Here is a 144,179-nt window from a genome sequence, read left to right as displayed (position 1 = left end):
TAGTTTTTACTCCCAACCTATCTATTTAAGAGCACAGACCTGCATGATAAAAGTCGTATGAAATGATGTAACGTAGTCCTTAAAAGGACTGCAATCACAACTATTCCCTACTCCCAAGCTATCTGTAGATTTGTGCGAAAATTTGCTTGAAATTAACAAGGTATAGCGCACACAGCAACAGCGGTGCCGTCTAACACGCAGCTGCAGCAGTGAGAAAATGGTGGCGACGGGGAAAATGGCTGGGTCTTATAGGGCAAGGACATGTGACATACACTGCCAATGACACATGCCCTTGCTTGTGTGAAAAAAAGCACTTCGCTCCGTGTGTGCGCTGCTGATAGGCTGACAGATTGCACCTCTCCACTGTAAATGCGGGAAAGAGAAAAAAAAAAGGAGATCTTCATTATTCCTGCAGAGATCCATCCCCTGCCCCTCTCCCCGCCCCGCTGTACACTCAAACTGCGTATTAACATTAATTTTCATCATTACTGAGAAAAAATCCAGTTATGATTTTGGTGCACGAACAGTTATCGAATATAACCTCGAACAGCCGAATTTTTTCAAATCGCTCGTGTTCGCCGAACGGCTCGAACACCGCCCAAAACAGCTCGAATTTGAGATTGGCGAACAGTTCGAGTCGAACAACGCTCATGTCTATTCCTTATCCTCTGCTTGCTGAGCATGCTTCCTGGTTGCATGTTTAGAGCGACTGTGCCTGCACTTCCTGAGTCTTAAAGATGCAGTGTGCACTTTCCTATTGTGTTCCCAGCCTTTTGCTAAGAGGCATTGGGTACTTAAGGCACCTCCACCCATTGGGAGGTGCCAGAGCAACACTTTCTTTAAGTGTGCTTGTGCAAGTGCTGAGTTGCCAGGTCCTGTCCTGTTTCTGCCACACTGGGGGCTGAGTACCCTGTTTGAACCCTGAACCTGTTTGTTCCTCTATCTGAATTAGGACCTATTCCTGTACCTGGCTTTATCTGTCTGATCTTTCCCTTTACCTCCAGTAAAAACACAAAATGTGAGCTTGTTTTAAGTTGGTATACATGCAGCACATAAATGCATGTTTCACAATGGTCATGAATCAAAAAAATCTACAAGAAGCAAAATGAACAAAACCCCTGCTATAAATAAATAAAAAGCAAGTGAATTTAAATAAAATAGGGTGCTTAGTGACACTGTTTTTGATCAAAAACATTATATGCACTTGCTTTTTACTTATTTACAGCAGGGTTTTTGTTCATTTTGCTTTTTGTAGGTTTTTCTCTTTACCTCCTGTGTCTGTTCCAGTATGTTTCTCATAACCTGCAGGGTCTTAACCAGAACCTATCTCCAATCTGTTGTCTTTGTGCTACATTTTGTGAATTGTGTGTCCACTCGCTACTTCATAGTAAGTTCCCTGTGTGAATCTGGCTTTGTCTGTCCCGTGACCCTGTCCTTGTATTTACACACGTGTGTGTGTCAATGGGCATTAAATAGGTCTAGGGAGATGATATCATAGATCTACGCTGGGCAACCTGCAAAATCCAATGTGGATCACCACAGAGGGCAGTAGGCCAAGGTGAAGGGAGTGAGGCCCATGATACTGGGACAGGAGTCTAATATAGATTTTCTGTGACACACAAGCATTTGTTCCAGGATTTTGTATAATAGAAAATTTAGAACAGAGGGGTAATAAATTTTCCTACTTGCTTGCAGTGTGTGGAAAATAAAAATGCTGGTATAAAGGTACCTTTACTGAAACATATCACAGATCAATCTATTTACAGTCACACTGATTATGTGAGTACAGAACCTCGCTATATCACTGGACTCTTAGCATAATTATGTGAAATAGCGCAGAAACGTGAAAATCGACTCCATGTCAATCCTTGTAGCATCGGCGTCTCTGCCCCTTGCTAGGCAGAGACGCCGTTCCTCTAACCTCCCCGCTCCTGGCACGGCGTCCTCTTGCGCTTCTCTCCCCACTTCTTCCGGCACGCGCTCCTTCCCCGGCTGTGTGTTTAGGGCGCGCGCGCGCTCCCCCTCTCTTAAAGGGACCGCGCGCGCCGTCCTAAGGAGTCCCCGGCTAATTGCCGGAGGACCTCCCATATATAAGGCACTGTGTCTGATCTGTGCTTCAGCCCTCAGGTCCCGCTGCTAGCCTGACTCCTCATCCTGCCTGCCAGCCTATTATCTGCCCATTACCTGCCAGCCTGCTCACCTGGAGCGCTCACCTGTTATCTGCCGGTTACCTGCCTTCGCTATCTGTCCGCTCACCTGGGAGCGCCCACCAGTTACCTGCCAGTTACCTGCCTCATCTGTCTGGCCGCTCACCTGGGAGCACCCGCCTGTTACCTGCCTCGTCTGTCTGTCCGCTCACCTGGGAGCACCCACCTGTTACCTGCCAATTACCTGCCTCGTCTGTCTGCCCGCTCACCTGGGAGCGCCCACCTGTTACCTGCCAGTTGCCTGCCTCGTCTGTCTGCCAGCTCACCTGGGAGTACCCACCAGTTACCTGCCAGTTACCCGCCTCGTCTGTCTGCCCGCTCACCTGGGAGCACCTGCCTGTTTCCTGCCAGCCTGCCTGGAGACCCTGCCGTCACTTGCTGTGACCACCTTCCTGGTAAACCTAAAGACTGCTGCTTGCTCTGCTTTCTCAAACTGTGACCACATGTCTGCTACCAGAGACTTCCGCCTGCTTGCCGTGTCCATCCGCCATACCGGTCAGTCCCAGCCATCTGACCCGTGGGAGCCACCTGCTCTCACAAGGTCGTCCCCAGAGAGGCACCTGGTCCCTCAGCCCGGATCCTCCCTGGTCACGGTGTCGTTAGCTGCCGTACGACCAGGGTCGGTTCGGGTGGATACTTAGTCACGCCCCTCTGGGTCCCTCCTTGCACCTCGGCACAGAGGTTCCACCACCCGGACCTGTAACAATCCTTAGCAGATCAATCTGCTCATCTCTACTATATACCTATCTTGATGAAAAAGGGGTTGCAAGGAACCAACAGAATCAATATGCAGAAAACATGGGGCTGTAGATATAGAGAGAGATAATGTTATTTATATGTGCATTGTGCATATGTCTCAATAGTTTATAGCCAAGATACTATTTGGTAAATAACATATCAGCAAACGACAATAAAACTGATAGAAAGGCATTGCCGAAACGTGCGTCGGGGTGGGTGCATCATGTTGAGGTCTTATATAAAACCTAAAATTAGACACATCAACCAAAAGATATATGATTAATAATTAAGTTTATTAGATAATCAAGATAAAAACATAGGATCTAGCAATGCGGGAAAGGGAATAAAAACTGAATCAGAGAGCACAAAGGGGTATATATAGATAAACTGTATCCATGTAGTCTAATATCCCTATTCAGTAACAGTATATATGAGTGATAGGATAGTAGGTAATAATGTGATATAAAGATTAAATATAGATATATATAAATAAATAATTAAAGTGCACAATGTTATACCAATTCAATCAGAATATCAAAAAGACATAAAGATAAAGCTATCAAACACTCAGTAGTATAATAGGAACAGCCCGAGTCATAAAACATTGATGATAAATAAAAAAATACATGAATACATAACATGGCAATTCATATGAACATGTGTACTGACCCCAAACGTGTCTCACATCCGACGCGCGTTTCGCTGTTGCTTTTTCAAGGATAAGGGAAGGCCGAATGGGTGAGAGTATATATGCATAGAGTGAGTAGCTCATTAGTATACACCGGTGGTACGTGAGGAGGAGCTGCGCATAGCATGCATGGTGGAGTCGGCGCGACCTCCTCCCAGGCAGACGCGTCTCCATGGAGCGCGGCTGCCCAGGAAGAGGCGGCGTCGGCGTGCGTGTCAGCGTGGAACACAAGGGAGGAGGAACCGGAAGTGACGATAACCTTCATGACGTTAATGGATAAGGGAGGTCCCAATCAAATGTAAACAGAAGAAATAGTGGAAAACTGAGTATAATGAATAGAAATAAAGGAATAAGACCACAGAAGTGGAATAGGGTAGCTAGAGAAGGAACCTCTCAAAATAACAAAAACAGAGAGGAATGTGTATTGATGAAATAAAATAAATAAGGGGAAAATAACGATATGTATATATATATATATATATATATATATATATATATATATATATATATATATATATATATATATATAAATACCAATAAATAAATAAAGCCACACATTAATATATAGTGAAGTACAAACAAAAAATAAGAAAGTGCATGGTACAGGATTCCTCCATATCAGAGCTGGAAATTGATATTAGGCTGGTAATTTCACTGGATACTCATGCACAAACCCCAGACCACCAGAGGGAGCATTCGGATGAAACAGGGAAACTAGAAGGATAAAAAAGTGCATTAAAAACAGATAAAAACAAAATTAAAAACAAGTAGAATAAGACAACAAAAAATGAATAAAGCGCACAAGGACTGTTCAAAGAAAGGGAGCAAAGCTATAGAATACATTAAGACCACGGGGGGATATGGAATCTAAGATGGTGATCCATTTCACCTAATTTTGTGCCAACAGTTTTTTCCAATTGCCACCCCGAATCCCAGGATAAACGCCATCAATCCCACTTACCTTTAATGTCGAAGGATCACAATTGTGAAATTTTTTAAAATGATGAGGAATAGTTTTCCTCATCATGCCCCGTCTCATGCTGCATATAACACATCTGCATCTCTGGCTGCTATGGGCATAAAAGGGGACAAACTTATGGTGTGGCCCCCATGCTCCCCTGACCTCAACCCCATTGAGAACCTCAGGAGCATCATCAAAAGGAGTGTCTATGATGGCGGGAGGCAGTTCGCTTCTAAGCAACAGCTCTGGGAGGGTATTCTGTCCTCACGCAAAACAATTGAAGCAGAAACCATCCAAAACCTGACAAATTCAATGGACGAGAGAGTTCAGAAGCTCCTTTCGAACAAGCGGTCCTATGTGCAAATGTCACATCACCTAGAATAAAGTTTTGAGTTGAAAACTGTTTGATTTCAGTTTGTAATAACCTGCTAATGCTTATAATTTCAAAAATGACCATTTTTTTGTTCTTTATTAAAATGAAAAGGTTGAAAACTCTGCTGTGCATAATAATTTGGAACATGCATTTTGAGTGCAGTTTGAGTTTTTTATTTTTTTAAAAATATACTGTTATCATAGGCAGTTTGTACAAAAACCTTTCAATTGTACTCTAATAGTTATTGAGTGTGCAAAGCAGTCATCAAAGCAAAAGGTGGCCACTTTGAAGAACCTAGAATATAAGACATATTTTCAGTTGTTTCACACTTTTTTGTTAAGTATATAATTCCACATGTGTCAATTCATAGTTTTGATGCCTTCAGTGTGAATGTACAATTTTCATAGTCATGAAAATACAGAAAAATCTTTAAATGAGAAGGTGTGTCCAAACTTTTGGTCTGTACTGTATGTCAAATGACTATGAACCAGCATGTCTCGTAAATTTTGTGATCTTCGATAGGTGATCGTGGGATTTTTGGAAATGTAAGGTGCCAGTGATTGATCGAGTTCTAGAATCCGCCAATATTTCTTCAATGCAGCCAAATCTCAGAATCTCTAGCATTGAAGGTAGAAATAAACCTCACTACATCAGATGTTTCTGGTGTCTGTTTCTTATATAGTAGATACTTCCTTCTTTAGAATTTGGCCCTTCGATAACTACGTTGAATTATTTTGTCACTGTAGCCTCTCTCACGAAACCGATTTTTCAATAAATCAGCTTGGATTTCGAATTTTGCATCAATTGAGCAAATTTGGCGTATTCTAAGAAATTGCCCAGTTGGAATATTCTTCACAAGATTCCTGGGGTGTGAGGAAGCAGCACATAGTAGGGAATTAACCGAAGTTGGCTTCTATGCACATCTGTATGAATAAAACCATCTTGATCGATGGCTAGCAAAACATCCAAAAACTCCATTTGGTGTTGTCCTCACTCGAAGGTAAGTTTAATTTTGAGGTCGTTTTCATTGAGGGCAGTCATAAATAATGTAAGGTCCTCATTGGATCCCTGCCATAGAAAAAAAATATCGTCAATGAAACGACCCCAATATAAGACCTTGTCAATATTGGGGATGGGGTCGGTCATGAATATTTCCTCTCCCACAGCCCCAGGAACAGATTGGCATATGAGGGGGCACAAGCTGCCCCCATAGCTGTTCCCTGGAGCTGTAGGAAGAAGGCGTCTATGAAAATAAAAAAGTTGTGCTTCAAAACGAAGTCTAACAATGTGGTGATGAAATCACCAAAATATTTGTCCATATTTGACATCTCCAAAAAAGCTGTTACTGCCCTAATCCCGTCACTATGGCAGATTGATGTATAGAGGGACTCAACGTCACGCATGACTAAAATCACACTCTTATCCACCTGGATCCCATCCATCCTCTTCAGAAAGTCTGAAGTGTCCTTCAAATATGAAGGTAGGGTTTCCACAATGGGGCGTAAAGTGTGATCGATCAATTTGCAAATGGATTCGCAAAAATTATCAACTCCAGACACTATGGGCCTACTTGGATGATTGGTGAGGTCCTTGTGAGTCTTTGGAAGAATGTAGAACGTTGAAATTTGTGGATCCTTTTTGAAAAGATAAGACATTTTCTGTTTAGTCAAGACCCTCCTCTGAATTGCAACACTGAGAATGGTCTCAAGGGAACTCTGAAATTTGGATAAATGGTTGAATGTGAGTTTCTTATAAGTCGTTTGGTCATTTAAATGACGTCTCACTTCTTTCTCATATTTTGACAAAGGGAGCAGCACAATGTTGCCCCCCTTGTCAGAATGTTTGATAATTATGTTTGGAAGAAGTTGTAATTCTTTAATCGCCTTCCTCTGCTCTCGACTGCAATTATCAAATGGAATCGACGTCGGTATCTGTTTAAATTCGCCACTCACCAATTGGACGAATAGTTCGATGTTGGAATACAGCGAGAGGGGAGGAAAGCGCTGAGACTTCGGAATAAGAGATTATGGAAATTTACCCGTTGATTTGGCAGTTTGTTCCTCCAAAAGACTCTCAAGGGTTCTCAAGGCCTCCCATTCCTCTGTGGTAGAAAAATTTTGTTATCATCATACTTTTTGTGGAATATTTTTTTAAAAATCAATTTGCGGGCAAAAAGGTGGAGGTCCTTAAGCCCAGTAAATAAATCAAAACCACTAGTTGGTGAAAATGTCAGACCCTTCATTAAAACATTAGTTTGAGAAGTAGTAAGAGTGTGATCAGTTAGGTTGATTACCTTCAATGTGGACTTGGAAGTGCCAGCCTCCATCAGAGTGGTTTGTTTAGGGTGATTTCACTAGTTGTCCTGCTTCTTCTGACCCAATCTTGTATTGTAATTAGATTTAGATGAGGAGGAATCGATAGATTCATTATCAGTTGACATATGGGATGACACTGATCCTCTCCGTTCACCATGAGACAATTTTGTAAATTTCCATTTATAAACCCTATTATTATCTTTGTCAGATTGATCACGTAGATATTTATTGGTTTTGGGTGTTCTGGTTTGCTTTTCCCATAAGGAGAAGCAATCCTCCATTTCTTCGCCAAATTTTTCAAAATCCGTTACTGGGATTAAGGATTTAAGCTTTGCTTCTTTAACAGTAATCTCTGAATCAATATCATTTAAGGTAGTCCCATTTTTATTAATGATTAAGCCCAGAAATTCACACGAGCATCTTTCACATGATTCTTCCCATCGATTGACAAAATCTAAATCTTCTTTCCCATAAGAGGGGAAGACCTGTATTTGCAAGCCCCGTGGGATGAGCTTCTCTTCAACATATTTTTCCCACGTAAATTTATTCCACCATGTTTTGATGCGACGATGATAAAGTAATTTCAAAGTGCGCTTACATTCATTGATGTCGGTCTGAGTAGTATTATCTGGTTGAGTCCCTTTCCCTTTAAATACTGATATGGCTTGTGAATGCCACACAGCCTCTTTGGCTTTAAAATCCATGATTTGAAAACAAGAAACCTCTGTAAATATACAGGATATATAACCACCAAAATTAGCTGATCAGGCAAAAATACCGACTGTTTATGTGTCAATAACAAATATAAAACCTAAAATTAGACACATCAACCAAAAGATATATGATTAATAATTAAGTTTATTAGATAATCAAGATAAAAACATAGAACATAGCAATGCGGGAAAGGGAATAAAAACTGAATCAGAGAGCACAAAGGGGTATATATAGATAAACTGTATCCTTGTAGACTAATATACCGAATAGGTAACAGTATATATGAGTGATAGGATAGTAGGTAGTAATGTGATATAAAGATTAAATATAGATATATATAAATAAATAATTAAAGTGCACAATGTTATACCAATTCAATCAGAATATCAAAAAGACATAAAGATAAAGCTATCAAACACTCAGTAGTATAATAGGAACAGCCAGAGTCATAATGCATGGATGATAGATAAATAAATAAATACATGAATACATAACATGGCAATTCATATGAACATGTGCACTGACCCCAAACGTGTCTCACATCCGACGAGCGTTTCGCTGTTGCTTTTTCAAGGATATGGGAAGGCCGAATGGGTGAGAGTATATATGCATAGAGCGAGTAGCTCACTAGTATACGTCGGTGGTATGTGAGGAGGAGCTGCGCATACCATGCATGGTGGAGTCGGCGCAACCTCCTCCAAGGCAGACGCGTCTCCATGGAGCGTGGCTGCCCAGGAAGAGGCGGCGTCGGAGTGCGTGTCAGCGTGGAACGCAAGGGAGGAGGAACTGGAAGTGACGATCACCTCCATGACGTTAATGGATAAGAGAGGTCCCAATCAAATGTAAACAGACGAAATAGTGTAAAAGTGAGTATAATGAATAGAAATAAAGGAATAAGACCACAGAAGTGGAATAGGGTAGCTAGAGAAGGAACCTCTCAAAATAACAAAAACAGAGAGGAATGTGTATTGATGAAATAAAATAAATAAGGGGAAAATAACGATATGTATATATATATAAATACCAATACATAAATAAAGCCACACATTAATATAAAGTGAAATACAAACAAAATATAAGAAAGTGCATGGTACAGGATTCCTCCACATCAGAGCTGGAAATTGACATTAGGCTGGTAATTTCACTGGATAATCACGCACAAACCCCAGACCACCAGAGGGAGCATTCGGATGAAACAGGGAAACTAGAAAGATAAGAAAAAGATAAGAAAAGGATAAGAAGACCTATTGAGGTCTTGCTGCTATTCTGATAAGTGTTAACCAATATCATTTGTTGAATATTGCTGTTTGTGTGGTGGTGTATAGATGCACTTGCACGACTGGCTATAATTGTAATGTATATTTGTATTACATGCAATCTGATACATCTACTACATACCTCATCCTGTTTCACACTGGATATGTATTTTTGTTATTACTTATGCAGCATGCCTCTTGTCTTATTTTGCAATAAATAAGGAATGTGGTGGTCCAGAGTCTGCGCTGCCCAAGGTTGTATCTTATCATTGTGGTTTGGTCCATATGAAGAGGTTTGAAAACTTTGAGACGCGTTGACATAATAAACCACATTCATGCTTCACCTTCGTGTGTGATCGTACCTTTGAAGCTTATGCAGTGAAGACTCTGAACCACTGTATTCCTCATTTATTGCAACAAATCTCCTTGGTGGTCCTGCTGCAGCCTTTACATGCTTCTGTAGGCGTTGTGACTGTCACAACCCCATCAGGTGAGTGTACCTAGAACATTTAACACCACTTGGTTATCAGATAAGACCCTATTTGCGCTTTTTGTCTCTCCAGTTTTATCATTTGATTTAATGTCTTATTTTGACATTTGCCATTTTTATTACCCTTATGTGATCTGCTCCCTTTTTCCTTTTTCATTTTGCCTGTGTCCCCCACAGTTTTTATACTTGTATACTAATAAAATAATTAACTTTATAATTATTTTTTGCCTGACTGAATATCTTTATTTTTTCTTGTGGTTTCTTGCTATCTGTCTGACTGCCTGCCTGTCTATCTATCTAGAAAAAAGAAAAATATAAGCAGCACCAGCAATGGGTCAAGCCTCCCATTTATAAACCAAAAGTTTAATATAAATGTATATTTGAAAACTTGAAAAACTTGTGCTATTTAATAACCTATAATGGTAATGTTTTGGTTCTGGTTGAGAACTTTTCTCAAGCAGTATATAAGTGTATGTACACACATAGTCAAAATTGTTGGTACCCCTCGTTTAATGAAAGAAAAACCCACAATGGTCCCAGAAATAACTTGAATCTGACAAAAGTAATAATAAATTAAAAATCTATGAAAATGACCAAATGAAAGTCAGACATTGCTTTTCAACCCTGCTTCCACAGAATTTAAAAAATAATTAAGCTCATGAAATAGGCCTGGACAGAAATGATGGTACCCCTGAAAATAATGTGACAGAAGGGACATGTTAAATCAAGTTGTGTCCACTAATTAGCATCACAGGTGTCTACAATCTTGTAATCAGTCAGTGGGCCTGTATATAGGGCTAGTGATACTCACTGTGCTGTTTGGTGACATGGTGTGTACCACACTCAACATGGACCAGAGGAAGCAAAGTGTTGTCTCAGGAGATTAGAAAGAAAATTATAGACAAGCATGTTAAAGGTGAAGGTTACAAGACCATCTCCAAGCAGCTTGATGTTCCTGTGACTACAGTTGCACATATTATTCAAAAATTTAAGATCCATGGGACTGCAGCCAACCTCCCTGGATATGGCCGCAGGAGGAAAATTGATGAGAAATCAAAGAGACGGATAATATGAATGGTAACAAAAGAGCCCAGGATAACTTCTAAAGAGATTAAAGGTGAACTTCAAGCTCAAGGAACATCAGTGTCAGATCGCACCATCTGTCGTTGTTTGATCCAAAGTGGACTTCATGGGAGACGACCAAGGAGAACACCATTGTTGAAAAAAAATCCTAAAAAAGCCAGAGTGGAATTTGCCAAGCTACATGTTGACAAACTACAAAGCTTCTGGGAGAATGTCCTATGGACAGATGAGACAAAAATGGAAGTTTTTGGCAAGGCACATCAGCTCTATGTTCATAGACGGAAAAATGAAGCATACCAAGATAAGAACACTGTCCCTACTGTGAAACATGGAGGAGGCTCTGTTATGTTCTGGGGCTGCTTTGCTGCAGGGTACAATGAAATCTCAAGACTATCAAGGGGTTCAAGAGAGAAATGTGCTGCCCAGTGTCAGAAACCTTGGTTACAGTCGCAGGTCATGGGTCTTGCAACAGGATAATGACCCAAACCACACAGCTAAAAACACCCAAGAATGGCTAAGAGAAAAACATTGGACTATTCTGAAGTGGCCTGCTATGAGCCTTGACCTAAATCCTATTGAGCATCTTTGGAAAGAATGAAACATGCTGTCTAGAAAAGGCAACCTTCAATCACGAGACAACTGGAGCAGTTTGCTCATGAGGAGTGGGCCAAAATACCTGTCGAGAGGTGCAGAAGTCTCATTGACAGTTACAGGAATCGTTTGATTGCAGTGATTGCCTCTAAAGGTTGTTCAACAAAATATTAAGTTAAGGGTACCATTATTTCTGTCCAGTTCTATTTCATGAGTTTAATTTTTTTTTAAAATCTGTGGAAGCAGGGTTGAAAAGCAATGTCTGACTTTCATTTGTTCATTTTCAAAGATTTTTAATTTTTTACTACTTTTGTCAGATTTAAGTTATTTCTGTGACCCTTGTGGGTTTTTCTTTCATTAAATGAGGGGAGCCAACAATTTTGACCACGTGTGTACATACCTTTTAAAAGGTGCTTCGATTACAATAGGTGATTAATAAAATATGAACTGGCACATCATTTGAACTTGCATGCTTTGATGAATTTTTGAATGGTCTTGACAATGAAATAAAATTCATGCTAGTACACTCTGAGAGAGACTGACACCCAATTCTTGTTTTGGTTAAATAAGAAGATAGGGAACTATCTACTGAGGTCTACATTAAACCCACGGACAAGAATAGTATCCTTAAATATGAAAGCCATCATCCATGAAGAATGATTGAGTCTTTTACCCTTTAGCCAATATCTACGAGTCAAGAGGATAGTCAGTAATGATGAGGTACTTAAACCTTCTGTTGAGCACATGGCTATTAAATTTCCACAAAGAAATTATACTAAAAAACTGTTGTAGAAATGGAAGAGTAAAGCAATGGGAATTAAGCATGATAGTCTTCTTGTTAATTGATCATATAGAAAGATAAATAGAACCTAAATGTCGGCATTATGGGCTATTAAATAGCACAAGTTTTTCACCTTTTCAAACTGGTGAGCTGCCTCCTATTTTTCATCTATCCTATCTATCTATCTATCTATCTATCTATCTATCTATCTATCTATCTATCTATCTATCTATTTCTCTGTCTACCTATTTATATCTGCCTGTCAAACTATCTTATTTTCTATGCATCTACTTACAGTAGCTCTCTCTAGCTTAGGTTTTTAAAATACCACAAAAAACATATTATGACTGCCTGGCAGTTAATTGTTTGTACATTGAAAAAGTCTATATATGACATAACATGTTTAAAGCTCAACTTTACCTTTAAATGCAAATATATCGGACAGATTCTAAAGGAAAGTTTTTAACATCAATTACTTTCGTTGTTCTTGCAGAATTAAAATGTAAATAACATACACAACAGGAGATTAGTACAAAAAGCACTCAGATGATGGTTTAGTAGAAGTTGTAGAAATGAAATATTGATTTGTCACTCTGCATATATTTCTGAATATTCTTGTGTGGTAAATTCCATTTGATATGTATTAATGGGAATCAAAAGATATATGACAACCACCCTTGGTTTCCATCCTATTGTACATATTCATCTTATTCTTTTGAAGCCTGAGTATTAAATAACTGCCCTGTATTTTAAGTGTCTTTATAAAACAAGCTTCTGTTTCTTGGTGTGTATGATTGAGCTAATGACATAACTTAGTGAAACGCTAGATGGTCTGCATTCCATTTACAAAAATTACAAGGGCAGACTTTTAATAAATGATTACTTATATTCTATTTAGGCATGAGTGGACCCATGGATGTTCGGGTATGTTGGATTCGGCTGAACTGGAGTTAAAAGTTCAGCTTGGTATCTAAACTTGACCCCAAACTTGAACACAATAGAAGTTAATTGCGAATTTGGTGCTTTAAAATGGCTGTAAAAGGGTCAAAGTAAGGGCCAAGGGGCTGCAAAAGTAAGTAAAATGAAGGTAAGAGCTGGACAAGTACCCGAAAACAAATTTGGATAGGAAAATGACTTAAAATAGCATAGAATTCCCCCAAAAAGGATCCCAGTAATGGAGACAGGTCAAAGCCTGGACAGAGCTTCCGCATAGGCCCCCACGCCCTCGCCCCTCTCCTGAGCAACCCTGTATTTAGCCTTGGATGTGGTGGGTCATGATGCAGGGCGGCCTTGGTATCTTCTGGAGGCTATTCACCTCACCCTCCCCGTGCAAGGGTTGTTTTCTATATGCCTGCCACTTTGGGACCTGCCTGCACAGCAAGCCGCTCTCCCTTTCGATCACCTCACAGCCCTCCTTTTTAATAGATGTTTGTATGTTTATTGTTTAATAAAATGATATTTCTATTTTTCATGATAAATTGTTTGGATCTCTCTATGACTCAATGGTGCTTTATAGGATGTATATTTGTATGAGTCTTGATCAATAATGAAGAGTGTTGCCCAGAATTTCTTTTGTTTGTATGGATGCTTAAGAGTAGAAAAATGTGTTTGTTCACACAGTACTAACACAGACATGGGTGCATAAGAGTAGAAAAATTAGTTTTTATGCACATTACCGTCTCAGACATGGGTGCATAAGAGCAGAAAATGTGTTTTTATGCACAGTACTATCACAGATATGGGTGCATAAGAGTAGAACATTTTTTGCGCTCAGTACTATCAGAGACATGGGTGCATAAGAGTAGGAAAATGTATTTTGATGCACATAACTCCCACAGACATGATTGCAGATTAGAAAAAACTTTTGGGTACGCAAAGTACTTTCATAGACACGGGTGCAGAGTACACATAGAGAGTCTTTTTAGAAAACTGCACACACACAAAACCTAATATAGTGCCTCACTACAGCTGCATCCTGTCCCTACAATATACAGAGTAGAAATAAAAAAATATGATCTTGAACCAGGAGGTGGTTGTGTAGGTGGAAGAGGCAGGGGAGAAGGAATCCAGCACTGTTTTTTTTTTTGTTTTGTTTTTTTAGGGTGGGAGTTAGGGAACTGACTTAAAAGAAAATAGAAATAACTAAACAAAATAACAATCACAAATTTAGCACCAGGAGGCATAGGTCTAAGTGGAGGAGAACGTTGACATGGCGATGTAGGTGGAAGAGGCAGAGGAGGAGGTAGCCAGCACAGTTTTTTTTGTTCAGTCGTATGAAATGAAAGGCAAATAGAGTTGAACACTGGCTGGGTTTGGTTGGTATTGTTGTCTAGTCAGCCAAAGGTACGGACAAGTCCTGTTAAATTCATGACTGGTTTCTTTTAATGAATGCTAGCTTCCTCACGTTGGCTGTGGCTGTGGACAGGCAGCTGTGCCTGTCTGTGATCACAGACCCTGCTGTGCTAAACACGTTATAACAGTACACTTGCCGCAGGGCAGACCATCACCTTCAGGACATAAAAGTTAAGCTCAGGCCATGAGTACAATTTGGAGACCCAGAAGTTAAATGGGCAGAATAATCAGTTAGTATGTGGAGACGTGTGGACTAGTGATGAAAGAGCACTAAAATGCTCGGGTACTCGTTGCTTGGGGCGAGTAAATCGCAATGCTCGGGTGCTCGACCTGAGTAACGAGCCCAATGTAAGCCTATGGAAAACCCGAGCATTTTTCTGGTTACCCCTTCCCCCCAGAGGTTTAGAGGGGGGCCTAATAATTGGTCAAATCGATGGAAACAGTGCTCAAATTACATGGGAACAGTAGCTGGGGAAGACCCCTGGAAGCATCTCTGTATCCCAGGTCACTGTTGTGAACAATGTTGTCAGAGTATTACGCCACTTTTACAGACTGACAATAGCAAATACAAAACAAAGCTAAAATGGATTTTCCTGGAAGAAACATTCTTTCCCGGGCCATGACTTGTATATAAGGCCAAATAAATAACAAAAAACAAAAATGCTCCTCCACAGAAAAAATACATTCACCAGTAAATATAATTTTAACATTTTACTACCTTACCTGGCTATGTGGTTTGTGAGACATGATCAAACACCTCCAGAATGAACACACATTTCCAGATTTTACCATCTAGCAACTGTCACTATTTTAAAAGCAGCTAACAGCATTATCAATAGGGAATATAATTTTTTTTTTCTCAGCACAGAGTATAATACAATATTCCCTGACTAGATGCCTGTAAGACGCTATCTATACTGATGTGGCTCATCATTACACATATGGCAGATAAGAAAGGTAATATAGTACAATAAAACATAGAATTTCACTAGCTCCAAAGAATTTTTTTGGAATTTTTTTTCTTTGCACCACCAAACTGTGAAGGAACGCAAGCAACCCTGCCTGCTTTCATCAATTTTTAATTACAGATCACCGTTAATAATTATGAATCGGTCAGCGAGTACATGGAAAAAATCAATCAAGTTATGCACTGTGTAAGATATGTAAGTGACCAGAATATGAACACTCATTTCCAGCTGATGATACCTAGCACCTGTCCCTATTCTAAAAGCAGCTAGCAGCAATAGGGAATAGACTTTTTTTTTTTTCAGCACGGAGAATGATATCCCAACTGCTATAAGTCACTCATACACAAATATTTTACAATAGAAAATACATTTTAATCAGCACCAAAGAGGTTTTTTTGGATGTGGTAGTAACAAACTGTGAAGGGACGCAAGCAACCCTGCCTGCTTTCATGATTTTGTGAGTAAAGATCACCGTTAAAAGCTATAAATCATTCACTGAGTGCATGGTGAATATCAATCAAGTAATGTACTGTGGAAGAGATGTATGCGACAACAATGAACAACTCTCATCTCTAGCTGATGATACCTTGCACCTGTCACTATTGTAAATGCAGCTAACAGTGGTATCAATAGGGCATAGAATAGATTTTTAATTCTTTTTGCAGCAGCAGCAGCAGCACGTAGTATAAGACAATAATACCTGTCTGGATCAGTGTAATATGCTATCCGTACTGCGATAGCTCACCCGTAAACAAATTTCAGATAACAGAGGTAATATTGTAGAATATAGAATCGATTTGAATTGGCTGTCCCATTATTAACCCCTTTACCTCCGAGGATGGTTTGCACGTTAATGACCAGGTCAATTTTTACAATTCTGACCACTGTCACTTTATGAGGTAATAACTCTGGAATGCTTCAACAGATCCCCCTGATTCTGAGATTTTTTTTCAAGACATATTGTACTTCATGATAGTGGTAAAATTTCTTCAATATCACTTGCGTTTATTTGTGAAAAAAATAAAATTGGCAAAAATTTTGCAATTTTCAAACTTTGAATTTTCATGGTCTTAAATCAGAAACTATGTCACACAAAATAGTTAATAAATAACATTTCCTACATGTCTACGTTACATCAGCACATTTTTGGAACAAAATTTTTTTTTTTGTTAGGAAGTTATAAGGGTTAAAAGTTGACCAGTGTTTTCTCATTTTTCCAACAAAATTTGCAAAACCATTTTTTTAGGGAACAAATCTCATTTGAAGTGACTTTGAAGGGCCTTAATGACAGAAAATACTCAAAATTGACACCATTCTAAAAACTGCACCCCTCAAGATGCTCAAAACCACATTCAAGAAGTTTATTAACCCTTTAAATGCTTCACAGCTAGTATTGAGCATTCCGATACAGAAATATCGGGTCGACCAATATTCGCGGTATCGGAGTTCGGATACTTTTAGAATATCGAATACCGGAATCGGAATTTCCCATAATGCCTGAGCTCTGCAGTGTCTCTGAAGGATGACAAGCTGGATGGCAGCGCTCAGCTTACTGTACTTGTCATTTAGTGTTAAAGGATTTATTAAAAAAATAATAGTGTTTTCATGCACCGTCTCTTTAAAAAAGCCAGCCGGCAATTCAGCAGCGGCATACACCGGTACCCGACAATTTAGAACAGAAAGAATAGATCATCACACATAGATTAGATAGAATTAGGTCAGTCACATATATAAGAAGTACAGTGACAGTGTTGCTTACTGTACTTGTCATTTAGTCTTAAAGGATTTATTAAAAAAAATAATAGTGTTTTCATGCACCGTCTCTTTAAAATAAGCCGGCCGGCAATTCAGCATCGGTACCCGACAATTTAGAATAGAAAGAATTGAGCATGGCACATAGATTAGATACATAGAAACATGTCAGTCACATATATAAGAAGTACAGTGATTAGTGTTGATTACTGTACTTGTCATTTAGTGTTAAAATAAAGGATTTATTAAAAAAAAAATTGGCGTGGGGTTCCCCGTAATTTTAGTCTCTAGCGGAGGTTAAGCAGATGACTGGGGTAGATGTTTGAAGCCTGGGAAGGGGGTAATACCCACGGAGCTTCCCAGGCTACTAATATCAGCCCCCAGCTGAATACCTAGCCTTTACTAGCTATTAAAATGGGGGACCCCCAAAAAAATGACGTGGGGTTCCCCCTATTTTAATAGCTAGCAAAGGCTAGGCAGACAGCTGGGGGCTGATATTAATAGCCCAGGAAGGGTGCCATGAATATTGGCCCCCTCCCAGGCTAGAAGCTGTCAGCTGCCCCAGAAATGGCGCATCCATAGGATGCGGCAATTCTGGCACTTAGCCTCGCTCTTCCCACTGCCCTGTAGCGGTGGCAGTGGGGTAATAGGGCTGGGGTTGATGTCAGCTTATAATGCCAGCTGACATCAAGCCCAGGTTAGTAATGGAGAGGCGTCTATAAGACACCCCCATTACTAACCCCATAGTCAAAGTTAAAAAAAAACACAAACACCCAGAATAAGGTTCTTTAATTGAAATAAACACACAATTCTTTAATGTTCTAAATTAAACTTTACTTACTGTCACGCCCATTCCAGCTGAAGCCAACGATCTCCTGCAATAAAAGTAAAATAATAAAGCAACCTCATCCTTACCTTTCCATGGTTCCCACGACGGCTCCAGCTCTGCTACATTCACATGACAGGCTGGATCGCAGCCGAATGCTGCAATCCAGCTTGCCATGCCGCAGACACTGAGAAGCACAGGCAAGCTTGCGCTCCTCAGTGTCTCCCTGTGATGGCATAAAGATGAGCCGAGGTCATGTCCAATGAACTCTGCTCATCTCATGCACGTCACTGACAGCGTGGGAAAATTCTCCTACGCTTGCAGTCAGCGTGAGAGAATTCTCCTGCTGAAGCGCTGAGCGCAGGAGAATTTTCCAACGCTGTCAGTGACGTGCATGAGGTGAGCTCATGTCCAATGAACTCAGCTCACCTCATGCACGTCACTGACAGCTTGGCATTATCAGCTGGCCCTAAGCCCGAAATTCATGTGGTCATGCCAATATTAGACATGACCGCCATGAATTTCTAGTAAAGTATTTAAAAAAACACAACACCCAGAATAAAGTCTTTTAATTGAAATAAACACACAATTTTTAATGTTCTAAATTAAACCATACTTACCATCACGCCCATTCCAGCTGAAGCCAATGTCTTCTGCAATAAAAGTAAATTAATAACGCAACCTCATCCTTACCTTTCCATGGTTCCCAGGATGGCTCCAGCTCTGCCACATTGACATGACAGGCTGGATCGCAGCTGAAAGCTGCCATCCAGCTTGCCACGCCACAGACACTGAGAAGTGCAGGCATGCTTCCGCTCCTCAGTGTATCGCTGTGATGGCATCCAGATTAGCCGAGGTCATGTCCAATGAACTCGGCTCACCTCATGCACGTCACTGACAGAGTGGGAAAATTCTCCTGCGCTCAGCGCTTCAGCAGTAGAATTCTCCCACGCTGGGCGGGCATTGAGATGACAGGCTGAGCGCTGCCATTCAGCATGCCATCCTTCATAGACACTGCAGACCGCAGGCAGTGTTCATTGGACATGAGCTCACCTCATGCACGTCACTGACAGCGTGGGAAAATTCTCCTGCGCTCAGCGCTTCAGCAGGAGAATTCTCTCACGCTGACTGCAAGCGCAGGAGAATTTTCCCACGCTGTCAGTGACGTGCATGAGGTGAGCGGAGTTCATTGGACATGACCTCGGCTCATCTTTATGCCGTCACAGTGAGACACTGAGGAGCACAAGCATGCCTGCGCTTCTCACTGTCTGCGGCATGGCAAGCTGGATGGCAGCTTTCGGCTGCGATCCAGCCTGTCATGTGAATGCAGCAGAGCTGAAGCTGTCATGGGAACCATGGAAAGGTAAGGATGATGTTGCTTTATTATTCTACTTTTTATTTTAAGACATTGGCTTCAGCTGGAATGGGCGTGATGGTAAGTATGGTTTAATATAGAACAATTAAGAATTGTGTCTTTATTTCAATTAAAGGACTTTATTCTGGGTGTTTTTTAGTGTTGAGCCACCCCCATAGTGTTCGAGTTCAGTTCGTTGAACACCCGTATGTTCGCCAAACTGTTTGTCGAACTGTTCGTCGAACACCTTCGAACAGTGTTAAAACCAATGGCAGGCAAACTAAAACACATAGAAACACATAGAAAACACCTTCAAAGGTGTCCAAAAGCTGACAAACTGCTCAGAAGACACAACTAACACATGGAAAAGTGACAAGCACATATAGTCATGCGAAAAGAAAAGAGGTGGAGGAGTAAAAGGAGGGGGAGACACAGATATAGGCATGTCATGCCCTTCTAATATCAAGAAAGGCTGGAGTAGAAATCTAAAATCAGCCTACCAACACCCAGACGTCGTGACAAGAAAATTAAAAAATTAAATATCTTTAGGTAGAATGGCAGTTCCATTCAGAACACTTTCCTTACAAGGAAGCAGGTCAGTAAACGACAACATCGACGCGGAACCAAGTTCAGTATATACTGTACATCCTTTGACAAGGCAATCAGGTGGATCAAGAAGTTGGGAATGGTCACCCTAATGCCAAAACAGACATTGATGCGGCGTTCCGGTTACTTACTACCTGTGCCTCCGAATAGTGTCCACCTATTGGGCTGCTTCTGGGAAGGAGCATACTATATAGATCGCTGTTTGCCCATGGGGTGGTCCAGATCCTGCTCACTATTTGAGGCGTTTAGTTGCTTCCTCGAATGGGTTGTAATGGACGTTTCTAAGGGGGCACATATTATCCATTACCTCGACAACTTCTTATGCCTGGGCCCAAAAGATTCGCCACAGTGTGAATACACGCGGTAGTCCACCTGTGAGAAGGAGAGAGCTGGAGGGAGAGCGGACACCACAGAGCCGAGGGGTTAGATGGAGAACGGAAGAAGGAAAGAGGGCGAGGGAGGTAAGGGAGTACAGTGGAAGTCCGACCTGAGCTCCCCCACGTTCCTGTTGGGCGGGGAACAGCCCTGGGAAGAAAAGCCGCTTGCGCATCCCTTTGAGGTTACGGCCGCGAGCGGGCAGAGGGACTACGCTGGAGTGCGAAGCCGACACGGCCAGTCAGTTCCTACCCGTGAAACCTCCGTGTCGCTGGGTTTGTGCCAGAGCCGCAGTGGACCCTGATGGCCAGCCCCCCCTCCTCCAATACTGGTGCCTGTCCGCTGGTGGGTCGAGATCCCCCGCGGTGGGGGGAGTAACATCTGCAGAAGAAAGACCATCTTCCAGCCAAACTAAGATGTCTACTTCTTTTCGTGGACAATGTGATACGATCCCTTTCTGACGGACACGCCCATCGCTACAAATTCCAGATGAGGCACAAAAACAGCAGGTGCTTCAACAGATATCAAGTGCTCCTCCAAGTGGGCTCTCCTCCACCTCAACTTCAACATCACAAATACTCCAGTCCTCAGAGGTGTCACCCCAATCGCACTTGCTTCTTCACAGCTCCCAAGTCTCCAGCTGCCCATCTGAGTATGGGGTAACACAGATGGTTGAGTCTGCACAGCTGTTTACTCATACTATAGCCTGGGAAACGGAGGTCTGCTCCAGAGCTTCTGTTAATCCAGACGAGGAAATGATCTGCACTGATGCCCAGAATCTTTATGAGTCGGATCCAGGACCAGAGGAAGAAGGTTCTGAGCATAATGTAGACCCTCGTTCCCAAACTGTAACTCCTGTTGGTGGAGACAATGATGAAGACGATGATGAGACTCAAATACATGATTGGAGTGACAATTTGACTTTTTGGTCAGGGCAGGAAGAGGTTGGCTCTGAGGACGATGGGCGTGAGAACACACAGGGTGATGATGACGAGGTTGGAGATCCCACTTACTGTCAACCCACAGTCAGCCAGTCGATGAGGTCAGCAGAGGAGGTGGAGGTGGATGTGACTAGCCCAGGGGATGGGGATGACTCGGTACCCGGGCCTTTGCCTGGCCTTTGGGATCTCGCGGTGGTCGGCTCCCGGGCCCGTACCCTGGGGTCACTCTTTAAAAGAGTGGATAATTGTTAATTTTATAAGAGTTCGTGACGCCACCTGTGGTATCTGGTGAGAAGCACCAGCGCTACAGTAGTCCACTGTGGCCGGAGATAAGGCAGCTCGATGGTATAGCTCCCCACAGGTGGAGCTAGGCCTCAGAAAAGCGTATGCAGGGGGAATGCAGGACAGGCGAGACCCAGCTGGGTCAGAGCAAGAACGGGAACGGACACTGTAGTCACTTCAGTACCTTTAACTGGTGGAAATTCAGGCACATCCCGGAGCACTGTAGGGTGAAGGGTGCATATCAGGATCCTCCCCAATGAGCGGGTGTAGGGCCTCCTGTTTCTTGCCTCTGCGTAGTAAGCTTCTGACCTGCCTGGAGCTAGGCCTAACTTTGTCTCTGTCCTGCGCTGGCTGACCTTGTGGTAGGGCCTTGTCTTGGAGTTCACGCTCCCAGTATGTGGGGCCTAAGCGTCTCCTGGCTCTGTTACGTATCAGCACCTTAGCGATCCTGGGACTTGTATTTCTCCAGGGATTCCGGTTATGCCTTACTGGGTCATAGAGATCCCGGTAAGCTCGGATCCGGTGTCCGGTAAACGCTTCGGGGTGAGCTGGTTAAGCTCCTCTGCCCCCTATTTACTAACTCTCCACTCGCCTTCGGCCTACTCGGGCCCTCACTAGGCTATACACACTAACGGCAGCTTGCCGCGCTTCACCGATCTTATGGCGCCGGCACACCTTAAGCTCTAACTGGGCTCCCTGAATCTAGCTAACAGGAGCCTCGTGCTCCAATGCTGAACTATTAACTGAGTTCTCTAGACTAGACTGAATTCCACTGCAGATTGACCTCACTTAGGCTTCTCTACTGCAGGAACTCTTCAGGGGAACTGAAATGCCTAGCTCCACCTTCCCTATTTATATCCCTAACGGGCTCCCTCTGCTGGTCTGAGGTGGAAGGTGGAGATGTGTGAATGTTTACGGGGGCCTCTTGTGGAGGATTCTATCAAAGCACTCTTCGAGGATCTGTGATACCAAGCGCAGCTGGGCGTCACAGATGCTATTGACGACGAGGTAAGGTTGCACCTGCCTGGACAGAGACGGAGTACTGGAAGCACATCAACAACTGCATCCTCAACCACAACTCTGCCTCTGACCACAAGTCGCATGGGCTCTAAGCCTTGCATAGCCTGGGCATTTTTTCAGATCGATAAGGATGACCCAACTCGTGTTATCTGTAATATTTGTCACCAAAAGCTAAGTAGAGGCCAAAAAATCCATAGTTTGAGTACTTCATTCATGAACCGTCACATGGATATGAAGCATAAGTTGCAGTGGGAAGCTCACTGTGCTTCAATGCGGCCTAGCGGGCCGGGTCAACCACCGTCTGCCCCATCTTGTGCATCTGCGGCCTCTTCATCCTCTGTGACTGGGGGGACAACAGTCACACATGTTTTTGGATGCAGACCTGGCACCTCTTTACCCGCAACAGCCAGTGTGATTGGCAGGTCATCATTTCATTTGGAAGTGGAAACACCAGCTGGTGTTGAGCCCTCTCCGACATCGAGAGCATCACCTTTGGATCAAGGCAGCCTAACTTTTCTGCCTGCATCTTCCTCACAGACCGGCAATTTTGCCGGGGACACCCTACTCAACCCCATCTAAGCACAACAGCCAGCCCTCGGTCCATCAGATGTGGACAAGTAAAAGACCATTTCCTCCTATCCATGACAAAGCTAAGAGGTTGAATTTCACCATCTGCAAGCTCTTGGCTACAGAAATGCTGCCTTTCCGCCTGGTGGACACAGAGGATTTTCGAGACCTTATGTCCGTCGCTGTGCCCCAGTACCAGATGCCCAGTCGGCACTACTTCTCAAAGAAAGGTGTGCCTGCGCTCCAAAAGCAAGTCGCACACAACATCACCGCTTCTTTGAGAAACTCTGTGTGTGATAGGGTGCATTTCACCACAGACACTTGGGCGAGTAGGCATGGACAGGGGCGTTACATGTCGCTGACTGGGCACTGGGTAACTAAGGTGACAGCAGGACAAGGGGCTGCTGTCCAAGTCTTGTCGTCCCCACGAGTTGTACGTCAATCCTCTTTATCTAGAAGTTCCTCCACTGCTTCTGCCTCCTCAACCTCCTCTGGGTCCTCCACCTGCACCCAAAGCCTGTCTGGTAATGCCACCTGCTTTCTAACTGCGCAGAAGGAATCCTGCACACCTCCATACTCTGCTGGCAGCAGGGCTCAATGGCATCAGGCAGTGTTTACTTTGAAATGTCTGGAAAATGTGAGTCACACAGCTGAGAAGTTGTGGTCAGCTCTGGAGACCCAGTTTCATGAATCGTTGTCTCCACTGGACCTGCAACCAGGGAAGGCCGTGTGCGACAATGCTGCAAACCTGGGTGCGGCCCTTCGCCGGGGCAATGTCACACACGTGCCATGTATGGCTCACGTGTTGAACCTGGTTGTCCAGCAATTTTTAGCCCACTATCCTGGACTAGATGGCCTTCTGCAGAGGGCACGGTCGCTGTGTGCTCACTTCCACCGTTCGCATCCCGCAGCTCAGCGACTTACATCTCTACAGAAGTCGTTGGGCCTGCCAGTTCACCGGCTGAAATGCGACGTGCTGACATGGTGGAATTCAACTCTGCACATGTTGCAGCGACTGTGGCAGCACCGACAAGCCCTGGTGCAATACGTTCTGATGTATAGCCTGGGCCAACGAGATCCAGAGGTGGGGCAAATCATGCTGCAGGAGTGGTCTCAGATCAGGGACCTATGAAGTTGATGCGCCCCCTGGGCCGTGGGGTACCCGGAGCTGGGCCGGTAGACACTGGGGGTTGTATCCACTGTGACGGCGACCCGGTCCGTGACCCAGGGCGGTCAATCCAAGGGTAATTTGTATATATGGGTTTTATAATGTCCGACTTCGCCACCTGTGGAGTGCGGACAAAGGGGCCGCCGCTGCGGAACAGTCCTCTGAAGCTGGTGGTTTTGCAGCAATGGTATTATTACTCCCCACTGGAAGAGTGTAGCTTCAGGGCAGTGTGGGTGGATGATGGTGGTTGTAGTGCAGGGAGTCAGTAATGAACACAGAGTCCGTGTGATGCAGTCCCAAGATCTTTACTCACAGTTGTTGCAGTCCAGATTACAGGTACCAGAGCAATCTCCCCTGTCGTGCTGTGCGTACTCAGTGAGGGGCTCAGTCCACCCCCAGATAGCTCCGGAGTACTTAGCAGGACCCCCTTCTGTGTGCCCTTTCTATGGCCTTCTCCCTGCACCTCACACCCAGTGACACTTCTATCCGGTATCCTCGGGCCTTGGTGGGCGACATGTGTTCCGTCCCCTGGGTCCTATGTGGCTACCTTCTTAGTGAGACTGATGTGGACTTTGGCCTGCGGTACATGAAATTCTGCAGCCTCCGGTTTCTTTTTGAACCTGGCTGTTTCTCTGCTAGTTGAGGGACCGGTTCCCCTTATCTGGACTGACCCCTCTACCTCCTGGTAGCAGCGGGCGTACGGGTGGCCTTCTGCACGGCCCGTACCCCTAGGGTCCCTTCGGTTCCTGGAGCCTTCCTACTCCCACTCCTCTCTTCTCTCCTTCAGTCTTGGGCCTCCCAGGCTAGGCCCGCCTCCGTAGCAGAGCTCATGCAGAGCCTCTGCTCCTGTCACTTCTCCTCTGACTAGCTTGCTTTTTCTAAGATGGCTTCCTATTTATACTCTCCCTGTCATGTGCTCCCCTAAGCTGCTTTCTCCACCCATACCCACTACATTGGACCCTCCCACCAGCTAGGGACCTGGGACTGTGCTCTCCCTTAGGAGCAATCTCGCCCTACCCCCACTGCGGGTATGTGTTGGATGCAGGTGTTAGGGTCCCGAGCCATATGCCTTCCTTATCTGAGGGTGAGATACCACACCTCTGGGTGAGATGCAGTACCTCTGTGGCGACTGAACCCTCAGGTGTGCTACACACTCTTCTGCACAGTTTTGAAATGGCGACGAAGATGTTTAGTGCTGACGACGATGCCATTATCAGCATGACTATTCTGGTGATTTACATGCTGGAGCACACGTTAAGCAGAACTCAGAGTCAGGTGGTGGGACAAGAGGAGGTGGAGGAAGTAGAGAAGGAGTCATATGCGGAAGGGATAACATCTCCAAGGTCCAGACGGTTGGCAGCACCAAGGCGGCAGGCATGGGAGGGTGGGGGAGAGGGATTAACCAGGGCGCATGGTAGCAGCCAAACTGTTGAGGAAGGTACAGGAGCCGAGGAAGATGTGGAGGATGAACTGGTGATGGGCATGTAAGACTCATCAGATGAGGGACACCTTGATCACATTTCTGCTGTGCGAGGTTGGGGGGAGAGGGCAGAGGAAGGAAGCATGATTCTTACCTCACTACCAACACAACAAGGACTTGGTCCTCCTGGATGCACAAGACACATGAGTGCCTTCTTGCTGCACTACCTGCAACATGACCCTCGGATTGTCAGTATTTAAAGTAATCCCAACTGCTGGGTTGCCACACTCTTAGATCTCCGGTACAAAAGTAAATTTGACAAAATAATTCCTGCCATAGAAAGGGATTCACACATGCAGGAGTATCAGCAGAGGCTGTTGCAGAATCTTACATGTGCTTTTCCCCAAAACACCAGTGGTGCATTTAGTGAATCTCACAGTTCTAACTTGCAAACCGTGGGACTGTTGAGTCTTCATCACTCAAACCGTAACAGTAACACAGTATCTGCTGGTAACAGCAATATTGTGTAATTGTTTCACCACTTTTTTTAGACCATCCTTTGCAAGGCCACAGGAAACAAGAAGTATGACACATAGTCAACGTCTAGAGAGGATGGTACAGGAGTATCTCCAAGGGAACATCGAAGCTATGACTGTGTCACTGGACCCTTGCTCATTTTGGCTTCCAATCTGGAAAAATGGCCGGAGCTCACCACTCACGCCTTGGAGATCTTGTCATGCCCTGGAGTCAGAGTTCTCTCTGAACGTGTGTTCAGCGATGCTGGTGGTGTGCTGACAGATAAGCGCACGCGTCTGTCCACTGAGAATGTAGACAGACTCACGTTCATAAAGATGAACAAATCATGGATCCGCAAGGACTTTTCTACCCCTGTGTCATCCTGGGGAGACTAAAAGCTTGAGGATTTGGTAAAATCTAGTGTTGAGCGAACATGCTCGACACTGCTCGGTACTCGCCCGAGCATCACGCTACTCGGGATGTTTGGCGAGCAACGAGCATTTCCGGGTTACTCGGGCGGGAGCTCGGGTCTCCGCCCTGCATGTTTGGCGCTCTTAACAGAGCCAATGAACATGCAGGGATTGCCAGCCAGTCACTGTAATGCTGCAGCCATGTTGGTTGTGGGCATTACTGTGATTGGCTGGGCGCACAGCGTCACCTCGAGTATTTAAAACTGGGCGCCGCCATCTTTGACAAAGTCGCTCCGGATTAGACAGTGTAGGGACAGCGCTGCTGATTTAGGGAGAGATATAAACTGCGAAATAGTTAGTGTAGGGTCTGTATAGGCTGCCAGAACAAACAAACAGTCCTTTTCAGGACTAATATCCATCCCAGATACCAGGCAGGCAGGCTGTATAGGAGACACAGTGGTTATACCAGCAAACGCTGCATTACAGTCCTGTGTGCTCCTGTTGCTGAAATTGCTGGACTTAGCACAAGGTGTCGGGGGCCAGGAAAAATCCTTTTTTTTTCATCTAAATCCTCCTTTTTTTTTCCTCCTTCACACTGTACAAATACCAGTCTTATTAACCTTTTGGTGTGTCCCCCCCCCCCCCAAGACACAAATATTACTGTTGAAAATAGTCTGGTGTAGGCTAGAGAAACAGAAGTGTTGTTTTGCACTTCCACGGTTCAAACCTCTGTATTATCCATTTTGTGTCAAATCGCTGTACTATCCAGTTTTGGGCCTTTGGTATCTAAAAAAAAAAGCAGTTTGAGTGTGTCGCTCACTGTTCAGCCGCAAATATCTCTATTTAAAAAAGTGTGGTATACCCCAGTAAACAATAACTGTGGTTTTGCCATCCCACGGTAAAAAATCTCTATTATTCAGCTTTTGGTAGTTTTTTCCATAAAGAAAAACAGTAGTGTCTCCTGACTGTTGTGACACAAAAATATATCTGTTGAAAATATTCTTGTATAGGCCCGACATCCCAGTGTGGTTTTGCAGTTCCACGGGTCAAATCGCTGTACTATCCAGTTTTGGGCCTTTGGTATCTAAAAAAAAAGCAGTTTGAGTGTGTCGCTCACTGTTCAGCCACAAATATCTCTATTTAAAAAAGTGTGGTATACCCCAGTAAACAATAACTGTGGTTTTTCTCTTCCACGGTTCTAATCTACTCTTTGTTACCCTTTTTCCATTGATAGTGCAAGTGTAAGCTATTTTACTTCATTTACAATGGGCAAGGTGCGTGACAAGGGACGTGGAAGTGGACGTTCTGGTGATGGTTCGTGCAGAGGACGGGGCCGTGGCTAAGGTGAAAATGTGCCACAACCAACAGCCACATCTTCTCGCTCCCACTTCTTGACCGAATTACTAGGGAAGCACAGAACAACACCAGTATTGAGAACTGATCAGTGTGAACATTTTATTAATTGGATAGCAGATAATACTTCCAGTTACCTGGGCACGACCACCTCCGGTCTGTCTTCCAAGCGGTCAACTCTTAGTAGCCGTGAGTCTCGACCACATACTCCTCCTCACCCTGATGCTCCTTCCTCCCACCATGCCGAGTGTCGTCAGACAGCAAGTGATCCCACACTTGGACACTCTGAAGAGCTGTTCACTGGTCCATTTCCATATTTGGGCCCCTCGCCTGATACGCTTGAAGTGGTGGAAGAGGAGATCCCATGTTGCGATGCCCAAATATTTGAACAGCCACGGCCACAGGAAGTCGACGTTGGCAATCTGTCACAAGCGGTGGACGATGACGAGACACAATTGCCAGGAAGTGAGGAGGAGGATCGTGGTGCGCAAGTGGAAGAGGAGGAGGTGGTGGATGTTCTAGTAACTGACCCAACGTGGAAGGAGGACATGCAGAGTGAGGCCAGCAGCACACAGAGGGAGGGAGGCAGAGTACCCCAAGAGGCAGGAAGAAGCAGTGTGGTGGCCGCAGACAGAAGGCAGGCAACCGTTCCCCGTAACACCAACACGAGGGACGTTGCCACTACAAGCGGTAGGTCTTCCAGAGTCTGGAATTTTTTTAAAGACTCTGCTGATAACCCTAAAAAGGCCATATGTTCCACCTGCCATGCCAGCATCAGCAAGGGTGACAAAACTACCAGCCTGACCACCACCAGCATGATCAGGCACATGGCAGCAAAGCACCCGACTTTGTGGGGCGAAACCCAGGGACCACGACCAGTGTCAGCGGGTGTCACCACTGCTTCTTCCACTGTTGTGCATGTGACGCGCCCCCTGGGCCATATTCTTTAGGGGGAATATCCGGAGCCGGATCAGATGGGGGTTGTAGTCTTCCGAGTGGCTGTGACCCGGTCCGTGCCCAGGGTGTCAAACTCAGTTGTATGTGGCAGTCCTACAGATGTTAATAAGTTCTTAATGTCGACTACGCCACCCGTTGTATTGCGGTCACTATGGCCGCCGCTGCAGCAGGGTCCGCTGAGGCTGATGGTGTAGGTGCAGCTTTTGATGGTATAACCCCCAATGGGTGGGGTATAGCCTCAGGGGGTCAGGTGCAGAGGATGGGGGTTGTGGTGGTGCAGCATAGATGTTAAAGGAAGACAGAGTCGGGTTATGCAGTTAAGGGTATTTACTCACTGCTGATGTTCCGGTCACTCCAGCTTCAAGTGACCTCCCGAGCCGTGCTGCATCCACCAGGTCCTGGATCCAGCCAACCCCCAAGCGAGTCCGGAGCGTGACCCTGAGCTCTCCTTCTGTCCTTTCTCTGGCCGTCCCCACTAGTGATCCACCCAGGTCCAGCTCCCTCGGGCCTTCTGTTGGGAGACCCTTGGCCTTGGGTTCCCTGACCCTCCACGTGGTATGCTTTCGGGGTGGATGTGGTGGGTGGCCGTGGCAGACGCTGCCCACGGCCTCCGGTCTCTGGCTGGGGTGTGTTTTTGCCCCCACCAGCTTGGGTTCCGGTACCCTGATGCCGACTCTTCACCCGTGGATTGGATTTGGGGTCTCAGAGTCCTCTCTTCTGTTTCCCCCTCTGGGTCTCTCTTGCTTTCTCCTCTCTCTCTCTCTGGGGCTGCTGTGCTCCTCTGTTTCTTACTTCTCTGCAAAGGCTGACAGACTGACTGACCTGCCTGCAAAGACTGACTGACCCTGTTCTCTGATGGTGCCCACCTTATATACACCCTCTATGTGTGAGCTCAGGTGACCAGCACCCAATGAGCTCCTATCTTTACCCAGGCTGCTCCCCCTATCTGCCCCTACACTACTTGGGATGTACCACCCCCCTCCCACTCCAGCCAGGAACAGACTCGGTCGTACCTGCACATTTCTAAGTGGGAGTACCGTCGGTCTGCTCCTCGGAAATGGGATGTGTGTAGTGCATGCAGCCTACCGAGCTCAGTTCCACACTCCATCCTTACCCGGGAGTGGAATATCACACCTCTGGGTTGAGGTGCAATACCCCTGCAGCAGCCGAATCCTCAGGGTGCTACACATGCAATAGAACCCCCTGTTGTGTGTGCAAAGCAATCCCCTGTCCATACTGCATGTAAAGATGCCCGCTCCTCTCAGTCTTCACTTGTTATGGCAGTTTCTCAAGAAACAGCATCAACGTCCACGTCCACGTCCCACCGCAGCGTTCAATTGTCTATATCCCAGACCTTTGAACGAAAGCGGAAATTCGCAGCTAACGCCCCACAGGCCACAGTCCTAAATTCGCACATTTCACGACTGCTTGCATTGGAAATGCTGCCTTTTAGGCTGGTGGAGACGGAATCCTTCCGCAATCTTATGACAGTGGCCGTCCCACGGTACTCGGTCCCCAGCCGACACTATTTTGCTCGGTGTGCCATCCCCGCACTACACAAGCACGTGTCCCAAAGCATCTGCCGTGCCCTCAACAGTGCAGTTACTGGGAGAGTCCACCTGACAACGGACACGTGGACAAGTGCTTGTGGCCAGGGACGGTACATCTCTCTGACGGCACACTGGGTAAACATAGTGGAAGCCGGGACCCAGTCGGACCTTGGGACAGAACACATCCTCCCCACTAGAGATGAGCGTTGTTCTACTCGAACTGTTCGCCAATCTCAAATTCGAGCTGTTTTGGGCGGTGTTCGAGCCGATCGGCGAACACGAACAATTTGAGAAAAATTCGGCTGTTCGAGGTTATGTTCGATAACTGTTCGTGCACCAAAATCATAACTGGATTTTTTCTCAGTAATGATGAAAATTAATGTTAATACGCAGTTTGAGTGTACAGCGGGGCGGGGGGAGGGGCAGGGGATGGATCTCTGCAGGAACAATGAAGATCTCCATTTTTTTTTCTCTTTCCCGCATTTGCAGTGGGGAGGTGCAATCTGTCAGCCTATCAGCAGCGCACACACGGAGCGAAGTGCTTTTTTTCACACAAGCAAGGGCATGTGTGATTGGCAGTGTATGTCACATGTCCTTGCCCTATAAGACCAAGCCATTTTCCCCGTCGCCACCATTTTCTCACTACTGCAGCTGCGTGTTAGACGGCACCGCTGTTGCTGTGTGCGCTATACCTTGTTAATTTCAAGCCAATTTTCGCACAAATATACAGATAGCTTGGGAGTAGGGAATAGTTGTGATTGCAGTCCTTTTAAGGACTAGGTTACAGCATTTCCTACGACTTTTATCAAGCAGGTCTGTGCTCTTAAATAGATAGATTGTGGGAGTAAAGACTAATTGTAATTGGAGTCCTTTTCAGGACTAGGTTACATCAGTTCCTATCAGTTTTTGCCAGGCAGGTCTGTGCCAGTGCTGTGCAAGTTTTTTTCACAGCATTTGGCTGAATCTAGCAAAGCTAATCCTTTTTGGCCTATTGCAGAGTGTGTTAGTCAGTGGAGTAGCCTATCTGTGTTGCAAGATATACCACCTGTGTATAGAATACCAATTTTTTTACTGCACCTAGTGAAGTAAAATCTTTTGGGCATAGCATCATTCTATTAGTCCATCTATACTGACCTCCATCAGGTTGCAAACTGAATATAATTTTTTTCTGCATCTAGCTCTGAAAAAATATTTGGGCTTCTAGCGGTGTGTGGGACTTGGTCTATTAGTCCATCTATACTGACCTCCATCAGGTTGCAAATTAAAAATAATTTTTTTCTGCATCTAGCTCTGAAAAAATATTTGGGCTTCTAGCAGTGTGTGGGACTTGGTCTATTAGTCCATCTATACTGACCTCCATCAGGTTGCAAATTAAAAATAATTTTTTTCTGCATCTAGCTCTGAAAAAATATTTGGGCTTCTAGCAGTGTGTGGGACTTGGTCTATTAGTCCATCTATACTGACCTCCATCAGGTTGCAAATTGAATAAAAAAAATTTCTGCATCTAGCTCTGAAAAAATATTTGGGCTTCTAGCGGTGTGTGGGACTTGGTCTATTAGTCCATCTATACTGACCTCCATCAGGTTGCAAATTAAAAATAATTTTTTTCTGCATCTAGCTCTGAAAAAATATTTGGGCTTCTAGCAGTGTGTGGGACTTGGTCTATTAGTCCATCTATACTGACCTCCATCAGGTTGCAAATTGAATAAAAAAATTTTCTGCATCTAGCTCTGAAAAAATATTTGGGCTTCTAGCGGTGTGTGGGACTTGGTCTATTAGTCCATCTATACTGACCTCCATCAGGTTGCAAATTAAAAATAATTTTTTTCTGCATCTAACCCAGCCAATAGTTTTGGCCTAATACCACAGTTTGGCCACTCAGCTCTGCTCGGTTACCATCCATTGTTTTTTTGTGCAAACAACTCCAGAGTTGTGAATTAGTTAACCACCAAAATGAGTGGAAAAAGGCCTGCTGCTGGTGGAAAGGGGAATAGGCGTGTTGGGAAGGGGAAAAAAGGTTGTGTCCGTGGGGTAGGTGCAGAAGAAAGACCATCTTCCAGCCAAACTAAAATGTCTACTTCTTTTAGCGGACAATGTGATAAGATCCCTTTCTTACGGCCACGCCAATCGCTACAAATTCCAGATGAGGCACAAAAACAGCAGGTGCTTCAACGGATATCAAGTGCTCCTTTAAGTGGGCTCTCCTCCACATCAACTTCAACATCACAAATACTCCAGTCCTCAAAGGTGTCACCCAAATTGCACTTGCTTCCTCACAGCTCCCAAATCTCCAGCTGCCCGTCTGAGTATGAGGTAGAACAGATGGTTGAGTCTGCAGAGCTGTTTACTCATACTATAGCCTGGGAATCAGAGGTCGACTCCAGCGCTTCTGTGAATCCAGACGAGGAAATGATCTGCACTGATGCCCAGAATCTTTATGAGTCGGATCCAGGACCAGACGCAGAAGGTTCTGACCATAATGTAGACCCTCATTCCCAAACTGTAACTCCTGTTGGTGGAGACAATGAGGAAGATGATGATAAGACTCAAATACCTGATTGGAGTGACAACTTTAGTTTTTTGTCAGGGCAGGAACAGGTTGGCTCTGAGGACGACGGGTGTGATAACGCACAGGGTGATGATGATGAGGTCGGAGATCCCACTTACTGTCAACCCACAGTCAGCCAAGAGATGAGGTCAGCAGAGGAGGTGGAGGAAGATGCTAGTGACGACGAGGTCAGGTTGCGCCTTCCTGGACAGAGACGTAGTACTGGAAGCACGTCAACAACTGCATCCTCAAACACAACTCTGCCTCTCACCACAAGTCGTGGTGGCTCTTCAGGTCGCATGGGTGCTAAGCCTTGCATAGCCTGGGCATTTTTTCAGATCGATAAAGATGACCCAACTCGTGTTATCTGTAACATTTGTCAGCAAAAGCTAAGTAGAGGCCAAAAAATACATAGTTTGAGTACTTCATGCATGAACCGGCACATGGACATGAAGCATAAGTTGCAGTGGGAAGCTCAGTGTGCTACAATGCGGCCTAGCCGGCCGGGCCAACCACCGTCTGCCATATCTTGTGCATCCGCGGCCTCTTCATCCTCTGTGACTGGGGGGACAGCAGTCACACCTGTTTTGGGGCGCAGACCTGCCACCTCTTTACCCGCAACAGCCAGCGTGATTGGCAGGTCATCATTTTCTTTGGAGGTGGTAACACCAGCTGGTCTTGAGCGCTGTCCGACATCGATAGCACCACCTTTGGATCAAGGCAACCTAACATGTCCGCCTGCATCTTCCTCACAGACCGGCAGTTTGCCGGGGACACCCTTATCAACCCCGTCTAAGCACAATAGCCAGCCCTCGGTCCCTCAGATGTGGACAAGTAAAAGACCATTTCCTCCTAGCCATGAGAAAGCTAAGAGGTTGAATTTCACCATCTGCAAGCTCTTGGCTACAGAAATGCTGCCTTTCCGCCTGGTGGACACAGAGGATTTTCGAGACCTTATGTCCGTCGCAGTGCCCCAGTACCAGATGCCCAGTCGGCACTACTTCTCAAAGAAAGGTGTGCCTGCGCTCCACCAGCATGTCGCACACAACATCACCGTTTCTTTGAGAAACTCTGTGTGTGACAGGGTGCATTTCACCACAGACACTTGGACGAGTAGGCATGGACAGGGGCGTTACATGTCGCTGACTGGGCACTGGGTAACTATGGTGACAGCAGGACAAGGGGCTGCTGTCCAAGTCTTGCCGTCCCCACGAGTTGTGCGTCAATCCTCTTTATGTCAAAGTTCCTCCACTGCTTCTGCCTCCTCAACCTCCTCTCGGTCTTCCACCTGCACCCAAAGCCTGTCTGGTCATGCCACAAGCTTTCTAACTGCGCAGAAGGGATCCTGCACACCTCCTTACTATGCTGGCAGTAGGGCTCAACGTCATCAGGCGGTTTTTACATTGAAATGTCTGGGAAATGTGAGTCACACAGCTGAGGAGTTGTGGTCAGCTCTGGAGAACCAATTTCATGAATGGTTGTCTCCACTGGACCTGAAACCAGGGAAGGCCGTGTGCGACAATGCTGCAAACCTGGGTGCGGCCCTTCGCCGGGGCAATGTCACACACGTGCCTTGTATGGCTCACGTGTTGAACCTGGTTGTCCAGCAATTTTTAGCCCACTATCCCAGACTAGATGGCCTTCTGCAGAGGGCACGGTCGATGTGTGCTCACTTCCGCCGTTCGCATGCCGCAGCTCAGCGACTTACATCTCTACAGAAGTCGTTGGGCCTGCCACTTCACCGGCTAAAATGCGATGTGCCTACCCGGTGGAATTCAACTCTGCACATGTTGCAGCGACTGTGGCAGCACCGACAAGCCCTGGTGCAATACGTTCTGACGTATAGCCTGGGCCAACGAGATTCAGAGGTGGGGCAAATCACGCTGGAGGAGTGGTCTCAGATCAGGGACCTATGCACCCTTCTGCACAGTTTTGAAATGGCGACGAAGATGTTTAGTGCTGACGATGCCATTATCAGCATGACTATTCCGGTGATTTACATGCTGGAGCACATGTTAAACAGAATTCGGAGTCAGGTGGTGGCACAAGAGGAGGTGGAGGAAGTAGAGGAGGAGGAGTTGTATGCGGAAGGGCTAACATCTGCAAGGTCCAGAAGGTCGGCAGCACCAAGGCGGCAGGCATGTGAGGGTGGGGGAGATGGTTTTACCAGGGCGCATGGTAGCAGCCAAACTAGTGAGGAAGGTGCAGGAGCCCAGGAAGAAGTGGAGGACGAACTGATGGAAGACTCATCAGATGAGGGAGACCTTGATCACATTTCTGTTGTGCGAGGTTGGGGGGAGAGGACAGAGGAAGGAAGCATGATTGTTACCTCGCCACCAACACAACAGGGACTTGGTGCTCCTGGATGCGCAACACACATGAGTGCCTTCTTGCTGCACTACCTGCAACATGACCCTCGAATTGTGAGAATTAGAAATAATCCTGACTACTGGGTTGCCACACTGTTAGATCCCCGGTACAAAAGTAAATTTGCAGAAATTATTCCTGCCATAGAAAGGGATGCACGCATGCAGGAGTATCAGCAGAGACTGTTGCAGAATCTTACATGTGCTTTTCCACAAAATACCAGTGGTGCACGTAGTGAATCTCACAGTTCCAACTTGCCAACCGTGGGACCGTCAAGTGTTCAGCACTCAAACCGTAACAGAACCACAGTATCTGCTGGTAACATCAATTTTGCGGAATCATTTCACCACTTTTTTAGCCCATCCTTTGCAAGGCCACAGGAGACAAGAAGTCTGACACATAGTCAACGCCTAGAGACGATGGTACAGGAGTATCTCCAAGTAAACATTGAAGCCACGACTGTGTCACTGGACCCTTGCTCTTTTTGGGCTTCCAATCTGGATAAATGGCCGGAGTTAGCCACTTATGCCTTGGAGATCTTGTCATGCCCAGCAGCCAGCGTTCTGTCTGAACGTGTGTTCAGCGCTGCTGGTGGTGTGCTGACAGATAAACGCACGCGGCTCTCCACTGATAATGTAGACAGACTCACGTTCATAAAGATGAACAAATCATGGATCCGAAACGACTTTTCTACCCCTGTGTCATCCTGGGGAGAGTAAAAGCTTGATGATTGGTTAAAATCACCCTACCAACCGTTTTAAGCTTTCAAATTACTAATCATGTTTATCTGTATCTTGACTGGAAAATAATTTGGGCTTTGTAGCAGTGTGCAGCACTGATCCTATTAAGCCATCTATAATAAGCTTCACCAGATTTAAAATTAAAAATAATTTTTAGCTGCATCTAGCCCGGAAAATAATTTTGGGGCTCCGAGATGCGCAAGACAAATAAGTGCCTTCTTGCTGCACTACCTGCAGCATGACCCTCATATTGTCAGAATTCGAAGTAATCATGACTACTGGGTTGCCACACTCTTAGATCCCCCAAACTTTTCGATCAACCTTTTCATTTTAATAAAGACCAAAAAAATGGTCATTTTTGAAATTATAAGCATTAGCAGGTTGTTAGAAACTGAAATCAAACAGTTTTCAACTCAAAACTTTATTCTAGGTGATGTTACATTTTCACATAGGACCCCTTGTTCGAAAGGAGCTTCTGAACTCTCTCGTCCATTGAATTTGTCAGGTTTTGGATGGTTTCTGCTTCAATTGTTTTGCATGAGGACAGAATACCCTCCCAGAGCTGTTGCTTAGATGTGAACTGCCTCCCGCCATCATAGACACTCCTTTTAATGATGCTCCAAAGGTTCTGAATGGGGTAGAGGTCAGGGGAGCATGGGGGTCACACCATAAGTTTGTCCCCTTTTATGCCCATATCAGCCAGAGATGCAGATGTTTTATGTGCAGCATGAGATGGTGCATTATCATGCAGAAAAATGATCTTGCTGTGAAATACACGGTTCTTCTTCTTGAACCATGGCAGGAAGTGCTGTTTGAGAAAATCCACATACATTATGGAGTTCATCTTTAGCGCCTTCAGGGATCCTAAAGGGGCCGACAATCTCTCTCCCCATGATTCCAGCCAAAAACATTACTCCACCTCCTCCTTGTTGGCGCTGTAGCCGTGTTTGCGTGGGGTGTCCATCAACCAGCCATCCTCCACTCCATTCATCTGGACCATCGAGCGCTGCACGGCACTCATCCGTGAACAAAACAGTTTTGAAATCAGTCTTCATGTAATGTTTGGCCCACTGGAGCCGTTTCTGCTTGTGTGAAGTGGATAGAGGAGGTCGACAGGATGGCGTATGCACAGCTGCAAACCTCTGAAGGACCCTGCATCTTGTTGTTCGGGGGACGTTGGAGGCACAAGCAGCTTCAAAAACTTGTCTGCTGCTATGACAAGGCTTTTTTGCCGCTGCTCTTTCAACCTGACGTAATTGCCTGTAGGAAAGAGTCCTCAATTTGCCCTTATCAGCACGCACACGTGTGTACTGTGAATCAGCTACATACTTCTTGATTGCCAAGACACTTCATCCTGATCATCGCACAATGTTGATTGTAGTCATGCCTTGACCTAAACACTCCACAATTTGTTGCTTCTCAGCAGCCGACACATCCTTTTTCTTTCCCATTTTGGCAGAAAATGTAGGCTGCTTAATAATGTGAGACAGCCTTCTTAAGTAGTCTTGCCTTTCATTGGACACACCTGCCAAACTAATTAGCACAGGTGTCTGCAATTGCTTACAGTGATATAAAGAGCCCTGACACACATCACCATCAATGAGTTTAACTGACAAACAAACAAATTCTTCCCTTATCACTCCTAAACACTTTTTGCATAATAATTTGGAACGCGGTGTACATGTGCTTTTCCACAAAACACCAGTGGTTCACGTAGTGAATCTTACAGTTCTAACTTGCCAACCGTGGTCTGTATGGAATTGTTCAATAAAGGGCCCAAAATTAAGATAACATAGATGGGAGAGGTCTCTATGAATAGGAATTCCTAAGTATTTGATACCCTGTGAGGGCCAGGCAAAGGGAAAGTTGGACTGGATGGAATCCTATATGGATTTAGGGAGGGAGACATCGAGGGCCTCAGACTTCGCTGCATTGATTTTAACATTTTACCATGTAACAAAGTGATCTATTTCAGCCATAACAGCAGGGATGGATATATGTGATTGAGTGATATATACTAGGACATCATCAGCAAATAGAGAGCACTTGTACTCGGTGCCTCCCACCTCAATCTACCTAATATTGGGGTTATGGCGAATTGATGAGAGCAGGTGCTCCGTCACTAGGATGTATAAGAGAGGGGACAGAGGACATCCCTGCCTTGTCCCATTGGTGATTGTGAAAGGTGATGAAAATGTTCTGACGCACCCCCTGGGCCTTGGGACACCCGGAGCCGGACCCTTTTTGGTGGATGCTGGTGGTTGTAGTCTTCGTGGCGGCGATCCGGTTCCGTGGCTCAGGGCGGTCAAACCAGTGGCGGAACTATTTATGTGGTTTTGATGTTTAAATGTCCGACTACGCCACCCGTGGATTGCGGTCAGAGTGAACCGCCGCTACAGGGCAGACCGCTAAGGCTGGTGTTGTGGGTGCAGCAGAGCGTAGCATAACTTCCCACGGGAGGAGTATAGCCTCAGGGCAGTGTATGCGGAGGATGGGGGTGATGGTGCAGGGCAGCAGCAGTAACGACACGGAGTCAGTGATGCAGTTCAGGGCCTTTACTCACAGTTCTTATTATCCAGACCACGTCTGCAGGTAACGGCTGCCCACGTCGTACTGTTCTCACCAGGTGAGGGGCTCAGACAACTCCCAGATACCTTTGGAGCGCTTCACAGGACCCCCTTTGTGTGTCCTTTGTCTGGCCTTTCTTACCAACACTTCTGTCCGGCTGCCTCGGGCCTCCTCTTGGTAAACTTGGCGCCAGTTTCCCTGACCCTATGTGGTGCCTTCCTAGCGGGTGGAGCAAGGGGCTGCGCCACATAAAATGTCAGAGCCTCCGGTTTCTAGCTGAGGGTCGTTTCCTGCCTCCACTAGTTCGGGGACCGGTCTCCCCCTTTGGCCTGACCCCTCCACGCAGGTGGATTCGGGCGTGCGGTGGCGACTCGCCCGTCCGCACTCCTGGGATCCCTTCATTCCTCGTTCCTGGAGCCTTCTCCGCTCCTCTTCCTTCCTTCTCCCTCTTGCAGGCCTGGGCCTCTGTTACTAGGCCCGCCTCCGGAGCAGAGCTCATGCAGAGCCCCTGCTCCCTGCCACTTCTGCTCAGACTTCTCTGCACTGAACTAAGATGGTGCCCACCTTTTATACTCCCTTCTCAGTGCACCCAGGAACTGCTTCCTCCCTGCTCCTGCACTACAGGGTTCCCCTTCCTCAGTGTTCCCTCCCCCCACTCCAGCCAGGGACAGGGACTGTCGTGCCCATCTCAGGGGCATATTGGTCACCCTGCCCCACGGCAATGTGGTGTAATGCATGCAGGTGTCGGGTCCTGATCCACACTCCATCCTTACCTGAGAGTGAGATATCACACCTCTGGGTGAGGTGCAATACGTCTGTAGCAACCGAGCCCTCAGGGTGCTACAGTTCCATTTATCTTCAGCCTAGGTGACGTATTGCGATACAGGGCCGTGATTTTGGCTATAAAAGGGTCCCCTAGACCCCTACCCCAAGCTCTTTAAGAGAATCATATATGGCGCGCCAGGAGACTCTATGGAATGCTTTCTCAGCATCCAACGAGAGTATCTAATTACAAATTTTTAACTGCATCTAGCCCAGGAAATACTTTGTGCCTAGTAGCAGTGTATGCTAGTCAGCGGATTATCCCGGCTGTTAAGCAAGCTACACCACCTGTAGTTTAGACACTTAATTTTTTCAAAGGAAATGCTTCGGGACCATGGGATACTTAGTGAAGAGCATCAGGAGGCACCCCAAGGCATAGGGGCTGGGACTGGCAGTAGGATGCCTTGCGGTGGACAGCCGAGCTCGATCCTTATAAAAGCTTTTTAACTGCAGCAGCTTTAGTGGACGCTACTGGAGCTGGAATTACCGCGGCTGCTGGCATGAGACTTGCCCTCCAATAGATCCTTGTAAATGGATTTAAAGTGTATTCATTCAAATTAGAGAGACAATTTAAATTAAAAAGCTTAGAGCTGCCTCCACCACAGGGGGGCTCGCTCGACCCACCAGCGGACAGGCACCAGTATTGGGAGAGGGGGGCTGGCCGTCAGGGTTCACCGCGGCTCTGGCACAAACCCGGCGACACGGAGGTGGCACGGGCAGGAGCGGACTGGCCGTGTCGGCTTCTCACTTTTTGGATTTTAGAAGGGCATGACATGCCTATATCTGTGTCTCCCCCTCCTTTTACTCCTCCACCTCTTTTATTTTCGCATGACTATATGTACTTGTCACTTTTCCATGTGTTAGTTATGTCTTCTGAGCAGTTTGTCAGCTTTTGGACACCTTTGAAGGTGTTTTCTATGTGTTTCTATGTGTTTTTGTTTGCCTGCCATTGGTTTTAACGGTGTTCGAAGGTGTTCGACGAACAGTTCGACGAACAGTTCGGCGAACACACGGGTGTTCGACGAACCGAACCGAACTCGAACACTACGGGGGTGGCTCAACACTAGTCTTTACCCTGGAAAGGATGTTCCTTAACATATTTCACAGGAAAAAAGTTTCACTTTCGTTTTTGAACGTTTTATTGTGAGCCTCTAAAAGTGGCTTAATACCTCTGACCACGTTGTTGACAGCAGTGACCTGGGGGTCAGAAATGCTTCCTGGGGCGATCCCCATGCTGTCCCCATGTCATTTGAGCACTGTCACTATCATTTTGGGCACTTGTTAGGCTTTTAAAAGACTGCCGGGGGTGCCACCACAATAATGCTCGAGTCTCCCATAGACTAACATTGGGCTCGTTGCTCGGGTCGAGCACCCGTGTATCACGGCGAGCTCGGCCCGAGCTTCGAGCACCCGAGCATTTTAGTGCTCGCTCAACACTAGTAAAATCACCTCACCAAACGTTTTAAGCAACTCTGGGGCAATTGATGCCACTTAAGTGGTGTCTGTGCCACAATTTTTGGAAAAAATGGAGACTCTTTTTGGAGTCCCCTTGCTGTGTTTTACGTGACGTTGGCATTGTCAATTCCAGGTGGGTTGGGTCGCTCCCCCCCCCCTTTTTAACTGAAAGAAACTACATACACTATGGATTGGGGTAACGCAGATGGTTGAGTCTGAAGAGCTGTTTACTCAGAGGTCTGCTCCAAAGCTTCAGTGTCTGCTAGTCAGCGTAGAATTTTTAACTGCATCTAGCCTAGGCAATACTCTGGGCATAGTAGCCCAGCTGCGAAGCAAGCTGCACCGCCTGTGTATCTAATAAGAATTTTTAAATGCATCTAGCCTAGGCAGACTGTGGGGACCCCCAACCAAACCCAGATGCTCTGCCTCCCAACCGCCCCCCTTTCCTTGACAATACAATAATGTAACTCTTACAACTAGATGGATGAGGATCGGTCACAGCTTTATTAACTCTTTATACTCATTCCATTAGAAAGGCATTTTATTTCTAAAAAAATTCAGCTTGTTGCTGCATGCTCTGGGTCTCCACACCGGCAAGTTGGCCAACAAGTGTAACTCTCCATCATGTCCTTTCTATTTCCAGGCCACGGAGGATCCTGCGTACTCGTATGCAGGACTCTGACCCCCATCCATCACACTTAACTCTTGTTCCACTCCGTCCTGGAGTCCTGACAGGAATATGTCCAGTCCAATATCCATTAAGTGAACACCATCGGGCCGTATGAAGCCTGCTTTATCTCCTTCCAGTTGTCGGTGTTGTATCACTACACCGCCTCTGTCTCTTCTAAATTTTGCCATCCAAATATTTATTACCCGCCTTGTCCTTTCGATGGCCGTGATGTCTCACGCACCTTGCCATACCGCTATCGGCACAATCTCTGACCATACTATAGCTAGTTTTGTGAAAAATTCTCAGAAGCGCTCAGTGTCTAGTTTCATTATTGCCATTAGTTATGCGCTCTTGTGATGACCTAGGTCGTTTCACTCGGCCAGTATAACTAAGATGACCGGACCTCTTGGCTCTCTCCCTACCTTGATTACCTACATTAGTACCTGTGGCCATAGCAGGCCTCTAATACCTCTCTAGTTGAAATGTGTGTTATGAAACTCTAATTTCCTCCCACCTGGGCGGACTTTCGCCCTTTTTTCTGCCCAATATATATACGAGTGGCCTATCACCCACACTGTTGGCTTAGCGTCACCTGTAAAAGAAACAAACCACGTTAGGATAACAGGTCCGGTCTTATGTATCTCGCCAAACACGTGGATTGCCATCTCCCTATCCTCTGAACTTCCGTTTCTGACAGTCCTGCTCTTGCTGCGCCTATGCGGAATGAGTGTATCCCGTAATCTTTGGGGTGGTTCCCTGCCGATGTTATGCATTTATTAGATATAGCTTGGAACTGGTATCTTGATAATGGCATTCCATCAATGTGTGATAGGAAGAAATTACTTTGTGATCTGATGGTTATATATGTTTTTACTATTGTTACTCAACTCAGTGTACCGTTTGTGGGTTGCAGAAGTACCCAAGTGCCCCTGCCCGCTGGAACCGTTTTTGATTGGCGTAAGCGTAGACGTATTGCATTATTTGCTATGACTACATCCTGGTGTAATAAGCCTCCACTGGTGGTAATTTTGGATTGAGGGACTAATTCGCTTATGCATAGCGCCCCGAAGAAGGCGATCGCAAATGCAGTAGAAAGTAGTGTTGCTTCAAATTGTGAGTGTCATGTTAATGGTGTTAGGGATATGATGTGAGAAATCAGTTTTAGTGACACGGGACGGGACGTCTACACTCCTGACTTGGCTGACCCCTTTTCCACCCTTTTATGGATTGTCTGATGATGAATCTCTTTGTCACATCTCCCTAATTCAGTAGATGGAAGTGAAATGCTACTCCGGTCAGACACCGCTGCGCTGATGCCTCTGATATGCCCCTCATCATTAGCTGGTGGAGAAATTCTATGGTGACTTGTGATCTGGCTTGTTCAAATTGGTCAACCCGTCTGCCTGCTACTAGTCGTGTCCACTCTTCCCATGCCTTACCATATGCTTGACACGTCGACGGGGCAACTGACGCTCTGATTAATGGCATCAACTATTCGCCACTAGATTCCATAGGGAGGGTGGGCAACTGTTGCCCGATGGGTGGGCGTTGAGGTGGAGCTCTGTGAAAATCTGCCAATTGAATTGTGATAAAGAGTTAGCAGCAGCTTTAGACCCCTCAGCATCATGGCTAGCGCGGACCCATACATTGTGTTTTAGGCACAGGAATGCTAGCCTGGGTAGTAGGCCTAGCACTGGGAGAGACGATGCCATCTTATTAATGCAGTGCGCTAGGCTGGTGTTTTTTGTTATGAAGCGTATATTTTAGTTAGCCAGGAGCGCGCAACATATTTCTATTGCTACCACTATTGGGAAGAAAAATTATTTTCCGGGCTAGATGCAGCTACAAATTATTATTAATTTCAAAGCTGGTGGGGCTTGGTATAGATGGCCTAATACAATGAGTACCACACACTGCTACTATGCCCAAAATTATTTTCCAGGCAAGATGCAGCAAAAAATAATTAGTAATTTGAAAGCTGGTGGAGCTTAGTAAATATGGCCTAATACAATGAGTACCACACACTGCTACAAGCCCAAATATTTTTTCAGAGCTAGATGCAGATAAAAATTATTTTGAATTTGCAACCTGGTGGAGGTTAGTGTAGATGGACTAATAGAACAAGTCCCACACACTGCTACAAGCCTAAATATTTTTTCAGAGCTAGATGCAGATAAAAATTATTTTGAATTTGCAACCTGGTAGAGGTTAGTATAGATGGACTAATAGAACAAGTCCCACACACTGCTACAAGCCAAAATATTTTTTCAGAGCTAGATGCAGATAAAAATTATTTTGAATTTGTAACCTGGTGGAGGTTAGTATAGATGGACTAATAGAACAAGTCCCACACACTGCTACAAGCCCAAGCCCAAATATTTTTTCAGAGCTAGATGCAGATGAAAATTATTTTGAATTTGCAACCTGGTTGAGGTTAGTATAGATGGACTAATAGAACAATTCCCTCACACAGCTACAAGCCTAAATATTTTTTCAGAGCTAGATGCAGATAAAAATTATTTTGAATTTGCAACCTGGTGGAGGTTAGTATAGATGGACTAATAGAATGATGCTATGCCGAAAAGGTTTTACTTCACTAGGTGCAGTAAAAAAAATTGGTATTCTATACCCAGGTGGTGTAGCTTGCAACACAGATAGGCTACTCCACTGACTAACACACACTGCAAGAGGCTAAAAAGGATTTGCTTTGCTAGATTTAGCCAAATGCTGTGAAAAAAACTTGCACAGCACTAAAGCAGACCTGCCTGGCAAAAAGTGATAGGAACTGATGTAACCTAGCCCTCAAAAGGACTGCAATTACAATTAGTCTTTAGTCCCAACCTATCTATTTAAGAGCACAGACCTGCCTGATAAAAGTGATAGGAACTGATGTAACCTAGCCCTGAAAAGGACTGCAATTACAATTAGTCTTTACTCCCAACCTATCTATTTAAGAGCACAGACCAGCCTGATAAAAGTCGTAGGAAATGATGTAACTAAGTCCTTAAAAGGACTGCAATCACAACTATTCCCTACTCCCAAGCTATCTGTAGATTTGTGCGAAAATTGGCTTGAAATTAACAAAGTATAGCGCACACAGCAACAGCGGTGCCATCTATCACGCAGCTGCAACAGTGAGAAAATGGTGGCGACGGGGAAAATGGCTGGGTATTATAGGGCAAGGACATGTGACATACACTGCCAATGACACATGCCCTTGCTTGTGTGAAAAAAAGTACTTCGCTCCGTGTGTGCACTGCTGATAGGCTGACAGATTGCACCTCCCCACTGTAAATGTGGGAAAGAGAAAAAAAAAATGGAGATCTTCATTATTCCTGCAGAGATCCATCCCCTGCCCCTCCCCCCGCCCCGCTGTACACTCAAACTGTGTATTACCATTAATTTTCATCATTACTGAGAAAAAATCCAGTTATGATTTTGGTGCACGAACAGTTATCGAACATAACCTTGAACAGCCGAATTTTTTTCGTGTTCACCGAACGGCTCGAACACAGCCCAAAACAGCTCGAATTTGAGATTGGCGCACAGTTCGAGTCGAACACCGCTCATCTCTAGTGTTTGTGGTGTTTTTTAACTTTGACTATGGGGTTAGTAATTGGGGTGTCTTATAGACGCCTCTCCATTACTAACCTGGGCTTGATGTCAGCTGGCATTATAAGCTGACATCAACCGCAGCCCTGTTACCCTACTGCCACCGCTACGGGGCAGTGGGAAGAGCGAGGCTACGTGCCAGAATTGGCGGATTTCTGGGGCGGCTGATGGCTGGTGTTTCTAGCGTGGCAGGTGGCCAATATTCATGGCACCCTTCCTGGGCTATTAATGTCAGCCCCCAGCTGTCTGCCTAGCCTTTGCTAGCTATTAAAATAGGGGGGACCCCACATCATTTTTTTGGTGGTCCCCATTTTAATAGCTAGTAAAGGCTAGGTATTCAGCTGGGGGCTGATATTAGTAGCCTGGGAAGCTCCGTGGGTATTACCCCCTTCCCACGCTTCAAACGTCTGCCCCAGCCGTCTGCTAAACCTCCGCTAGAGACTAAAATTACGGGAAACACACGCCAATTTTATTTTTTAATAAATCCTTTATTTTAACAATAAATGACAAGTATTGTAATCAACACTAGAGATGAGCGTTGTTCGACTCGAACTGTTCGCCAATCTCAAATTCGAGCTGTTTTGGGCGGTGTTCGAGCCGTTCGGCGAACACGAACGATTTGAGAAAAATTCGGCTGTTCGAGGTTATGTTCGATAACTGTTCGTGCACCAAAATCATAACTGGATTTTTTCTCAGTAATGATGAAAATTAATGGTAATACGCAGTTTGAGTGTACAGCGGGGCGGGGGGAGGGGCAGGGGATGGATCTCTGCAGGAATAATGAAGATCTCCATTTTTTTTTCTCTTTCCCGCATTTACAGTGGGGAGGTGCAAGCTGTCAGCCTATCAGCAGCGCACACACGGAGCGAAGTGCTTTTTTTCACACAAGCAAGGGCATGTGTGATTGGCAGTGTATGTCACATGTCCTTGCCCTATAAGACCCAGCCATTTTCCCCGTCGCCACCATTTTCTCACTGCTGCAGCTGCGTGTTAGACGGCACCGCTGTTGCTGTGTGCGCTATACCTTGTTAATTTCAAGCCAATTTTCGCACAAATCTACAGATAGCTTGGGAGTAGGGAATAGTTGTGATTGCAGTCCTTTTAAGGACTAGGTTACAGCATTTCCTATGACTTTTATCAGGCTGGTCAGTGCTCTTAAATAGATAGGTTGTGGGAGTAAAGAGTAATTGTAATTGCAGTCCTTTTCAGGACTAAGTTACATCAGTTCCTATCAGTTTTTGCCAGGCAGGTCTGTGCCAGTGCTGTGCAAGTTTTTTTCACAGCATTTGGCTGAATCTAGCAAAGCAAATCCTTTTTGGCCTATTGCTGGTGGTTGTAGTCTCCGTGGTGGCGACCCGGTTCCGTGGATCAGGGCGGTCAAACAAGTGGCGGAACTATTTATGTGGTTTTGATGTTTAAATGTCCGACTACGCCACCCGTGGATTGCGGTCAGAGTGAACCCCCGCTGCAGGGCAGACCGCTGAGGCTGGTGTTGTGGGTGCAGCAGAGCATAGCATAACTCCCCACGGGAGGAGTATAGCCTCAGGGCAGTGTATGCGGAGGATGGGGGTGATGGTGCAGGGCAGCAGCAGTAACGACACGGAGTGTTAAAAAATTAAGTGTCCAAACTACAGGTGGTGTAGCTTGCTTAACAGCCGGGATAATCCGCTGACTAGCAGACACTGCTACTAGGCACAAAGTATTTCCTGGGCTAGATGCAGTTAAAAATTTGTAATTAGATACTCTCGTTGGATGCTGAGAAAGCATTCCATAGAGTCTCCTGGCACGCCATATATGATTCTCTTAAAAAGCTTGGGGTAGGGGTCTAGGGGACCCTTTTATAGTCAAAATCACGGCCCTGTATCACAATACGTCACCTAGGCTGAAGATAAATGGAACTGTAGCACCCTGAGGGCTCGATTGCTACAGAGGTATTGCACCTCACCCAGAGGTGTGATATCTCACTCTCAGGTAAGGATGGAGTGTGGATCAGGACCCGACACCTGCATGCATTACACGACATTGCCGTGGGGCAGGGCCACCAATATGCCTCTGAGATGGGCACGACAGTCCCTGTCCCTGGCTGGAGTTGGGGGAGCGAACACTGAGGAAGGGGAACCCTGTAGTGCAGGAGCAGGGAGGAAGCAGTTCCTGGGTGCATTGAGAAGGGAGTATAAAAGGTGGGCACCATCTTAGTTCAGTGCAGAGAAGTCTGAGCAGAAATGGCAGGGAGCAGGGGCTCTGCATGAGCTCTGCTCCGGAGGCGGGCCTAGTAACAGAGGCCCAGGCCTGGAAGAGGGAGAAGGAAGGAAGAGGAGCGGAGAAGGCTCCAGGAATGAGGAATGAAGGGATCCCAGGGGTGCGGACGGGCGAGTCGCCACCGCACGCCCGAATCCACCTGCGTGGAGGGGTCAGGCCAAAGGGGGAGACCGGTCCCCGAAACTAGTGGAGGCAGGAAACTACCCTCAGCTAGAAACCGGAGGCTGTGACATTTTATGTGGCGCAGCCCCTCGCTACACCCGCTAGGAAGGCACCACATAGGGTCAGGGAAACTAGCGCCAAGTTTACCAAGAGGAGGCCCGAGGCAGCCGGACAGAAGGGTTGGTAAGAAAGGCCAGACAAAGGACACACAAAGGGGGTCCTGTGAAGCGCTCCAAAGTTATCTGGGAGTTGTCTGAGCCCCTCACCTGGTGAGCACAGTACGAAGTGGGCAGCCGTTACCTGCAGACGTGGTCTGGATAATAAGAACTGTGAGTAAAGGCCCTGGACTGCATCACTGACTCTATGTCGTGACTGCTGCTGCCCTGCACCATCACCCCCATCCTCCGCATACACTGCCCTGAGGCTACACTCCTCCCGTGGGGAGTTATGCTAATCTCTGCTGCACCCACAACACCAGCCTCAGTGGTCTGCACTGCAGCGGCGGTTCACTCTGACCGCAATTCACGGGTGGCGTAGTCGGACATTTAAACATCAAAACCACATAAATAGTTCCGCCACTGGTTTGACCACCCTGAGCCACGGAACCGGGTCGCCGCCACGAAGACTACAACCACCAGCATCCACCAAAAAGGGTCCGGCTCCGGGTGTCCCAAGGCCCAGGGGGTACATCAGAACATTTTCATCACCTTTCACAATCACCAATGGGACAAGACAGGGATGACCTCTGTCCCCTCTCTTATACATCCTAGTGACGGAGCACCTGCTCTCATCAATTTGCCATAACCCCAATATTAGGTGGATTGAGGTGGGAGGCACAGAGTACAAGTGCTCTCTATTTGCTGATGATGTCCTAGTATATATCACTCAATCACATATATCCATCCATGCTGTTATGGCTGAAATAGATCACTTTGTTACATGGTCAAATTTTAAAATCAATGCAGCGAAGTCTGAGGCCCTCAATGTCTCCCTCCCCAAATCCATATAGGATTCCATCCAGTCCAACTTTCCCTTTGCCTGGCCCTCACAGGGTATCAAATACTTAGGAATTCCTATTCATAGAGACCTCTCCCATCTATGTTATCTTAATTTTGGGCCCTTTATTGAACAACTCCATATAGACCACGGTTGGCACGTTAGAACTGTAAGATTCACTACGTGAACCACTGGTGTTTTGTGGAAAAGCACATGTACACTGTGTTCCAAATTATTATGCAAAAAGTGTTTAGGAGTGATAAGGGAAGAATTTGTTTGTTTGTCAGTTAAACTCATTGATGGTGATGTGTGTCAGGGCTCTTTATATCACTGTAAGCAATTGCAGACACCTGTGCTAATTAGTTTGGCAGGTGTGTCCAATGAAAGGCAAGACTACTTAAGAAGGCTGTCTCACATTATTAAGCAGCCTACATTTTCTACCAAAATGGGAAAGAAAAAGGATGTGTCGGCTGCTGAGAAGCAACAAATTGTGGAGTGTTTAGGTCAAGGCATGACTACAATCAACATTGTGCGATGATCAGGATGAAGTGTCTTGGCAATCAAGAAGTATGTATCTGATTCACAGTACACACGTATGCGTGCTGATAAGGGCAAATTGAGGACTCTTTCCTACAGGCAATTACGTCAGGTTAAAAGAGCAGCGGCAAAAAAGCCTTGTCATAGCAGCAGACAAGTTTTTGAAGCTGCTGGTGCCTCCAGCGTCCCCCGAACAACAAGATGCAGGGTCCTTCAGAGGTTTGCAGCTGTGCATACGCCATCCTGTCGACCTCCTCTATCCACTTCACACAAGCAGAAACGGCTCCAGTGGGCCAAACATTACATGAAGACTGATTTCAAAACTGTTTTGTTCACGGATGAGTACCGTGCAGCGCTCGATGGTCCAGATGGATGGAGTGGAGGATGGCTGGTTGATGGACACCCCACGCAAACACGGCTACAGCGCCAACAAGGAGGAGGTGGAGTAATGTTTTGGGCTGGAATCATGGGGAGAGAGATTGTCGGCCCCTTTAGGATCCCTGAAGGCGCTAAAGATGAACTCCATAATATATGTGGATTTTCTCAAACAGCACTTCCTGCCATGGTTCAAGAAGAAGAACCGTGTATTTCACAGCAAGATCATTTTTTTGCATGATAATGCACCATCTCATGCTGCACATAAAACATCTGCATCTCTGGCTGATATGGGCATAAAAGGGGACAATCTTATGGTGTGACCCCCATGCTCCCCTGACCTCTACCCCATTCAGAACCTCTGGAGCATCATCAAAAGGAGTGTCTATGATGGCGGGAGGCAGTTCACATCTAGGCAACAGCTCTGGGAGGGTATTCTGTCCTCATGCAAAACAATTGAATCAGAAACCATCCAAAACCTGACAAATTCAATGGACGAGAGAGTTCAGAAGCTCCTTTCGAACAAAGGGTCCTATGTGAAAATGTAACATCACCTAGAATAAAGTTTTGAGTTGAAAACTGTTTGATTTCAGTTTCTAATAACCTGCTAATGCTTATAATTTCAAAAATGACCATTTTTTTGGTCTTTATTAAAATGAAAAGGTTGATCGAAAAGTTTGGGGGATCTAAGAGTGTGGCAACCCAGCAGTCATGAATACTTCGAATTCTGACAATATGAGGGTCATGTTGCAGGTAGTGCAGCAAGAAGGCACTTATGTGTCTTGCGCATCTCGGAGCCCCAAAATTATTTTCCGGGCTAGATGCAGCTAAAAATTATTATTAATTTTAAATCTGGTGGAGCTTAGTATAAATGGCCTAATAGGATCAGTGCTGCACACTGCTACAAAGCCCAAATTATTTTCCAGTCAAGATACAGATAAACATGATTAGTAATTTTAAATCTGGTGGAGCTTATTATAGATGGCCTAATAGAATCAGTGCTGCACACTGCTACAAAGCCCAAATTATTTTCCAGCCAAGATACAGATAAACATGATTAGTAATTTGAAAGCTTAAAACGGTTGGTAGGGTGATTTTTACCAATCATCAAGCTTTTACTCTCCCCAGGATGACACAGGGGTAGAAAAGTCGTTTCGGATCCATGATTTGTTCATCTTTATGAACGTGAGTCTGTCTACATTATCAGTGGAGAGCCGCGTGCGCTTATCTGTCAGCACACCACCAGCAGCGCTGAACACACGTTCAGACAGAACGCTGGCTGCGGGGCATGGCAAGATCTCCAAGGCGTAAGTGGCTAGCTCCGGCCATTTATCCAGATTGGAAGCCCAAAAAGAGCAAGGGTCCAGTGACACAGTCATGGCTTCAATGTTTACTTGGAGATACTCCTGTACCATCGTCTCTAGGCGTTGACTATGTGTCAGACTTCTTGTCTCCTGTGGCCTTGCAAAGGATGGGCTAAAAAAGTGGTGAAATGATTCCGCAAAATTGATGTTACCAGCAGATACTGTGGTTCTGTTACGGTTTGAGTGCTGAACACTTGACGGTCCCACGGTTGGCAAGTAGGAACTGTGAGATTCACTACGTGCACCACTGGTGTTTTGTGGAAAAACACATATAAGATTCTGCAACAGTCTCTGCTGATACTCCTGCATGCGTGCATCCCTTTCTATGGCAGGAATAATTTCTGCAAATTTACTTTTGTACCGGGGATCTAACAGTGTGGCAACCCAGTAGTCAGGATTATTTCTAATTTTCAAAATTCGAGGGTCATGTTGCAGGTAGTGCAGCAAGAAGGCACTCATGTGTGTTGCGCATCCAGGAGCACCAATTCCCTGTTGTGTTGGTGGCGAGGTAACAATCATGCTTCCTTCCTCTGTCCTCTCCCCCCAACCTCGCACAACAGAAATGTGATCAAGGTCTCCCTCATCTGATGAGTCTTCCATCAGTTCGTCCTCCACTTCTTCCTGGGCTCCTGCACCTTCCTCACTAGTTTGGCTGCTACCATGCGCCCTGGTAAAGCCATCTTCCCCACCCTCACATGCCTGCCGCCTTGGTGCTGCCGACCGTCTGGACCTTGCAGATGTTAGCCCTTCCGCATACAACTCTTCCTCCTCTACTTCCTACACCTCCTCTTGTGCCACCACCTGACTCCGAATTCTGTTTAACATGTGCTCCAGCATGTAAATCACCGGAATAGTCATGCTGATAATGGCATCGTCATCACTAAACATCTTCGTCGCCATTTCAAAACTGTGCAGAAGGGTGCATAGGTCCCTGATCTGAGACCACTCCTCCAGCGTGATTTGCCCCACCTCTGGATCTCGTTGGCCCAGGCTATACGTCAGAACGTATTGCACCAGGGCTTGTCGGTGCTGCCACAGTCGCTGCAACATGTGCAGAGTTGAATTCCACCGGGTAGGCACATCGCATTTTAGCCGGTGAAGTGGCAGGCCCAATGACTTCTGTAGAGATGTAAGTTGCTGAGCTGCGGGATGCGAACGACGGAAGTGAGCACACAGCGACCGTGCCCTCTGCAGAAGGCCATCTAGTTTGGGATAGTGGGCTAAAAATTGCTGGACAACCAGGTTCAACACGTGAGCCATACAAGGCACGTGTGTGACATTGCCCCGGCGAAGGGCCGCACCCAGGTTTGCAGCATTTTCGCACACGGCCTTCCCTGGTTTCAGGTCCAGTGGAGACAACCATTCATGAAATTGGTTCTCCAGAGCTGAGCACAACTCCTCAGCTGTGTGACTCACATTTCCCAGACATTTCAAAGTAAAACCCGCCTGATGACGTTAAGCCCTACTGCCAGCATAGTAAAGAGGTGTGCAGGATCCCTTCTGCGCAGTTAGAAAGCTTGTGGCATGACCAGACAGGCTTTGGGTGCAGGTGGAAGACCGAGAGGAGGTTGAGGAGGCAGAAGCAGTGGAGGAACTTTGAGATAAAGAGGACTGACGCACAACTCGTGGGGACGGCAAGACTTGGACATCAGCCCCTTGTCCTGCTGTCACCATACTTACCCAGTGCCCATTCAGCGACATGTAACGCCCCTGTCCATGCCTACTCGTCCAAGTGTCTGTGGTGAAATGCACCCTGTCACACACAGAGTTTCTCAAAGAAGCGGTGATGTTGTGTGCGACATGCTGGTGGAGCGCAGGCACACCTTTCTTTGAGAAGTAGTGCCGACTGGGCATCTAGTACTGGGGCACTGCGACGGACATAAGGTCTCGAAAATCCTCTGTGTCCACCAGGCGGAAAGGCAGCATTTCTGTAGCCAAGAGCTTGCAGATGGTGAAATTCAACCTCTTAGCTTTCTCATGGCTAGGAGGAAATGGTCTTTTACTTGTCCACATCTGAGGGACCGAGGGCTGGCTATTGTGCTTAGACGGGGTTGATAAGGGTGTCCCCGGCAAACTTCCGGTCTGTGAGGAAGATGCAGGCGGACATGTTAGGTTGCCTTGATCCAAAGGTGGTGCTATCGATGTCGGACAGCGCTCAACACCAGCTGGTGTTACCACCTCCAAAGAAAATGATGACCTGCCAATCACGCTGGCTGTTGCGGGTAAAGAGGTGGCAGGTCTGCACCCCAAAACAGGTGTGACTGCTGTCCCCCCAGTCACAGAGGATGAAGAGGCCGCGGATGCACAAGATATGGCAGACGGTGGTTGGCCCGGCCGGCTAGGCCGCATTGTAGCACACTGAGCTTCCCACTGCAACTTATGCTTCATGTCCATGTGCCGGTTCATGCATGAAGTACTCAAACTATGTATTTTTTGGCCTCTACTTAGCTTTTGCTGACAAATGTTACAGATAACACGAGTTGGGTCATCTTTATCGATCTGAAAAAATGCCCAGGCTATGCAAGGCTTAGCACCCATGCGACCTGAAGAGCCACCACGACTTGTGGTGAGAGGCAGAGTTGTGTTTGAGGATGCAGTTGTTGACGTGCTTCCAGTACTACGTCTCTGTCCAGGAAGGCGCAACCTGATCTCGTCGTCACTAGTATCTTCCTCCACCTCCTCTGCTGACCTCATCTCTTGGCTGACTGTGGGTTGACAATAAGTGGGATCTCCAACCTCATCATCATCACCCTGTGCGTTATCACACCCGTCGTCCTCAGAGCCAACCTGTTCCTGCCCTGACAAAAAGCTAAAGTTGTCGCTCCAATCAGGTATTTGAGTCTCATCATCGTCTTCCTCATTGTCTCCACCAACAGGAGTTACAGTTTGGAAACGAGGGTCTAAATTATGGTCAGAACCTTCTGCGTCTGGTCCTGGATCTGACTCATAAAGATTCTGGGCATCAGTGCAGATCATTTCCTCGTCTGGATTCACAGAAGCGCTGGAGTCGACCTCTGATTCCCAGGCTATAGTATGAGTAAACAGCTCTGCAGACTCAACCATCTGTTCTACCTCATACTCAGACGGGCAGCTGGAGATTTGGGAGCTGTGAGGAAGCAAGTGCGATTGGGGTGACACCTTTGAGGACTGGAGTATTTGTGATGTTGAAGTTGATGTGGAGGAGAGCCCACTTAAAGGAGCACTTGATATCCGTTGAAGCACCTGCTGTTTTTATGCCTCATCTGGAATTTGTAGCGATTGGCGTGGCCGTAAGAAAGGGATCTTATCACATTGTCCGCTAAAAGAAGTAGACATTTTAGTTTGGCTGGAAGATGGTCTTTCTTCTGCAGATGTTACTGTTGCTTTAACACCTACTCCACGGACACAACCTTTTTTCCCCTTCCCAACACGCCTATTCCCCTTTCCACCAGCAGCAGGCCTTTTTTCCACTCATTTTGGTGGTTAACTAATTCACAACTCTGGAGTTGTTTGCACAAAAAAACAATGGATGGGAACCGAGCAGAGCTGAGTGGCCAAACTGTGGTATTAGGCCAAAACTATTGGCTGGGTTAGATGCAGAAAAAAATTATATTCAATTTGCAACCTGATGGAGGTCAGTAAAGATGGACTAATAGAACAAGTCCCACACACAGCTAGAAGCCCAAATATTTTTTCAGAGGTAGATGCAGAAAAAAATTGTATTCAGTTTGCAACCTGATGGAGGTCAGTATAGATGGACTAATAGAACAAGTCCTACACACAGCTAGAAGCCCAAATATTTTTTCAGAGGTAGATGCAGAAAAAAAATATATTCAGTTTGCAACCTGATGGAGGTCAGTATAGATGGAGTAATAGAGAAAGTCCCACACACTGCTAGAAGGCCAAATATTTTTTCACAGCTAGATGCAGATATAAATTATTTTTAATTTGCAACCTGATGGAGGTCAGTATAGATGGACTAATAGAGAAAGTCCCACACACTGCTAGAAGGCCAAATATTTTTTCAGAGCTAGATGCAGAAAAAAATTATATTCAGTTTGCAACCTGATGGAGGTCAGTTTAGATGGACTAATAGAACAAGTCCCACACACAGCTAGAAGGCCAAATATTTTTTCAGAGGTAGATGCAGATAAAAATTATTTTTAATTTGCAGCCTGATGGAGGTCAGTATAGATGGACTAATATAGAAAGTCCCACACACTGCTAGAAGGCCAAATATTTTTTCAGAGCTAGATGCAGACAAAAAATTATTTTGAATTTGCAACCTGATGGAGGTCAGTACAGATGGACTAATAGAGAAAGTCCCACACACTGCTAGAAGGCCAAATATTTTTTCAGAGCTAGATGCAGACAAAAAATTATTTTAATTTGCAACCTGATGGAGGTCAGTATAGATGGACTAATAGAGAAAGTCCCACACACTGCTAGAAGGCCAAATATTTTTTCAGAGCTAGATGCAGACAAAAAATTATTTTGAATTTGCAACCTGATGGAGGTCAGTATAGATGGACTAATAGAGAAAGTCCCACACACTGCTAGAAGGCCAAATATTTTTTCAGAGCTAGATGCAGATAAAAATTATTTTTAATTTGCAACCTGATGGAGGTCAGTATAGATGGACTAAAAGAGAAAGTCCCACACACTGCTAGAAGGCCAAATATTTTTTCAGAGCTAGATGCAGAAAAAAATTATATTCAGTTTGCAACCTGATGGAGGTCAGTATAGATGGACTAATAGAACAAGTCCCACACACAGCTAGTAGCCCAAATATTTTTTCAGAGGGGAGATGCAGAAAAAAATTATATTCAGTTTGAAACCTGATGGAGGTCTGTATAGATGGATTAATAGAACAAGTCCCACACACAGCTAGAAGCCCAATATTTTTACAGAGGTAGATGCAGAAAAAAATTATATTCAGTTTGCAACCTGATGGAGGTCTGTATAGATGGATTAATAGAACAAGTCCCACACACAGCTAGAAGCCCAATATTTTTTCAGAGGTAGATGCAGAAAAAAAATATATTCAGTTTGCAACCTGATGGAGGTCAGTATAGATGGACTAATAGAGAAAGTCCCACACACTGCTAGAAGGCCAAACATTTTTTCAGAGCTAGATGCAGACAAAAAATTATTTTTAATTTGCAACCTGATGGAGGTCAGTATAGATGGACTAATAGAGAAAGTCCCACACACTGCTAGAAGGCCAAATATTTTTTCAGAGCTAGATGCAGATATAAATTATTTTTAATTTGCAACCTGATGGAGGTCAGTATAGATGGACTAATAGAGAAAGTCCCACACACTGCTAGAAGGCCAAATATTTTTTCAGAGCTAGATGCAGATATAAATTATTTTTAATTTGCAACCTGATGGAGGTCAGTATAGATGGACTAATAGAGAAAGTCCCACAGACTGCTAGAAGGCCAAATATTTTTTCAGAGCTAGATGCAGAAAAAAATTATATTCAGTTTGCAACCTGATGGAGGTCAGTATAGATGGACTAATAGAACAAGTCCCACACACAGCTAGAAGTCCAAATATTTTTTCAGAGGTAGATGCAGAAAAAAATTATATTCACTTTGCAACCTGATGGAGGTCTGTATAGATGGATTAATAGAACAAGTCCCACACACAGCTAGAAGCCCAATATTTTTTCAGAGGTAGATGCAGAAAAAAATATATTCAGTTTGCAACCTGATGGAGGTCAGTATAGATGGTCTAACAGAGAAAGTCCCACACACTGCTAGAAGGCCAAATATTTTTTCAGAGCTAGATGGAGATAAAAATTATTTTTAATTTGCAACCTGATGGAGGTCAGTATAGATGGACTAATAGAGAAAGTCCCACACACTGCTAGAAGGCCAAATATTTTTTCAGAGCTAGATGCAGAAAAAAATTATATTCAGTTTGCAACCTGATGGAGGTCAGTATAGATGGACTAATAGAGAAAGTCCCACACACTGCTAGAAGGCCAAATATTTTTTCAGAGCTAGATGCAGACAAAAAAATATTTTAATTTGCAACCTGATGGAGGTCAGTATAGATGGACTAATAGAGAAAGTCCCACACACTGCTAGAAGGCCAAATATTTTTTCAGAGCTAGATGCAGACAAAAAATTATTTTTAATTTGCAACCTGATGGAGGTCAGTATAGATGGACTAATAGAGAAAGTCCCACACACTGCTAGAAGGCCAAATATTTTTTCAGAGCTAGATGCAGATAAAAATTATTTTTAATTTGCAACCTGATGGAGGTCAGTATAGATGGACTAATAGAACAAGTCCCACACACAGCTAGTAGCCCAAATATTTTTTCAGAGGGGAGATGCAGAAAAAAATTATATTCAGTTTGAAACCTGATGGAGGTCTGTATAGATGGATTAATAGAACAAGTCCCACACACAGCTAGAAGCCCAATATTTTTACAGAGGTAGATGCAGAAAAAAATTATATTCAGTTTGCAACCTGATGGAGGTCTGTATAGATGGATTAATAGAACAAGTCCCACACACAGCTAGAAGCCCAATATTTTTTCAGAGGTAGATGCAGAAAAAAAATATATTCAGTTTGCAACCTGATGGAGGTCAGTATAGATGGACTAATAGAGAAAGTCCCACACACTGCTAGAAGGCCAAACATTTTTTCAGAGCTAGATGCAGACAAAAAATTATTTTTAATTTGCAACCTGATGGAGGTCAGTATAGATGGACTAATAGAGAAAGTCCCACACACTGCTAGAAGGCCAAATATTTTTTCAGAGCTAGATGCAGATATAAATTATTTTTAATTTGCAACCTGATGGAGGTCAGTATAGATGGACTAATAGAGAAAGTCCCACAGACTGCTAGAAGGCCAAATATTTTTTCAGAGCTAGATGCAGAAAAAAATTATATTCAGTTTGCAACCTGATGGAGGTCAGTATAGATGGACTAATAGAACAAGTCCCACACACAGCTAGAAGTCCAAATATTTTTTCAGAGGTAGATGCAGAAAAAAATTATATTCACTTTGCAACCTGATGGAGGTCTGTATAGATGGATTAATAGAACAAGTCCCACACACAGCTAGAAGCCCAATATTTTTTCAGAGGTAGATGCAGAAAAAAATATATTCAGTTTGCAACCTGATGGAGTTCAGTATAGATGGACTAACAGAGAAAGTCCCACACACTGCTAGAAGGCCAAATATTTTTTCAGAGCTAGATGCAGATAAAAATTATTTTTAATTTGCAACCTGATGGAGGTCAGAATAGATGGACTAATAGAGAAAGTCCCACACACTGCTAGAAGGCCAAATATTTTTTCAGAGCCAGATGCAGAAAAAAATTATATTCAGTTTGCAACCTGATGGAGGTCAGTATAGATGGACTAATAGAACAAGTCCCACACACAGCTAGAAGCCCAAATATTTTTTCAGAGGTAGATGCAGATAAAAATTATTTTTAATTTGCAACCTGATGGAGGTCAGTATAGATGAACTATTAGAGAAAGTCCCACACACTGCTAGAAGGCCAAATATTTTTTCAGAGCTAGATGCAGACAAAAAATTATTTTGAATTTGCAGCGTGATGGAGGTCAGTATAGATGGACTAATAGAACAAGTCCCACACACTGCTAGAAGGCCAAATATTTTTTCAGAGCTAGATGCAGAAAAAAATTATATTCAGTTTGCAACCTGATGGAGGTCAGTATAGATGGACTAATAGAACAAGTCCCACACACTGCTAGAAGCCCAAATATTTTTCAGAGCTAGATGCAGAAAAAAATTATATTCAATTTGCAACCTGATGGAGGTCAGTATAGATGGACTAATAGAATGATGCTATGCCCAAAAGATTTTACTTCACTAGGTGCAGTAAAAAAATAGGTATTCTATACACAGGTGGTATATCTTGCAACACAGATAGGCTGCTCCACTGACTAACACACTCTGCAATAGGCCAAAAAGGATTAGCTTTGCTAGATTCAGCCAAATGCTGTGAAAAAAACTTGTACAGCACTGCCACAGACCTGCCTGGCAAAAACTGATAGGAACTGATGTAACCTAGTCCTGAAAAGGACTGCAATTAAAGTTAGTCTTTACTCCCACAATCTATCTATTTAAGAGCACAGTCCTGCCTGATAAAAGTCGTAGGAAATGCTGTAACCTAGTCCTTAAAAGGACTGCAATCACAACTATTCCCTACTCCCAAGCCATCTGTAGATTTGTGCGAAAATTGGCTTGAAATTAACAAGGTATAGCGCACACAGCAACAGCGGTGCCGTCTAACACGCAGCTGCAGCAGTGAGAAAATGGTGGCGACGGGGAAAATGGCTTGGTCTTATAGGGCAAGGACATGTGACATACACTGCCAATGACACATGCCCTTGTTTGTGTGAAAAAAAGCACTTCGCTCCGTGTGTGCACTGCTGATAGGCTGACAGATTGCACCTCCCCACTGTAAATGCGGGAAAGAGAAAAAAAAATGGAGATCTTCATTATTCCTGCAGAGATCCATCCCCTGCCCCTCCCCCCACCCCGCTGTACACTCATTAACATTAATTTTCATCATTAATGAGAAAAAATCCAGTTATGATTTTGGTGCACGAACAGTTATCGAACATAACCTCGAACAGCCGAATTTTTCTCAAATCGTTCGTGTTCGCCAAACGGCTCGAACACCGCCCAAAGCAGCTCGAATTTGAGATTGGCGAACAGTTCGAGTCGAACAACGTTCATCTCTATTCGGGACCACGGGATACTCAGTGAAGAGCATCAGGAGGCACCCCAAGGCATAGGGGCTGGGACTGGCAGTAGGATGTCTTGCGGTGGACAGCCGAGCTCGATCCTTATAAAAGCTTTTTAACTGCAGCAGCTTTAGTGGACACTACTGGAGCTGGAATTACGCGGCTGCTGGCATGAGACTTGCCCTCCAATAGATCCTTGTAAATGGATTTAAAGTGTATTCATTCAAATTAGAGAGACAATTTAAATTAAAAAGCTTAGAGCTGCCTCCACCACAGGGGGGCTCGCTCGACCCACCAGCGGACAGGCACCAGTATTGGGAGAGTGGGGCTGGCCATCCGGGTTCACCGTGGCTCTGGCACAAACCCGGCGACACGGAGGTGGCACGGGCAGGAGCGGACTGGCCGTGTCGGCTTCTCACTTTTTGGATTCTAGAAGGGCATGACATGCTTATATCTGTGTCTCCCCCTCCTTTTACTCCTCCACCTCTTTTCTTTTCACATGACTATATGTACTTGTCACTTTTCCATGTGTTAGTTATGTCTTCTGAGCAGTTTGTCAGCTTTTGGACACCTTTGAAGGTGTTTTCTATGTGTTTCTATGTGTTTTTGTTTGCCTGCCATTGGTTTTAAAGGTGTTCGAAGGTGTTCGACGAACAGTTCGACGAACAGTTCGGTGAACACACGGGTGTTCGACGAACCGAACCGAACTCGAACACTACGGGGGTGGCTCAACACTAATCAACACTATCACTGTACTTCTTATATTTGTGACTGACATGTTTCTATCTATCTAATCTATGTGTGATGCTCTATTCTTTCTGCCATAAATTGTCGGGTACCGATGCTGAATTGCCGGCCCGCTTTTTTAAATAGACGGTGCATGAAAACACTATTATTTTTTTTAATAAATCCTTTAACACTAAATGACAAGTACAGTAAGCAACACTGTCACTGTCCTTCTTATATATGTGACTGACATGTTTCTATCTATCTAATCTATGTGTGATGCTCTATTCTTTCTGTTCTAAATTGTCGGGTACCGGTGTATGCCGCTGCTGAATTGTCGGTTTTCATCTAATACATTCTACATTATTCTTAGTTGTTTTCATTCATGTAGAATTAACCTACAAGGAAAGAAAGAGTTTATTTTCATTCCGATATTTGTATCCCATTGACTTGCATTGGTTTCCAGTATCAGAATCGGCGATATCTGATATTTTTTGGGCATCAGTCCGATCCAATCCGATCCAATATTTCCCGATATCGAAAGGTAGCACTCAACACTATTCACAGCAATTTTTGGAATGTGGAAAAAAAAAATGAAAATGTAACTTTTTTCACAAAAATTTTACTTTATACCGTAATTTTTTTATTTTTGCAACGGTAACAGGAAAAATAGACCACAAAATTTGTTGTGCATTTTCTTCTGAGCACGCGATACCCCATATGTGGGGGAAAACCACTGTTCGGGCGCACGGCAGGGTTTGGAAGGGAAGGAGCGCCTTTGACTATTTGAATATAAAATTTGCTTGAATAATTAGCAGATGTCATGTTGCGTTTGAAGAGCCCCTGATGTGCCTAAACAGGGAACTTATCTAGATGCGTGGTGAGCACCTTGAACCCCCTAGGTGCTTCACAGAAGTTTATAACATTGAGCCGTAAAAATAAAATTTTCACATTTTTCCCACAAAAATATTTTTCAGACCCTAATTTTGCATTTTTATAAGGCTAATAGGAGAAATTGCATCATACCATTTGTTGTGCAATTTCCCCTGAGTAAGCTGATACCTCATATGTGGGAGAAAACCACTGTTTGGGTGCACGGCAGGGTTCAGAAGGCAAGGAGAGGAGCACCATTTGACTTTTTGAATGTAAAATTTGCTTGAATAATTAGTGGATGCCATGTTGCATTTGGAGAGCCCCTGATGTGCCTAAACAGTTGAAACCCCCCACGAGTGACACCATTTTGGAAACTAGACCCCTCAGGAAACTTATCTCGATGTGTGGTGAGCACCCTGAACCCCCAAGTCCTTTACAGAAGTTTATAACATGGAGCAATGAAAATAAAAAAATCAAACTTTTTCCACCTACTTTTCCTTAGCCCAAATTTTTTTATTTTCACAACAGTAAGATGAGAAAATGGACCCCAAAAATTTTTGCGCAATTTCTCCTGAGTACGCCGATACCCAATATATGGGGAAAATACACTGTTTGGGTGCACGGCAAGGTTCAGAAGGGAAAGAGCACTGTGTGACTTTTTGAATGCAAAATTGGCTAGAATTGAGAGCGAACGCCATGTTGCGTTTGGAGAGCCCCTGATGTGCCTAAATAGTGGAAACCCCATACAAGTGACCCCATTTTGGAAACTAGACCCCTCACGGATTTTATCAAGGGGTATAGTGAACATTTTGATCCCAGAGGTACGACACAGAATTTGATAACATTTGGTCATCATATTGAATAAGTTGTCATTAGTCTTGAGTGCAAGTGCTTGCTACTTGAGTTTGCATAGGGTACTCGGGTATGCACCAAGTATCGTTGGTGCTCGAGTGACATGCTCGAGTCCCCGGCCCTCATGTTTCATGGTTGTTAGACACCCAAAAAAAAACATGGGGGGATTGCTCGTGCATGGCAGGCAATCCTTGCAACTTTTTTTGGCCATGAAGCATTTGGGGCGGAGACTCGAGCATGGCACTCGAGCACCCGCGATTCGCGATGCATACCCGAGCCCCCGATGCAAACTCAAGTAGCGAGCACATGCGGTCAACAGTGGTCGCCATAACGACATCATTTTTTTCTTTACTTATGAAAAAATCCCAACCCTAGCACAACTCTAACCCTAACACTATCACAACCCTAACCCTAGCACAACCCTAACCCTAGCATAACCCTAACTCTAGCACAACCCTAACCCTTGCACAACCCTAACCTTAGCACAACCCAATCCATAGCACAACCCTAACCCTAGCACAACCCTAACCCTAGCAAAACCATAATGCTAACCCTAGCACAACCCTAACCATAATCCTAGCACAACCCTAACTCTAACCCTAGCACAACCCTAACCCTAGCAAAAACCTAACCCTAGAGTTTATTTTTTACACCTTTCCTCATGCGGTATAAGTGATTAGATGACTTTGTTCTTCGGGTAGGTGCGATTACAGAGATGCCAGATTCATATCAGGTTTTTATGATTGACAGCTGTCACACACTAACCATAGCATAACCCATCCATAGCACAACCATAACCCTAGCACAACCCTAACCCTAGCACAACCCTAACCCTAGAACAACCATAACCCTAACCCTAGCACAACCCTAACCCTAGCACAGCCCTAAACCTAACCCTAGCACAATTCTAACCCTAATCCCAGCACAACCCTAATCCTAGCACAACCCTAACCCTAACCCTCGCACAACCCTAACCCTAACCCTCGCACAACCCTAACCCTAACCCTAGCACAACCCTAACCCAAGAGTTTATTTTTTACGCCGTTTCTCGTGCAGTATAAATAATTAGTCGACTTTATTTTTTATAGTCGGTGCGATTACAGAGATGCCAGATTCATATCGGGTTTTTATGACTGACAGCTGTCACACACTAAAAGACGCTTCTTTTTGCAAATACTAGTTTTTGCATCGCCATATTTTGAGAGATATAATTTTTCCATATTTCAGCCGACAGAGTCATGTGATGGCTTGTCTTTTGCTAGACAGGTTGACGTTTTTATTGGTATCATTTTCGGGCAAATGACATTTTTTGATCGCTTTCTATTCTGATTTTTCGGAGGCAGAATAAACAAAAACTAACAATTCAGGAATTGGTTTTTTTTTATGCCATTCCGCTTGTGGTAAAATTGATAAGGCAGCTTATTCTTCGGGTCAGTACATTTACAGCGGTATCACATTTATATCTTTTTTTATGTTTTGGCGCTTTTACACAATAAAAACTATTTTATAGAAAAAATAATTTTTTTGTATCGCTTTATTCTGAGAGCTATAACTTTTTTATTTTTCAAGCTGATGAAGCTGTATGGTGGCTTGTTTTGTGCGGGACAAGATTTTGTTTTCAGTGGTACCATTTTTATTTACATTCTTCTTTTTGATCTCGTTTTATTCCATTTTTTGCTTGGCTGTATGATGATAAAGCATCGTTTTTTCTTCGTTTTTTTTTTTTTTTTTTTACCATGTTCATTAAAGGGGTTAATTAGTGGGACAGTTTTATAGGTCAGGTCGTTCTGTAACCAGCAATGCTAAATATGTGTTCTTTTATTGGTTAATTTTTTTTTCATAATAATATTTATTTATGAGTATAGTATATTTTTATTTTTTGGGGATTATATTTTTCATTTTTTTTTAAATATATTTACAATTTTTTTTTCACTTTCTTACACTTTTCTTACTTTTACACATTGTCCCACTATGGGACTTTCACTTTTTACATTCTGACTCACTGTATAGCACAGGAATGCAGCACCATCCCTGTGCTATACAGCCTGTCAGTGCTGCACAGGGAGAAGTTACTTTGGTAATGCACTGCGCATGACCAAAGTAAATTCTTGCCTCCTGGTGACCTGGATGTTGTCATGACGACATCAAGTCACCATGACAACATCCGGGGTCGGGCAGGAGACAGTGCGGGATGCCGGAAAGGAGGTAAGTATCGGCACTTACCTCCCCTTGCTCCCGGAATGCTGCAATCGACTTTGATCGCAGCATTTTGGAGGTTAATGTGCCAGCAGCAGTGCTTGACCGCTCCTAGCGTATAGCACCGGGTGTCAGCTGTGACAATCAGCTGACACCCGGCTGCGATCTCCCCGCACTGCTTGTGTGCTGGCGCGATCTCATTATGCGCTATAGTACGCAGCTGGTCCATAAGGCCCAGGGTGCAGCTATGTACTGTTACTGACATTGTCGTTAAGGGGTTAAGGAGTGGGTGTCCTATACTGTTATTGCGTATACGTTATAATACCCCCGGCAGCACTAAAAACCATCTCTGATAAAACGTTAGAGGCCAGGACCTCCAAGGCATAGAGAGACAGTTCATGCCACATGTCCAGCTTGGATACCCAATAGTTGTAAGGCACAGAGGAATCACAGAGGATGCTGATATGGTCGGCAAGGTACTCCTTCATTATCTTCCAAAAATGTTCCCTCCTTGTCAGAGCAACCTGTGCATCAGGGCCTGGCTGCTGGGAGGGTCTGAGTAAACTGTCCCAGACTTTTGACAGCAGCATCTGGTTTGTTTCTTCCTCTCATGTAGTCCTTGGTTTTCCAAGAAACTGTGACCTTTGCCACCAGCTTTGTCAGATGGGAATTCTTTAAAAAATTCTTCAACAAGGGCCATCTGGTCCTGCAACGTACAACATAGGAGTGGGTCTCCTATACTGTTATTGTGCATTCAATAAGTGCAAGGGCTGCCAAATATTAGGACGCACTCCAATACCACTTTGAAAATATGTAGTGAAGGGCCTCAGTATTTTTTTTTCCCCTTATTAAGGAGTGTGTTTCCTATACTGTTATTGCATATGCAGCAAGTTCAAGGGCAGCCAAAAATAATTTTTTAGGCCCGGCTACAACTCGTACAGACCAAACAGTAGAGTAAGATTAGTTTTTTAGGCACAGCCACAATCCGTACAGACACAGTGTTACAGTAAAATTTGTTTTTATTCACAGCCACAACTTGTACACACACAGCCACAATCCGTACAGACATAGCGGTAGAATAACATTTTTTTTAGGCTTGGCCACAACTTGTACAGATACAAAGCAATAGTAAAACTAGTTTTTTTGGCACAGCCAAAACTCATATACACACAGCAGTAGAGTAAAAGTATTTTTCAGGCCCAGCCACAACTTGTACAGACACAGAGGTGGAGTAAAATTATTTTTATAGGCACAGCCACAACTCTTACAGACACAGCAGTAGAGTAAAATTTGTTTTATAGGCACAACCACAACTCGTACACACACAATAGTAGAGTACAATTATTTTTTGGCCTGGCCACAACTATTATAGACACAGCAGTAGAGTAAAATCTGATTTTTAAGCACAGCCACAAATCGTACAGACACAGCGGTAGAGTAAAATGTGATTTAATTCATGGCCACAACTTGTACAGACACAGTAGTAGAGTAAAATTAGTTTTTAGATCCAGCCACAACTCGGGCAGACACAATGGAATAGTAAAATTATTTTTAGGCTTAGTCACAACTTATACACGCTCAACCGTATAGTAAAATTAGTTTTTAGGCACAGCCAATACATGTACAGACACAGCAGTAGAGTAAAATTAGTTGTTTAGCCACAGCCAAAAATCGTATAAACACAGCAGTAGAGTAAAATTAGTTTTTTAGGCACGGCCACTTGTACTGACACAATAGTAGCGTAAAATCAGATTATTAGGCACAGCCACACTTGTGCGGACACAGCGGTAAAGTAACAGTATTTTTTAGGCCTGGCTACAACTTGTACAGACCCAGAATGTAACATTATTTTTTCAGGCATGGCTACAACTAGAGATGAGCGTTGTTCGACTCGAACTGTTTGCCAATCTCAAATTCGAGCTGTTTTGGGCGGTGTTCGAGCCGTTCGGCGAACACGAACGATTTGAGAAAAATTCGGCTGTTCGAGGTTATGTTCGATAACTGTTCGTGCACCAAAATCATAACTGGATTTTTTCTCAGTAATGATGAAAATTAATGTTAATACGCAGTTTGAGTGTACAGCGGGGTGGGGGGAGGGGCAGGGGATGGATCTCTGCAGGAATAATGAAGATCTCCATTTTTTTTTCTCTTTCCCGCATTTACAGTGGGGAGGTGCAATCTGTCAGCCTATCAGCAGTGCACACACGGAGCGAAGTGCTTTTTTTCACACAAGCAAGGGCATGTGTCATTGGCAGTGTATGTCACATGTCCTTGCCCTATAAGACCAAGCCATTTTCCCCGTCGCCACCATTTTCTCACTGCTGCAGCTGCGTGTTAGACGGCACCGCTGTTGCTGTGTGCGCTATACCTTGTTAATTTCAAGCCAATTTTCGCACAAATCTACAGATAGCTTGGGAGTAGGGAATAGTTGTGATTGCAGTCCTTTTAAGGACTAGGTTACAGCATTTCCTACGACTTTTATCAGGCAGGACTGTGCTCTTAAATAGATAGATTGTGGGAGTAAAGACTAATTGTAATTGCAGTCCTTTTCAGGACTAGGTTACATCAGTTCCTATCAGTTTTTGCCAGGCAGGTCTGTGCCAGTACTGTGCAAGTTTTTTTCACAGCATTTGGCTGAATCTAGCAAAGCTAATCCTTTTTGGCCTATTGCAGAGTGTGTTAGTCAGTGGAGTAGACTATCTGTGTTGCAAGATATACCACCTGTGTATAGAATACCAATTTTTTTACTGCACCTAGTGAAGTAAAATCTTTTGGGCATAGCATCATTCTATTAGTCCATCTATACTGACCTCCATCAGGTTGCAAATTGAATATAATTTTTTTCTGCATCTAGCTCTGAAAAAATATTTGGGCTTCTAGCAGTGTGTGGGACTTGTTCTATTAGTCCATCTATACTGACCTCCATCAGGTTGCAAACTGAATATAATTTTTTTCTGCATCTAGCTCTGAAAAAATATTTAGCCTTCTAGCAGTGTGTGGGACTTGTTCTATTAGTCCATCTATACTGACCTCCATCACGCTGCAAATTCAAAATAATTTTTTGTCTGCATCTAGCTCTGAAAATATATTTGGCCTTCTAGCAGTGTGTGGGACTTTCTCTATTAGTCCATCTATACTGACCTCCATCAGGTTGCAAATTAAAAATTATTTTTATCTGCATCTACCTCTGAAAAATATTTGGCCTTCTAGCTGTGTGTGGGATTTGTTCTATTAGTCCATCTATACTGACCTCCATCAGGTTGCAAACTGAATATAATTTTTTTCTGCATCTAGGTCTGAAAAAATAATTGGCCTTCTAGCAGTGTGTGGGACTTTCTCTATTAGTCCATCTATACTGACCTCCATCAGGTTGCAAATTAAAAATAATTTTTATCTGCATCTAGCTCTGAAAAAATATTTGGCCTTCTAGCAGTGTGTGGGACTTTCTCTATTAGTCCATCTATACTGACCTCCATCAGGTTGCAAATTAAAAATAATTTTTTGTCTGCATCTAGCTCTGAAAAAATATTTGGCCTTCTAGCAGTGTGTGGGACTTTCTCTATTAGTCCATCTATACTGACCTCCATCAGGTTGCAAATTCAAAATAATTTTTTGTCTGCATCTAGCTCTGAAAAAATATTTGGCCTTCTAGCAGTGTGTGGGACTTTCTCTATTAGTCCATCTATACTGACCTCCATCAGGCTGCAAATTAAAAATAATTTTTATCTGCATCTACCTCTGAAAAAATATTTGGCCTTCTAGCTGTGTGTGGGACTTGTTCTATTAGTCCATCTATACTGACCTCCATCAGGTTGCAAACTGAATATAATTTTTTTCTGCATCTAGCTCTGAAAAAATATTTGGCCTTCTAGCAGTGTGTGGGACTTTCTCTATTAGTCCATCTATACTGACCTCTATCAGGTTGCAAATTAAAAATAATTTATATCTGCATCTAGCTCTGAAAAAATATTTGGCCTTCTAGCAGTGTGTGGAACTTTCTCTATTAGTCCATCTATTCTGACCTCCATCAGGTTGCAAATTAAAAATAATTTTTTGTCTGCATCTAGCTCTGAAAAAATATTTGGCCTTCTAGCAGTGTGTGGGACTTTCTCTATTAGTCCATCTATACTGACCTCCATCAGGTTGCAAACTGAATATATTTTTTTTCTGCATCTACCTCTGAAAAAAATTTGGGCTTCTAGCTGTGTGTGGGACTTGTTCTATTAATCCATCTATACAGACCTCCATCAGGTTGCAAACTGAATATAATTTTTGTCTGCATCTACCTCTGAAAAAATATTTGGGCTTCTAGCTGTGTGTGGGACTTGTTCTATTAATCCATCTATACTGACCTCCATCAGGTTGCAAACTGAATATAATTTTTTTCTGCATCTAGCTCTGAAAAAATATTTGGGCTTCTAGCAGTGTGTGGGACTTGTTCTATTAGTCCATCTATACTGACCTCCATCAGGTTGCAAACTGAATATAATTTTTTTCTGCATCTAGCTCTGAAAAAATATTTGGCCTTCTTGCAGTGTGTGGGACTTGTTCTATTAGTCCATCTATACTGACCTCCATCACGCTGCAAATTCAAAATAATTTTTTGTCTGCATCTAGCTCTGAAAAAATATTTGGCCTTCTAGCAGTGTGTGGGACTTTCTCTATTAGTCCATCTATACTGACCTCCATCAGGTTGCAAATTAAAAATAATTTTTATCTGCATCTACCTCTGAAAAAATATTTGGGCTTCTAGCTGTGTGTGGGACTTGTTCTATTAGTCCATCTATACTGACCTCCATCAGGTTGCAAACTGAATATAATTTTTTTCTGCATCTAGGTCTGAAAAAATATTTGGCCTCTAGCAGTGTGTGGGACTTTCTCTATTAGTCCATCTATACTGACCTCCATCAGGTTGCAAATTAAAAATAATTTTTATCTGCATCTAGCTCTGAAAAAATATTTGGCCTTCTAGCTGTGTGTGGGACTTGTTCTATTAGTCCATCTATACTGACCTCCATCAGGTTGCAAACTGAATATAATTTTTTTCTGCATCTAGGTCTGAAAAAATATTTGGCCTTCTAGCAGTGTGTGGGACTTTCTCTATTAGTCCATCTATACTGACCTCCATCAGGTTGCAAATTAAAAATATTTTTTTTTCTGCATCTACCTCTGAAAAAATGTTGGGCTTCTAGCTGTGTGTGGGACTTGTTCTATTAATCCATCTATACAGACCTCCATCAGGTTGCAAACTGAATATAATTTTTTTCTGCATCTACCTCTGAAAAAATATTTGGGCTTCTAGCTGTGTGTGGGACTTGTTCTATTAGTCCATCTATACTGACCTCCATCAGGTTGCAAACTGAATATAATTTTTTTCTGCATCTAGCTCTGAAAAAATATTTGGCCTTCTAGCAGTGTGTGGGACTTTCTCTATTAGTCCATCTATACTGACCTCCTTCAGGTTGCAAATTAAAAATAATTTATATCTGAATCTAGCTCTGAAAAAATATTTGGCCTTCTAGCAGTGTGTGGGACTTTCTCTATTAGTCCTTCTATACTGACCTCCATCAGGTTGCAAACTGAATATATTTTTTTTCTGCATCTACCTCTGAAAAAATATTGGGCTTCTAGCTGTGTGTGTGACTTTACCTATTAATCCATCTATACAGACCTCCATCAGGTTGCAAACTGAATATAATTTTTTTCTGCATCTACCTCTGAAAAAATATTTGGGCTTCTAGTTGTGTGTGGGACTTTTTCTATTAATCCATCTATACTGACCTCCATCAGGTTGCAAACTGAATATAATTTTTTTCTGCATCTAGCTCTGAAAAAATATTTGGCCTTCTAGCAGTGTGTGGGACTTGTTCTATTAGTCCATCTATACTGACCTCCATCACGCTGCAATTTCAAAATAATTTTTTGTCTGCATCTAGCTCTGAAAAAATATTTGGCCTTCTAGCAGTGTGTGGGACTTTCTCTATTAGTCCATCTATACTGACCTCCATCAGGTTGCAAATTAAAAATAATTTTTATCTGCATCTACCTCTGAAAAAATATTTGGGCTTCTAGCTGTGTGTGGGACTTGTTCTATTAGTCCATCTATACTGACCTCCATCAGGTTGCAAACTGAATATAATTTTTTTCTGCATCTAGGTCTGAAAAAATATTTGGCCTTCTAGCAGTGTGTGGGACTTTCTCTATTAGTCCATCTATACTGACCTCCATCAGGTTGCAAATTCAAAATATTTTTTTGTCTGCATCTAGCTCTGAAAAAATATTTGGCCTTCTAGCAGTGTGTGGGACTTTCTCTATTAGTCCATCTATACTGACCTCCATCAGGCTGCAAATTAAAAATAATTTTTATCTGCATCTACCTCTGAAAAAATATTTGGCCTTCTAGCTGTGTGTGGGACTTGTTCTATTAGTCCATCTATACTGACCTCCATCAGGTTGCAAACTGAATATAATTTTTTTCTGCATCTAGGTCTGAAAAAATATTTGGCCTTCTAGCAGTGTGTGGGACTTTCTCTATTAGTCCATCTATACTGACCTCCATCAGGTTGCAAATTAAAAATAATTTTTATCTGCATCTAGCTCTGAAAAAATATTTGGCCTTCTAGCAGTGTGTGGGACTTTCTCTATTAGTCCATCTATACTGACCTCCATCAGGTTGCAAATTAAAAATATTTTTTTGTCTGCATCTAGCTCTGAAAAAATATTTGGCCTTCTAGCAGTCTGTGGGACTTTCTCTATTAGTCCATGTATACTGACCTCCATCAGGTTGCAAATTCAAAATAATTTTTTGTCTGCATCTAGCTCTGAAAAAATATTTGGCCTTCTAGCAGTGTGTGGGACTTTCTATATTAGTCCATCTATACTGACCTCCATCAGGCTGCAAATTAAAAATAATTTTTATCTGCATCTACCTCTGAAAAAATATTTGGCCTTCTAGCTGTGTGTGTGACTTGTTCTATTAGTCCATCTATACTGACCTCCATCAGGTTGCAAACTGAATATAATTTTTTTCTGCATCTAGATCTTAAAAAATATTTGGCCTTCTAGCAGTGTGTGGGACTTTCTCTATTAGTCCATCTATACTGACCTCCATCAGGTTGCAAATTAAAAATAATTTTTATCTGCATCTAGCTCTGAAAAAATATTTGGCCTTCTAGCAGTGTGTGGGACTTTCTCTATTAGTCCATCTATACTGACCTCCATCAGGTTGCAAATTAAAAATATTTTTTTGTCTGCATCTAGCTCTGAAAAAATATTTGGCCTTCTAGCAGTGTGTGGGACTTTCTCTATTAGTCCATCTATACTGACCTCCATCAGGTTGCAAATTCAAAATAATTTTTTGTCTGCATCTAGCTCTGAAAAAATATTTGGCCTTCTAGCAGTGTGTGGGACTTTCTCTATTAGTCCATCTATACTGACCTCCATCAGGCTGCAAATTAAAAATAATTTTTATCTGCATCTACCTCTGAAAAAATATTTGGCCTTCTAGCTGTGTGTGGGACTTGTTCTATTAGTCCATCTATACTGACCTCCATCAGGTTGCAAACTGAATATAATTTTTTTCTGCATCTAGGTCTGAAAAAATATTTGGCCTTCTAGCAGTGTGTGGGACTTTCTCTATTAGTCCATCTATACTGACCTCCATCAGGTTGCAAATTAAAAATAATTTTTATCTGCATCTAGCTCTGAAAAAATATTTGGCCTTCTAGCAGTGTGTGGGACTTTCTCTATTAGTCCATCTATACTGACCTCCATCAGGTTGCAAATTAAAAATATTTTTTTGTCTGCATCTAGCTCTGAAAAAATATTTGGCCTTCTAGCAGTGTGTGGGACTTTCCCTATTAGTCCATGTATACTGACCTCCATCAGGTTGCAAATTCAAAATAATTTTTTGTCTGCATTTACCTCTGAAAAAATATTTGGCCTTCTAGCAGTGTGTGGGACTTTCTCTATTAGTCCATCTATACTGACCTCCATCAGGCTGCAAATTAAAAATAATTTTTATCTGCATCTACCTCTGAAAAAATATTTGGCCTTCTAGCTGTGTGTGTGACTTGTTCTATTAGTCCATCTATACTGACCTCCATCAGGTTGCAAACTGAATATAATTTTTTTCTGCATCTAGATCTTAAAAAATATTTGGCCTTCTAGCAGTGTGTGGGACTTTCTCTATTAGTCCATCTATACTGACCTCCATCAGGTTGCAAATTAAAAATAATTTTTATCTGCATCTAGCTCTGAAAAAATATTTGGCCTTCTAGCAGTGTGTGGGACTTTCTCTATTAGTCCATCTATACTGACCTCCATCAAGTTGCAAATTAAAAATATTTTTTTGTCTGCATCTAGCTCTGAAAAAATATTTGGCCTTCTAGCAGTGTGTGGGACTTTCTCTATTAGTCCATCTATACTGACCTCCATCAGGTTGCAAATTCAAAATAATTTTTTGTCTGCATCTAGCTCTGAAAAAATATTTGGCCTTCTAGCAGTGTGTGGGACTTTCTCTATTAGTCCATCTATACTGACCTCCATCAGGCTGCAAATTAAAAATAATTTTTATCTGCATCTACCTCTGAAAAAATATTTGGCCTTCTAGCTGTGTGTGGGACTTGTTCTATTAGTCCATCTATACTGACCTCCATCAGGTTGCAAATTAAAAATAATTTATATCTGCATCTAGCTCTGAAAAAATATTTGGCCTTCTAGCAGTGTGTGCGACTTTCTCTATTAGTCCATCTATACTGACCTCCATCAGGTTGCAAATTAAAAATATTTTTTTGTCTGCATCTAGCTCTGAAAAAATATTTGGCCTTCTAGCAGTGTGTGGGACTTTCTCTATTAGTCCATCTATACTGACCACCATCAGGCTGCAAATTAAAAATAATTTTTATCTGCATCTACCTCTGAAAAAATATTTTGCCTTCTAGCTGTGTGTGGGACTTGTTCTATTAGTCCATCTATACTGACCTCCATCAGGTTGCAAACTGAATATAATTTTTTTCTGCATCTAGGTCTGAAAAAATATTTGGCCTTCTAGCAGTGTGTGGGACTTTCTCTATTAGTCCATCTATACTGACCTCCATCAGGTTGCAAATTAAAAATATTTTTTATCTGCATCTAGCTCTGAAAAAATATTTGGCCTTCTAGCAGTGTGTGGGACTTTCTCTATTAGTCCATCTATACTGACCTCCATCAGGTTGCAAATTAAAAATATTTTTTTGTCTGCATCTAGCTCTGAAAAAATATTTGGCCTTCTAGCAGTGTGTGGGACTTTCTCTATTAGTCCATCTATACTGACCTCCATCAGGTTGCAAATTCAAAATAATTTTTTGTCTGCATCTAGCTCTGAAAAAATATTTGGCCTTCTAGCAGTGTGTGGGACTTTCTCTATTAGTCCATCTATACTGACCTCCATCAGGCTGCAAATTAAAAATAATTTTTATCTGCATCTACCTCTGAAAAAATATTTGGCCTTCTAGCTGTGTGTGGGACTTGTTCTATTAGTCCATCTATACTGACATCCATCAGGTTGCAAATTAAAAATAATTTATATCTGCATCTAGCTCTGAAAAAATATTTGGCCTTCTAGCAGTGTGTGGGACTTTCTCTATTAGTCCATCTATACTGACCTCCGACAGGTTGCAAATTAAAAATAATTTTTTGTCTGCATCTAGCTCTGAAAAAGTATTTGGCATCCTAGCAGTTTGTGGGACTTTCTCTATTAGTCCATCTATACTGACCTCCATCAGGTTGCAAATTAAAAATAATTTTTTGTCTGCATCTAGCTCTGAAAAAATATTTGGCCTTCTAGCAGTGTGTGGGACTTTCTCTATTAGTCCATCTATACTGACCTCCATCAGGTTGCAAATTCAAAATAATTTTTTGTCTGCATCTAGCTCTGAAAAAATATTTGGCCTTCTAACAGTGTGTGGGACTTTCTCTATTAGTCTATCTATACTGACCACCATCAGGCTGCAAATTAAAAATAATTTTTATCTGCATCTACCTCTGAAAAAATATTTGGCCTTCTAGCTGTGCGTGGGACTTGTTCTATTAGTCCATCTATACTGACCTCCATCAGGTTGCAAACTGAATATAATTTTTTTCTGCATATAGGTCTGAAAAAATATTTGGCCTTCTAGCAGTGTGTGGGACTTTCTCTATTAGTCCATCTATACTGAGCTCCATCAGGTTGCAAATTAAAAATAATTTTTATCTGCATCTAGCTCTGAAAAAATATTTGGCCTTCTAGCAGTGTGTGGGACTTTCTCTATTAGTCCATCTATATTGACCTCCATCAGGTTGCAAATTAAAAATATTTTTTTGTCTGCATCTAGCTCTGAAAAAATATTTGGCCTTCTAGCAGTGTGTGGGACTTTCTCTATTAGTCCATCTATACTGACCTCCATCAGGTTGCAAATTCAAAATAATTTTTTGTCTGCATCTAGCTCTGAAAAAATATTTGGCCTTCTAGCAGTGTGTGGGACTTTCTATATTAGTCCATCTATACTGACCTCCATCAGGCTGCAAATTAAAATAATTTTTATCTGCATCTACCTCTGAAAAAATATTTGGCCTTCTAGCTGTGTGTGGGACTTGTTCTATTAGTCCATCTATACTGACCTCCATCAGGTTGCAAATTAAAAATGATTTATATCTGCATCTAGCTCTGAAAAAATATTTGGCCTTCTAGCAGTGTGTGGGACTTTCTCTATTAGTCCATCTATACTGACCTCCATCAGGTTGCAAATTAAAAATAATTTTTTGTCTGCATCTAGCTCTGAAAAAATATTTGGCCTTCTAGCAGTGTGTGGGACTTTCTCTATTTGTCCATCTATACTGACCTCCATCAGGTTGCAAACTGAATATATTTTTTTTCTGCATCTATCTCTGAAAAAATTTTGGGCTCCTAGCTGTGTGTGGGACTTGTTTTATTAATCCATCTATACAGACCTCCATCAGGTTGCAAACTGATTATAATTTTTTTCTGCATCTACCTCTGAAAAAATATTTGGGCTTCTAGCTGTGTGTGGGACTTGTTCTATTAGTCCATCTATACTGACCTCCATCAGGTTGCAAATTAAAAATAATTTATATCTGCATCTAGCTCTGAAAAAATATTTGGCCTTCTAGCAGTGTGTGGCACTTTCTCTATTAGTCCATCTATACTGACCTCCATCAGGTTGCAAATTAAAAATAATTTTTATCTGCATCTACCTCTGAAAAAATATTTGGGCTTCTAGCTGTGTGTGGGACTTGTTCTATTAATCCATCTATACTGACCTCCATCAGGTTGCAAACTGAATATAATTTTTTTCTGCATCTAGCTCTGAAAAAATATTTGGGCTTCTAGCAGTGTGTGGGACTTGTTCCATTAGTCCATCTATACTGACCTCCATCAGGTTGCAATTTAAAAATAATTTAGATGTGCATCTAGCTCTGAAAAAATATTTTGCCTTCTAGCAGTGTGTGGGACTTTCTCTATTAGTCCATCTATACTGACCTCCATCAGGTTGCAAACTGAATATATTTTTTTTCTGCATCTACCTCTGAACAAATATTGGGCTTCTAGCTGTGTGTGGGACTTGTTCTATTAATCCATCTATACAGACCTCCATCAGGTTGCAAACTGAATATAATTTTTTTCTGCATCTACCTCTGAAAAAATATTTGGGCTTCTAGCTGTGTGTGGGACTTGTTCTATTAATCCATCTATACTGACCTCCATCACGTTGCAAACTGAATATAATTTTTTTCTGCATCTAGCTCTGAAAAAATATTTGGCCTTCTAGCAGTGTGTGGGACTTTCTCTATTAGTCCATCTATACTGACCTCCATCAGGTTGCAAATTAAAAATAATTTTTATCTGCATCTAGCTCTGAAAAAATATTTGGCCATCGAGCAGTGTGTGGGACTTTCTCTATTAGTCCATCTATACTGACCTCCATCAGGTTGCAAATTAAAAGTAATTTTTTGTCTGCATCTAGCTCTGAAAAAATATTTGGCCTTCTAGCAGTGTGTGGGACTTTCTCTATTAGTCCATCTATACTGACCTCCATCAGGTTGAAAATTAAAAATATTTTTTTGTCTGCATCTAGCTCTGAAAAAATATTTGGCCTCCTAGCAGTGTGTGGGACTTTCTCTATTAGTCCAACTATACTGACCTCCATCAGGTTGCAAATTAAAAATAATTTTTATCTGCATCTACCTCTGAAAAAATATTTGGCCTTCTAGCTGTGTGTGGGACTTGTTCTATTAGTCCATCTATACTGACCTCCATCAGGTTGCAAATTAAAAATAATTTATATCTGCATCTAGCTCTGAAAAAATATTTGGCCTTCTAGCTGTGTGTGGGCTTGTTCTATTAGTCCATTTACACTGACCTCCATCAGGTTGCAAACTAAATATAATTTTTTTCTGCATCTAGGTCTGAAAAAATATTTGGCCTTCTAGCAGTGTGTGGGACTTTCTCTATTAGTCCATCTATACTGACCTCCATCAGGTTGCAAATTAAAAATAATTTTTATCTGCATCTAGCTCTGAAAAAATATTTGGCCTTCTAGCAGTGTGTGGGACTTTCTCTATTAGTCCATCTATACTGACCTCCATCAGGTTGCAAATTAAAAATATTTTTTTGTCTGCATCTAGCTCTGAAAAAATATTTGGCCTTCTAGCAGTGTGTGGGACTTTCTCTATTAGTCCATCTATACTGACCTCCATCAGGTTGCAAATTCAAAATAATTTTTTGTCTGCATCTAGCTCTGAAAAAATATTTGGCCTTCTAGCAGTGTGTGGGACTTTCTCTATTAGTCCATCTATACTGACCTCCATCAGGCTGCAAATTAAAAATAATTTTTATCTGCATCTACCTCTGAAAAAATATTTGGCCTTCTAGCTGTGTGTGGGACTTGTTCTATTAGTCCATCTATACTGACCTCCATCAGGTTGCAAATTAAAAATAATTTATATCTGCATCTAGCTCTGAAAAAATATTTGGCCTTCTAGCTGTGTGTGGGCTTGTTCTATTAGTCCATTTATACTGACCTCCATCAGGTTGCAAATTAAATATAATTTTTTTCTGCATCTACCTCTGAAAAATATTTGGGCTTCTAGCTTTGTGTAGGACTTGTTCTATTAGTCTATCTATACTGACCTCCATCAGTTTGCAAACTGAATAAAAATTTTTTCTGCTTCTTCCTCTGAAAAAATATTTGGGCTTCTAGCTGTGTGTGGGACTTGTTCTATTAGTCCTTCTATACTGACCTCCATCAGGTTGTAAATTGAATATAATTTTTTTCTGCATCTAACCCAGCCAATAGTTTTGGCCTAATTCCACAGTTTGGCCACTCAGCTCTGCTCGGTTCCCATCCATTGTTTTCTTGTGCAAACAACTCCAGAGTTGTGAATTAGTTAACCACCAAAATGAGTGGAAAAAGGCCTGCTGCTGGTGGAAAGGGGAATAGGCGTGTTGGGAAGGGGAAAAAAGGTTGTGTCCATGGGGTAGGTGTTAAAGCAACAGTAACATCTGCAGAAGAAAGACCATCTTCCAGCCAAACTAAAATGTCTACTTCTTTTAGCGGACAATGTGATAAGATCCCTTTCTTACGGCCACGCCAATCGCTACAAATTCCAGATGAGGCACAAAAACAGCAGGTGCTTCAACGGATATCAAGTGCTCCTTTAAGTGGGCTCTCCTCCACATCAACTTCAACATCACAAATACTCCAGTCCTCAAAGGTGTCACCCCAATCGCACTTGCTTCCTCACAGCTCCCAAATCTCCAGCTGTCCGTCTGAGTATGAGGTAGAACAGATGGTTGAGTCTGCAGAGCTGTTTACTCATACTATAGCCTGGGAATCAGAGGTTGACTCCAGCGCTTCTGTGAATCCAGACGAGGAAATGATCTGCACTGATGCCCAGAATCTTTATTCGTCGGATCCAGGACCAGACGCAGAAGGTTCTGACCATAATGTAGACCCTCATTCCCAAACTGTAACTCCTGTTGGTGGAGACAATGAGGAAGACGATGATGAGACTCAAATACCTGATTGGAGCGACAACTTTAGTTTTTTGTCAGGGCAAGAACAGGTTGGCTCTGAGGACGACGGGTGTGATAACGCACAGGGTGATGATGATGAGGTTGGAGATCCCACTTACTGTCAACCCACAGTCAGCCAAGAGATGAGGTCAGCAGAGGAGGTGGAGGAAGATGCTAGTGACGACGAGGTCAGGTTGCGCCTTCCTGGACAGAGACGTAGTACTGGAAGCACGTCAACAACTGCATCCTCAAACACAACTCTGCCTCTCACCACAAGTCGTGATGGCTCTTCAGGTCGCATGGGTGCTAAGCCTTGCATAGCCTGGGCATTTTTTCAGATCGATAAAGATGACCCAACTCGTGTTATCTGTAACATTTGTCAGCAAAAGCTAAGTAGAGGCCAAAAAATACATAGTTTGAGTACTTCATGCATGAACCGGCACATGGACATGAAGCATAAGTTGCAGTGGGAAGCTCAGTGTGCTACAATGCGGCCTAGCCGGCCGGGCCAACCACCGTCTGCCATATCTTGTGCATCCGCGGCCTCTTCATCCTCTGTGACTGGGGGGACAGCAGTCACACCTGTTTTGGGGCGCAGACCTGCCACCTCTTTACCCGCAACAGCCAGCGTGATTGGCAGGTCATCATTTTCTTTGGAGGTGGCAACACCAGCTGGTGTTGAGCGCTGTCCGACATCGATAGCACCACCTTTGGATCAAGGCAACCTAACATGTCCGCCTGCATCTTCCTCACAGACCGGCAGTTTGCCGGGGACACCCTTATCAACCCCGTCTAAGCACAATAGCCAGCCCTCGGTCCCTCAGATGTGGACAAGTAAAAGACCATTTCCTCCTAGCCATGAGAAAGCTAAGAGGTTGAATTTCACCATCTGCAAGCTCTTGGCTACAGAAATGCTGCCTTTCCGCCGGGTGGACACAGAGGATTTTCGAGACCTTATGTCCGTCGCAGTGCCCCAGTACCAGATGCCCAGTCGGCACTACTTCTCAAAGAAAGGTATGCCTGCGCTCCACCAGCATGTCGCACACAACATCACCGCTTCTTTGAGAAACTCTGTGTGTGACAGGGTGCATTTCACCACAGACACTTGGACGAATAGGCATGGACAGGGGCGTTACATGTCGCTGACTGGGCACTGGGTAACTATGGTGACAGCAGGACAAGGGGCTGCTGTCCAAGTCTTGCCGTCCCCACGAGTTGTGCGTCAATCCTCTTTATGTCAAAGTTCCTTCACTGCTTCTGCCTCCTCAACCTCCTCTCGGTCTTCCACCTGCACCCAAAGCCTGTCTGGTCATGCCACAAGCTCTCTAACTGCACAGAAGGGATCCTGCACACCTCCTTACTATGCTGGCAGTAGGGCTCAACGCCATGAGGCGGTTTTTACTTTGAAATGTCTGGGCAATGTGAGTCACACAGCTGAGGAGTTGTGGTCAGCTCTAGAGAACCAATTTCATGAATGGTTGTCTCCACTGGACCTGAAACCAGGGAAGGCCGTGTGCGACAATGCTGCAAACCTGGGTGAGGCCCTTCGCCGGGGCAATGTCACACACGTGCCTTGTATGGCTCACGTGTTGAACCTGGTTGTCCAGCAATTTTTAGCCCACTATCCCAGACTAGATGGCCTTCTGCAGAGGGCACGGTCGCTGTGTGCTCACTTCCGCCGTTCGCATCCCGCAGCTCAGCGACTTACATCTCTACAGAAGTCGTTGGGCCTGCCACTTCACCGGCTAAAATGCGATGTTCCTACCCGGTGGAATTCAACTCTGCACATGTTGCAGCGACTGTGGCAGCACCGACAAGCCCTGGTGCAATACGTTCTGAAGTATAGCCTGGGCCAACGAGATCCAGAGGTGCTGCAAATCACACTGGAGGAGTGGTCTCAGATCAGGGACCTATGCACCCTTCTGCACAGTTTTGAAATGGCGACGAAGATGTTTAGTGCTGACGATGCCATCATCAGCATGACTATTCCGGTGATTTACATGCTGGAGCACATGTTAAACAGAATTCGGAGTCAGGTGGTGGCACAAGAGGAGGTGGAGGAAGTAGAGGAGGAGGAGTTGTATGCGAAAGGGCTAACATCTGCAAGGTCCAGACGTCGGGCAGCACCAAGGCGGCAGGCATGTGAGGGTGGGGGAGATGGTTTTACCAGGGCGCATGGTAGCAGCCAAACTAGTGAGGAAGGTGCAGGAGCCCAGGAAGAAGTGGAGGACGAACTGATGGAAGACTCATCAGATGAGGGAGACCTTGATCACATTTCTGTTGTGCGAGGTTGGGGGGAGAGGACAGAGGAAGGAAGCATGATTGTTACGTCGCCACCAACACAACAGGGACTTGGTGCTCCTGGATGCGCAACACACATGAGTGCCTTCTTGCTGCACTACCTGCAACATGACCCTCGAATTGTGAGAATTAGAAATAATCCTGACTACTGGGTTGCCACACTGTTAGATCCCCGGTACAAAAGTAAATTTGCAGAAACTATTCCTGCCATAGAAAGGGATGCACGCATGCAGGAGTATCAGCAGAGACTGTTGCAGAATCTTACATGTGCTTTTCCACAAAACACCAGTGGTGCACGTAGTGAATCTCACAGTTCCAACTTGCCAACCGTGGGACCGTCAAGTGTTCAGCACTCAAACCGTAACAGAACCACAGTATCTGCTGGTAACATCAATTTTGCGGAATCATTTCACCACTTTTTTAGCCCATCCTTTGCAAGGCCACAGGAGACAAGAAGTCTGACACATAGTCAACGCCTAGAGACGATGGTACAGGAGTATCTCCAAGTAAACATTGAAGCCATGACTGTGTCACTGGACCCTTGCTCTTTTTGGGCTTCCAATCTGGATAAATGGCCGGAGCTAGCCACTTACGCCTTGGAGATCTTGTCATGCCCCGCAGCCAGCGTTCTGTCTGAACGTGTGTTCAGCGCTGCTGGTGGTGTGCTGACAGATAAGCGCACGTGGCTCTCCACTGATAATGTAGACAGACTCACGTTCATAAAGATGAACAAATCATGGATCCGAAATGACTTTTCTACCCCTGTGTCATCCTGGGGAGAGTAAAAGCTTGATGATTGGTTAAAATCACCCTACCAACCGTTTTAAGCTTTCAAATTACTAATCATGTTTATCTGTATCTTGGCTGGAAAATAATTTGGGCTTTGTAGCAGTGTGCAGCACTGAATCTATTAGGCCATCTATAATAAGCTCCACCAGATTTAAAATTACTAATCATGTTTATCTGTATCTTGACTGGAAAATAATTTGGGCTTTGTAGCAGTGTGCAGCACTGATCCTATTAGGCCATCTATACTAAGCTCCACCAGATTTAAAATTAATAATAATTTTTAGCTGCATCTAGCCCGGAAAATAATTTTGGGGCTCCGAGATGCGCAAGACACATAAGTGCCTTCTTGCTGCACTACCTGCAACATGACCCTCATATTGTCAGAATTCAAAGTAATCATGACTACTCGGTTGCCACACTCTTAGATGCCCCAAACTTTTTGATCAACCTTTTCATTTTAATAAAGACCAAAAAAATGGTCATTTTTGAAATTATAAGCATTAGCAGGTTATTAGAAACTGAAATCAAACAGTTTTCAACTCAAAACTTTATTCTAGGTGATGTTACATTTTCACATAGGACCCCTTGTTCGAAAGGAGCTTCTGAACTCTCTCGTCCATTGAATTTGTCAGGTTTTGGATGGTTTCTGCTTCAATTGTTTTGCATGAGGACAGAATACCCTCCCAGAGCTGTTGCTTAGATGTGAACTGCCTCCCGCCATCATAGACACTCCTTTTGATGATGCTCCAGAGGTTCTGAATGGGGTAGAGGTCAGGGGAGCATGGGGGTCACACCATAAGTTTGTCCCCTTTTATGCCCATATCAGCCAGAGATGCAGATGTTTTATGTGCAGCATGAGATGGTGCATTATCATGCAAAAAAATGATCTTGCTGTGAAATACACGGTTCTTCTTCTTGAACCATGGCAGGAAGTGCTGTTTGAGAAAATCCACATACATTATGGAGTTCATCTTTAGCACCTTCAGGGATCCTAAAGGGGCCGACAATCTCTCTCCCCATGATTCCAGCCCAAAACATTACTCCACCTCCTCCTTGTTGGCTCTGTAGCCGTGTTTGCATGGGGTGTCCATCAACCAGCCATCCTCCACTCCATCCATCTGGACCATCGAGCGCTGCACGGCACTCATCCGTGAACAAAACAGTTTTGAAATCAGTCTTCATGTAATGTTTGGCCCACTGGAGCCGTTTCTGCTTGTGTTAAGTGGATAGAGGAGGTCGACAGGATGGCGTATGCAGAGCTGCAAACCTCTGAAGGACCCTGCATCTTGTTGTTCGGGGGACATTGGAGGCAGCAGCAGCTTCAAAAACTTGTCTGCTGCTATGACAAGGCTTTTTTGCCGCTGCTCTTTTAACCTGACGTAATTGCCTGTAGGAAAGAGTCCTCAATTTGCCCTTATCAGCAAGCACATGTGTGTACTGTGAATCAGCTACATACTTCTTGATTGCCAAGACACTTCATCCTGATCATCGCACAATGTTGATTGTAGTCATGCCTTGACCTAAACACTCCACAATTTGTTGCTTCTCAGCAGCCGACACATCCTTTTTCTTTCCCATTTTGGCAGAAAATGTAGGCTGCTTAATAATGTGAGACAGCCTTCTTAAGTAGTCTTGCCTTTCATTGGACACACCTGCCAAACTAATTAGCACAGGTGTCTGCAATTGCTTACAGTGATATAAAGAGCCCTGACGCACATCACCATCAATGAGTTTAACTGACAAACAAACAAATTCTTCCCTTATCACTCCTAAACACTTTTTGCATAATAATTTGGAACACAGTGTACATGTGCTTTTCCACAAAACACCAGTGGTTCACGTAGTGTATCTTACAGTTCTAACTTGCCAACCGTGGTCTGTATGGAGTTGTTCAATAAAGGGCCCAAAATTAAGATAACATAGATGGGAGAGGTCTCTATGAATAGGAATTCCTAAGTATTTGATACCCTGTGAGGGCCAGGCAAAGGGAAAGTTGGACTGGATGGAATCCTATATGGATTTGGGGAGGGAGACATCGAGGGCCTCAGACTTCGCTGCATTGATTTTAAAATTTGACCATGTAACAAAGTGATCTATTTCAGCCATAACAGCATGGATGGATATATGTGATTGAGTGATATATACTAGGACATCATCAGCAAATAGAGAGCACTTGTACTCGGTGCCTCCCACCTCAATCCACCTAATATTGGGGTTATGGCGAATTGATGAGAGCAGGTGCTCCGTCACTAGGATGTATAAGAGAGGGGACAGAGGACATCCCTGCCTTGTCCCATTGGTGATTGTGAAAGGTGATGAAAATGTTCTGATGCACCCCCTGGGCCTTGGGACACCCGGAGCCGGACCCTTTTTTGTGGATGCTGGTGGTTGTAGTCTTCGTGGCGGCGACCTGGTTCCGTGGCTCAGGGTGGTCAAACCAGTGGCGGAACTATTTATGTGGTTTTGATGTTTAAATGTCCGACTACGCCACCCGTGGATTGCGGTCAGAGTGAACCGCCGCTGCAGGGCAGACCACTGAGGCTGGTGTTGTGGGTGCAGCAGAGCGTAGCATAACTCCCCACCGGAGGAGTATAGCCTCAGGGCAGTGTATGCGGAGGATGGGGGTGATGGTGCAGGGCAGCAGCAGTAACGACACGGAGTCAGTGATGCAGTCCAGGGCCTTTACTCACAGTTCTTATTATCCAGACCACGTCTGCAGGTAACGGCTGCTCATGTCGTACTGTGCTCACCAGGTGAGGGGCTCAGACAACTCCCAGATAACTTTGGAGCGCTTCACAGGACCCCCTTTGTGTGTCCTTTGTCTGGTCTTTCTTGCCAACCCTTCTGTCCGGCTGCCTCGGGCCTCCTCTTGGTAAACTTGGCGCCCGTTTCCCTGACCCTATGTGATGCCTTCCTAGCGGGTGTAGCGAGGGGCTGCGCCACATAAAATGTCACAGCCTCCGGTTTCTAGCTGAGGGTAGTTTCCTGCCTCCACTAGTTTCGGGGACCGGTCTCCCCCTTTGGCCTGACCCCTCCACGCAGGTGGATTCGGGCGTGCGGTGGCGACTCGCCCGTCCGCACCCCTGGGATCCCTTCATTCCTCGTTCCTGGAGCCTTCTCCGCTCCTCTTCCTTCCTTCTCCCTCTTCCAGGCCTGGGCCTCTGTTACTAGGCCCGCCTCCGGAGCAGAGCTCATGCAGAGCCCCTGCTCCCTGCCACTTCTGCTCAGACTTCTCTGCACTGAACTAAGATGGTGCCCACCTTTTATACTCCCGTCTCAATTCACCCAGGAACTGCTTCCTCCCTGCTCCTGCACTACAGGGTTCCCCTTCCTCAGTGTTCCCTCCCCCCACTCCAGCCAGGGACAGGGACTGTCGTGCCCATCTCAGAGGCATATTGGTCGCCCTGCCCCACGGCAATGTGGTGTAATGCATGCAGGTGTCGGGTCCTGATCCACACTCCATCCTTACCTGAGAGTGAGATATCACACCTCTGGGTGAGGTGCAATACCTCTGTAGCAACCGAGCCCTCAGGGTGCTACAGTTCCATTTATCTTCAGCCTAGGTGACGTATTGTGATACAGGGCCGTGATTTTGGCTATAAAAGGGTCCCCTAGGCCCCTACCCCAAGCTTTTTAAGAGAATCATATATGGCGTACCAGGAGACTCTATGGAATGCTTTCTCAGCATCCAACGAGAGTATCTAATTACAAATTTTTAACTGCATCTAGCCCAGGAAATACTTTGTGCCTAGTAGCAGTGTCTGCTAGTCAGCGGATTATCCCGGCTGTTAAGCAAGCTACACCACCTGTAGTTTGGACACTTAATTTTTTCAAAGGAAATGCTTCGGGACCACGGGATACTCAGTGAAGAGCATCAGGAGGCACCCCAAGGCATAGGGGCTGGGACTGGCAGTAGGATGCCTTGCGGTGGACAGCCGAGCTCGATCCTTATAAAAGATTTTTAACTGCAGCAGCTTTAGTGGACGCTACTGGAGCTGGAATTACGCGGCTGCTGGCATGAGACTTGCCCTCCAATAGATCCTTGTAAATGGATTTAAAGTGTATTCATTCAAATTAGAGAGACAATTTAAATTAAAAAGCTTAGAGCTGCCTCCACCACAGGGGGGCTCGCTCGACCCACCAGCGGACAGGCACCAGTATTGGGAGAGGGGGGCTGGCCATCAGGGTTCACCGCGGCTCTGGCACAAACCCGGCGACACGGAGGTGGCACGGGCAGGAGCGGACTGAACGTGTCGGTTTCTCACTTTTTGGATTTTAGAAGGGCATGACATGCCTACAGTACAGACCAAAAGTTTGGACACACCTTCTCATTTAAAGATTTTTCTGTATTTTCATGACTTTGAAAATTGTACATTCAGACTGAAGGCATCAAAACTATGAATTAACACATGTGGAATTATATACTTAACAAAACAGTGTGAAACAACTGAAAATATGTCTTATATTCTAGGTTCTTCAAAGTAGCCACCTTTTGCTTTGATGACTGCTTTGCACACTCTAGGCATTCTCTTGATGAGCTTCAAGAGGTAGTCACCGGAAATGGTTTTCACTTCACAGGTGTGCCTTGTCAGGTTTAATAAGTGGGATTTCTTGCCTTATAAATGGGGTTGGGACCATCAGTTGTGTTGTGCAGAAGTCAGGTGGATACACAGCTGATAGTCCTACTGAATAGACTGTTAGAATTTGTATGATGGCAAGAAAAAAGCAGCTAAGTAAAGAAAAACGAGTGGCCATCATTACTTTAAGAAATGAAGGTCAGTCAGTCCAAAAAATTGGCCAAACTTTGAAAATGTCCCCAAGTGCAGTTGCAAAAACCATCAAGCGCTACAAAGAAACTGGCTCACATAAGGACCCCCCCAGGAAAGGAAGACCAAGAGTCACCTCTGCTTCTGAGGATAAGTTTATCCGAGTCACCAGCCTCAGAAATCGCAGGTTAACAGCAGCTCAGATTAGAGACCAGGTCAATGCCACACAGAGTTCTAGCAGCAGACACATCTCTACAACAACTGTTAAGAGGAGACTTTGTGCAGCAGGCCTTCATGTTAAATAGCAGATAGGAAACCACTGCTAAGGACAGGCAACAAGCAGAAGAGACTTGTTTGGGCTAAAGAACACAAGGAATGGACATTAGACCAGTGGAAATCTGTGCTTTGGTCTGATGAGTCCAAATTTGAGATCTTTGGTTCCAACCACCGTGTCTTTGTGCGACGCAGAAAAGGTGAACGGATGGACTCTACATGCCTGGTTCCCATCGTGAAGCATGGAGGAGGTGGTGTGATGATGTGGGGGTGCTTTGCTGGTGACACTGTTGGGGATTTATTCAAAATTGAAGGCATACTGAACCAGCATGGCTACCACAGCATTTTGCAGCGGCATGCTATTCCATCCTGTTTGCTTTTAGTTGGACCATCATTTATTTTTCAACAGGACAATGACCCCAAACACACCTCCAGGCTGCGTAAGGGCTATTTGACCCAGAAAGAGAATGATGAGGTGCTACGCTAGAAGACCTGGCCTCCACAGTCACCAGACCTGAACCCAATCGAGATGGTTAGGGGTAAGCTGGACCGCAGAGTGAAGGCAAAAGGGCCAACAAGTGCTAAGCATCTCTTGGAACTCCTTCAAGATTGTTGGAAGACCATTTCCGGTGACTACCTCTTGAAGCTCATCAAGAGAATGCCAAGAGTGTGCAAAGCAGTCATCAAAGCAAAAGGTGGCTACTTTGAAGAACCTAGATTATGAGACATATTTTTAGTTGTTTTAAACTTTTTTGTTAAGTATATAATTCCACATGTGTTAATTCATAGTTTTGATGCCCACAGTGTGAATGTACAATTTTCAAAGTCATGAAAATACAGAAAAATCTTTAAATGAGAAGGTGTGTCCAAACTTTTGGCCTGTACTGTATATCTGTGTCTCCCCCTCCTTTTACTCCTCCACCTCTTTTCTTTTCGCATGACTATATGTACTTGTCACTTTTCCATGTGTTAGTTGTGTCTTCTGAGCAGTTTGTCAGCTTTTGGACACCTTTGAAGGTGTTTTCTATGTGTTTCTATGTGTTTTTGTTTGCCTGCCATTGGTTTTAACGGTGTTCGAAGGTGTTCGACGAACAGTTCGACGAACAGTTCGGCGAACACACGGGTGTTTGACGAACCGAACCGAACTCGAACACTACGGGGGTGGCTCAACACTAGCTACAACTCATACAGACAGAGCCGTAGAGCAAAATTATTAATTTAGGCACAGCTACAACTTGTACAGACACAGCAGTAGGGCAAAATTTGTTTTTTAAGCACGGTCAAAACTTGTACAGACACAGTGGTAGAGCAAATGTATTTTTTAGCTATAGCCGAAACTCATATAGACACAACACTAGAGTATAATTATTTTATATGCTCAGTCACAACTCATACAGACACAGTGGTAGAGTAAAATTAGTTTTTAAGGCACGGCCACCACTTGTACAGAAACAGCGGTAGAGTAAAATTAGTTTTTTAGGCACAACCAAAACTTGTACAGACACAGCAGAAGAGTAAAATTATTTTATAGGTCCAGTCACAACTTGTACAGACACAGTGGTAGAGTAAAATTAGTTTTTAGGCACTGCCAAAACTTGTACAGACACAACGGCAAAGTAAAATTAATTTTAAGCACCGCCAGTACTCGCACAGAGACAGAGGTAGAGTAGAATTATTTTTTAGGCCTGGCCACAACTCAAACAACACAGCAGTAGAGTAAATTTTGTTTTTTTGCACAGCCACAACTTATACAGACACAGCGGTAGAGTAAAATTAGTTTTTAGGCCCAGCCACAACTTGTAAAGACATAGCTATACAGTAAAATTAGTTTTTTTAGGCATGGTCACAACTTGTACAGACACAGCAGTAGAGAAAAATAAATTTTTAAGGTCAAGCCAAAACTCGTACAGTCACAGCAGTAGAGTAAAATTAAGTTTTTAGGCACGGCCACAACTTGTACAGACACAGCTATAGAGTAAAATTCATTTTTAGGCACAGCCAAAACTTTTACAGACACAGTGGTAGAGTAGAATGATTTTTTAGGCCGGCCACAACTTGTACAGACTCAGTAATAGAGTACAATTATTTTTTAGGACTGGCTATAACTCGTACAGACAATGGTAGAGAAAAATTAGTGTTTTAACCACGGCCACAACTCGTATAGATGCAGCTGTAGAGTAAAATGATTTTTTAGGCCTGGCAACAACTTGTACAGACACAGTAGTAGAGTAAAATTATATTTTTAGGCATGACCACAACTCGTACAGTCCCAGAAGTAGAGTAAAATTCGTTTTTTAAGCAAGGCCACAACTTGTACAGACACAGTGGTAGACTAAAATTATTTTTTAGGCATAGCCACAACTCGTACTGACACAGCAGTAGAGTATAATTATTTTGTAGACCTGGCCACAACTCGTACAGACACAGCAGTAGAGTAAAATTTGTTTTTGGCACGGCCACAACTTGTAAAGACACAGCAGTAAAGTAAAATTAGTTTTTTAGGCACAGCTACTACTCACACAGACACAGAAGTAGAGTATAATTATTTGTTAGGCCCAGCTACAACTTGTACAGACAGCGGTAGAGAAAAAATTGTTTTTTAAGCACGGCTACAATTCGTATAGACACAGGGGTATAGCAAAATTATATTTTAGGCCCAGGCACAACTTGTACAGACACAGCAGTAGAGTATAAATCCTTTTTTAGGCCCACTTCTTGTACAGACACGGCTGCAGAGTACATCCACAGGCAGGGGTGTGGAGTACACAAAGAGGCTTTTTGGCACAGTACTCCCAAAGGCAGGGGTGCAGAGTACACACAGGGACTTAAAGGCACAGTACTCCCACAAGCAATGGTGCAGAGTACACACAGAGGATTTTTGGCACAGTACTCCCAGAGGCAGAGGTGCAGAGTACACACAAAGGCTTAAAGGCACAGTACTTGCACAGGCAGAGGTGCAGGGCACACACATAAGCTTAATAGACTCCCACTGAGATGCATGCAGAGTATACTTACAGAATATTTTCTGCAGGGTGCGCACACACAAAGTGTAATACTGTCCCTCACTCCAGCCGTGTACTATCCCTACACTAATCAGAGCAGAATGGTGGCAGCACTCATGATCCGGCATTTATACAGGCCGGGTCACATGGTGCGCCGGCAAATCACAAACATGCCGAATGACATGGCTGTAATGGCTCCAGACTAGAGATGAGCGTTGTTCTACTCGAACTGTTCGCCAATCTCAAATTCGAGCTGTTTTGGGCGGTGTTCGAGCCGGTCGGCGAACACGAACAATTTGAGAAAAATTCGGCTGTTCGAGGTTATGTTCGATAACTGTTCGTGCACCAAAATCATAACTGGATTTTTTCTCAGTAATGATGAAAATTAATGTTAATACGCAGTTTGAGTGTACAGCGGGGCGGGGGGAGGGGCAGGGGATGGATCTCTGCAGGAACAATGAAGATCTCCATTTTTTTTTCTCTTTCCCGCATTTGCAGTGGGGAGGTGCAATCTGTCAGCCTATCAGCAGCGCACACACGGAGCGAAGTGCTTTTTTTCACACAAGCAAGGGCATGTGTGATTGGCAGTGTATGTCACATGTCATTGCCCAATAAGACCAAGCCATTTTCCCCGTCGCCACCATTTTCTCACTGCTGCAGCTGCGTGTTAGACGGCACCGCTGTTGCTGTGTGCGCTATACCTTGTTAATTTCATGCCAATTTTCGCACAAATATACAGATAGCTTGGGAGTAGGGAATAGTTGTGATTGCAGTCCTTTTAAGGACTAGGTTACAGCATTTCCTACGACTTTTATCAAGCAGGTCTGTGCTCTTAAATAGATAGATTGTGGGAGTAAAGACTAATTGTAATTGAAGTCCTTTTCAGGACTAGGTTACATCAGTTCCTATCAGTTTTTGCCAGGCAGGTCTGTGCCAGTGCTGTGCAAGTTTTTTTCACAGCATTTGGCTGAATCTAGCAAAGCTAATCCTTTTTGGCCTATTGCAGAGTGTGTTAGTCAGTGGAGTAGCCTATCTGTGTTGCAAGATATACCACCTGTGTATAGAATACCAATTTTTTTACTGCACCTAGTGAAGTAAAATCTTTTGGGCATAGCATCATTCTATTAGTCGATCTATACTGACCTCCATCAGGTTGCAAACTGAATATAATTTTTTTCTGCATCTAGCTCTGAAAAAATATTTGGGCTTCTAGCAGTGTGTGGGACTTGGTCTATTAGTCCATCTATACTGACCTCCATCAGGTTGCAAATTAAAAATAATTTTTTTCTTCATTTAGCTCTGAAAAAATATTTGGGCTTCTAGCAGTGTGTGGGACTTGTTCTATTAGTCCTTCTATACTGACCTCCAGCAGGTTGCAAATTGAATATAATTTTTTTCTGCATCTAGCTCTGAAAAAATATTTGGGCTTCTAGCGGTGTGTGGGACTTGGTCTATTAGTCCATCTATACTGACCTCCATTAGGTTGCAAATTAAAAATAATTTTTTTCTGCATCTAGCTCTGAAAAAATATTTGGGCTTCTAGCAGTGTGTGGGACTTGGTCTATTAGTCCATCTATACTGACCTCCATCAGGTTGCAAATTAAAAATATTTTTTTTCTTCATTTATCTCTGAAAAAATATTTGGGCATCTAGCAGCGTGTGGGACTTGTTCTATTAGTCCATCTATACTGACCTCCATCAGGTTGCAAATTAAAAATAATTTTTTTCTGCATCTAGCTCTGAAAAAATATTTGGGCTTCTAGCAGTGTGTGGGACTTGGTCTATTAGTCCATCTATACTGACCTCCATCAGGTTGCAAATTAAAAATAATTTTTTTCTGCATCTAGCTCTGAAAAAATATTTGGGCTTCTAGCAGTGTGTGGGACTTGGTCTATTAGTCCATCTATACTGACCTCCATCAGGTTGCAAATTGAATAAAAAGAATTTCTGCATCTAGCTCTGAAAAAATATTTGGGCTTCTAGTGGTGTGTGGGACTTGGTCTATTAGTCCATCTATACTGACCTCCATCAGGTTGCAAATTAAAAATAATTTTTTTCTGCATCTAGCTCTGAAAAAATATTTGGGCTTCTAGCAGTGTGTGGGACTTGGTCTATTAGTCCATCTATACTGACCTCCATCAGGTTGCAAATTAAAAATAATTTTTTTCTTCATTTAGCTCTGAAAAAATATTTGGGCTTCTAGCAGTGTGTGGGACTTGTTCTATTAGTCCTTCTATACTGACCTCCATCAGGTTGCAAATTGAATATAATTTTTTTCTGCATCTAGCTCTGAAAAAATATTTGGGCTTCTAGCGGTGTGTGGGACTTGGTCTATTAGTCCATCTATACTGACCTCCATCAGGTTGCAAATTAAAAATAATTTTTTTCTGCATCTAGCTCTGAAAAAATATTTGGGCTTCTAGCAGTGTGTGGGACTTGGTCTATTAGTCCATCTATACTGACCTCCATCAGGTTGCAAATTGAATAAAAAAATTTTCTACATCTAGCTCTGAAAAAATATTTGGGCTTCTAGCGGTGTGTGGGACTTGGTCTATTAGTCCATCTATACTGACCTCCATCAGGTTGCAAATTAAAAATAATTTTTTTCTGCATCTAACCCAGCCAATAGTTTTGGCCTAATACCACAGTTTGGCCACTCAGCTCTGCTCGGTTACCATCCATTGTTTTTTTGTGCAAACAACTCCAGAGTTGTGAATTAGTTAACCACCAAAATGAGTGGAAAAAGGCCTGCTGCTGGTGGAAAGGGGAATAGGCGTGTTGGGAAGGGGAAAAAAGGTTGTGTCCGTGGGGTAGGTGCAGAAGAAAGACCATCTTCCAGCCAAACTAAAATGTCTACTTCTTTTAGCGGACAATGTGATAAGATCCCTTTCTTACGGCCACGCCAATCGCTACAAATTCCAGATGAGGCACAAAAACAGCAGGTGCTTCAACGGATATCAAGTGCTCCTTTAAGTGGGCTCTCCTCCACATCAACTTCAACATCACAAATACTCCAGTCCTCAAAGGTGTCACCCAAATCGCACTTGCTTCCTCACAGCTCCCAAATCTCCAGCTGCCCGTCTGAGTATGAGGTAGAACAGATGGTTGAGTCTGCAGAGCTGTTTACTCATACTATAGCCTGGGAATCAGAGGTCGACTCCAGCGCTTCTGTGAATCCAGACGAGGAAATGATCTGCACTGATGCCCAGAATCTTTATGAGTCGGATCCAGGACCAGACGCAGAAGGTTCTGACCATAATGTAGACCCTCATTCCCAAACTGTAACTCCTGTTGGTGGAGACAATGAGGAAGACGATGATAAGACTCAAATACCTGATTGGAGCGACAACTTTAGTTTTTTGTCAGGGCAGGAACAGGTTGGCTCTGAGGACGACGGGTGTGATAACGCACAGGGTGATGATGATGAGGTCGGAGATCCCACTTACTGTCAACCCACAGTCAGCCAAGAGATGAGGTCAGCAGAGGAGGTGGAGGAAGATGCTAGTGACGACGAGGTCAGGTTGCGCCTTCCTGGACAGAGACGTAGTACTGGAAGCACGTCAACAACTGCATCCTCAAACACAACTCTGCCTCTCACCACAAGTCGTGGTGGCTCTTCAGGTCGCATGGGTGCTAAGCCTTGCATAGCCTGGGCATTTTTTCAGATCGATAAAGATGACCCAACTCGTGTTATCTGTAACATTTGTCAGCAAAAGCTAAGTAGAGGCCAAAAAATACATAGTTTGAGTACTTCATGCATGAGCCGGCACATGGACATGAAGCATAAGTTGCAGTGGGAAGCTCATTGTGCTACAATGCGGCCTAGCCGGCCGGGCCAACCACCGTCTGCCATATCTTGTGCATCCGCGGCCTCTTCATCCTCTGTGAATGGGGGGACAGCAGTCACACCTGTTTTGGGGCGCAGACCTGCCACCTCTTTACCCGCAACAGCCAGCGTGATTGGCAGGTCATCATTTTCTTTGGAGGTGGTAACACCAGCTGGTCTTGAGCGCTGTCCGACATCGATAGCACCACCTTTGGATCAAGGCAACCTAACATGTCCGCCTGCATCTTCCTCACAGACCGGCAGTTTGCCGGGGACACCCTTATCAACCCCGTCTAAGCACAATAGCCAGCCCTCGGTCCCTCAGATGTGGACAAGTAAAAGACCATTTCCTCCTAGCCATGAGAAAGCTAAGAGGTTGAATTTCACCATCTGCAAGCTCTTGGCTACAGAAATGCTGCCTTTCCGCCTGGTGGACACAGAGGATTTTCGAGACCTTATGTCCGTCGCAGTGCCCCAGTACCAGATGCCCAGTCGGCACTACTTCTCAAAGAAAGGTGTGCCTGCGCTCCACCAGCATGTCGCACACAACATCACCGCTTCTTTGAGAAACTCTGTGTGTGACAGGGTGCATTTCACCACAGACACTTGGACGAGTAGGCATGGACAGGGGCGTTACATGTCGCTGACTGGGCACTGGGTAACTATGGTGACAGCAGGACAAGGGGCTGCTGTCCAAGTCTTGCCGTCCCCACGAGTTGTGCGTCAATCCTCTTTATGTCAAAGTTCCTCCACTGCTTCTGCCTCCTCAACCTCCTCTCAGTCTTCCACCTGCACCCAAAGCCTGTCTGGTCATGCCACAAGCTTTCTAACTGCGCAGAAGGGATCCTGCACACCTCCTTACTATGCTGGCAGTAGGGCTCAACGTCATCAGGCGGTTTTTACATTGAAATGTCTGGGAAATGTGAGTCACACAGCTGAGGAGTTGTGGTCAGCTCTGGAGAACCAATTTCATGAATGGTTGTCTCCACTGGACCTGAAACCAGGGAAGGCCGTGTGCGACAATGCTGCAAACCTGGGTGCGGCCCTTCGCCGGGGCAATGTCACACACGTGCCTTGTATGGCTCACGTGTTGAACCTGGTTGTCCAGCAATTTTTAGCCCACTATCCCAGACTAGATGGCCTTCTGCAGAGGGCACGGTCGCTGTGTGCTCACTTCCGGCGTTCGCATCCCGCAGCTCAGCGACTTACATCTCTACAGAAGTCGTTGGGCCTGCCACTTCACCGGCTAAAATGCGATGTGCCTACCCGGTGGAATTCAACTCTGCACATGTTGCAGCGACTGTGGCAGCACCGACAAGCCCTGGTGCAATACGTTCTGACGTATAGCCTGGGCCAACGAGATTCAGAGGTGGGGCAAATCACGCTGGAGGAGTGGTCTCAGATCAGGGACCTATGCACCCTTCTGCACAGTTTTGAAATGGCGACGAAGATGTTTAGTGCTGACGATGCCATTATCAGCATGACTATTCCGGTGATTTACATGCTGGAGCACATGTTAAACAGAATTCGGAGTCAGGTGGTGGCACAAGAGGAGGTGGAGGAAGTAGAGGAGGAGGAGTTGTATGCGGAAGGGCTAACATCTGCAAGGTCCAGAAGGTCGGCAGCACCAAGGCGGCAGGCATGTGAGGGTGGGGGAGATGGTTTTACCAGGGCGCATGGTAGCAGCCAAACTAGTGAGGAAGGTGCAGGAGCCCAGGAAGAAGTGGAGGACGAACTGATGGAAGACTCATCAGATGAGGGAGACCTTGATCACATTTCTGTTGTGCGAGGTTGGGGGGAGAGGACAGAGGAAGGAAGCATGATTGTTACCTCGCCACCAACACAACAGGGACTTGGTGCTCCTGGATGCGCAACACACATGAGTGCCTTCTTGCTGCACTACCTGCAACATGACCCTCGAATTGTGAGAATTAGAAATAATCCTGACTACTGGGTTGCCACACTGTTAGATCCCCGGTACAAAAGTAAATTTGCAGAAATTATTCCTGCCATAGAAAGGGATGCACGCATGCAGGAGTATCAGCAGAGACTGTTGCAGAATCTTACATGTGCTTTTCCACAAAATACCAGTGGTGCACGTAGTGAATCTCACAGTTCCAACTTGCCAACCGTGGGACCGTCAAGTGTTCAGCACTCAAACCGTAACAGAACCACAGTATCTGCTGGTAACATCAATTTTGCGGAATCATTTCACCACTTTTTTAGCCCATCCTTTGCAAGGCCACAGGAGACAAGAAGTCTGACACATAGTCAACGCCTAGAGACGATGGTACAGGAGTATCTCCAAGTAAACATTGAAGCCACGACTGTGTCACTGGACCCTTGCTCTTTTTGGGCTTCCAATCTGGATAAATGGCCGGAGTTAGCCACTTATGCCTTGGAGATCTTGTCATGCCCAGCAGCCAGCGTTCTGTCTGAACGTGTGTTCAGCGCTGCTGGTGGTGTGCTGACAGATAAACGCACGCGGCTCTCCACTGATAATGTAGACAGACTCACGTTCATAAAGATGAACAAATCATGGATCCGAAACGACTTTTCTACCCCTGTGTCATCCTGGGGAGAGTAAAAGCTTGATGATTGGTTAAAATCACCCTACCAACCGTTTTAAGCTTTCAAATTACTAATCATGTTTATCTGTATCTTGACTGGAAAATAATTTGGGCTTTGTAGCAGTGTGCAGCACTGATCCTATTAGGCCATCTATAATAAGCTTCACCAGATTTAAAATTAAAAATAATTTTTAGCTGCATCTAGCCCGGAAAATAATTTTGGGGCTCCGAGATGCGCAAGACACATAAGTGCCTTCTTGCTGCACTACCTGCAGCATGACCCTCATATTGTCAGAATTCGAAGTAATCATGACTACTGGGTTGCCACACTCTTAGATCCCCCAAACTTTTCGATCAACCTTTTCATTTTAATAAAGACCAAAAAAATGGTCATTTTTGAAATTATAAGCATTAGCAGGTTGTTAGAAACTGAAATCAAACAGTTTTCAACTCAAAACTTTATTCTAGGTGATGTTACATTTTCACATAGGACCCCTTGTTCGAAAGGAGCTTCTGAACTCTCTCGTCCATTGAATTTGTCAGGTTTTGGATGGTTTCTGCTTCAATTGTTTTGCATGAGGACAGAATACCCTCCCAGAGCTGTTGCTTAGATGTGAACTGCCTCCCGCCATCATAGACACTCCTTTTAATGATGCTCCAAAGGTTCTGAATGGGGTAGAGGTCAGGGGAGCATGGGGGTCACACCATAAGTTTGTCCCCTTTTATGCCCATATCAGCCAGAGATGCAGATGTTTTATGTGCAGCATGAGATGGTGCATTATCATGCAGAAAAATGATCTTGCTGTGAAATACACGGTTCTTCTTCTTGAACCATGGCAGGAAGTGCTGTTTGAGAAAATCCACATACATTATGGAGTTCATCTTTAGCGCCTTCAGGGATCCTAAAGGGGCCGACAATCTCTCTCCCCATGATTCCAGCCCAAAACATTACTCCACCTCCTCCTTGTTGGCGCTGTAGCCGTGTTTGCGTGGGGTGTCCATCAACCAGCCATCCTCCACTCCATTCATCTGGACCATCGAGCGCTGCACGGCACTCATCCGTGAACAAAACAGTTTTGAAATCAGTCTTCATGTAATGTTTGGCCCACTGGAGCCGTTTCTGCTTGTGTGAAGTGGATAGAGGAGGTCGACAGGATGGCGTATGCACAGCTGCAAACCTCTGAAGGACCCTGCATCTTGTTGTTCGGGGGACGTTGGAGGCACAAGCAGCTTCAAAAACTTGTCTGCTGCTATGACAAGGCTTTTTTGCCACTGCTCTTTCAACCTGACGTAATTGCCTGTAGGAAAGAGTCCTCAATTTGCCCTTATCAGCACGCACACGTGTGTACTGTGAATCAGCTACATACTTCTTGATTGCCAAGACACTTCATCCTGATCATCGCACAATGTTGATTGTAGTCATGCCTTGACCTAAACACTCCACAAGTTGTTGCTTCTCAGCAGCCGACACATCCTTTTTCTTTCCCATTTTGGCAGAAAATGTAGGCTGCTTAATAATGTGAGAGAGCCTTCTTAAGTAGTCTTGCCTTTCATTGGACACACCTGCCAAACTAATTAGCACAGGTGTCTGCAATTGCTTACAGTGATATAAAGAGCCCTGACACACATCACCATCAATGAGTTTAACTGACAAACAAACAAATTCTTCCCTTATCACTCCTAAACACTTTTTGCATAATAATTTGGAACGCGGTGTACATGTGCTTTTCCACAAAACACCAGTGGTTCACGTAGTGAATCTTACAGTTCTAACTTGCCAACCGTGGTCTGTATGGAATTGTTCAATAAAGGGCCCAAAATTAAGATAACATAGATGGGAGAGGTCTCTATGAATAGGAATTCCTAAGTATTTGATACCCTGTGAGGGCCAGGCAAAGGGAAAGTTGGACTGGATGGAATCCTATATGGATTTAGGGAGGGAGACATCGAGGGCCTCAGACTTCGCTGCATTGATTTTAAAATTTTACCATGTAACAAAGTGATCTATTTCAGCCATAACAGCAGGGATGGATATATGTGATTGAGTGATATATACTAGGACATCATCAGCAAATAGAGAGCACTTGTACTCGGTGCCTCCCACCTCAATCCACCTAATATTGGGGTTATGGCAAATTGATGAGAGCAGGTGCTCCGTCACTAGGATGTATAAGAGAGGGGACAGAGGACATCCCTGCCTTGTCCCATTGGTGATTGTGAAAGGTGATGAAAATGTTCTGACGCACCCCCTGGGCCTTGGGACACCCGGAGCCGGACCCTTTTTGGTGGATGCTGGTGGTTGTAGTCTTCGTGGCGGCGATCCGGTTCCGTGGCTCAGGGCGGTCAAACCAGTGGCGGAACTATTTATGTGGTTTTGATGTTTAAATGTCCGACTACGCCACCCGTGGATTGCGGTCAGAGTGAACCGTCGCTACAGGGCAGACCGCTAAGGCTGGTGTTGTGGGTGCAGCAGAGCGTAGCATAACTCCCCACGGGAGGAGTATAGCCTCAGGGCAGTGTATGCGGAGGATGGGGGTGATGGTGCAGGGCAGCAGCAGTAACGACACGGAGTCAGTGATGCAGTTCAGGGCCTTTACTCACAGTTCTTATTATCCAGACCACGTCTGCAGGTAACGGCTGCCCACGTCGTACTGTGCTCACAAGGTGAGGGGCTCAGACAACTCCCAGATAACTTTGGAGCGCTTCACAGGACCCCCTTTGTGTGTCCTTTGTCTGGCCTTTCTTACCAACACTTCTGTCCGGCTGCCTCGGGCCTCCTCTTGGTAAACTTGGCGCCAGTTTCCCTGACCCTATGTGGTGCCTTCCTAGCGGGTGGAGCAAGGGGCTGCGCCACATAAAATGTCAGAGCCTCCGGTTTCTAGCTGAGGGTCGTTTCCTGCCTCCACTAGTTTGGGGACCGGTCTCCCCCTTTGGCCTGACCCCTCCACGCAGGTGGATTCGGGCGTGCGGTGGCGACTCGCCCGTCCGCACCCCTGGGATCCCTTCATTCCTCGTTCCTGGAGCCTTCTCCGCTCCTCTTCCTTCCTTCTCCCTCTTGCAGGCCTGGGCCTCTGTTACTAGGCCCGCCTCCGGAGCAGAGCTCATGCAGAGCCCCTGCTCCCTGCCACTTCTGCTCAGACTTCTCTGCACTGAACTAAGATGGTGCCCACCTTTTATACTCCCTTCTCAATGCACCCAGGAACTGCTTCCTCCCTGCTCCTGCACTGCAGGGTTCCCCTTCCTCAGTGTTCCCTCCCCCCACTCCAGCCAGGGACAGGGACTGTCGTGCCCATCTCAGGGGCATATTGGTCGCCCTGCCCCACGGCAATGTGGTGTAATGCATGCAGGTGTCGGGTCCTGATCCACACTCCATCCTTATCTGAGAGTGAGATATCACACCTCTGGGTGAGGTGCAATACCTCTGTAGCAACCGAGCCCTCGGTGCTACAGTTCCATTTATCTTCAGCCTAGGTGACGTATTGTGATACAGGGCCGTGATTTTGGCTATAAAAGGGTCCCCTAGACCCCTACCCCAAGCTTTTTAAGAGAATCATATATGGCGTGCCAGGAGACTCTATGGAATGCTTTCTCAGCATCCAACGAGAGTATCTACTTACAAATTTTTAACTGCATCTAGCCCAGGAAATACTTTGTGCATAGTAGCAGTGTCTGCTAGTCAGCGGATTATCCCGGCTGTTAAGCAAGCTACACCACCTGTAGTTTGGACACTTAATTTTTTCAAAGGAAATGCTTCGGGACCACGGGATACTCAGTGAAGAGCATCAGGAGGCACCCCAAGGCATAGGGGCTGGGACTGGCACTAGGATGCCTTGCGGTGGACAGCCGAGCTCGATCCTTATAAAAGCTTTTTAACTGCAGCAGCTTTAGTGGACGCTACTGGAGCTGGAATTACGCGGCTGCTGGCATGAGACTTGCCCTCCAATAGATCCTTGTAAATGGATTTAAAGTGTATTCATTCAAATTAGAGGGACAATTTAAATTAAAAAGCTTAGAGCTGCCTCCACCACAGGGGGGCTCTCTCGACCCACCAGCGGACAGGCACCAGTATTGGGAGAGGGGGGCTGGCCGTCAGGGTTCACCGCGGCTCTGGCACAAAACCCGGCGACACGGAGGTGGCACGGGCAGGAGCGGACTGGCCGTCTCGGCTTCTCACTTTTTGGATTTTAGAAAGGCATGACATGCCTATATCTGTGTCTCCCCCTCCTTTTACTCCTCCACCTCTTTTCTTTTCGCATGACTATATGTACTTGTCACTTTTCCATGTGTTAGTTGTGTCTTCTGAGCAGTTTGTCAGCTTTTGGACACCTTTGAAGGTGTTTTCTATGTGTTTCTATGTGTTTTTGTTTGCCTGCCATTGGTTTTAACGGTGTTCGAAGGTGTTCGACGAACAGTTCGACGAACAGTTCGGCGAACACACGGGTGTTCGACGAACCGAACCGAACTCGAACACTACGGGGGTGGCTCAACACTACTCCAGACGTGCCCACCGCCTAAAAGCTTGTTGATTGGCTGCGTTGCAGCCTATCAGCAAGCTTTATTCATCACCAAACTCGAACAGTAAACCAATCATCAAGTAAAAAGTTTGTGTTCAGGGTTCGGTAATGGACACTAGGATTCCGGTACAAACCCCAAACTTTACAGTTTGGGTTCACTCATCTCTACTTATATTGCATTTATAGTTTTATGTTTTCAGTATTAAAAGTGAAATGTTCTTTCTTTTACCATATAGAAATCCTATAAAATACTCAATATATATTTTTAAGCATTTTTTTCTCTGTGTTTGTTTCTGAATTTACATTTCTACATTTACATTAGTTCTTCTTTAAATTCTGCAAATTTAGTATAATAAGGGGAATCACTTGATTGCCACTTTGATTACAGCATTGTGAGGCAGTGACCGGGATTGTATACGAGGGACATTATATATCCCCCAGAATTTGTACAGAGACCTATTAAATCCATTAAATCCATCCTATTAAACTCACCTGTGGCTGCAATGCAGGAATGAAGGTGAGCATTGACCTGGTCAGGCTTTCTGGCTAAGGCAGATTAGTAAAACCCGGCAGGGCCTTCATTTCTTGGAGGAGGTTGCAGGAAGGCAGTGGGGCGACCTCCTCCCTCCAACCCGGGGTTTCCAGTGGCTCTTGCCACAGGTCCTTTAAAAACCCTGCATTAAGGATTAGTGTTGTTCAGTGTTGGGACCTGCTAGGAACATAGCAGGAAAGCTTGGCGGGCCTGTGCATAGCTGAAGCTACACCTGGGAAGGCTCTGCACCCGTCAGGCTCTGAGCGGCCCGGCATGGCCGTTGCCCATGGCAACCGTTGTTATGGATTGATGTTAACCCGGCTGCGAATCGGAGGACTTTCTGTTTTACCCGTGAGTGCTGAATGAAAGCTGCTTATGTTGGGCTGTTAAGGGAGGGCAATAACCCTTCACGGTTGACCAAGTGAGTGTCAAATTATTATGTTGATTGCGCAATCCACAGAAAACCAAACGGAGGCAATGCGTGCTCTGTATTGGGAGGATTCAAAGAATCTCTGATCCCGTTTATTTTGCTTAGCATTTTATATTGTTTTGAGCATATCAATAGCCAATCAACTCTGCAGCCATACTACAGTACTATAGGCTAACCAATGTTGGTACAATTATTACGGAAACACATATATGGTCATATTATCATTGTTAGTTCGAAGCACTATGGAAACTTTATAAGGTCAAACCTAGCCTAAACAAGTTAGATAACAGAGTGTATGACAAAATGTTCTCTTGAGAAAAAGTTAGTGTGAGAGAAGTTCCATGGGAAGAGAAAGAAAGAATCTATGTTATGCAAGGAGTGATAACAACATGATTTTAAAGCAAGCAGACAAAATGGAGTTGCTCTAGCATGAATATCAATATGTCCTTTACATCCCCCCCCTAAAAATTATGTTATTATCAACAATAGAGGTGCTTTCCCAGGGTTATGTTTTGAGCCTGAGGGACATTGGTCTTCACCCAATTAGTGCCCTTGTTACCAATTATGGCTGTCGCGGCATGTCCATCCCCCCTTGTTAGTTGATATAATCATAAGCTCAGATCTGAGGTTGGTCGGGGCAAGCGGGTAAAGGTCATCATTCCCTTGTCATCCAGGTCCTCAATGCTGGTTACGTGTGGGAGGTCCGTGTATAGTAGCACTGGATGTTGGTTGACAGCGTTCTCCTTGCTCTCTGATGACTGGCAGGCTTTCCTCATGCAAAATGGCATACAATAAAAGACTAGTTTTAGTAAAACATATATTAACAAGATGCAAGCAGCAATATGCAACACTCCTTGTAATATTCCAGCAATCCATCCACCAATCCCTTTAAACCAATTAGCAGGATTTAAAAAGGAAAACGTTTCAGACCACCAACTGTCTTTGGTCAATTCATTATGTTTGTTATACTCTTCCCTGCGTTTCCTAATGTCTTCCATTTTAGTCTTTAACCGTATGGCAGAGGAAGACAGTACTAACTATCTTATCGGGTACACTCATTTGAACTAAATAAGGTCTTCCTGATGGGCGTGGGGTGTTGTCTTTGGCACCTTTATAGATGGTATGAAGAGGGATGGTTCTCATATCTACTTTACTATGGGGAATAAGATAAGTGGCTGAAGTTAGCAGGGCCAACGTACAAGTCCGACTGGGAGCCATCTATATGCATTATTCCTACAGACCCAATATGTGGCTGATGGTAGATGATATAAAGCAGAGTGCTGTAATACTAACTTATGTACCAAATCAATAAAAACGGTGTTATTTGATAACATACACCATGAAGGCATTTGTCCCAGGGGGCTACAATATCCAACATTCGGATTGCCACATGTTGGATCACTAGGCTTATATTCAGAAGATTCATTACAAGAGACGTTACCAGATATTTTATAACTTGTCATTGGTGCATTTTATAAACAGATTTGCATGTACCCATGAGTGATTATGACTGTATCTTTCCAACAATGACGGCCTGGGACCGCCAGAAAGGGCATACTAGTGGCTGCAACTGGTGAGTGAGTACATATCCAACAGTCACTGATCTGGTTGTTTTCTAATTGTCTTAATTCTTGTAGCAAATTCTGATGGTGAGTAATGAACTTATAATTAAAGGGGTCAGTACTCTGTTGTAGGCTATTCCAGGTATTGACTAGTTTAACCATACATATTATCATAAAACATCTCAGCTGTTGGGATTGTCAGGAGCTCTTGGTATGGTCCGTCATACAATGGTTCTAGTCCGTGTTTCCGAACATGCCTTCACATACACATAATCTTCAGGCCTGAGGGTATGACAACCTTCTGCATCAGCTGGATCTGGAATAGAAGATGATACTAACGCATGGGTGTTAGTTAGTGCTTTGGCAAACTGAATCACATATTGCACAACATGATCTGTTTCTTCTGACAACTGTTGTGGGGTAAATCTAGCTATGGCTGGTTGTGACCCAAATAATATCTCAAAGGGTGACAGTTTGTGTTTCCCTATGGGAGTGGTGTGTATGTGATATAGTGCAATGGGAAGGAGGCGTTCAGGCCACTGGGCCGTATTCTCCTGCATCATTTTGGTTCATTGCCCTTTTCAGTGTGCCATTCAATCTCTCCATCTTGCCACTTGACTGTGGATGGTAAGGAATATGGGAATATGTAACGTCACTGTTGATCCGATCATGGTAAGTATTTCTTGACATACGTATGAGGAAAAGGCTGGTCCTTGATCACTTTCGATGACTCCATACCGGCGAACAACTTCAGAGACCAGCTTCTTGGGGGTGGTAAGGTTGCAGCCTCTACCAATGTATCTTCAGTTGTGACAGCCCAGCATATCCAGTATTCAGTATGAAACCTGCCAGAGGTGTCAACATATCTGGATCCATCCGTATATGACGTAAGTTCTGTATCATCCAAGGGTACTTCCCCCACTAGAACAAGTGGAGTTGACTCCGCAGTAATTTGTTCCAGACAATCATGCGGTGGAGCCTCTTTCCCCTCTCCTTCAGGTGCAGGCAGCAGGGTGGCTGGGTTGATGGTGGTGCACCACCGGTGTAACTTCACATTTTCTGGCAAAATCAACAAACACTGCAGCTGCAGGTGTCTCTGTGCAGACAGATGTTTAGGTTGCTGTAAAGCCACAACAGCTGCAATATCGTGTGGGACATAAATGTGAGTCTCATGTCCGCCGTCTTCTCAAGTAACTGCTGTGTGGCATGAACCACGCATAGACAGCTGGGGAAGGCCCTGGCTACCGGGTCCAGATGCGCTGAGTAATACCCGACTTGGCGCTGCTCTGTACAGTGTCTCTGCGTGAGTACTCCGGCTGCATGCCCCCCCGTCTCAGAGACATACAAATGGAAAGGTTGAGCATAGTCCGGATTTCCAAGGGCAGGAGCTGTCATTATCCTTGACTATAGTTGCTCAAAAGCTTGTTGCAGCTGTTCTTGGTGGTCCTTGTTGTTTACATCAGCCAGAGTGTCTTCTTTTAATGATATTTTGGGACTGCATCAGACGTGAGGCGTCTGGGATCCATTGTCTGCAATATGTACATAGACCGAAGAACTGTTGCAGCTCTATGGGATCTTTTGGGAATGGTAGCAGGTAGATGGCCATCTTCCTTTCTTCTGTGAGATGTCTGGCACCCTGAGTAAGGCAATGGCCCAAGAAGACCACTTGACTGAGGCAGAACTGAAATTTCGAGGCTGAGACTCGACAATTCAGTTTTGCTAAACGCTTGAGGAAGCTAACACTGGCCCTGATGGACACTTGCTCCGTGAGGGCACACAAAAGAAGATCATCCACGTATTGTAAAAGTACTACCTCTGAGTTGTCCAGCTTCCATGGCAGCAGACAGCTAGACATGTTCTTTGCAAACTGATTAGGGCTATTCTGCGCACCCTGCGGCATCACCGTCCAAGTCATTTGCTTGCCCTGATATGTAAATGCAAACAGAAACTGGCAGTCTTTGTGTAGTGGAGTACTAATAAAAAAAAAAAAAAAAAGTTTGCTAAATCAATTACTGTAAACCAAACAACGTGTATGTGCATCTATTAGAAACTTAAGGATATATGACCATTTAGAAAATTAGTTTACATCACAATATTTTTGCCCTAATGTCAAAGTGGACATAAATATGTGCTGTTGAGGGTAATGGATCGATCAGCCAACTTATCACACACTGATCATGATGATCTTCCTCATACACTTTCTGGGTGTAGTGTGTATTGCTGCCTGTATTTCGGGTGTGCCAAGATGGCTACCACCAGACGGAAGCATACTACAGGAAAGGTGCACCAAGATGGCCACCACGAAAGGGACATGTGGTAAGAGGCTGGAAGAGATGCAACATGGCCGCTGCAGGAAGGGATGGAACTTTGGGCGGACATAGGTATAATAGATGAGGATGGGGCACTAGAAGTGGCTTGGGTAGTAGCGAGGGGAGTGCGTGACATGCAACACAATAATCTACTGACAATGGATTCTACTGGCCACATTTAGAATATCCCCAACAATTCATTATTCTGCCATTATCGGAGAGCAGTATCTTTGTAATACACATAACGTCGTCTTTCCCTTATTGTCTGCATTTTCTTTCTCCATTCACCTTTTTTTTTCTGCTCTGTATCAAGCCAAGGCCGTTTTGCTATGCTAGCAGCTGTAACTGGGCGCTTATCTGGCAGTGCGCATATTTCAGTTAACCATTTCAGTTAACCATTTAAGTTCCTCCACATATCCACATGCTTTTTCCTTCTGTCAACAAACTCAGTGGAACCTTCAGCGCAACTTTTCCTTCACATCCATTCACTTTTCAACATTTCAACATTCCATTGGTATCCGATATTTTAATCATAACCGTGGGTAGTGCCCGTAAGATGCAGACCTCCTCTATGTGTGCATCAGAGTTTGGATCTTTTAAAGTAAGGATCATCTGCCCATTGTCCTGGAATTGAATTCTGGATTGGAATTTAGACCAGAGGTCTGCTCCTAATAGATTTACCGGGCAGGTCGGGGATATGACAAATTGTGCCACTACTTCTGGAAATGGGCCAATTGGAATAGGTTTGGTGAAAGTGTGTTTGTTAGGTCTGCCATCTACACTGATCGATATTAGATTGTCGTTAGAAAATTGGACTGGGTCAGTTCAGTGGATTTTAAAATGGAGTTGGCCGCCCCTGTGTCTACCATGAACTTTAACTTATGGATTCCCTCCCACTGGGAGAACTACAAATGAACAGAGCCCGGGGGTGATTACGGGCATCACGATGGCAGGCTCTGGTTGGCCTTCCTTTCAGAATGGACGGTCCTGGGGAACATTTTCTCGTGACAAGTCCCGTGAGCCGAGCGTCCTATTTCTGGATACAGGGACTTGTGTGGTGCACTGACCAGCAGGGGTGTGACAGTCCCTTTGGAAGTGTCCTGCTCGGCCACACCTCCAACACTGAAGATGGGAATTCACTACTGGTCTTCTCTCGGGATACATTTCTCGCTGATCAGGTACCACCATGGGGTAATAGTGGGGCTGTAAGGGAGGAGGAGGATACCGGGAGAGCAAGGGGGGATACTGTGCTATGGGTACTGCGGGTGCAGCAACTACCATTGTACTGATTGTGGGGAGATCTTGGAGGTAGGGGAATACTGGAGGAGACCAGATATCGGGTTTGATTAATTGAGTAGCATAATCAAAAAGATCCCTGTCGATGGCCAAGAGTCTTATCTCTCTCAATTCAGTTGGATGCATGGCAATACACTGCTTTATAGCCCCGACTAATATTTTGGCCGCATCCTCTTTTGGGTATCCAAAGATGCCAGTGGAAATGAATGGCAGGGCTAGGGTTGGGGCCGCATGAAGCTGTGATGCGTATGCTATGGTGTTTTGGATTGTTTCTTTAAGCAGGTGTTGTGACCTGGGTAAATCCAGGGGATCATATTTTGGTCCAACTGCATGTATAACAAACTGACATGATAGCTGTCCGGCTCTTGTAGCCATCACCTCTCCTTCTCTTAATGGACCATGATCACAGATGTAATCATTAGTTGCAGCTTGTATTGTAGGTCCACCAATACGACATATCTCTGCAGCTAGCCCCCACCAATGCTACAGTTTCGCCTTTGCTGCGTTTACAATGATCCCAACCTGCTGTTGTGGTATACTCCCCATGCCTATTCTCAGTATAGTGGAGAATTCCGAAGGACCATTCAGTAAAACAGACGCCACTTCCTGATACTCGCGTCCATGTTCTATTTCCCCAGTTTGGGAGAGGGTGAATAGGGAAGAGTTCAGAGGACCCTGGGTCTCTCTGAATGGAGTATGGACCATGGCAGGGGCAGGTGGGGTAGTGGTTTATAATACCCCCCGTCAGCGTTAAGAAATGGGCAGTTTGGTGCTACAACACCGGGTTTACGTGCTCCACAATTATAGCACATCCTGCGCCATCCTGGATTAGTGACCCAACACACATTACAGAGCCAACCGTCTGGGTAATATGATGGTGGCTGGCTCTCAGTGGGAAGTGCAGGGTATTTAATTTCATAAGGTATAAATTGCTCAGTTTACAGATTCAGGGGGGTTGGGGTACTGCTACATTTGTGGGGGATGCTTCTTTAGGGGCTCTAGATTTGGATTGTGGACACATAATTTGGGAAGGGGGACCTACTTCCTCCTATACTTTTTCAACATATCCTTCATCACAAATCTCATGTGCCACTTTCCTAAAGTTTTCAGCATCTTCCAACAATCCACAATCAACTAATTTTCCTCTATTGTGGCGAATTCCTCCATCCCACAATGCTGGGTTAAGTCTGCCCTGCATGGGAAAGTTTAACACCTAAAACACTTTTGGTGCTTTTGCATTCTTAAATGATCTTTTTCCTTCTCGACTGATCATGATATTCTTCACATTCTCCCTCTCCTGCGGGGGAGACAAATTCTTTCTTCTCCACAGAAACATTGATTATTCACTACAACTGACAAAAAGATCCTTAATTTGTGCACAGCGGAGTCTGGCCAGAGCTCCCAGCTGTTCCACTACTAACTCACCCCTCCCGACGGGGGAATTCTTTCACAACAAATGAAAGGAGGAGCACTTCTGCAGCTATGCAGCTTTGCAGTTTTGCAGCGCTCTGGACACTCGATATATGTATATCTACTTGCGTGTCCTACCCAATCTTCGATCACCTGCCACGACTGAAACTAACAATGTTCAGTCTCCTAAGGATTTTTTGTCAGAAGCTGAGAAAGATTCACACAATATTCACTTGTCAATCTGAGGTGATACTGCTTGGAAGTTAAATAATATCAGACCCCAAATGGGACTACACCCCTTATAGTCTCACCTTTGACTATATCCAACCAGGACGTCCGGAGATACTGCAAACAACCACACACCACGTGGAAACCATGCCAAACGGTCAGTGTCACTAGTAAAGAACTTGTGCACTTACCGTGGCTTTTTGTGGGGGATGATCAGTCCCAATTCCAGTGGGGGAGGCTGAAGGCAGGTCTCTCTTTGTGGACGTCCAGAGGTGGAGGGGCGTCCCTGGTTAGGGATCCGAGTCACGGCACCAGCTGTTAAGGGAGGGCAATAACCCTTCACGGTTGACCAAGTGAGTGTCAAATTATTTTTTTGATTGTGCAATCCACAGAAAACCAAACGGAGGCAATGCGTGCTCTGTATTGGGAGGATTCAAAGAATCTCTGATCCCGTTTATTTTGCTTAGCATTTTATATTGTTTTGAGTATATCAATAGCCAATCAACTCTGCAGCCATACTACAGTACTATAGGCTAACCAATGTTGGTACAATTATTACGGAAACACATATATGGTCATATTATCATTGTTAGTTCGAAGCACTATGGAAACTTTACAAGGTCAAACCTGGCCTAAACAAGTTAGATAACAGAGTGTCTGACAAAATGTTCTCTTGAGAAAAAGTTAGTGTGAGAGAAGTTCCATGGGAAGAGAAAGAAAGAATGTATGTTATGCAAGGAGTGATAATAACATCATTTTAAAGCAAGCAGACAAAATGGAGTTGCTCTAGCATGAATATCAATATGTCCTTTACAGGACTTGCTTGAGTCACTTCCTCAGCTACTGCACGGTGTGAATACCGCCTCCTTACAGCATTTACAAGAGTTGTCTCTGTGAGACCTTTTTGAAGATTGCTTCCACTTCAGATTTGCTCTCTATGCTCAATGTAAACTTTTTTGCTTTCCTAAAAGTATTGGTGTATGTATAACTGCAAGTCGTTGGTATTGCAGATCTCTGAAGTATCATATTAAATTAACACAACATAGAGGAAATATGGTGTGAAGGAGATTATTAATTTGTCAGATTGCATTCATATAATCAGAATTTAGAGATGAGAAAAGTATTGGCTTTGAGTTGAATTTCTCAAAGTTATAGGCCATTTCACAAACTACTGACGTTTCAGTGACATGAGGTGCAGACGCATGGGCTTCCCATAAAGCCCTGCAGTTATCACATCACATGGTCTAGTGCAGTCAAACAATTATATCCAGTCTAAAAAATGTAGAAAGAGAGACTGGCGTTCACTCAGATTGGGTAGTTTGAGGTGCTGGTGAAGTGGGATATGACCCAAGTTAACTTTAGGTAGTAACTCACCGCACACTCCTTTAGATATTCAAACAATTTATTTCACGTGTAGAAACTCAGACGTTAGAACAGACATAAAAAGGTGCAGGGATATGCGACATAAGTAATATAACGTTTTGACCCTGCCAGAGTCTAATTCATGATGTCGCTTTAAGCAGATTGTGAACAGGCGCTCCCGCGATTTCGTCTCGTGCATCTCAGACGTGAAATAAATTGTTTGCGTATCTAACGGAGTGTGCAGTGAATTACTACCTAAAGTCTAAAAATTGTGGCAGCACCATTGTGCTTATACATTAAGGAGATAGGAGGCCAGAGTGCACAGCTCATTCCACATTGGAATAGAAAAAGACCTTAATCTGATTGTGGTATATTACTTCAGTGCTGAAGCAGGTTAAAAAATGTAGTGCTAGTCTCAGTCTGTGAATATTAATGCAAAAATTCAAGTGATAAATAGGGAAGGGCTGTACCTGTGTACTCACTAACTGTGAATTTATTGATCTGTAATATACTGAAGCATTGATTTGCTTTATATTGCACCATAATAACAGCATTACTTTCAATTTTCACACACTGCAAACAAGGAGAGCAGTATTAAAGTCATCAGTGTTAATTTTAAATCATAAATCCTGAATCTAAAAGGTGTGTGACAAAGAAAGTGTGCTTCCTGGATCATATGAAGGGCAAGCCATCTCACTAAATTAGAATATCATCAAAAATTTAATTTATTTCAGTTCTTCAATACAAAAAGTGAAACTCATATTATATAGAGGCATTACAAACAGAGTGATCTATTTCAAGTGTTTATTTCTGTTAATGTTGATGATTATGGCTTACAGCCAATGAAAACACAAAAGTCATTATCTCAGTAAATTAAAATACTTTATAACACCAGCTTGAAAAATGATTTTAAAATCCGAAATGTTGGCCTACTGAAATGTATGTTCAGTAAATGCACTCAATAATTCGTCGGGGCTCCTTTTGCATACTGCATCAATGCAGCGTGGCATGGAGGTGATCAGCCTGTGGCACTGCTGAGGTGGTATGGAAGCCCAGGTTGCTTTGATAGCAGCCTTCAGGTCATCTGCATTGTTGGGTTTGGTGTCTCTCATCTTCCTCTTCACAATACCCCATAGATTCTATATGGGATTAAGATCAGGCGAGTTTGCTGGCCAATCAAGCACAAAGATACTGTTGTTTTTAAACCAGGTATTGGTACTTTTGGCAGTGTGGACAGGTGCCAAGTCCTGCTGGAGAATGAAATTTCCATCTCCAAAAAAGCTCGTCGGCAGAGAGAAGCATGAAGTGCTCTAAAATTCCCTGGCAGATGGCTGCGCTGACTTTGGTCTTGATAAAACACAGTGGACCTACACCAGCAGATGACATGGCTCCCCAAACCATCACTGATTGTGGAAACTTCACACAAGACCTCAAGCAGCTCGGATTGTGTGCCTCTCCACTCTTCCCCCAAACTCTGGGACCTTGATTTCCATATGAAAATTGGAACGCTGGGACCTTGTGGAGTGTGTCAATGACTGCTTCTGGACATCTGTCAACTCAGCAGTCTTCCCCATGATTGTGGAGCCTACTGAAACAGACTAAGGGACCTTTTTAAATGCTTAGGAAGCCTTTGCAGGTGTTTTTTGTTAATTATTTTAATTTACTGAGATAATGAATTTTGTGTTTTCAGTGGCTGTAAGCCATAATCATTAACATTAACAGAAATAAACACTTGAAATAGATCACTCTGTTTGTAATGACTATATATAATATGAGTTTCACTTTTTGTATTGAAGAACTGAAATAAATAAACTTTTTGATGATTTTTTAATTTAGTGAGATGCACCTGTACATGTACAGCGGGTGAAATAAGTATTGAACACGTCACCAATTTTCTAAGTAAATATATTTCTAAAGGCGCTATTGACATGAAATTCTTACCACATTTATTTATTTTACTCACTTATATAGCCCCATTAATTCCACAGCGCTTCACAGACATTACCACATGTCAGTAATAACTAGTGATGAGCGAGCATACTCGCAAGTACTCGGTATTCGCCCGAGCATCTCAGCACTCAAGATGCTTGGAGCACGCCAAGTACTTGCGAGATGCTCGGGCAGATGTTTGGGTCCCCTTTCTGCATGTTTGGAGCTCTTTAGAGCAACAATCAACAGGCAGGGATTGCCTGCCACTCATAGTAATGCCGCAGCCATGCTGGTTGTGGCATTACAGTGATTGGCTGGCCGCACAGCATCATCAGGTCTATATCAGACCTGGCGCCTCTGTGCTCATCAGTCTACTTCACAATCAGGCAGTGTAGGGAGAGGTGCTGCTGAGCTAGGGAGAGATTTGGTTGTGTATTAGGTCATGCAGGGAGAAAATAAATACATTACACATAGCCATCTCAACAAACAGTCCTTCTGAGGACTAATCCATCTGCTGAGATATCAGACAGGCAGTGTATATAGGCAGGCTGCCAGGTCCTTTCCATATTACAGCACTAAAAATCCAGCTATTTAAAACTGTGGTTTTCACATATAATTTCGCTGAAAATACTGCCATTTTTGGCCTGCATTCAAAATTTTTTTCAAAGTGTCAGCAAAGTTTTTGGCACCGGTTTGCGGTTTAAAATAGTGACCTACAGGCCAGGTATTTAAAACTGTGGTTTCTCCATCACACAGATTACATATAACTTCGCTCCAAATTCAGCCATTTGTCATGAGCGTGGAAGATATTGTCCTCCATTTAAAATGGGCAAGGGCGTGGCAAGGGATGGGGAACTGGACGTGATGGTGCATGCAGAGGCCGAGGCCAAGGCCGTGGGCAAGCTAAAATTGTGCCACAACAAACACCAACATCTTCTCGCCCAACCTTCCTGTCCCAATTCCTAGGGGACCGCAGCGCAACACTATTGAACCCAGAGCAGTGTCAAAAGGTTGTTGGTTGGATAGCAGATAATGCTTCCAGTCACTTAGCCACCACCACCACAACCACCCTGTCTTCCACACGGTAAAGTCTCAGTAGCCGAGAGTCTAGACCGCATATTCCTCACCCTTATCCTCCTTCCTCCCACCCGTCCGAGTGACCGGAGACAACTGATCCTACACTTGGACACTCTGAAGAGCTGTTCACTTTTCCATTTATAGATTTGTGCCTCTCGCCCGGTCCACTTGAAGCGGGGCAAGAGGAGATCGCATGTAGCGATGCCCAAATATTTTAGCAGCCACGGTCACACGAAGGCGACAGTGGGAAAGTGTCACAAGAGGAGGACAATGATGAGACACAATTGCCAGAAAGTTAGAAGGAGGACCAGGGTGCGGAAGTGGAGGACGAGGTAGTGGATGATATAGTAACTGACCCAACCTGGCAGGAGGACATGCAGAGCGAGGACAGCAGCACACAGGGTGAGGTAGGCAGAGGACCCCAACAGGCAGGAAGAAGCAGTGTGGTGACCGCAGACAAAAGGCAGGCAACCGTTCCCCATAACACTAATACGAAGGAAGTTGTCAGTACAGCTGTTAGGTCTTCCCGAGTCTGGTTGTTTTTTAAAGACTATGACGACAACCCCAAAAATGCCATTTGTACCACCTGCCAAGCCAGAATTAGCAGGGGTGACAAAACTAGCAGCCTGACCACCACCAGCATGATCACATGGCAGCAAAGCATCCGACTTTCTGGGCCGAACCCCAGGGTCCAGAAACAATGTCTGCGGGTGGCACCATTGCTTCTTCCGCTGTTGTGCATGCAAGCCAATCCCCTGTTCATGGTGCATGCGAAGATGCCTCCTGCCCTGCACCTGTCATTGCACACTCTCAAGTAGCAGAATCAGGAAGCACATCCACGTCCTTGTCCCAGCGCAGTGTTCAGTTGTCCATACTCCAGTCCTTGGAACGCAAGCGCAAATATGCAGCCAACGCCACACAGACCACACTACTAAGACCTCATATTTCACGATAGCTTGTGCTCGAAATGTTGCCTTTCAGCAGCAGAAGGGAAGGAAGGGAGACACAGATTCTCTACTTCGTGGGTAGGCGGAGCCCCATAGGATAGTCACCTCAGATTGGAAAAAGACGACCGGCCCCTCCAGTGTATAGGCTCCTCCTACTCCCATGTTCATCAGTCTTTTTATCTGAGGTCTCAGAGGATAGTCGCTGCTTCGGCAGGTCCTCAGAAGAGTTGTTATTTTATATCCAGCGAGTCCTGGACCCCCCGTGGTCTAGAGGTCTCTGGGGGTCTCGGCGCTGCTGAGACCCCTGACCCTCCCCTGGCAGCTCTGTTTACCCCTTGAGGAGGTTTCCACTTATACCTGCCGGCCCCGGGGGATACAGGGCGCTCCCTGGCGGAGGCGCACACCACACATCTGAGAGGGTCCCTGCGTGCTCCGCCATAGGGGGGAGCAAAGGGCCATAGCGCCACACATCCCTGAGGATCCCTGTGGCGTTCAGCCGGGTAAGTGCTCTTTCGTCTAAAGAGTATCTTTGACGGCTACGGCAAGTGTACTGCCTGTGTGTTCTTGTCTATTTCAGACGCTGCCTTCACTGGGGAGCAGAGACGGAGGCCAGTAATTTTTATTTTTATTTTTTATTTGCGCATGCTTTTTCGTTTTTGCTTCCTGCCTTCATTGAGGCAGGAAGCTCCCTGTATTGGCGCGCGTTTTCTTGCTTTTATTGACTTGCTTCCTGCCTTCAGAGAGGTAGGAAGTTTTCTGCCCTCATTTTTGTTGTTTGAATAAGGCGGGGGCGTGGCCTAGCGGGGGCGTGGCTTAGCGTCTCCTGGCTTCCTGCCGTCATTACTTAGGCAGGAAGCGCTTGGTTGAACGTGCACTGGCGGTCCCTGCTTCTCCCTCCGGCGTCCAGCGGCGCCTCCTGCTCTCTGCTCCCCGTCCGTCCACACACTTAGGAGGAGCAGTCACCGCAGTACCGGTGAGTATCCTCTGCCTCTGGCAGGGGTTCTTTGTCAGTGCTGTCTCTCCAGGCTACCTATTAGGAGTCCTCGTGAGCACTGCCGCTTTCTCTTCTAAAGCTATTTACTTCACTGACCTTTTAGGCTGTGTAGTATTATAGTTGCTGTGATGTTAACCCCTTCTGAAAAAGTGGAACTTTAGGGGAAACACATGGTGTTTAAGGGAGTTTCCCCCTATTGATTTTTTGCTCGGCATTTCTGGGGTAGCTCTTTTCTAAGGGTGAGCTTTAACCCTTCAGAGCCTGTCGAATATATAAAAATAAATAAATAAATAAATAAAAAAAAATAAAAAAAAAAAGTGAGTTTTGAAAACAGGCTGTGCAGCTTTCACACTTTTTTGCCATCCTTGTTGTACATCCTGGCATCTGGTGTGGGTGGCATGTCGGATCAGGGGCCTGGGAGTGCGGATCGTTCTCCTGATCCGTTTCAGATTCAGTCGCACGCCTCTGATACACTCAGGCCTTCTACTACATCAAGTTCAACGCTCAGTGATGTTAAGGTGGAGGCGCTCACTCGCTCCATTGATAGTCTCTCTAGTCTCCTGGGACAGTGGGTGTCAGCTAGATCACACCCAATGCCACAAGGTAAAAAGCGCCGCAAGACTATGGTGGCGTTGTCTCCCTCGCAGAGCGCATCAGAGGCTTCGGATTCACCAACAGATTCAGTTGATGAAATTTCTGAGTCCGAAGAGGAGGATCAACAGGATCGCTCTGTTTCTCTTTCTGGTCGCGTAGATGGGCTTATTAAGGACATGCGGGAAGTATTAGAGCTGTCTGAAGAGCCGACAAGACCGTCCAGGTCGGGCCGTCTGTATCAGAAGACGCGCCGTGTTCGTTCTACATTACCTGCGCATGAGGAGCTTAACGAAGTGGTGGAGAAGGAGCGTCAGTGTCCGGATAAACGCTTCCGAGGAACGCGTTTTTTTGATGCCCTATATCCCTGTGCCAAGGAGATGGTTACTAATTGGGTTCCCTCTCCTGAGGTGGATATATCTCTGTCTCAGCTGACCAAGTCTTCCCTGCTTCCTGTTAAAGGGAGAGCCAATCTTCAGGATCCTTTGGACAGAAGATCGGAGTCAGTGGCGAAATCCATCTATGAAGCCGCGGGTCATGGTTTCCGAGCGGCCTTGGGGGCCATGTGGGCCGGTGAGGCTTCTCTGCGATGGTTGGATCAGCTGCGTGCAGCGTGGCAGGATGGGACTTCGCGTTCAGAAATGGAAAAGCTTTGTTCAGCGAATGGAAGAAGCTATGTGTTATGGCAGAGATGCAGTACTGGACACTGCTTCAATTCTGTCCAGGGCTCAGGCTTCGGCAGTCACGATTAGAAGAGCTCTGTGGCTTAAACAGTGGACCGGCGGATGCAGTATCCAAACAGAGATTGCTTAGTCTGGCATATAAGGGCGGTCAGCTCTTTGGTTCAGATCTTTCGGAACTAATTGCCAAAGCTAAAGCTAGGGATGTTACTCTGCCTGGGAAAAAGGCGGTGGCATCCACAGCCAGCAGGACAGGGCCCGGCAGAGGTCTTCGGTCCTTTCGGGCCAGGGGACGATTCAGTCAGCCTTCTTGGAGATTGGGTCGTCCCTCATCCACCGGCAGATCCGCCCAGAAATCTTGTACTCCTTGGAAGCAACGGTCCCGTCAGGACAGACGGGAGGTTGATAAAAAGTCCGCTAAGGCTGACTGACGCCAGGAATCCCCCCGAGGGCTCCCAGGTGGGAGGTTGTCTGCTACAATTCGGGTCGATCTGGGCATCCCACATAGCAGACACCTGGGAGACACGGGTTATATCGGCAGGCTATTTCATAGAGTTTCATTCGCTGCCTCCAGACAGGTTTCATCTGACGGGCATTCCGTCCATGCCAAGACTGGCTGCCGCACTGTTTCAGGAGGTCGACTCTCTCCTACAGCAGGGTGTGGTGGTTCAGGTTCCTCCGGAAGACCAGGGAAAGGGTTTTTATTCCAACCTTTTTGTGGTCCCCAAAAAGGAGGACAAGTTTCGTACGGTGCTGGATCTCAGGGATTTGAATATTTATGTCCGGACACGGAAGTTCCGCATGGAGTCTCTCCGATCGGTGATAGCGACCCTGTCACAGTACGATTTCTTGGTGTCCATAGACATCCGCGACGCCTATTTGCATATCCCTATCGGCAGGGCTCACCAGCGTTTCTTGCGTTTCGCTATAGGTCAAACCCATTACCAGTTTGTGGCCCTGCCTTTCGGGTTGGCCTCAGCTCCCAGGGTTTTTGCAAAAATTCTGGCTCCTCTCATGGCGCTTCTTCGAAGACAGGGGGTTACGATCCTCCCCTACCTGGACGACCTGTTCATAGTGTCACCCACAGCAGAGGAGGCAATAGCGGCTCGCGATCTCTCCCTTCAGTACCTGATGGACTTCGGGTGACTGATCAATTGGAAGAAATCGTCATTGGAGCAAGCACAGTCCATTCTTTTCCTGGGGATGCAGTTCGATACTGTTCGGGCAGTTGTGTCCCTGCCTCCTGTCAAACAGACGAACCTTCGTCTTCTGGTCCAGGCTATGAGGTCGGCGCTGTCAATGTCCCTTCGGGAATGCATGCGCCTTCTGTTTCAAATGGTGGCAACTATGGAAGCAGTACCATTTGCACAATTTCATTCCCGGGATCTCCAGAGCCTTATTCTGACCCATTGGGATCGATCGCTAACTTCTCTGGATCGCTCGGTCATTATCTCCCGCAGGGTACGAGAATCTCTTGGAAGGTGGTTACGTCCGGAGACTCTATCTGTGGGGAAATCCTTCCTTCCTCCGAGATGGTCGGTGGTGACAACCGATGCCAGCCGGACAGGCTGGGGGGGAGTTTGGAACAACCTCTGGATTCAGGGAGTCTGGTCGCCAAAGGAGTTGTCTCTCCCGATCAACATTTTGGAGTTGAGAGCAATATTTCTCTGCCTCCAACATTGGGCGGTCTTATTGAGCGGTCTACTGGTCCGGATCCAGTCGGACAACGCTACGGCTGTCGCGTACATCAACCACCAAGGCGGGACGAGGAGTTCCAGTCTCATGTCGGAGGTCTCTCGGATCCTGGTCTGGGCCGAGTCCAAAGTTCCAGCAATCTCTGCAATTCACATTCCAGGGGTGTTGAATATCTCGGCGGACTTCCTCAGTCGCGAGCAAGTGGACCCTGGGGAATGGAGTCTCCATCCAGAAGTGTTTTCTCTGCTGTGTTCCCGTTGGGGGACTCCTCAGGTGGACTTGATGGCATCCAGGCTGAACGCCAGGGTTCCAACGCTCATGTCCAGGTACAGGGAACTGGAGGCAGTGGCGGTGGATGCTCTAATGGCCCCGTGGGGTCAGTTCAAGCTGATCTATGCGTTTCCACCGATATCCTTAGTACCTCTGGTGATCCGATGGATCAAACTCGAAAGGGTATCAATAATTCTGATAGCACCAGACTGGCCGCGGAGGACATGGTATTCGACGCTGGTGTCTCTTCAGGCGGCACCTCCGTTTCCGCTGCCCCTTCGCCCGGACTTGCTCACTCAGGGGCCCATTCGTCATCTGGACCTGAGGTCCCTTCGTTTGACGGCGTGGCTCTTGAGACCGAGATCTTGACCCATCGCGGTTTTTCGCCCGAGGTCATTGCTACCTTGCGGGCGGCCCGGAGTCCAGCTACGTCCAGGATTTATCACAGAACTTGGGAGTCTTTCTATTCATGGTGTTCTGGATCCTCAAGAAACCTGAGGGTTTTTTCCATCCCCAACTTCTTGGCCTTTCTGCAATCTAGTCTGGCCAGGGGTTTGGCAGTTAGTACGGTGCGGGGACAGGTATCTGCTCTTTCCGCACTTTTTAGGAAGGCTATTGCCTCTCACAGGGATGTGCGCTCTTTTTTTCGCGGAGTCGCACATCCGTTTCCGCCACGGAGGGCAGTTGTGACTCCATGGAGGCTTAATCTAGTCCTGGAAGCCCTTCAGCATAGGCCTTTTGAGCCTATGGATTCTGCTAAACTTTCACTACTTTCTTGGAAGGTGGCCTTCTTGGTGGCAGTCACCTCTTTGAGAAGGGTATCGGAATTGGCAGCACTTTCTTGCTCACCTCCTTTTCTGGAATTTTTTCCGGATCGCGTAGTGCTTCGTACTCGTGAAGATTTTTTGCCTAAGGTAGTGTCACAATTCCACATTAATCAGGACATTGTGTTGCCTTCTCTTTGTCCAGGACCTAAGAATCCAAGGGAGCTTGCCTTGCACTCGTTGGACTTAGTGCGGGCATTGAAGTTCTATCTTACGATCACCCAAGGTTTTCGGAAGTCGGACTCTCTTTTTATAATTCCGGCAGGTCGTCGGCGTGGTCAACGTGCTTCCAAAGACACGATAGCTCGGTGGATCCGTTCAGCTATCCTGGAAGCGTACCGGCTCAAGGGCGAGCCTTGTCAGGTTAAAGTTAAAGCTCATTCCATGAGAGCCATTGGCTCATCGTGGGCTTTTCGTCAGGAGGCCTCGGCAGCGCAGCTCTGCCAGGCGGCCACCTGGCGCTCCGTTCACACCTTTACTAAGTTTTATAAGGTGGACGTAAGTGCTTCAGCCGATGCGGCCCTGGGACGTAGGGTCCTGCAGGCGGCGGTAATTTAAGTTATAGCTTTACTTAGTTTTCCGTTATTTTAGCGCGGTTTGCGCTCTTGCCTAAGTTTTGGGGTATGGAAGCTTCTGCCTCTATTTCCCACCCTTAAGTAGGTACTGCTTTAGGACGTCCCACGAAGTAGAGAATCTGAGTCTCCCTTCCTTCCCTTCTGCTGCTGAAAGCCGGATTTTGGTAAGAACTTACCTGTAAAATCCTTTTCAGCGAAGGAAGGAAGGGAAACACAGCACCCTCCCAGGGCAGAAATGTTTTTTTGTGTTTCTAGATGCAGCGCGTCTCCTTCCTGATCTTCTGGACTGGGTTTAGCGCTCTACGGCTCTCCTTCCAGTTTCGCCAGCTCTACACAGTTGTCAGGTCCAATGGTGTATGCCCAAGACTGTGTGTTTTTATTACATAACCTGTTTTCTCTCATTTCTGAAATTTCAGAAGGGGATATGTTGTTCTGCTGGTTGGTCAGCTCTTCCTTAGCTTGTGTGCGGACTGATGAACATGGGAGTAGGAGGAGCCTATATACTGGAGGGGCCGGTCGTCTTTTTCCAATCTGAGGTGACTATCCTATGGGGCTCCGCCTACCCACGAAGTAGAGAATCTGTGTCTCCCTTCCTTCCTTCACTGAAAAGGATTTTACAGGTAAGTTCTTACCAAAATCCGGCTTTTAGGCTCGTGGAGACTGAAGAATTCTGCAACCTGATCGCGGCGGCCATCCCTCGGTACTTGGTCCCCAGCCACTATTTCTTCCGGTGTGCCATATCCGCATTACACAAGCACGTGTCCCAAAACATTAGCCGTGCCCTCAACAACGCAGTAACCGGAAAAGTCCACCTAACCACTAGTGTTGAGCCACCCCCGTAGTGTTCGAGTTCGGTTCGTCGAACACCCTTGTGTTCGCCGAACTGTTCGTCGAACTGTTCGTCGAACACCTTCGAACACCTTTAAAACCAATGGCAGGCAAACAAAAACACATAGAAACACATAGAAAACACCTTCAAAGGTGTCCAAAAGCTGACAAACTGCTCAGAAGACATAACTAACACATGGAAAAGTGACAAGTACATATAGTCATGCAAAAAAAAAGAGGTGGAGGAGTAAAAGGAGGGGGAGACACAGATATAGGCATGTCATGCCCTTCTAAAATCCAAAAAGTGAGAAGCCGACACGGCCAGTCCGTTCATGCCCGTGCCATCTCCGTTTGTGCCAGAGCCGCGGCGGACCCTGACGGCCAGCCCCCCTCTCCCAATACTGGTGCCTGTCCGCTGGTGGGTCGAGCGAGCCCCCCTGTGGTGGAGGCAGCTCTAAGCTTTTTAATTTAAATTGTCTCTCTAATTTGAATGAATACACTTTAAATCCTTTTACAAGGATCTATTGAAGGGCAAGTCTCATGCCAGCAGCCGCGTAATTCCAGCTCCAGTAGCGTCCACTAAAGCTGCTGCAGTTAAAAAACTTTTATAAGGATCGAGCTCGGCTGTCCACCGCAAGGCTTCCTACCGCCAGTCCCAGCCCCTATGCCTTGGGGTGCCTCCTGATGCTCTTCATTGAGCATCCCGTGGTCGCGAAGCATTTCCTTTGAAAAAATTAAGTGTCCAAACTACAGGTGGTGTAGCTTGCTTAACAGCCGGGATAATCCGCTGACTAGCAGACACTGCTACTAGGCACAAAGTATTTCCTGGGCTAGATGCAGTTAAAAATTTGTAATTAGATACTCTCGTTGGATGCTGAGAAAGCATTCCATAGAGTCTCCTTGCACGCCATATATTATTCTCTTAAAAAGCTTGGGGTATGGGTCTAGAGGACCCTTTTATAGCCAAAATCACGGCCATGTATCGCAATGCGTCACCTAGGCTGAAGATAAATGAAACTGTAGCACCCCGAGGGCTCGGTTGCTGCAGAGGTATTGCACCTCACCCAGAGGTGTGATATCTCACTCTCAGGTAAGGATGGAGTGTGGATCAGGACCCCGACACCTGCATGCATTACACCACATTGCCATGGGGCAGGGCGACCAATATGCCCCTGAGATGGGCATGACAGTCCCTGTCCCTGGCTGAAGTGGGGGAAGGGAACACTGAGGAAGGGGAACCCTGTAGTGCAGGAGCAGGGAGGAAGCAGTTCCTGGGTGCATTGAGAAGGGAGTATAAAAGGTGGGCACCATCTTAGTTCAGTGCAGAGAAGTCTGAGCAGAAGTGACAGGGAGCAGGGGCTCTGCATGAGCTCTGCTCCAGAGGTGGGCCTAGTAACAGAGGCCCAGGCCTGGAAGAGGGAGAAGGAAGGAAGAGGAGCGGAGAAGGCTCCAGGAACGAGGAACGAAGGGATCCCAGGGGTGTGGACGGGCAAGTTGCCACCGCACGCCCGAATCCACCAGTGTGGAGGGGTCAGTCCAAAGGGGGAGACCGGTCCCCGAACTAGTGGAGGCGGGAAACGACACTCAGCTAGAAACCGGAGGCTGTGACATTTTATATGGCGCAGCCCCTCGATACACCCGCTAGGAGGGCAGCACATAGGGTCAGAGAAACTGGCGCCAAGTTTACCAAGAGGAGGCCCGAGGCAGCCAGACAGAAGGGTTGGTAAGAAAGGCCAGACAAAGGACACACAAAGGGGGTCCTGTGAAGCGCTCCAAAGTTATCTGGGAGTTGTATGAGCCCCTCACCTGGTGAGCACAGAACGATGTGGGCAGCCGTTACCTGCAGAAGTGGTCTGGATAATAAGAACTGTGAGTAAAGGCCCTGGACTGCATCACTGACTCCGTGTCGTTACTGCTGCTGCCCTGCACCATCACCCCCATCCTCCGCATACACTGCCCTGAGGCTATACTCCTCCTGTGGGGTGTTATGCTATGCTCTGCTGCACCCACAACACCAGCCTCAGCGGTCTGCCCTGCAGCGGCGGTTCACTCTGACCGCAATCCACGGGTGGCGTAGTCGGACGTTTAAACATCAAAACCACATAAATAGTTCGGCCACTGGTTTGACCGCCCTGAGCAACGGAACCGGGTAGCCGCCACGGAGACTACAACCACCAGCATCCACCAAAAACGGTCCGGCTCCGGATGTCCCACGGCCCAGGGGGCGCGTCAGAACATTTTCATCACCTTTCATAATCACCAATGGGACAAGGCAGGGATGTCCTCTGTCCCCTCTCTTATACATCCTAGAGCACCTGCTCTCATCAATTCGCCATAACCCCAATATTAGGTGGATTGAGGTGGGAGGCATCGAGTACAAGTGCTCTCTATTTGCTGATGATGTCCTAGTATATATCACTCAATCACATATATCCATCCCTGCTGTTATGGCTGAAATAGATCACTTTGTTACATGGTCAAATTTTAAAGTCAATACAGCGAAGTCTGAGGCCCTCGATGTCTCCCTCCCCAAATCCATACGCGATTCCATCCAGTCCAACTTTCCCTTTGCCTGGCCCTCACAGGGTATCAAATTCTTAGGAATTCCTATTCATAGAGACCTCTCCCGTCTATGTTATCTTAATTTTGGGCCCTTTATTGAACAACTCCATACAGACCACAGTTGGCAAGTTAGAGCTGTAAGATTCACTACGTGAACCACTGGTGTTTTGTGGAAAAGCACATGTACACTGTGTTACAAATTATTATGCAAAAAGTGTTTAGGAGTGATAAGGGAAGAATTTGTTTGTTTGTCAGTTAAACTCATTGATGGTGATGTGTGTCAGGGCTCTTTATATCACTGTAAGCAATTGCAGACACCTGTGCTAATTAGTTTGGCAGGTGTGTCCAATGAACTGCAAGACTACTTAAGAAGGCTGTCCCACATTATTAAGCAGCCTACATTTTCTGCCAAAATGGGAAAGAAAAAGGATGTGTTGGCTGCTGAGAAGCAACAAATTGTGGAGTGTTTAGGTCAAGGCATGACTACAATCAACATTGTGCGATGATCAGGATGAAGTATGTAGCTGATTCACAGTACACACGTGTGCGTGCTGATAAGGGCAAATTGAGGACTCTTTCCTACAGGCAATTACGTCAGGTTAAAAGAGCAGCGGCAAAAAAGCCTTGTCATAGCAGCAGACAAGTTTTTGAAGCTGCTGGTGCCTCCAACGTCCCCCGAACAACAAGATGCAGGGTCCTTCAGAGGTTTGCAACTGTGTGTACGCCATCCTGTAGACCTCCTCTATCCACTGCACACAAGCAGAAACGGCTCCAGTGGGCCAAACATTACATGAAGACTGATTTCAAAACTGTTTTGTTCACGAATGAGTGCCGTGCAACGCTCGATGGTCCAGATGGATGGAGTGGAGGATGGCTGGTTGATGGACACCCCACGCAAACACGGCTACAGCGCCAACAAGGAGGAGGTGGAGTAATGTTTTGGGCTGGAATCATGGGGAGAGAGATTGTCAGCCCCTTTAGCATCCCTGAAGGGGTAAAGATGAACTCCATAATGTATGTGGAGTTTCTCAAACAGCACTTCCTACCATGGTTCAAGAAGAAGAACCGTGTATTCCGCAGCAAGATCATTTTCTTGCTTGATAATGAACCCTCTCATGCTGCACATAACACATCTGCATCTCTGGCTGATATGGGCATAAAAGGGGACAAACTTATGGTGTGACCCCCATGCTCCCCTGACCTCTACCCCATTCAGAACCTCTGGAGCATCATCAAAAGAAGTGTCTATGATGGCGGGAGGCAGTTCACATCTAAGCAACAGCTCTGGGAGGGTATTCTGTCCTCATGCAAAACAATTGAAGCAGAAACCATCCAAAACCTGACAAATTGAATGGACAAGAGAGTTCAGAAGCTCCTTTCGAACAAAAGGTCCTATGAGCAAATGTAACATCACCTAGAATAAAGTTTTGAGTTGAAAACTGTTTGATTTCAGTTTCTAATAACCTGCTAATGCTTATAATTTCAAAAATGACCATTTTTTTTGGTCTTTATTAAAATGAAAAGGTTGATCGAAGAGTGTGGGGGATCTAAGAGTGTGTCAGCCCAGTAGTCAGGATTACTTCGAATTCTGACAATCTGAGGGTCATGTTGCAGGTAGTGCAGCAAGAAGGCATTTATGTGTCTTGCGCATCTCGGAGCCCCAAAATTATTTTCCGGTCTAGATGCAGCTAAAAAATATTATTAATTTTAAATCTGGTGGAGCTTAGTATAGATGGCCTAATAGAATCAGTACTGCACACGGCTACAAAGCCCAAATTATTTTCCAGCCAAGATACAGATAAACATGATTAGTAATTTGAAAGCTTAAAACGGTTGGTGAGGTGATTTTAACCAATCATCAAGCTTTTACTCTCCCCAGGATGACACAGGGGTAGAAAAGTCGTTTCAGATCCATGATTTGTTCATCATTATGAACGTGAGTCTGTCTACATTATCAGTGGAGAGCCGCGTGCGCTTATCTTTCAGCACACCACCAGCAGCGCTGAACACACGTTCAGACAGATCGCGGGCTGCGGGGCATGACAAGATCTCCAAGGCGTAAATGGCGAGCTCCGGCCATTTATCCAGATTGGAAGCCCAAAAAGAGCAAGGGTCCAGTGACACAGTCATGGCTTCAATGTTTACTTGGAGATACTCCTGTACTATTGTCTCTAGGCGTTGACTATGTCTCAGACTTCTTGTCTCCTGTGGCCTTACAAAGGATGAGCTAAAAAAGTGGTGAAATGATTCCACAAAATTGATGTTACCAGCAGATACTGTGTTTCTGTTACGGTTTGAGTGCTGAACACTCGACGGTCCCACGGTTGGCAAGTTGGAACTGTGAGATTCACTACGTGCACCACTGGTGTTTTCTGGAAAAGCACATGTAAGATTCTGCAACAGTCTCTGCTGATACTCCTGCATGCGTGCATCCCTTTCTATGGCAGGAATTATTTCTGCAAATTTACTTTTGTATCGGGGATCTAACAGTGCGGCAACCCAATAGTCAGGATTATTTCTAATTCTCACAATTCGAGGGTCATGTTGCAGGTAGTGCAGCAAAAAGGCACTCATGTGTCTTGCGCATCCAGGAGCACCAAGTCCCTGTTGTGTTGGAGGCGAGGTAACAATCATGCTTCCTTCCTCTGTCCTCTCCCCCAACCTCGCACAACAGAAATGTGATCAAGGTCTCCCTCATCTGATGAGTCTTCCATCAGTTCGTCCTCCACTTCTTCCTGGGCTCCTGCTCCTTCCTCACTAGTTTGGCTGCTACCATGCGCCCTGGTAAAATCATCTCCCCCACCCTCACATGCCTGCCGCCTTGGTGCTGCTGACCGTCTGGACCTTGCAGATGTTAGCCCTTCCGCATACAACTCCTCCTCCTCTACTTCCTCCACCTCCTCTTGTGCCACCACCTGACTCCGAATTCTGTTTAACATGTGCTCCAGCATGTAAATCACCGGAATAGTCATGCTGATAATGGCATCGTCAGCACTAAACATCTTCGTCGCCATTTCAAAACTGTGCAGAAGGGTGCATAGGTCCCTGATCTGACACCACTCCTCCAGCGTGATTTGCCCCACCTCTGGATCTCGTTGGCCCAGGCTATACGTCAGAACGTATTGCACCAGGGCTTGTCGGTGCTGCCACAGTCGCTGCAACATGTGCAGAGTTGAATTCCACCGGGTAGGCACATCACATTTTAGCCGGCGAAGTGGCAGGCCCAACGACTTCTGTAGAGATGTACGTCGCTGAGCTGCGGGATGCGAACGGCGGACGTGAGCACACAGCGACCGTGCCCTCTGCAGAAGGCCATCTAGTCTGGGATAGTGGGCTAAAAATTGCTGGACAACCAGGCTCAACACGTGAGCCATGCAAGGCACGTGTGTGACATTGCCCCGGCGGAGGGCCGCACCCAGGATTGCAGCATTGTCGCACACGGCCTTCCTTGGTTTCAGGTCCAGTGGAGACAACCATTCATGAAATTGGCTCTCCAGAGCTGACCACAACTCCTCAGCTGTGTGACTCACATTGCCCAGACATTTCAAAGTAAAAACCGCCTGATGACGTTGAGCCCTACTGCCAGCATAGTAAGGAGGTGTGCAGGATCCCTTTTGCGCAGTTAGAAAGCTTGTGGCATGACCAGACAGGCTTTGGGTGCAGGTGGAGGACCGAGAGGAGGTTGAGGAGGCAGAAGCAGTGGAGGAACTTTGACATAAAGAGGAGTGACGCACAACTCGTGGGGACGGCAAGACTTGGACAGCAGCCCCTTGTCCTGCTGTCACCATAGTTACCCAGTGCCCAGTCAGCGACATGTAACGCCCCTGTCCATGCCTACTCGTCCAAGTGTCTGTGGTGAAATGCACCCGGTCACACACAGAGTTTCTCAAAGAAGCGGTGATGTTGTGTGCGACATGCTGGTGGAGCGCAGGCACACCTTTCTTTGAGAAGTAGTGCCGACTGGGCATCTGGTACTGGGGCACTGCAATGGACATAAGGTCTCGAAAATCCTCTGTGTCCACCAGGCAGAAAGGCAGCATTTCTGTAGCCAATTGCTTGCAGATGGTGAAATTCAACCTCTTAGCTTTCTCATGGCTAGGAAGAAATGGTCTTTTACTTGTCCACATCTGAGGGACTGAGGGCTGGCTGTTGTGCTTAGACGGGGTTGATAAGGGTGTCCCCGGCAAACTGCCGGTCTGTGAGGAAGATGCAGGCGGACATGATAGGTTGCCTTGATCCAAAGGTGGTGCTATCGATGTCGGACAGCGCTCAACACCAGCGGGTGTTACCACCTCCAAAGAAAATGATGACCTGCCAATCACACTGGCTGTTGCGGGTAAAGAGGTGGCAGGTCTGCGTCCCAAAACAGGTGTGACTGCTGTCCCCCCAGTCACAGAGGATGAAGAGGCCGCAGATGCACAAGATGGGGCAGACGGGGGTTGGCCCGGCCGGCTAGGCCGCATTGTAGCACAGTGAGCTTCCCACTGCAACTTATGCTTCATGTCCATGTGCCGGTTCATGCATGAAGTACTCAAACTATGTATTTTTTGGCCTCTACTTAGCTTTTGTTGACGAATGTTACAGATAACACGAGTTGAGTCATCTTTATCGATCTGAAAAAATTCCCAGGCTATGCAAGGCTTAGCACCCATGCGACCTGAAGAGCCACCACGACTTGTCGTCAGAGGCAGAGTTGTGTTTGAGGATGCAGTTGTTGACGTGCTTCCAGCACTATGTCTCTGTCCAGGAAGGCGCAACCTGACTTCATCGTCACTAGCATCCTCCTCCTCCTCCTCTGCTGACCTCATCTCTTGGCTGACTGTGGGTTGACAGTAAGTGGGATCTCCAACCTCATCATCATCACCCTGTGTGTTATCACACCCGTCGTCCTCAGAGCCAACCTGTTCCTGCCCTGACAAAAAACTAAAGTTGTCGCTCCAATCAGGTATTTGAGTCTCATCATCGTCTTCCTCATTGTCTCCACCAACAGGAGTTACAGTTTGGGAATGAGTGTCTACATTATGGTCAGAACCTTCTGCGTCTGGTCCTCGATCCGACTCATAAAGATTCTGGGCATCAGTGCAGATCATTTCCTCGTCTGGATTCACAGAAGCACTGGAGCCGACCTCTGATTCCCAGGCTATAGTATGAGAAAACAGCTCTGCAGACTCAACCATCGGTTCTACCTCATACTCAGACGGGCAGCTGGAGATTTGGGAGCTGTGAGGAAGCAAGTGCGATTGGGGTGACACCTCTGAGGACTGGAGTATTTGTGATGATGAAGTTGATGTGGAGGAGAGCCCACTTAAAGGAGCACTTGATATTCGTTGAAGCACCTGCTGTTTTTGTGCCTCATCTGGAATTTGTAGCGATTGGCGTGGCCGTAAGAAAGGGATCTTATCACATTGTCCGCTAAAAGAAGTAGACATTTTAGTTTTGCTGGAAGATGGTCTTTCTTCGGCAGATGTTACTGTTGCTTTAACACCTACTCCACGGACACAACCTTTTTTCCCTTTCTCAACACGCCAATTCCCCTTTCCACCAGCAGCAGGCCTTTTTCCACTCATTTTGGTGGTTAACTAATTCACAACTCTGGAGTTGTTTGCACAAAAAAACAATGGATGGGAACCGAGCAGAGCTGAGTGGCCAAACTGTGGTATTAGGCCAAAACTATTGTCTGGGTTAGATGCAGAAAAAAATTATATTCAGTTTGCAACCTGATGGAGGTCAGTATAGATGGAATAATAGAACAAGTCCCACACACTGCTAGAAGGCCAAATATTTTTTTAGAGCTAGATGCAGAAAAATATTATATTCAATTTGCAACCTGATGGAGGTCAGTATAGATGGACTAATAGAACAAGTCCCACACACTGCTAGAAGGCCAAATATTTTTTCAGAGCTAGATGCAGAAAAATATTATATTCAATTTGCAACCTGATGGAGGTCAGTATAGATGGACTAATAGAACAAGTCCCACACACAGCTAGAAGCCCAAATATTTTTTCAGAGGTAGATGCAGAAAAAAATTATATTCAATTTGCAACGTGATGGAGGTCAGTATAGATGGACTAATAGAACAAGTCCCACACACTGCTAGAAGGCCAAATATTTTTTCAGATCTATATGCAGAAAAAAATGATATTCAATTTGCAACCTGATGGAGGTCAGTATAGATGGACTAATAGAACAAGTCACACACACAGCTAGAAGCCCAAATATTTTTTCAGAGCTAGATGCAGAAAAATATTATATTCAATTTGCAACCTGATGGAGGTCAGTATAGATGGACTAATAGAACAAGTCCCACACACAGCTAGAAGCCCAAATATTTTTTCAGAGGTAGATGCAGAAAAAAATTATATTCAATTTGCAACCTGATGGAGTTCAGTATAGATGGACTAATAGAACAAGTCCCACACACAGCTAGAAGCCCAAATATTTTTTCTGAGGTAGATGCAGAAAAAAATTATATTCAGTTTGCAACCTGATGGAGGTTAGTATAGATGGACTAATAGAACAAGTCCCACACACAGCTAGAAGCCCAAATATTTTTTCAGAGCTAGATGCAGAAAAAAATTATATTCAATTTGCAACGTGATGGAGGTCAGTATAGATGGACTAATAGAACAAGTCCCACACACTGCTAGAAGGCCAAATATTTTTTCAGAGCTAGATGCAGAAAAAAATTATATTCAATTTGCAACCTTATGGAGGTCAGTATAGATGGACTAATAGAATGATGCTATGCCCAAAAGGTTTTACTTCACTAGGTGCAGTAAAAAAATTGGTATTCTATACACAGGTGGTGTAGCTTGCAACACAGATAGGCTACTCCACTGACTAACACACTCTGCAATAGGCCAAAAATGATTAGCTTTGCTATATTTAGCCAAATGCTGTGAAAAAAACTTGCACAGTACTGGCACAGACCTGCCTGGCAAAAACTGATAGGAACTGATCTAACTTAGTCCTGAAAAGGACTGCAATTACAATTAGTCTTTACTCCCAACCTATCTATTTAAGAGCACAGACCTGCCTGATAAAAGTCGTAGGAAATGCTGTAACCTAGTCCTTAAAAGGACTGCAATCACAACTATTCCCTACTCTCAAGCTATCTGTAGATTTGTGCGAAAATTGGCTTGAAATTACGAAGGTATAGCGCACACAGCAACAGCGGTGCCGTCTAAAACGCAGCTGCAGCAGTGAGAAAATGGTGGCGACAGGGAAAATGGCTGGGTCTTATATGTGACATACACTGCCAATGACACATGCCCTTGCTTGTGTGAAAAAAAGCACTTCGCTCCGTGTGTGCGCTGCTGATAGGCTGACAGATTGCACCTCCCCACTGTTAATGTGGGAAAGAGAAAAAAAAAATGGAGATCTTCATTATTCCTGCAGAGATCCATCCCCTGCCCCTCCCCCCGCCCCGCTGTACACTCAAACTGCGTATTGACATTAATTTTCATCATTACTGAGAAAAAATCCAGTTATGATTTTGGTACACGAACAGTTATCGAACATAACCTCGAATAGCCGAATTTTTTTCAAATCGTTCGTGTTCGCCGAACGGCTCGAACACTGCCCAAAACAGCTCGAATTTGAGATTGGCGAACAGTTCAAGTCGAACACCGCTCATCTCTACTAACCACTGACACGTGGACAAGTGCTTGTGGGCAGGGATGGTACATCTCGCTGACGGCACACTGGGTTAACATAGTGGAAGCTGGGACCTTGGGATGGAACACGTCCTCCCTACGCCAAGGATTGCGGGCCCTAGGTCAATCAGGGTTGCCCCCACAGTCTACAGCTCCTGCACCTCTTCTTCCTCAGCCTCCTCCTCTTCAGCCTCCATCTCCGAAATGACCACATCAGTTACAAGCTGGAAGCACTGCCTCGGCCAAGCTGCAACAGGCTGTGCTGAAGCTAATATGCTTAGGTGACGAACAGCACAATGCTGTAGAGTTGTGGACAGCTCTGAAAGAGCAAACAGATCTATGGCTCACACCGCTGAACCTACAGCCAGGCATGGTCGTGTGTGACAATGGCCGGAACCTGGTGGCGGATCTGAGGTGAGGCGAGCTCACACAAGTACCATGCCTGGCTCATGTGCTTAACCTCGTGGTTCAGCTGTTTCGCAAATCCTACTCGCAGCTGCCTGATCTGCTTGTTAAAGTACGCCGCCTGTGTGCCCATTTTAGAAAGTCAACTACAGCTTCCGTCGCCCTTGCCGTGTTTCAGCAGCGTTTGCAGCTTCCGGCTCACCGACTGGTGTGTGATATTACTGCGCATTGCAACTCTACACTGCAGATGTTGGGAAGGATTTGTGAGCAGAAGAGGTCAGTTGTTGAGTACCAGCATCAACAAGGCCATCGGTATTCAGTTCAGACTCCACACATAAGACCTCAGGAATGGACATGGATGTCAGACATATGTACCATCCTCCAAAACTTTGAAGACTCCACCAAGATGGAGAGCGGCTATGACCCCATAATTAGCGTCACCATCCCACTTCTCTGTCTTCTGAAATGCTCTCTGCTCACAATCAAAGAGGATGCATTGCAGGCGGAGCACAATGAGATGGAGCAAGGAACCATACAGGGTGATTACACACAGCCCAGCCTGAGCTCATGCCAACGTGGATTGGGTGACAATGAGGAAGAGGAGGAGGAAGAACAGGAGCTAGTTTCATGCGCTATAGACGGTACTACCTGCACAGCTGTCATACCGTCTTTTCAGCGTGGATGGCCAGAGGACAGAGAGGAGAAGGAGGAGAGCATGGTCAGTCATCCTGTTGGTGAGGACACGGAAGTCTTGCCTGTTAGTAGTCTGGCACGCATGGCTGAGTTTATGTTACGATGCCTTTCCCATGACCCTTGCATTCTCAGAATTTTGGGTGACAGTCATTACTGGTTGGTGACACTTCTAGACCAATGGTATAAGGACTACTTTATATCTCTTATTCCTGAGATGGATAGGTCTACAAAAATGGTGCTGTATCAGAAGGCCTTTGTTGTGGAACTATTAAAAAAATTTGCATCTGAAAACGCTGGCGGCTGAGGCCACAGTTTGTTGGCCAACCAAGGAGTACAAGTGAGTGAGATACAACTCCAATCCAGCAGAGGCAGGGGAACACTGTCAAAGTTCTGGGAGAGTTTTTTCAGCCCCTCCCATCGCACAGGCCTTGAGGCGTGGGGTACTCTCACAAGGAGTGCAAAGTTTGGGAAGATGCTGAGGGAGTACCTTGTCAACCGTACCAATGTCCTCCGTGTTTCCTCTGTGCTTTATAATTATTGGGCATCCAAGCTGGATACGTGGAATGAACTGGCTCTCTATGCCTTGGAGGTCCTGGCCTGCCCTGCCACCAGCGTTTTATCAGTGTGGGTTTTTAGTGCCGCTGATCGAATTATAACTGATAAGTGCATTCGCCTGTCAACTGAAAATGCTGACAGGCTGACTCTTATAAAAATGAACAAGGACTGAATTGGGCCTGACTTCTCAACACCACCGAATGATAGCAGCATAACATAAACTCAAATCCAGTGTCTTTTTTAGGGAGGGGTCTTCCCATGCACCTCTTCACACCCACACATGGGCATACGCTTACTGAATTTGTCTATTTGCTCTTGTCCTCCTCCTTCTACTCATCCTCCACCACAATATCACCAAGGTGACCATGGTCCGTGATGCAACACCCACATCATTTTTTAAAGGGTGTTTATGATGCCTGTAAAAAAAATTTATACAGTATGTTCATGTATACCCCCAGGGGTAAATGTTTGTCAGCCCATACACTTAGTGCATGGGCATTACAAGTATAGCAGACCTGCTCCTTTCTAACGGGAACATTTTTTTATGAGGCTCTCCTCCACGTCTTTTCCAAGGTGCATTGGAGTGCCTTACAATTTTGGGCAACCCTTGCATTCATTGCATAGGCAAAGACAATGGGAGACCCACTTCCTAATAATGGGAACACTGTTTTAAGGAGGCCCTCTGACCTCCATGTTTCTTCCAAGGGGCATTGGAGTGTCTCCAAATTTTTGGCAACCCTTGCATTCACTGCACAGGCAAACACAATGGGAGACCTACTTCCTAATAATGGGAACTTTGTTTTCAGAAGTCCCTCCTCTAATTCTCTTCAAAGGGGTTTTGGGGTGCATCCAAATTTTCAAAGTGGTACTGGGGTGCGTCCAAATTTGGGGCAGCCCTTCCACTCACTGCCTATGCAATAACAGTATAGGAGACCCACTCTTTAGTAATGGGAACAATAAAACATAGCCGGCTGATGGCTCTTTAAGAATAGTGAGGGCCGACTGCTGGCCCTTTAAGAATAGTAAAGGTCGCCTGATGGCCCTATAAAAATAGGCTTTATGACTTTCAGAACCCCTCCTTCATAAATGAAACATAATGTGTCTGATGATATCTCACACAGCACATGGCCAGATAAGGTTGTAAAATGCTAAAATGACATTTCCTGGTGAATGCTTTGGTCACAGTTGAAAGCAATGCAAAAGTGACAAAACACATCAAAAACGCTACATGTGAACATAGCCCAAGGTGTGTAGGAGCATTTTTGTTTTTGGTTATTTATTTTTATATACAATTCATTACCCTGGAAAGAATGTTTCTTAACATATTTCCCAGGAAAATCCATTTTGGTTTTGTTTTTGTATGTTTTATTGTGAGTCCGTAAATGTGGCATAATTGATAGAACCCTCCTGTTTGTTATTTCCAGCTTGTGTTTTGCGGTCACGTGACCACCTGCCTTTATATTCCAGCTCCGCCCTTCTGGATGTGCTGGACTTCAGTGTTGTTTGATTGTCTTTCTAGCCAGGTGCTTCGTTGCCTATCTTTGTCAGTTCGCTTGGCCCTTCTGGGACCTCTAGTACCTTTTTGTCTTTTTGTGTTCTCAACAACTTCTCTGTTTAGGAGGTGTCCCATTTTTGTTCCAGTCCTTAGATCTTTTAGGGACCCCTCCCCTTATGCTATAGATCTTTGTTCAGACTAGCCGAGGACTAAGGCAGGTCTGTTCTCTAGGAACAGGCAGCTTGCTACATCGTAGGGATTCAGCTTAGTCTTACTGCAGGGACTTCCTTCCCCTATCTTTCCTTAGTACATGTTGCAGATCATAACAATATTACCTCTGACAACATTGTTGACAGAAGTGACCTGGGAGTCAGAAATGCTTCCAGGGGTCTTCCCCATGCTGTCCTCATGTCATTTGAGCACTTTTCCCATCGATTTGGGCAATTTTTAGGCCCTCTGCAGAGCGCCGGGGGGAGCGGTCTGAAAAAAATGCTTGAGTTTCCCATAAACTTACATTGGGCTCGTTACTTGGGTCGAGCACCTGAGTATTCCAATTTGCTCGACCCGAGCAACGAGTACCCGAGCATTCTAGTGCTTGGTCATCACTAGTAATAACCAATCAAATCCACACAGGTAAAAAAATTATACCATAGATGTCCATAAATTAAGTTATGTGTAATAATGAGAAATGACACAGGGAAAAAGTATTGAACACATGAAGCAAGAGAGGTGCAAAAAGCTATGGAAAGTGATGACACCAGCAGAAATCTATCAGTAATTAGAAAGAAATCCTGTCACTTAGTAAAAAGCAGGTTCAACTGATGGCCCATAAAAAGGTGTTTTATTACCATGTTGCCACACAAAAAATATCTCATGATGGGTAAAACCAGTGAACTGTCTCAAGATCTTGGCAACCATACTGTTGCAAAACATACTGATGGCATTGGTTATAGAAGAATTTCTAAATTACTGAAGTATTCAGTGAGCACTGCTGGGGTGATAATCTGGAAATGGAAAGAACATAATTTACATTTCACCAAAAACCATGATCAGTTGGTCCCCGCAAGATTTCAGACAGAGGCGTGAAAATAATTATTAGAAAAATTGTCCTAGAACCAATGACCATCTGTGGATAGCTAAAGAAAGACCTGGAATCAGCAGGTACAATTGTTTCAAAGAAAACAATAAGTAATGTACTCATCCTCCATGGCCTGTATGCACACTCAGCCTGCAAGACTCCATTTCTGAGCAAAAAGCATGCTCAAGCATGTTTACAGTTTGCTCAACAACATTAAGACAAGCCTGTGAAATACTGTGAGAATATAGTCTGGTAAAATGAAAGTAGAATTGAAATCTTTGGATGCCATAATACCCACCATATTAAAATACCATACCAGCAGTGAAGTTTGGAGGTGGGAACATAACTGTGCGGGCAGCACACGGCACTGGCAAACTTCATGTTATTGAAGGAAGGATGAATGGACAAATGTGCCGAAACATTATTGATAAATATCTGCTGCCATCTACCAGGATGATGAAGATGAAATGACGAAGCTGTCCCCAGCAGCTATATGCGCACGGTCCTATCTTAGCAGGTAACTTATATAATCCCATCTAGCTGTAATGACTGCTTCACTACCATGATTGATTCATTTCAACTCTGACCAGAAGTGTTGTGTGTTTTGATGTATTGATAGCCTTTCACCTTGCTATATATCTACCTTGGTGTTAAGTATTTTGGTGCATTGACTGTCTGGTTGCAGATGTTTTATTTTATATATATACTGTATCTTGTATCACAGTATGAATTATAACCAACTATCAGCCTGAGAAAACATAATTTGTACCTGCTACAAAGTGTCATTGGGCTATTGCATAATAATTGCTCATATGTCACTATTTAAAATGTTTTTAATTCTTTTTGTCTGAAGTTGCTTAATCCACTGCTTATCATGTTTAATAAAGTTTGTTAAAAAAACTTTTTTTCCATTTTTGGGTGTGCACAACCTTTCTTGCTTCTCCTGCGGCTTTATCTCTCTACTATACTCAATTCGATTTTTTTCACAGGACATATGTCACACCCCTTTCTGAATAATTTGATACTGTGCACACTAGTTTTTTTTTTGCATACATGATGAAATTAGGGTGGGTATTTCAGCAAGACAATGATCCCAAACACGCAGCTAAAGAAAGATTCAAATGGTTACAGAGAAAATAAAACGTCTAGAATGACCTAGCCAGTCATCTGACTTGAATCCAATAAAAAAATTATGGAAGAAACTAAAGCTCAGAGGTCATAGAAGGAGCCCACCGAACCTTCAGGATTTGAAAAGTGTTTGTGTGGAAGAATGGGACAAAATCTCACCTGAGCAATGCAAGAGACTAGTTTCTTTATACTGGAGGTGTTTGGACCGGTCATCACCAACAAAGGCTTTAGTACAAGCCTTTCAGTAAGCGAGTTCAATACTTTTTCCATGTGTCATTTCTCATTACTACTAGTGTTGAGCGAGCATGCTCGACAGTGCTCGTTACTCGCCCGAGCATCACTCTACTCGGGATGTTCGGCGAGCACCGAGCATTTCCGGGTTACTTGGGCGGGAGCTCGGGTGTCCGCCCTGCACGTTTGCCGCGCTTTACAGAGCCAATGAACATGCAGGGATTGACAGCCAGTCACTGTAATGTCGCAGCCATGTTGTTTGTGGGCATTACAGTGATTGGCTGGCCGCACAGCGTCACCTCGAGTATTTAAAACCGGGCGCCGCCATCTTGGACACAGTTGCTCCGGATCAGATGGTGTAGGGAGAGTGCTGCTGAGTTAGGGAGAGATATATAGTGCAAAATAGGTAGTGTAGGGTCTCTAAAGCCTGCCAAATCAAACAAACAATCCTTATCAGGACTAATATCCGTCCCAGATATCAGGCAGGCAGGCAGGCTGTATAGGAGATGCAGTGGTTTTACCAGCAAACACTGCATTACAGTCCTGTGTGCTCCTGTGGGTCACAATTGCTTGACTTATCACCCCGGTCTCAGGGGCCAGGAAAAATTTATTTTTTTTAATCTAAATCCTGTATTTTTTTTTTCCCTCAGTCAGACTGTCCAAATACGCGTCTTATTAACCTTTTGGTATTCTCCTCCGCCAAAAAAAAAAAATTGAGTGTGTCTGTGGCTGCTCAGACACCAATATTTCTGTTTAAAAGAGTCTGGTGTAGGCCAGAAAAATAGAACTGTCGTTTTGCAGATCCACGGGTCAAATCTCTGTATTATCCTGTTTTTAGCATTTTTTGCCGTAAAAAAAACCTGTAATAGTGTCTCCCTGACTGGTCAGACATGAATATATCTGTTTAAAAGAGTCTGGTGTACGCCACATAACTATACTTGTGGTTTTGCAGTTCCACGGGTCAAATCTCTGTATTATCCTTTTTTTGGCATTTTTTGCCGTAAAAAAAAACTGTAAGAGTGTCTCCCTGACTGGTCAGACACCATTATATCTGTTGGAAAGAGTCTGGTGTACGCCACATAACTATAACTGTGGTTTTGCAGTTCCACGGGTCAAATCTCTGTATTATCCTGCTTTTTGCATTTTTTGCCATAAAAAAAACAGTAATAGTGTCTCCCTGACTGTTTAGACACCAACATATCTGTTTAAAAGAGTCTGGTGTAGGCCAGAAAAATATAACTGTGGTTTTGCAGTACCACAGGTCAAATCTCTGTATTATCCTGCCTTTGGCATTTTTTGCCGTAAAAAAAGACTGTAATAGTGTCTCCCTGGCTCGTCAGACACCAATATATCTGTTTAAAAGAGTCTGGTGTACGCCACATTACTATAAATGTGGTTTTGCAGTTCCACGGGTCAAATCTCTGTATTATCCTGCTTTTTGCATTTTTTGCCGTAAAAAAAACAGTAATAGTGTCTCCCTGACTGTTCAGACACCAATATATCTGTTTAAAAGAGTCTGGGGTAGGCCAGAAAAATAAAACAGTGGTTTTGCAATTCCATGGGTAAAATCTCTGTATTATCCTGATTTTGGCATTTTTTGCCGCAAAAAAAAGTGTAATAGTGTCTCACTGACTGGTCAGACACCAATATATCTGTTTCAAAGAGTCTGGTGTACGCCACATAACTATAAATGTGGTTTTTCAGTTCCACGGGTCAAATCTCTGCATTATCCGGTTTTTGGCATTCTTTGCTGTAAAAAAAAACTGTAATAGTGTCTCCCTGACTGGTCAGACACAAATATGTCTGTTTAAAAGAGTCTGGTGTACGCCACATAACTATAACTGTGGTTTTGCAGTTCCACGGGTCAAATCTCTGTATTATCCTGCTTTTTAAATTTTTGTCGTAAAAAAAAAAACAGTAATAGTGTCTCCCTGACTGTTTAGACACCAATTTATCTGTTTAAAAGAGTCTGGTGTAGGCCAGAAAAATATAACTGTGGTTTTGCAGTTCCACGGGTCAAATCTCTGTATTATCCTGTTTTTGGCATTTTTACCATAAAAAAACTGTAATAGTGTCTCCCTGACTGGTCAGACACCAATATATGTGTTTAAAAGAGTCTGGTGTATGTCTTATAACTATAACTGTGGTTTTGCAGTTCCACCGCTCAAATCTCTGTATTATCCTGCTTTTTGCATTTTTTGCCGTAAAAAAAACAGTAATAGTGTCTCCCTGACTGTTCTGACACCAATGTATCTGTTTGAAAGAGTCTGGTGTAGGCATGAAAAATATAACTGTGGTTTTGCATTTCCACGGGTCAAATCTCTGTATTATCCTGTTTTTGGCATTTTTTACCTTAAAAAAAAACTGTAATAGTGTCTCCCTGACTGGTCAGACACCAATATATCTGTTTAAAACAGTCTGTTGTACGCCACATAACTACAACTGTGTTTCTGCAGTTTCACGGGTCAAATATCTGTATTATCCACTTTTGGGGTCTTTTTTACATACAAAAAAACAGTTTAAGTGTGTCGCTGACTGTTCAGCCCCAAATATATCTATTTAAAAAAAGTCTGGTATACGCCAGTAAATTAGTACTGTGGTTTTGCAGTTCCACGGTTCAAAACTCTGTATTATCCAGCTTTTGGCCTGTTTTACGTAAAAAAAAAACAGTAATAGTGTCTCCCTGTCTGTTCAGTCACAAATATATCTGTTTAAAAGATTCTGGTGTAGGCCAGACAAATAGAACTGTGGTTTTCCTCTTCCACGGTTCTAATCTTTTTGTTACCCTTTTTCCATTGATAGTGCGAGTGTAAGCTATTTTACTTAATTTACAATGGGCAAGGCGCTTGGCAAGGGACGTGGAACTGGACGTTCTGGTGATAGTGCGTGTAGAGGACGGCGCCGTGGCCAAGGTGAAAATGTGCCACAACCAACAGCCACATCTTCTCGCTCCCACTTCTTCACCGAATTACTACGGAAGCACACTACAACATCAGTATTGCGAACTGATCAGTGTGAACAGGTTATTTATTGGAAAGCAGATAATACTTCCAGTTACCTGCGCACCACCACCTCTGGTCTGTCTTTCACACGGTCAAGTTTTAGTAGCCGTAAGTCTCGACCGCATACTCCTCCTCACCCTGATGCTCCTTCCTCCCACCATGCCGAGTGTCGTCAGACAGCAACTGATCCCACACTTGGACACTCTGAAGAGCTGTTCACTGGTCCATTTCCATATTTGTGCCCCTCACCTGCTCCACTTGAAGTGGTGGAAGAGGAGATCCCATGTAGCGATGCCCAAATATTTGAACTGCCACGGCCACAGGAAGTCGACGCTGGCAATTTGTCACAAGAGGTGGACGATGACGAGACACAATTGCCACGAAGTGAGGAGGAGGATCGTGGTGCGCAAGTGGAAGAGGAGGAGGTGGTGGATGATCTAGTAACTGACCCAACGTGGCAGGAGGACACGCAGAGCGACTGTTATGTTCTGCTACCAGAGCTAAGGAAAGAGAGGAGATCTGTCCCTACGATAGAACTCAGCTGAATCCCTATGATGTAACAGGGAACCTGATCCTGCGATCAGACCTGCTAAAGTCCTATGCTAGTCTGTACGGAGACCTATAGATGTGGGGAAGGAATCCCTACAAGTACTAAGGACTGGGAGGAAAATGGGACACCTCATAACAGAAATAGTAGCAGACAGACGAACAAACAAAATATATAGAACATAGAGGTCCGTAGACCAAGCAAACTAACAGAGTTAGATACAGAGCACAGGCTAGCTAGAAAGTAGTTATACAATGAAGTCCTGCAAAGCCAGAAGGGCGGAGCAGGATTAAATAGGCCAACAAGGTCATGTGACCAGCAAAGGAAAAAACCTAAGAGCAAGGTTCTAACAGCGACCTGTGAGCTGAAGCAGAGTTTAACACACAAAGCTACAACCTTGCACGGGCACCTCCATATTGGAGGAGGTGCCTTTTATAGGGGAAGTCCTCCGGCCATTGGCCGGGGACTTTTTGGACGACGCGCGTGGCCCCTTTAAGAGGGAGGGAGCGTGCGCGCCCTAAGCACAGAGCCAGGGAAGCTATGTGCACCAGCAGCAGCTGCAGGGAGGCCAGAAGACGCGGGAGCAGGACCGCGGCAGTAAGGAGCACGGCGTCTCTGCCGGGCAGGAAGCAGAGATGCTGATGCTACATTAAAGATCTCAAATTTGGACTCATCAGACCAAAGCACAGATTTCCACTGGCCTAATGTCCATTCCTCTTTTCTTTAGCCCAAACAAGTAACTTCTGCTTGTTGCCTGTCCTTAGCAGTGGCTTCCTAGCAGCTATTTTACCATGAAGGCCTGCTGCACAAAGTCTCCTCTTAACAGTTGTTGTAGAGATGGGTCTGCTGCTAGAACTCTGTGTGGCATTGACCTGGTCTCTAATCTGAGCTGTTAACCTGCGATTTCTGAAGCTGGTGACTTGGATAAACTTTTCCTCAGAAGCAGAGGTGACTCTTGGTCTTCCATTCCTGTGGCGGTCCTCATGTGAGCCAGTTTCTTTGTAGCACTTGATGGTTTTTGCAACTGCACTTGGGGACACTTTCAAAGTTTTCCCATTTTTTCGGACTGACTGACCTTCATTTCTTAAAGTAATGATGTCCACTTGTTTTGTATATATATATATATGTATATATATATATACAGTACAGACCAAAAGTTTGTACACACCTTCTCATTTAAAGATTTTTCTGTATTTTCATGACTATGAAAATTGTACATTCACACTGAAGGCATCCAAACTTTGAATTAACACAAGTGAATTACATACTTAACAAAAAAGTGTGAAACTGAAAATATGTCTTGTATTCTAGGTTCTTTAAAGTAGCCACCTTTTGCTTTGATGACTGCTTTGCACACTCTTGGCATTCTCTTGATGAGCTTCAAGAGATAGTCACCGGAAATGGTTTTCACTTCACAGGTGTGCCCTGTCAGGTTTAATAAGTGGGATTTCTTGCCTTATAAATGGGGTTGGGACCATCAGTTGTGTTGTGCAGAAGTCATGTGGATACACAGCTAATAGTCCTACTGAATAGACTGTTATAATTTGTATTCTGGCAAGAAAAAAGCAGCTAAGTAAAGAAAAACAAGTGGCCATCATTACTTTAAGAAATGAAGGTCAGTCAGTGCGAAAAATTGGGAAAACTTTGAAAGTGTCCCCAAGTGCAGTTGCAAAAACCATCAAGCGCTACAAAGAAACTGGCTCACATGAGGAAAGGAAGACCAAGAGTCACCTCTGCTTCTGAGGATAAGTTTATCCGAGTCACCAGCCTCAGAAATCGCAGGTTAACAGCAGCTCAGATTAGAGACCAGGTCAATGCCACACAGAGTTCTAGCAGCAGACACATCTCTTCAACAACTGTTAAGAGGAGACTTTGTGCAGCAGGCCTTCATGGTAAAATAGCTGCTAGGAAACCACTGCTAAGGTCAGGCAACAAGCAGAAGAGACAAGTTTGGGCTAAAGAACACAAGGAATGGACATTAGACCAGTGGAAATCTGTGCTTTGGTCTGATGAGTCCAAATTTGAGATCTTTGGCTCCAACCACCGTGTCTTTGTGCGATGCAGAAAAGGTGAATGGATGGACTCTACATGCCTGGCTCCCACCGTGAAGCATGGAGGAGGAGTAGTGATGGTGTGGGGGTGTTTTGCTGGTGACACTGTTGGGGATTTATTCAAAATTGAAGGCATACTGAACCAGCATGGCTACCACAGCATCTTGCAGCGGCATGCTATTCCATCCGGTTTGCATTTAGTGGGACCATCATTTATTTTTCAACAGGACAATGACCCCAAACACACCTCCAGGCTGTGTAAGGGCTATTTGACCAAGAAGGAGAGTGATGGGGTAGTACGCCAGATGACCTGGCCTCTACAGTCACCAGACCTGAACCCAATCGAGATTGTTTGGGGTGAGCTGGACCGCAGAGTGAAGGCAAAAGGGCCAACAAGTGCTAAGTATCTCTGGGAACTCCTTCAAGATTGTTGGAAGACCATTTCTGGTGACTACCTCTTGAAGCTCATCAAGAGAATGCCAAGAGTGTGCAAAGCAGTCATCAAAGCAAAAGGTGGCTACTTTGAAGGACCTAGAATATACGACATATTTTCAGTTGTTTCACACTTTTTTGTTAAGTATATAATTCCACATGTGTTAATTCATAGTTTTGATGCCTTCAGTGTGAATGTACAATTTTCATAGTAATGAAAATACAGAAAAATCTTTAAATGAGAAGGTGTGTCCAAACTTTTGGTCTGTACTGTATATATATATATATATATATATATATATATATATATATATATATATATATAGTGAAGGAAAAAATTAATTGATCCCTTGCTGTTTTTGTAAGTTTGCCCGCTGCAAAGACATGAACAGTCTACATTTCTAAGGGTAGGTTAATTTTAACATTGAGAGATAGAATATCCCGCCAAAAAATCAAGAAAATCACATTGCATAAATTAGATACATTTATTTGCATTTTGCAGTGAGAAATAGGAACAGTAGCCTATTTAATAACAGCTTTGTTTTATTCTTCACACACTGCAAACAGGGAGTGCAGTTTTAAAACCCTAAGTGCTAATTTTGCTACTAAACCAAAACCCTGAAAATATGGCTTGTGTTTCACAAAAAGTGTTTCCTGCATGGTGAGATGGGCAAGCAATATTTTTTTTTCAATAGCTAAAAGAACTCAATAATCTAGAAATTTTAATATTGCCATTTTTTTGCACAGTAGCATGTACAGACCACAACAAATGCTGTTGGTTACCACTGGTCATCATGCAGTTTACACTATGCAGACATTTTAGGTTGTTAAGGTCACTTGGACATTAATAAGGCTGTGTTTGCATTAAAGAGCTCAAAATGGGTTCAGCACATTTTTAGGAAAACTCACAGTGTTATACACATATTTTCCAATCAATTAAAGGTTTTTTAGTATTGAGATTTGAGGCAAGTTTATTCGATGCAAATCAAATTTTGGGCCAAAATTCAGCAAAGTCAGCAAAATCAAATTTCAAGCAATCTGTTCATCCCTAGCTTCCAGCTTTACCAATGGTGCTGCTGCTAACAGCTCTCATATTTTTTGCAGTGATGTGTTTTTTTTCAACATATCCATTGCAATTATCATGTCCATTTCCAGTACTACGTTTTTGTTAAGAATACATTTAGGACACAAGTATACATTGTTTGAAAAAAAAAAAAATTATTGACATTTGTGGCAAAATAATTTTTGAGAAAATTTGGCAAAGTTAGCTAATTTGAATTTCAAGCAATCTGCCCAATTATTTAATAATTAGTTGCTCTAAGACTCATTTAAGAAAGAACATGTTAAACAGATTTTTCTTTATCAATTCAAGTTACCTACTCTTAACGGTGTTATGATCTTATTCATGTAGCAAAATAGAGAGATAAGATTCTGTTTATCGAACCCTATTATGTCCAGGTTAATTTATTGCCATTGCCTTTGATGCTTGATGATTGCATTAATATTGGCCCTGTAATGATAATATCATGGTTTAAAATTCACATTGCAATACATTTTAATTACTTGGTAATATTAAACCAAATTTATATTGCCACTTCATGACCAGTGTAGTTTTTTTAATGTTTCTCTATAAAGTTTAGTGCAGGTAAGATGGAAACATTCCACTTGATTGCAGATGTCTTCATTAAAATGATCTACCACAAATCTAAAACAGCAACCTAAGGAATAATGTTGACAAGTGCAATTTGTATTTTTTTAAGGACTAAGTAATCTCCTTATTCATATTACTATTTCATTTACTAGCTCAACATTTTATGATACCAATATACTTTTATGACCTGTTAAGTTTATCAGCTGACAATACTTTATGTACCTAGTGCGATGTACTACCTTCAAAATGAACATTATTTGGAACATATAAATAAAATGCTTCTGTAGAGATCAGTTTTTTGTTGACCAGTAGATAGTGAAAGATTAATCTAATAGATTTAATCACTAAAATATATATATATATAAATGATTATTTTGAAAAGCGTTTAGTTTATAATATTCTGCTAATTAGGACATAGATGGATTAAATGTTTTCTTCACCTCACTATTCATGTCCCCCAAGGTTCAGTTCTAGGACCCCTGCTCTTCTCCATCTACACCTTTGGCCTGAGACAGCTCATAGAGTCTCACAGCTTTCAGGATCACCTCTATTCTGATGACACACAGATCTACCTCTCTGGACCTGATATCACCTCC

Source organism: Phyllobates terribilis, unplaced genomic scaffold (assembly GCF_046119375.1).
Source record: "Phyllobates terribilis strain yellow unplaced genomic scaffold, ASM4611937v1 Scaffold_11__3_contigs__length_659146591, whole genome shotgun sequence".
In the NCBI taxonomy this organism is placed as follows: Eukaryota; Metazoa; Chordata; class Amphibia; order Anura; family Dendrobatidae; genus Phyllobates; species Phyllobates terribilis.
The sequence above is the reverse complement of the archived record's forward strand: the minus strand, read 5'-3'. Positions refer to the sequence as shown.